The sequence below is a fragment of the Idiotropiscis lumnitzeri genome, chromosome 2 (assembly GCF_059441095.1).
Source record: "Idiotropiscis lumnitzeri isolate Australia: NSW breed Sydney's pygmy pipehorse chromosome 2, RoL_Ilum_1.0, whole genome shotgun sequence".
Taxonomy (NCBI): domain Eukaryota; kingdom Metazoa; phylum Chordata; class Actinopteri; order Syngnathiformes; family Syngnathidae; genus Idiotropiscis; species Idiotropiscis lumnitzeri.
In genome coordinates, this window is record NC_142392.1 from 21,645,921 (window position 1) to 21,789,587 (window position 143,667).

Here is a 143,667-nt window from a genome sequence, read left to right on the forward strand (position 1 = left end):
ATTTGTTCATAAGTTGCTTCAGCGCTATATTTTGTATTATAATTTATGTTTAAGGCCTAGATAAGTATATTGACGGTTTATATTAGTATGTTTAAGGTTTGTAAAAGTAACCTGTATTGGTTTGTATGGAAAAAAACATTGAATAAAATGGAGAGAATACGTACAGTACTGTACTACGTATGTTAGAGAGAGACACACACACACAGTATGTACATGTACGTAATAAGATAAATAAAATGAAGTTTAACTTACTTTTGGAAGATTTACTCGATGCTTAAGGAGATGATGGAGGAAGAGGAGGATTTTATATCATGAAAGGGTCTTCGTTGTTGCTGGAATAGGTTTCAAAAGTTACTTCCTCCTCCGTAACTTCAATGTAGGAAGAAGTTGAGGGTCAAGGAGAAGAAGATGAGGGTTGATGAGGATCTTCCTTGGAGGATTTACTCGAAACTGGCCGAAAGAAGCGATTTAATGACGATTGCACAGTTTTCTTCTTTGTTTTTTTTTCATCTGGAAGGTGGATGCTGGGTGAGCTGTCACGGCACCAAGCGTCGGTCGGTATTAGCGGTGGAAAGAAGCACTACTCGGAAAAAGGCGCGCAATACAAAATCTAACTTACAGCATCTCTCTCCGAACATTGTTTGACATACACGCAGATATGTTTGTATGTACCGTTGTTCGTAACTCGAATGTTCGTAAGTTGGGGAGCGTATATATATATATATATATATATATATATATATATATATATATATACATAGGGTCAACAGTCCAGAGAAATGGAGAGTGTGGAAAAGAAGTGAAGAAGTGTGTGCAAGCTGGCTGGAACGGGTGGAGAAAAGTATCGAGCGTGCGATAGAAGAGTTTCAGCTAAAATGGAAGGAAAGATGTATAGAACTGTGGTGAGACCAGCGGTGTTATCTGGACAGTGCCACTGAAGAAAAGACAGGAGGCAGAGCTGGACGTGGTAGAGGTGAAGATGTTGAGGTTCTCTTTGGGATTGATGAATGAGTACATCAGAGGGACAGCAAATGTTAGGGGCTTTGGAGATAAAGTCAGAGAGGCCAGACTGAGATGGTTTGGACATGTCCAGAGAAGCGATAGTGAGTATATTGGCAGAAGGATGCTGAGTTTCCAAGTGCTAGGCAAGAGGTCTAGAGGAAGACCAAAGAGGCAAAGAGGAGGTTTGTGGGTGTAGTTGAGGGGGACATGAAAGTAGTTGGGGTGGGAGCAGAGGATGCAGAGGACAGGGTTCGATGGAAGCAACTGGCTTGCTGTGGCGACCCCTAAAGGTAAAATTGTTGATTTTATTCATTTATTTACCTTTAATAACCATCTTCCAACTTTCAGGGACTATTTGCCCAAAATAACACAAAAAGCACAAATCCTGGGGACTGTTCCAATTTTCAAGCTGTTACACGTGGACTACATGTGAATTTATTTGACATGCAATGTCCTCATGCACACCAGAATTATTCTCCTGTCACTGCAACAATCGGCCAGGTGCTTCCAGACGGGCTGGCAGGCAGAGTGAGCTCAGTGTGCTCTTTACACAAGTAAAACTTGACCACTTCATTTGCATGGAGCCAGGAAGCAGAAGGGAAAAGGCCGGCTGCAGGTGCATCCGATGACCACAGCGAGTCCACGCTTTATTAGCCGAGCACGTAGACTTTGCCTCATATCACCACTTTCTTGTGACAGAAAATCAGGGAAACCTCGTTCTTCTTTTTTCACATCTTAACATAATGCTCACAATGTAACATGATGTGTCTTTGTCTGTACCGTCTATGTGGCAGATGTGCTTTATCGATTTTGTTGTGTCTTTGGCAGAATATGGCGTGTTGCTGTTCGTTTCATGAATGCGTAATATCTGCAGCAAATATGAACTTGTAAATGATTGACATTCTGTCACGTAAATGCCCAAGCTAATGCCACTAACACAATACAATCCTTCAGTGCTACTCCATATACCTACTGATTTTACAAATTAAACTAAACTGGGCTCCAACGGTTGGAGTCCAACGTCTTGCAACGGAATGCATTGAGATGACTTGACTCGGACACTAAGATTTACATTTAATGTTTTAGTGGAGAAAAGTACTGCTTGGGTGTCCTGTGTTGAGGCTTAAGTACAAATGATAGAGTGTCACAAAAAAAGTTCTGACATGTTTGCTTGGGTAAAAACTAATATTAAAATAAGAGTCGCTGTGGTGGAAAATCTACGGAATCCCCACGAGGATAACTCAGTCATGCGCAAATCGTCGTACGAACCAAACAACGGAGGGAAACCTCAATTAATCGTCCATTTATTATAAAACGCAAAAAAAACAAAACAACAACAACTATAAATTGGGTCCAGTGAGGGTTAACGTGTGTGTTTCTTGTCGATACAGTTCAATGGGGTTTGTTCTAAACGAGTTGCCGTACTTCGTCTGCTGCTGCAAGACCGACGCGAGCCAAACGACTACGGGCGCATCACAAATAATAATAACGTAATAATAACAATACTATTCAAAGACGTAACCATTCTTGACATATTACAACTTAAAACCCCAAAGCCTCAACGCATGACCTTTCATCGTTATATTATTGGATCATTATCATCACTCGATCAATCTTCTGGGCCTAGCTTAGTTTACATGGCCTAGCTAACTAGCCGCTAGCAAAGACTCGCGTTTCTTCGCGAAGCACAGATCAGCCGTGAACGTGAAGTGTCGTGATTGTCGTGTGAAAATGTGTGCAAGAAGGACAGCAGACGACGAGGAGGGCCGTTGTGGTGGAAAAGAGGAAAAGGACGCCTTTTTCAAGAAGACTCAAGTTGCCTCACGCAAAGCGGGTATGGTCACTTGTAGTTGTTGTCTACGAACAATTTTTGCAACGGTGACTGCATGACGTCACATGACATCACGTCACGTGACATCGATAATTCTCTGAAACGCTTGTCCTCGTTATTATCAATGGCGTAATATGGGCGGGAGGTGGGGTACACACACATTAAAATAAAATAAAAGGTAATTGGTAAAGTACGATTAGAAACGATCATGCTCGGACTCCTCGAGGTGCAAAATCGTCTTATTAAAAAACGACAGTAAGAGCATAAATAGCAACACAATGTCACATAATTTAGGGGAAAACTTATCTGCCGATAGAAAATGAAAGTAACAAGCACTTTCCTTTCAGAAACCCGCACGGACTTGCGTATTTACAGTTGTGCGCAAGTTTTTTTTCTTTCTTTTATAAAGGCAGGATTTGTGAAATTCAGTTTGGACAATAACACTGATCATGTAGTAAACTTGGATTTTATGATAGTGATGTAGTGAAATGTTTTTTTATTTTAATTTGCTACCTACGGTGCCCGGAAACAGTTTTCATACCACTTCAACATTTCTCATTTTGCCACCTTTCAACGCAAAACCGGCTTGGATGGAGAGCATGTGTGAACAGCAATTTCAGAGCTGGGCTATATGAGAATATACATTGTAAAGATGATAAGTTTCGAACGTGTCATTCTTCTCATCGTGTCTATCGCCATTGACACCTTGATTGTCACTAACAGAACGGTAGCACTTTATTTAAATGTGGGTTCATGAGACTGCCGCAGGACTGTCATAATCATGACGTGACACCTGTCATGAAAATGATTGAATCCTTATGACAAGTATTTTCGCGACCATCTGGCGCACTTTAAAGTCATAGAAATTCCCCAAAACAGACGGGGCGCCCTGTAATGCAAAACATCTTGTGTATAGACTGAGACTGAAAGTGACATACTTTATCGATTGACACTTAATGACACCTGAAGTAAGGATTCATTCATGTTCATGACAGGTGTCATGTTATGATTATGACAGTCTTATGACAGTCTTATGAACCCACAATCAAAGACAGTGTTTCCCAGAAAATTTCGTCAAAAGAACGGCAGCCAAAGATTGATTTGATGGGCGTAAGTTTTTACTTGCCATTCTTATGTCACAGAGCTGCCACATAACAAACTTGCCAATGAAAAATAATAACGAGGTGTATGAACACAAATAATTGTACGACTCTGGGAAAGAATGATCAAACAACTACAAAATTGTAATGATAAATAATTATTGACAAAAAAAAAAGACCTCATGCTCAAAGCAAGAATAAAATTGACAGCCACAGAAGTTGACGTTTTTTTCCTACAATTGAACCTTCGAGGGGGTTACAAAAAGGTTTCGCCGGGCTGACATCACCAGGGTGGGGAAATTCTGTCCTGCTTAGGCCACAGCAGTTAGCTAGCAATGAGAATGAGCTTCGGCTGGCTACTACTGCACATGAAATATGTTGTGTTTGTGCTCTTCGTTAAGTTATTGGACTGTTTTTTTTTTTCTGGCTGCGGTGAGACAAAAGTTTAATTATTTGGAGTGAATGCCAGGTGCCATGTTTGGAGGAAACCAGGCACTGCTTATGACCTGACCAACAAATTGGTGAGCAAAGGATGTGTATACTTATATACGTGTGATGTCTTGGTTTGTTATTTTTCAGAAATTTGCACACGAAAAAAACATCAATTAGGAATTATAGGGTGTTGTGTGTAGAATTTTAATTTGGGATGTGGCTCTAACAACAAACGGGAAAAAGTAAAAAACATTTCTCGTCTGTGTTTTGTCAGTATGTTATTCATCATTATTATCCATGATATATGTTAATTTTACAGTGACGTGAATAATTGTGTAATTGAAGCTTTTGTATTAGTTTTTGCAATGCTTTGATTTTAGAGAGGTTACTACACTGCCATTGCCATGAATGCAATCACCACAATAATTTCTTACATTAATAATATACTTCAAAGATACAAAATATGATGAAATCGCTAAAGCCTCTTGCATTATATCATGAATAACAAAGTCATTACCATTTCTTACAAAATTTTCTTTGCGACTAGAAAATCAGTTTCCAACCTAGAGCGAACGCTGACGAAAACACAAATATGCTACGTTTGCTAACACTAGCAAGCCTTCACTGCTCAGTGAAATATACTTGGAAAATCAATCATCAAATTAATTCACTAAAGCCCAACAGTAAGTAGTAATCGTAACACATCTGGCTCTCCTAATAACCATTATGTATATAAACCATAATACTGTGTCTTTGTCTTCTTTTGTTTTGCAGACAGCAGCGAAGATGTTCATCTTGAACAGCATGAGCCAGAGCCTTGTCACATTAAAGAAGAGGAATGCGAGCAGGTCCCCCATGTTAAAGAGGAAGATGATCAGCAGTCCTCTTACTTTAAAAAAAAGGAGGGGCCAGAGAACCCTTGCATGAGCGAGGAGGGAGAAGAGCCCCCCTACATCAAAGAGGAGGAGGATTTGCCATTGTCTGGTGTGTCTTTGAAGAGTAACGATGAAAGTCAGAGTGTGGCGAGCAGAGGGGCGGAGCCTCCAAGCAGCAGCTCATGCCAACACATGACAACCGAAAGTGATGGAGAACACTGTGGAGGATCACAAGCCGACGGCCTCTTAGCTCCACTGTCAGATAGTGATGACATGTCGTCACGTGCTCCTCACGCTGATGATGATGATGATAATGATGATGAACAGTCTGAAGGTGATTTGGCATGTCAATATGACAAATGCTGGAAATGTTCTCAATGTGGCAATACATTTACTTATAAAAGCCGTTTGAAACAACACTTGAGAATACACACTGGCGAGAAACCGTTTGCCTGCTCAGATTGTGGCCAAAGATTTTCCCACAAGGGAAGCTTAACAAGGCACACAAGAGCTCACAATGGTGAGAAACCCTTTGCCTGCTCAATTTGTAGTCAAAGATTTTCTCATAACAGAAATTTGAAAATTCACATAAGAACCCACACTGGTGAGAAACCTTTCTCCTGCTCTGTCTGTGGTCAAAACTTCTCTCAAAAGACAAACTTAAAAATACACACAAGAACCCACACAGGAGAGAAACCCTTTGGCTGCTTAGTTTGTGGCCAAAGATTCTCGCTGAAGACGAGCTTAAAAATACACACCAGAACACACACTGGTGAGAAACCTTTTGCCTGCGCAGAATGTGGTCAAAGATTCTCTCAGAGGGGAAGCTTAAATCATCACACCAGAACCCACACCGGTGAGAAACCTTTTGCCTGTACAGATTGTGGCCAAAGGTTCTCCCGAAAGACATACTTAAAAATACACACAAGAACACACACTGGTGAGAAACCTTTTGCCTGTTCAGTTGTGGTCAAAGATTCTCTCAGAAGGGACATGTCAGGTTCGCCAATTTGACATATAGGGTTCATAGCTGAAAGAAGAGAGGCACTCAGCTCAAGTGGATACAGAGAGATTAATAAAGTTTATTTGGCAACTTCGGCTCCCTTCTGTTCCTCGATGTTTTTCACACATTCCCTTTTATAACATCGAGGAATCAGATTACACTTCGAGAAATCAGATTACATTCAAGGGTGGTACAGTTCGTCTTCTCAAAAGCTGGTTTAGTCCGGTTTATCATTGGCGTGCCGCCATGGGTCGCAGCTGACTTTGACGTCAACATCTTTTATCAGGACCCAGCACGATGTTGCTTGCTTCAGACTTCGATGCCAACTTATCAGGGCTCCTCAGGATGTTGTTTACTTCATCCTCACTTCTGAAGAAGTGCCACCGCCCTGCCAATTGCAGACACCTCTCTGCAGTAGAGATGTCCTCCTGTACCTCCACTCTGACTGTAAACACTCAAGCATAGTCCACTCCACTAATTTGCAACATGTCATGCGCACCATGTATTGAAATAAAGCTGCGTCATGGCAAATGTATAATAACCTCTAAATATTATTCTAACAGGACACTTAAGAAGTCTCACAAGTACACGCATTCGGAAGAACCATTTTGCCTGTTCTGTTTGTGGTCAGATTCTTTCACAACACAAAGTGAGAAATACGCACAAGAACCCACACTGATGAGAATGCTTTTTACTGCTTGTTCTGTGGTCAAAGATTCACTCAGAATGTTAAGCTCAAGAGACACAAGTGAGCTGATGGTAAGGTAGTAATGAAGAAGCTTTAAATCAGGGGTGGGCAAACTTTTTGATTAGTGGGCCACAATGGCTTCTAAAATTTGACAGAGGGGCTGGACCAGTAGCAGATGGATGGAGTGTTTTGGTAACCTCACCTCATCGGAAAAAATAAGTACATTTAATTTTAAATGAAAGGCAACAAAAGCATTACAACAATACATTAGAATTAGAATTAGAATTAGAAATCCCTTTATTGTCATTGTACTCAAGTGTGCAACGAGATTAGAGAGCTCCCCTCTCCAGTGCAATACAACAATAATACAGACAAATATATAAATTAGATAAATAAGAGAGTGCAATGGAAAATAATACTGAATAGGGTATATTAAAAAAAGCACAGTATTTAGAAAACAAAACAGTTACAAGGTTTATTCATTTGATTTTTTTTTCGAGTTCGGCGGGCCGGATTGAAATGTTTCACGGGCCGCATGTGGCCCCCGGGCCGTAGTTTGCCCACGCCTGATTTAAATGTACCTTTATCACCTCAAGTATTTACCATAATTATCGACAATTATATCTTCTAAAAGCAATGTGTGTTTGCTGCTTGTGCTTTATACAATGTTTTAGTTATGGCCATGTGAATTAAATTCATTATTAGATAGACCATGAAGAAACTTTGACTTTGGATGGGAAGGTGAATGTGATTCTGAAGAAAATATGATGAGTCTTCATCGTCAATGAAATAGTTTAATTAATCATTGACCTGAAAGTCAACATATTATTGCCTATTTAGTGTGGCTAAGTTTTTTTTGTCATTGTTTTTATTTTTGTGGTTTGTTTTCATTGCTTGCTTGTTGTGCCTCTTATTCCAGGTATTCAAAACATTTTTGAAAAGTCATGGATTACTGGTTAAAACTGGTTAATAGATGAAAATTGCAGCTTTCAGAGGAGTTTTATTTTTAAATACAATAATATTTCGGAATGAAAGTACTCCGGCTGGAGTTGTGGTGTGTTCTAGTTTCCTGTAAATCTGGTTGTTAACGAAATCTGAATATTTATGATTTTTTTTTTTATTGCAAATTTCGGGGGATTTTATTTGTGAAAGTGTGAAAGGACTTTGGCTGGGGTCCTAGAGTGGTCTAGTGTCCTTTCGAACTGGCGTGGATGCAGGATAACAAAATTAGAATTTCTAAGGATTTGAAGTGTAATTGCAGTCATTGATGCAGATTTAACTTGACTTTCTAATGCAATTTAAGAATGTTTCTAGTTGCAGTCCTGAGTCAGTTTGCATTTTTCCTAGCATCGACTGAAGCCGGCGCGATGTGACTGTTTGTTTTCATTGAAAAGCATGAAGAATGTATAATTTTGTCTTTTTGATTTGCTGTAATTGAAACTAGGTTTTGCATATGCGTGGTAGTATCCGTCGGTGTGGTTTTCAGTACACCATTCGCTACAATTTGACACGTATAGTAAGCGTTTGATTCCGCCGAAATTGGGGGGAAATTACCCGCATTTGCATTCGTTAGACCAAAGAAATTTCGCAATCAATGAAGCTACCAAAAGTTTCAGGGATCAAAACACGATGAAAAGGGATTAGTAAAGTGGGCTATGATGTTTCTAGCGGGATCAAATTTAAGTGGCAAGATACAGAAAGGTGGTCTCCTGTTAGAGAACACGTAATTGAATTCCAATTGATTGTTTGATATTTTTGTCACAATCGATAGCCGCGTCAAGAGTAGCAAAAGAATTTAAAAAAAGTCATTCGCGTTCTGCGTCGTACTCGAGGTGCATTCAATGACTACTTACACAGTAGGACATCTGAAAACTTACTCATTCAAAGCATCAATCAACTACTCAACGCAAAATAATACGGATATTATGGCAGGCAGTAACCTCAAAGGTGATCAAACAGGTGAACCCCAACAATCAAAGGACTAACTGTGTGATACTGAGACCATTTTGTGTAAGTGTAGCAAAATTTGAGCAGGGTCCCTTTTTCCTACGCAAACTTATCAAGGGATACAGATTCTGGCAGCACCTACCAGAATAAGTCCCCGCCCCCGCCTCAAATCACAAAAAAGTCAACCCCTACCATCAGGTGACTTATTCTGCGTGCTTATTGGATCATCTTGAGTATGTGAAGCAAATTGTTTCCATTTCTCATTACTTTTACCATGTTTGAGTTATTTATGTGACAACTGTGTTTTTTTTCTTTCATTCTTTCAACAGAAAGGCACACAATTACGTCCAAAAATACACAAAAAAAGAACACACACTGGTGAGAAACCTTTTGCTTGCTCCGATTGTGGTCAAAGATTCTCCCAAAGTGGAACTTTAAGAAATCACACAAGAACCCATACTGGGGAGGAACCCATTACCTGCACAAACTGTGGCCAAATATTCTCTCAGATGGGACACTTAAGACACCACACATGTACATACACGGATGTGAAACCTTTTGCTTGCACCATTTGAGGAAAACGATTCTCTTGGACGAATCAGATTGAGAATCACAAATGACTTGAAGAGATGAGCAGTGATCAATCAATTGTTTTTTCCTCACATCTATGCAGACTTTATCAGTTCATGCAAGGATGATTGTAGTCGATGTCCCTTCTTAGTGGGATGCTGAGCCTTTTTCTTTACTGCGTTTTTTTTAACCTGCTCCTCCTTCCACATTTTTTGACTGATTCTCACCATTCCAACTTCAACATTATTGTGCTTCAATTTTCCCCCATTCCAAAAATTTAGTTTTTTAAAAATTCTAAATGTTCACCCCAAAATTCACCATCATTCCCAATGGCACATATAACATTACACATGCAACTTTGTAAATGCGTCTAAAATCCACATGTTGTTTTCAGGCATGAATTACATCCAAGTCAAAGTTGCCAAAAGCCAACTTCTAAACATAAATCTAAACCGTGGAAGCTGACTTGATTTCATACTGTCAGGTTCGCCAATTTGACATATAGGGTTCATAGCTGAAAGGAGAGACACACAGCCCAAGTGGAGACAGAAAGGTTAACAAAGTTTATTTGGCAACTTCATCTCCCTTCTGTTCATCAATGTTTTTCATACATTCCCTTTTATAACATCGAGGAATCAGATTACACTTCGAGAAATCAGATTACATTCAAGGGTGGTACAGTTCGTCTTCTCAAAAGCTGGTTTAGTCCGGTTTATCATGAGCGTGCCGTCGTGGGTCGCAGCTGACTTTGACGTCAGCATCTCTTATCAGGACCTAGCACGATGTTGCTTGCTTCAGACTTTGAGGCCAACTTCTTTATCAGGACTCATCACGATGTTGTTTACTTCATCCTCATTTCTGAAGAAGTGCCACCGCCCTGCCAATTGCAGGCACCTCTCTGCAGTAGAGATGTCCTCCAGTACCTCCTCCACTCTGACTGTAAACACTCAAGCATAGTCCACTACACTAATTTGCAACATGATATGTGCACCATGTATTGAAATAAAGTTGCGTCATGGCAAATGTATAATAACCTCTAAATATTATTCTAACACATACTCTTAAATTAAATTTCAGCTAATCACAGTGTGTTACGTATCCGTCGAAGGCAAGCGTGGGCAAACTACGGCCCCGGGGCCACATGTGGCCCATTAAACTTTTAATGCGGCCAGCCGAACCCGAAAAAATTAAATGAATAAACCTTGTTCATGTTTTATTTTCTAACTACTCTGGTTTTTCAAAGACATATATTTTGTTGGAATGGTTTTGTTCACTTTCATTTAAAATTAAATGTATTTTTTTCCCCCGATGAGGTGAGGTTACCAAACACTCCTCTTCCGGCCCCTCTGTCAAATTTTAGAACCCATTGTGGCCCACCAATCAAAAGGTTTGCCCACCCCTGGTCTAAGGTTTGGTGCATCACATAACAGGGAAGCTAAGGGAATCTCTCTCTGTCCCCAAAGGTGGAAAACAAAACACGAGTCATAATAATAATTCGTAATAAATGAGTCATAATAAATATTCACCAGATTTAATAGAACAAAAAGTACCCAAAGCAAAAAGCTCTTTACAATGTATTTAACAAAATGGTGCCGAAACAGGTCAAAATAAAAGGCAGCAAAAGCTGGCACGCAGATTTAGGATATAACGTAAACTAACTAATACAAATGAAAAACTACAGGCTAACCAATATGTCCAAAAACTAAGATATCATGATCGTCTTATCAAAAAGTCACAGTGGGAGGTCGAGAGCAAATGAGCTCCTGCTGTCGCTTTAAACTGGAGGTGGTTAGGGTTTGGCCAATCAGGAACGGCCGCTCCTTGGCCAATCCCCGCCGGTCACCTGAGTCTACGCAGGTCGCTGGTCTCTTTAAAATAGGAGCACTCACTCCCACATCCATACACAACAACTCCAGCACAGAGATGCTTTTGCAAAAAATACAGCCTGAGCCGTAGCGCAGTGCATGCAGCGTAGTTATGAATGTGGTCTTCGTGTGCTTTCCCTCGTCTTAATTTTGGTCTCTCCTTTTGAAACATGCATCTGTGATTGTCAACAAACTAAGAATAAGTTGCTTGTTCGAGTAGCTGCGTTCAAAGTAATTGGCGGTCCAGCAAGATGACACAATTGTAACATCATATCTGTGAGCGGCCAATATCGACGCGCCCATTCGATCGAGAATTTTGCCTTAAAATGACGATAACTCAAGATGGTGGTGTATTTTTCCTGTTTTAGGAACCCTTCCCAGCTTTCTCAAGCCGTGCAGTTTAATTTGGGCAGAATTCCTTGAAAAGCCTCCTGTGGGCAAGTGCTGACAATTAGCACTTCTGCTAAAACGCTTGTAGCAATTCATCTCCTTTGTCCAGTGTTTGTCAAATTAACTTCATGGATCAAGGAAGGTGCATCAAAGATGATGACAAACAATTCAGATGACCATATTTGGAGTCAGGAGGTTTAACACCGAGATGATGGTGGAGCTCCAGATTCGGAGCCACCGATATCGAATGTACGGAGCCCCTTCGGGAACATGGAAGAAGAAAAAAAACAACTTTGTGAGGGTACGCAAAATTGCTTATTTCAAGGGAATGTTTTTTTTTTTTAATGCGCGTTTATGTACTTCCGGGTCAGTTTGGTGACCCTCGCCTCTGATGCGCGGCTCTTCGAGAGACGACTGTACATCGGAGGCGTCAATAATCATGGAGGAGGAATTGGAACGTTTCTTGCAGTCATGAGATGTCCCTCACAGTGACATTATGTGCAAGAAAAGCAAACAAGGTACATACAATTCACTCTAACGTAATAACCTTAATAATAGCAATATGGCTGCCTACTGTTAATTTTCTCTTTTGTATAATACTAGCGTGCAGACTGTTTACCTTTTGAGTGGCAAGAAAAGCGTTTCATAAATTTGATTAATTATAATTTTGTAGTATTAGTACTACTGGTAAGAGTAACAGAGGTAAAAATACAGTGAGAAATGAACCGGGCGAGGGGTGAAGCTAGCATTTCTATCTAGCTGCACTGTTAATGCTCTTATAGTGAAAGACGCCGAATCGGGGTCAAATGTGTGCATGCATTACTTTTGTTGAACACTGTATGGCGCTGTGATTGATCATATAAAAGCGAAGAGGAAGAAAGAGTGCACGGGTATTGATTGAAAGGGCATACAGGTTTTGACCGCTTGGGCGGAGCTTGTACAACCCTATGGATTGTGTTTTAGAGTGATTTGAAGATCGAAGATTGAGAAATAAACCTTACCTTTTAGCAAGCTACTCATGGACTCTCTAATGGATGACACAGCCAAGCAACCACAGGTAACAAAGCCGCCAGCGCGTCAAGCCAAGCCAAGCCAAGCCAGGCAAACAAGCAATCAATACTTCACTAGCCTACTAGTATACTGGCTAGTACATATAGTATTGAAGAACAAAAATTAAAAACTACTTCACAAAAATAGTAAACGTGATGCCACTTCCAGATGTTTAATATTGAATACATTTAATTATGACTACTGTGTGCCATTACTCATGTGCATGTGTACAAAATAAGTTATTTAGTAAGTAAACATTGCAAGTATTTATTCTTATATTTTATATTTGCATGTTGACATGGCAGTAATTTCCCTTCTGACGGATGAGCAATTGGGCAAATATATCACTTCCTACGGTGATTGAGTAGCTGTCCTTTGCTTTTGTTGAAAGAAAATGCCCAGTGCTGATAATGAAACTGTCATCCATAGATTCAGGGACAAAATAAGATCAAGAAAAAAATGGTCGACTGAGTGGAACTCCATGTGTGCTCCAAAACCACAAGGAGGGAATGGCAAGACATAACAAGTTTTCTGCAGAAAAGAGTTTCAGGGAGTTTCAAATAAATTTTTATGGCAATGAATATCATCAAGTGAGGTCAACCAATGGGAGAGGAAAAAGGCATGCCATTATGGAAAAAAAACGCTACTGTTGCTCAAATTTGTTGTGATGTAGTGTTCGTACATTCTCAATAGTTAAAAAATATTTGCTCTGTTCGGAGAAACAGTCGACATGTTTTTCCACTTGCCATCCCATTTCCATCCAAAGTTTGTTCGTGAACAGATATCCTGCCCTTGCCTTCTGTCGGGTAAATTGTTTGTAAGAATTTGTGAATGCTAATAAAATTTGTTTTATTTCAGTCGAACACATTGCATTTTTTTAAACAATTGACACCACCTGCTGACCAGAGCAAGGAGTGACAATTATGTCATCATCTTTAACAGGCAAGTTTATACAATCTCCATCGGGATAATACGATACAATACAACTTTATTTATACAGTGCATTTCACAACAGCTGTCTGCAGAAATAATATTTAACATCCAGGATCCAACAACTTCCATGTAGTAACCACCAATCAACTTCGGGTCACTACTTGTTGTGTAACCATTGAGCCACATTATTTTCCAAGAAAAACCATCAATTGCGCCGTTGATGCAAATTGTAATTGTAAAGGGCTTCAGTTTATCATATGAGTCCAGGTGCCAAATAAAATTCGCCCTTAAGGGAAGTAGCCTTGAGGACACTCCTCTTGCGTCCAACTTTCTCAGCACCAGGCGAACATTCTCTTTCCTGACTCAAAGTCCATGTTTTCTGCATTTACTGTACATCCATCGGTATCCGTGTATCCGTCCGGAGTGCTGCAATTAGCCACTAATAAAAGTCAACCAGGATTGCCATTTCAGAGAACGTTTTACGACGAAATAGTCCTTTTTTGTTTAGCACTCGCTTCAGATGTCTTTCACTGATTTGAAAACCGTGCATAGTATCAAGAACCTCTTGTATGTCTTTGTATTTCAAGCCGATTGCAAAGTAAAATTCAATTAAATTCGCCCACGGGTGAACACGCTCCAGCTTTGCTGCGTTTGTTTACACGGAAGATGACCCGGAAGTACATAAACATGCATTAGAAATAAATAAATAAATAAACATTCACTCGGAAAAAAAAAACTTTGCGTTCCCTCACAATGCAAAGATTTTGCGAGGGAACGCAACGTTTTTTTTTTTTTTTTTCTTCCATGTCCCCTAAGGGGCTCCATACTAATGTGACTGCCCTCTCACCTACGTAATATTAGGAACAGGTTGTATATGTGTTCATATGGTATAATTTGCGTGCCGCTTATTTATATTACAACATATGGAAAGCGCTTACATGGAAGACTCGGTGCCCAAATATACCACAAAATTAAAATTGTAATTAATTGATTACATGTTTCAGTTAGGGCATGATGGTGGCCTACTGGTGAGCACGATGGCGGGACCGAATCCGGCTCCGGCCGTACTGTGTGGAGTTTGCATGTTCTCCCCGTGCTTGCGTGGGTTTCCTCCGGGTACTCCGGTTTCCTCCCACATTCCAAAAACATGCATGGCAGGTTGATTGGACACTCTAAATTGCCCCTAGGTATGAGTGTGAGCGCGGATGGTTGTTTGTCTTTGTGTGTCCTCCGCCTACTGCCCAATGACAGCTGGGATAGGCTCCAGCACCCCCTGCCACCCGAGCGGTACAGATGATGGATGGATGGATGGATTTCGATGAATTAAATGTGGAATTAAATAAATAAATAAATTAAATTGTCAATCATTATATGCAAAAAAATTTGTATATGAGCTGCATCAACTCTTTAAAAAACAACAACAACAATATACAAGCCGCACCAGACTATAAGCCGCAGTTTTCTATGTTGAAACAAAATGAGTTGTTGAACGATTTTGTACTGTGAATGCACTAAAAGGTACATAATCAGAATATTAAAACAGTGCCTTTTAGCACGGCAACTACTTTGCTAATAAAAATAGAACAGACCCAAGTGAAAAAAAAAAATCAAGATCTATTTAGTGTACTTTCTTATTCTGTCCTCAGTGTGCGTCTGAATGCAAATTGGCAGAGGCAGCGGCTGGAGTAAAGTTGAATTGTTTTATTGTTGTCTTCAATCTCTTCAAGCACGTTATTCAAATAACATAAAAGCATACACAAATGATAATCTAAAGAGCTGTGCATAACTTGTAAACAATGAAAAATGTAGTTGATAAGCTTACTTTCAAGTTTCTGACACTTTGAATGCAAGCAATAAACGAAACATGTATATCACATCAATTGCGCCACATGAACGCAAGTATCACATGAAAAAGAAAGGCAAATGCTACTCACAAGCGATGCTTTTTTTTTCGCCACAAACAGTGGAAGAGCCATTTATGTTGAAGTATGTTTTGCATTCAAACCTCCCACCACTTGGGGGCAGTGTGGTGTCCGTTAGCCACAGGTCTATATAATCAATGGGACAACGAGAGCCAGGTGTTACTATTGGAAAAGCAAAAAGTTTTAGATCGTGACACGACTTTATTTTGTAAAAGTTGGAAAGGACACGCGTCAAAACAAAACAAGCCAGTAGCAACCTTAGTGACCGTTTTTTGACAGGCAAAGGGGTCACTACAAACAGCGAGAGGAAATTGTGAGAATGCGGGTCATTAATGGCTGTAAACACGTAAAGCTAATGGTCGCTTTGCAGACGATGCGTGCACCATGAACTGGAGGTGTGATGTGATTAAATGTGCCAATAAGAAGACAAGTTAGAAATATCGGGGGGAAATAGTTACGCGAAAGCGCCTGTAAAGGGAGACAAAGCAACATAAATGCAGGTCAGCTATAACAAGTCATGACACCCCTACCGTGAAAGAAAAATCCAGAGCAAAGCAGCACCGTTGTCTTAGCAGTGTTGGCGTTGAGTCACCGTGGAAATGAGAAGTAGTTAGTAAATCAACCTTTAAAAGCCAAACTTACTCCAATGCGTGTTCGTTTTTTGTACTCAAGAAAAAAAGAGTCAAATAAAGACTCAACAACTGATTCGAGTTCCGATATTTAGTTTCTTCAATTTCTGGAGTTCAGGAAATAGAACAAAGACAGATATCTGGGCGGCTTTTTCTTAATCTCACAAGAAACTGCACTTGGGCGAGCACAGTCGAGAAATGTCGCGCTGATCTCAGCCCAGCCTCACATTTTACAGGAGGTTTTCTATGTCAAGGGTCATGTTGGTTGAATCGGTTGAATCAGTCGTCCTCGCTCCCTCCCACGGCACGGGTCCACGTCCAAGGGAAGGTCCTCCCCAGGTTAGTCATTGTCTGGATAAGTTGATTCCTGTCTGGTCCCCAAGACTGCCACGCCAAGTCTGGCCTTCTACGGCGGGCAGTCTCTCCGTCTCTCTCCTCGCAGGCATTCCTCTGTAATCTTGTTGGTGTGCATGTGTGCCTGTGTATGTGCACGTGTATGTGCAGGTGTAAGTATGTGTCTGTGTGTGTGCATGTGCATGTGCTCCGATCTCCAATTGTTATGTCTTTCGGAATGTGTTTTTTGCGATAGCGTCTATGTGACACCTCCAGTGCCCAAATTTGGTATGTTTGCATCTCTACAGCCAATGTGGAGAATGTGCTTTGTCATCTTTGTCCATGAAGTGATGTGAGTGTGAGTGCAGGTCATGGAAATGCTGTGTGCGCAAATTTGTTCCCACTACTGAGAATTTTAATAAAGTTCACACACTAAGTACTATGAATTTAGCATATGAGTATAATCTAAGAAATCAGTAAACATCAGGCCTACAATCCCAGTCATTCTTGTGACCCGTGCTTCTAGTTTCATTTGATAAATGCTTGTTTCATTAATGGTTAAAATATTCAGTAAATATGAACCTGCTAACTTTCATTATCGACATTCTGTCCCGTATGTGTTTAAAATAATGCCAGTTATCGTAATACAATCCTTCAGCAGCATGGTTCAAAATCTTGGAAAAAGAGTAGTGGCTTATAGTCGGGAAAATGCGGTAATTATTTATGTGTTCAATTATTTATTTTTCTATTTAATTTCTTTCATGTTCCCGCGCAGTTTTCATAAATTTATTTTCTCCTTCAAACAAGCCCATCTAAGTTAGTGGGCGGGGCTAAACACTGACGAACTCAAATCTCATTCATGAAACGCTGCAACGAGGGACCATGAACTAATTAATTACATAATGACTTAAATGCTGAAATAATTTTGTAGATTTTTTTTACATATAATCATTGCGAATTTAATTTATGACGCATTTATTTATTTAATTCCATATTTGATTAATAAATGAAACATTTATTTAAATTTGTAAAAAAAAAAAGTAAAATATGACCATTTTAATTCAACATTTCATGGTGTATTCATTTATTTAATTTTGGCACTTTCAGTCCTCCATCTGTTAGAGCTCCAGCTGTAGTGAAATGTGCTATAGAAATCGAGTTGTATAGTATTGTATTCTCACCCATTGCAACTGGGAGTCAGACAGGCCTGTTTGGGGCGCTGGATTATAACGGGACATTACCAACGAACCGTGATGGTAGATCAGGCTGAAATCTGTGACGGTGTGTCAGCGCCATCTGATTTTCGATTATTAAGGTGTAAATAAACACAAGGTGGCGTTCGGCGTCAACTTCACCCAAGAAAATGCAGTTTAAATGATGAAAGGACTCTGACGTAACTGACCAAATTCTTAGCTCTGTATTTGGATATTATATATATATATATATATATATATATATATATATATATATATATTATATTATATTATATTATATTGTGGCAGTTGAAATGAGCACACACGACTGACTGTGAACACGTCTTTATTCCAAGACTGCCAACAACAGAATAATGCACAATCACAAATTCGCGCCAACAAACATTAACATGAATACGCCCCCAAACGGGATGCCTGCTGGGTGAGAGGCATGGTCCTAATGTCCGCCACACAGCCCCCCCCCGAACACCCAGAAGGTCGCTCAGAACGAAAACCTCACAGGGGGCTTCACCGGCCTGCCACAACGACTACGCAGGCCATCCTTTAGTGGTGCAGTTGAAACCCGGTGGGCAGGGGGGTCAGGCGAGACAGGAGCGGGAGCACGACACACAACGTCGTCGCGCGGAAGTGAGGGCGTGGACTTTGGAGGGCGACCGCGGCGAGGGACGTGGGCCGGCAACAGCACATCGCCTGCAACCAAATGAGCTGGTTTTAGCCTATCTACCGAGACGCACTCCCTTCGCCCACCCATATCAAGCACAAAACTCTTATCGCCGCGCTCCAGCACCCTAAACGGGCCGTCATACGGTGGCTGCAAGGGCGAGCGGTGGGCATCGTGGCGCACAAAAACAAAACGGGCTGACATAAGCGCGGACGGCACGAATACCTTGGGAACACAGTGGTGAACCGGTGCAGGGCTCAGGGCCCCCCCCGACAAAAAGGAAAAGGGCGGAGCGTCCAAACCGTCTGGCAGAAATTCACCAGGTACGCGAAGCGGCTGACCGAGCACCAACTCAGCAGGAGCGGCGTTAAGATCCTCCTTCGGCGCTGAACGTAAGCCGAGCAAAATCCATGGCAGACGGTCGACCCAGTTACCGTCCGATAACGCAGCTCGCAGCGCAGCTTTAGGTGACCGGTGAAAACGTTCGCACAAACCGTTAGCCTGCGGATGGTAGGCAGTAGTGCGGTGCACGCGCACACCCAACGATACTGCCAAGGCTGACCAGAGCTCAGATACAAACTGGGGGCCCCTGTCCGAGGTGATATCGGACGGCGTGCCGAAACGCGCGACCCAGGACGACAGAAACGCACGGGCTATATCCACCGAGGTCGTGGAGGACAGAGGAACCGCCTCTGGCCACCTAGTCGTCCGGTCCACCATAGTGAGTAGGTGAGTAAAACCTTGCGAAGGGGGAAGGGGACCTACCAAGTCCACATGCACATGGTCGAACCTCCTGGCCGGAATCGGAAAAGGTTCAAGGCTCGACCTGGTGTGTCGGTGGACTTTGGCACGCTGACATGCTACACAGGCCGCTGCCCACATCCTGACGTCCTTACGAAGCCCGGGCCAGACAAACTTTGCCCCAACCAGCTTGACCGATGCACGGACGCCAGGGTGTGACAGGGAGTGGATCGAATCAAAAATCCGGCGACGCCATTCCAACGGAACTACAGGACGAGGGCGGCCCGTGGACACATCGCAAAGGAGAGCAGTGCGACCGCCCCGCAACACCACCTCCTCAAGCTTAAGAGCCGTACTCACTGCCTTGAGGTTGCGGATGTCAGGATCAACGGACTGGTCGGCAGCCATTTCCGAAAAATCAACCCCGAGCTGGACTGGACACACGATCGCGCGCGATAAACAATCAGCCACAGGGTTACACTTACCGGCCACGTGCCGAACGTCCGTCGTAAACTCTGAAACGGCCGCCAAGTGCCGCTGCTGACGGGCCGACCATGGTTCAGTAACCTTTGACATCGCAAACGTAAGTGGCTTATGATCCACGTAAGCCGTGAAACGGCGTCCTTCAAGAAGGAAGCGAAAGTGGCGCGTCGCAAGGTACAAAGCCAACAACTCTCGGTCGAAAACACTATACTTGCGTTCGTTATCCCGCAGCTTACGACTGAAAAACGCAAGAGGCTGCCACACATTTGCCACGAGCTGCTCAACCACTGCCCCAACAGCTATATCAGAAGCATCTGTAGTTAAGGCAACTTGCGCAGTCGCAATCGGGTGGACCAGGAGAGTCGCACTCGCCAGGGCGTCCTTAGTTTGTCGAAAAGCCTGTTCCCGCCGTGCAGACCACTCGACAGCATCATTAGCTTTCTTATTTTTCAAGGCATTGTAAAGAGGATGCAGGAGGTGGGCCGCACGCGGGAGAAACCGGTTATAAAAATTAACCATGCCCAAAAACTCCTGCAGCGCCTTAATTGAGGCCGGGCGGGGGAAATCCACCACTGCCTTCACCTTGGCGGGCAAGGGGACCGCGCCCTGTGCTGAAATCCGGTGGCCTAAGAAATCAATCTCAGCCAGACCAAATTGACATTTCGCTGGGTTAACGATCAGACCATGCGAATCAAGACGCTTGAAAACCTCTGTTAAGTGCGACAGATGTTCCTCTGGTGAAGGACTGGCCACCAGAATATCGTCAAGATAAACAAACACAAAGTCGAGGTTGCGCAACACAGAGTCCATCAATCTTTGAAAAGTCTGTGCTGCCCCCTTCAGTCCAAAAGGCATGCGCAAGAATTCAAAAAGACCGAACGGGGTTATCACCGCGGTTTTGGGCACATCTTCCGCCTGCACAGGCACCTGGTGGTAACCACGGACCAAGTCCACTTTTGAAAAAATGGTGGTGCCCGCCAAACGGGTGGAAAAGTCTTGAATGTGTGGAATGGGGTAACGGTCATGCGTAGTCACATTGTTAAGGCGACGAAAATCACCACAAGGCCGCCAGGAACCATCCCTTTTAGGCACCATGTGTAAAGGCGAGGCCCACGGACTGTTAGAACGCCTCACAATCCCCAAACGCTCCATTGTAGCAAACTCCCCTTTTGCTATCGCTAATTTGGCCGCGTCAAGGCGACCCGCGCGAGCAAAAACTGGCAGGCCGACCGTGGGTATGAAATGCTCCACCCCGTGTTTAGTGCATGCGGTGGAAAAGGCTGGAGTCGTTAGGGAGGGAAAGTCTGTCAGCAGGCGCTGATAAATGTCACCCGATGCCAAATAATTCGCATGCGTTAATGGCCCGAGTCCCCCAGCCTCACACGGAAAAGTAGCAAAAGAAACAGCGTCAATCAAACGGCGGTTTGCGACATCAACGAGCAGTCCATGTGCACACAGAAAATCCGCGCCGATAATGGGAACCGTGATTGCGGCAACAAGAAAGTTCCACTGGAAATCACGTCCATGGAAGCACAGAGTCACCGACCTGGAACCAAAGCTGATGATGGGCGAGCCGTTAGCCGCACACAGGGGTGGTCCGCAAACGCCGCCCGCCTTGTCCACGGCGGAGGGTGTAAGCAGGCTGACTTGCGACCCGCAGCCCACCAGGAAACGTCTTCCAGAGGACGAGTCTGTAAGGAAAAGCAGCTCGCTCTCTTTGCCGGCGCCCACAGCCACTACTGAACGCCGGCGTTGGAGTTTCCCGGAGCTTCGTAGGTGCAGGGGGGAACACAACGCCGAGCCCTGGCGCCAAACCGCTGATGGAAGAAGCAGAGAACCTTCCCACGACGCTTTCGAACGACCACTGCGGCCACCGTTGACGGATCCACGTCTGGTGTCGTCCCAAGGGCGGAATCGGCCTCCACACTTTGCACGGCAAACCGTCTCGTAGCCAGCAGAACTCGATCCGCTTCCTCAGCCAAACCTCGATGATCGCCGGTCGCCAGACAAGCGGAGTTAGCCAACACTGCGCGCACCGGAGATGGTAGCTGTCGCAGGAAAATGTGCGGGAAAATAAAACCGCCCTCATCCGAACCCAAGAGCGACAGCATATTGTCCATGAGATCCACCGCCGTGCCATCGCCCAAACCGGGCAGGGAAAGGAGCCTATCTGCCCTCTCTGAGTCCGACAAACAGAACCTCCTCAGCAGAAGCTGTTTGAGCGCGTCGTATTTCCCGCCATGTGGAGGTGCTCGCAATAGCTGCATAACACGACGTGTAGTCAGTTGGTCGAGGGACGCCACGACCATGTAGTACTTCGGGTCATCGGAGGTGATTCCACGAAGGTGGAAAAGCGCTTCCACATGCTGGAACCACGAAGCCGGATCGCTCTGCCAGAACTCCGGTAGCCTCACGGTAGCGGTGACGGCTGCAAGATGAGGGAGTTGGGGCGGCATGGCCGAGGAAGACACCTCTTCATCTACGACTTGAAACATACATCACGTCGGGGTCACCAATGTGGCAGTTGAAATGAGCACACACGACTGACTGTGAACACGTCTTTATTCCAAGACTGCCAACAACAGAATAATGCACAATCACAAATTCGCGCCAACAAACATTAACATGAATACGCCCCCAAACGGGATGCCTGCTGGGTGAGAGGCATGGTCCTAATGTCCGACACAATATATATATTATATGCAGATAGCATACTCTTTATCCAGTGTTCTCCCGTCACCTGTCTAGTAAAAAAAAATATATATATATATGTATATATATATATATATTAAATGTACAGTACACCAAGTTATACATATGTATATTGCACATGTCTTCAACATATTTCCACCATTTTGGCTAACACCGTACAATAGGCAACCACAGAAGACACAAGATAACGCAGTATTCAGCGCCCCTCACCATATCTCATCCCTGATTGCCGCACTAAGATCCTCTTCCCTGTTTTGTTCAATCAACAATAGTAGTGTTAACTACGTTAACAAAAACTAGACGGAAAATATTTTTGTTGATTACTGCTCATCTCACCAATGCACTTGTGATTCTTAACCTGATAAGTCCAGGAGAATTGTTTGCCACAAATGGAGCAGGAAAAAGGTTTCTCTCCAATGTGTGTTCTTGTGTGTTCTGTCAAATGTCCCTTCATAGAAAATCTTTTGCCGCAGACCGAGCAGGCAAAATGTTTCTCGCCACAGTGAGTTTTTTTGTGCTCTGTCACATGTACCTTCAAGAAGAAACTCCTACCACAAACTGAGCAGACAAAAGCTTTGTCATCAGTGTGTGTTTTAGTGTGTTCTGTCAAGTGTCCCTTCAGAGGGAATCTTTTGCCACAGACTGAGCACGCAAAAGATTTCTCACCAGTGTGGGTTATTGTGACGTTTTAGGCTTTCCTTCCAAGAGAATTTTTTTATCACAAACTGAGCAGGCGAAAGGTTTCTCACCAGTGTGTGTTCTTATGTGATAAATTAAGCTTGGTTTATCATACTCTTTGCCACAAACTGAGCAAGGAAAAGGTTTCTCACCAGTGTGTTTTCTTCTGTGATTTTGTAAAGTGACCTTATAAGCGAATCTTTGGCCACAAACTGAGCAGAAAAAGGGTTTTTCACCACTGTGGGAAATCATATGCCTCATCAAATGTCTTTTATAAGCATACATTTTCCCACACTGAGAACATTTCCAGCGTTTATTGACAGTTTCACGTCATACCAGCCTCAGACAGTTCATCATCAGTGCCAGTCAAGAGTGGCGTTATGTCGTCACTGTCTGATAGTGGAGTTAGGAGACCGTCTACTGGTGATCCTGCACAGCTGTCTCGTTGCCATCGTGCTAACCAGTCGGCCACATTAATAACATGTTTTATGTAAACCAGGACACTGCACTGCTTTCTGAACCTAAAATGTCAGTAGCAACTGTCAATAAAGTGCTTTACCTTTACGTTAACCCACACAGTGGACACATCAAGGCATATTCTTCTTGAGGAACACTAACTGATCAACTTTGCCTTAAAAGCAGTCGTGATTGTCGGCTGTCTCGGTTCATGTTTTTTATCACCTGCGAGTAGTTCATTGTGATAGTGAATGAGGTGGCTTTGCAGATTTGTAGTGTTGATGTTATATTTTACCTTTGCAAAGCAGTTCTTGCAGATTGCATACTCTTTATCCAGTGTTCTCCCGTCACCTGTCTAGTAAAAAGCCGAAGGGTCGCCACACTTTCGAGTGCAAACTCGCCGGTGGGTCTCTGATTTGTGTTTCTGGGTTTTCCGCCATTCTTGCATTAGTTCTTCTTCTTTGGTAAATTCTTCACCGGCCGCTGATCCCGGCAAGTATAGAACCGTTTGCGGCATTTGCGCCCCCACAGACAGGAGAGGAGAGATTAAATACAGACGGTGACGACGAGGTAAATCCATTATGTGCGTTGTTTTAACATATCAATACTTGGGGCCAGGCTATCGATTATTTATTGCGACAGAGTTCGCAACAATTTATTGCAATATCGATTTTTTTTTCCCACCCCTAGCAATTAGTGTCTCAAATGATAACAGACCAAAATTAAAACATTTTAACAAAGCATTGTCTGTTTTTATTGGTTGTGCTTTTATTTTGAAGTTGTTTTTAACATTGTTACAGTGAACAAAAATTCACAAAATAAAATTAAAAAAATATATTGTTAATGAAATTAAACTGTTTAAAAAAAAAGCAACAACAACAACTTGAAACGGTTACTTTTACGAATAAAAAAAAATAATAATTGTCGCAAAAATGTCGATTTTTTTTTTTTTTAGTTTTTCTTTTCTCTCCTAGGGGGTTAAGAACAGGGATGTTCATATTTGTCACCAGCTTTTATCATTGATCTTGTTTTTTATGTACTGAACGGCCGTTGGACAGAAGAAGGAAGGTAAAACAGTCTGGGAGTTGTAGTTCTTGATATGATCCTTGATATTATAAGTGAAATTATCTTGCTGCGGCCAATTAAGAAAAGTGCAACTTGGCGATGTCGGTCCACGGCTACAAGCCGTGCTCGTAGATTGTAGACGTATGTATCATGGCTCCCCTCAGCGTCCATCTTTTATCTATTTTTCTATCTATGCATCCATCAATCAACTATGTGACCTTTTTTTTTTTTAAACTGTATAAAAAAAACAACAAACAATACAATTTAAAATGTTTTAGTAATGCTGTCTGAATACTAACAAACACGCTCTGAAAATTAACAAAACTAAAAGTAACTTGAAAAAACTAAATAAAATAAAACCCAACTATAATGAAAAAAAATAAAAATAAAACAAATGCGACTCAAAATATTTTAAAATTCATGAAAGAAAAAAATTTCACTGTCGTGAAGAAAATTGAATGCACAGTGTCTCCATGAGATGGTGCACAAATACAATAATCTTTGGAGCATATACAGATGAAGTTCGCTCAAATGAAATGTGCAAACTTCATTGATCACTGCTCACGTCACCAATACACTTGTGATTCCTAATCTGATACTTCCAAGAGAATCTTTGTCCACAAACTGAGCAGGCAAAAGGTTTCTCACCAGTATGGGTTCTTGTGTGTCTGAACAGGGTTCCTTTCCGGGAGAATCTTTTACCACAAACTGAGCAGCAAAAAGGCTTCTCACCAGTGTGCGTTCTTGTGTGTGTGTTTCGGTCTGTCTTACGAGAGAATCTTTGATCACAAACTGAGCAGGCAAAGGGTTTCTCACCTGTGTGTTTTGTCATATGTTCTGACAACTGTCCTTTAATAGAGAATCTTTGGCCACATATTGAGCAGAAATAAGGTTTCTCACCGGTGTGGGTTCTCATGTGACGTTTTAAACTTTCATTTCGAGTGAATCTTTTGCCACAAACGGAGCAGAAAAAAAGTTTCTCACCGGTGTGGGTTCTTGTGTGATGTTTTAAGCTATGCATTCGAGCGAAACATTTGCCACAAACCGAACAGACAAAAGGTTTCTCCCTAGTGTGTGTTCTTGTGTGTTCTGTCAAGTGCCCCTTAACAGAGAATGTTTGGCCACAAACTGAGCAGACAAACGGTTTCTCACCAGTGTGGGTTCTTGTGTGAATTTTTAAGATTGTCTTATTTGAGAATCTTTTGCCACAAATTGAGCAGACAAAAGGTTTCTCACGAGTGTGTGTTCTTGTGTGTGATTTTAAATGTGTCTTATCAGAAAAGCTTTTGCCACAAATTGAGCAGGGAAAATATTTCTTTCTCATGTGTGTTTTTGTGTGTTCTGTCAAGTGTCCCTTGAAAGAGAATCTTTTGCCACAAACTAAGCAGACAAAAGCTTTCTCACCAGTGTGTGTTCTTGTGTGGTCTGTCAAATGTCCCTTAGTGGAGAATCTTTGGCCACAAATTGAGCAGATAAAATGTTTCTCATCAGTGTGGGTTCTTGTGTGAATTTGTAAGCTTTGCTTCCGAGCAAATTTTATTCCACAAACAGAGCAGGCAAAAGGTTTCTCACCAGTGTGGATTCTTGTGTGCCTTCCTAAACTTCCCTTCTGAGAGAATCTTTGGCCACAAACTGAGCAGGCAAAAGGTTTCTCACCAGTGTGGGTTCTTGTGTGTTTTATTAATGTTTTCTTATCGGAGAATCTTTTGCTGCAAACCGAACAAGGAAAAGGTTTCTCGTTGGTGTGTGTTATTGTGTGTTCTGCCAAATGTCCCTTCAGAGAGAATCTTTTACCACAGACTGAGCAGACAAAAGGATTCTCATCAATATGTGTTCTTTGGTGGCTTTTTAAAGTTACCTTGTGAGAGAATCTTTGGCCACAATCTGAGCAGGAAAAAGGTTTCTCACCTCGGTGACAAAACATATGACTCTCCAAACGGCTTCTATAAACATACATTTTCCCACACTGGGAACATTTCCAGCGTTTATTGTCACTGATTTTGGTTTTGTGTTGACTTAAGATGCTGCTGCTTGGAGGCTCCGCCCCTCTGCTCGCTTCACTTTCACCTTCATCTTTACTCTTCAAAGGACTACCAGCCATTGGCAACTTGCAAATCTGCTCCTCCTCCTCCCCTTTGATGTCGGGAGACTCATCTTCCTCCTCCTTTTTGATGACAAGGGGGTCTGGCTGCTCCTTTTCTTTAATGGGGCAGGGCTCTTCATCCTCCACTTCCTCCTTCATGTGTGGGGACTTTGGCGTCTGCTGCCCACGACCTCCGACCTCTTGAAGAAACAAAGATAAACACAAATCGGTACTGTAAATTCTCTCGTTCAAACTTTTAAAAGTTGTGGATGATGGATTATAATAGGGCTGGGCGATATGACCTCAAATCAATATCGCGAGAAATTGAGCAATTTTACCTCGATAACGATAAATGCACGATAAATTTCCCCCGTGGACTAAAATCAACATAAATGTTTTTTATTGACCAACTGGTACACATTACTTTCAATGAAAAATAAAAGTACAAAAATCATTTGAATAAACATTCCAAATAGCTTGCTTTGCATGACTTGAACAATGTCACAAAGAAAAAGGGTCCCTCTTGCAAAATCCTTTTCTGCAAATAGATTGCGCCAAGATGCTCGCATGATGTAAATGAAGCCAAATAAAAAAAATGCTAAGTAAAATGAAAGAAAATGTCAATGCAAGCCAAATAAACAAGTGTGCATCATCGGGGAAAATGTGCTGTCTCGAGTACTCTGGTGCGCGGTCGCCACTTGTCATCTATGTAATGCAGAGTCAGGCTCAAACAGGGATCCATGTTGCGACCCGACCACAAGTCGGATGTAGATACAAAATGCTTGACATGTCTAAACTCCCGGCCCGATGTAGTCCATATCGGGAAACACGGCTTTCGTGAAGCGTTTAAATCCTGTGCGCGCCACTGTAACTAGAGGAGCTCTATCTTTAGCTATGTGCTAGGCTATCGCATCCACCTCTGAGACGTTCTCTCGTATGGTGTCGCCTCCGTTATGAGCTGTTGTTACTTGTCGAACCTTGCTTCTCACTTTGAACTTTCAGCACAGCATGGTTGTGTTGTGGGTGGTGAAAAAGCTTCTGGATTTGAATCCCAGCTACGACAGCGACGTCTGTTTTCTTTCTCGAGCAGACTGGTAGAGTCACGTGACTAGAGGCGCTGTTGCGGTCTTAAAGGGGCATGAACATTGCCGCAGACAGAAAAGGCTTTTCTTTTTTTTTTACACCGAATTTACCGACATGGGCAAAATGATTTCGGTCATTGTAATACATTTCGGTAACGGTAAATTTTCGGTTTATCGCCCAGCCCTAGATTATAATTATATTTAAAGTTTATCGGAACATAAGGCTATCAAGATGGCCGCCAACTGTTTCGGGTGTGTGGCGTACAGGACAACGTTTGCTTGTGACAATTTCTGGAGTAAAAGGTTGTTTTGCTAATCCTCAAATTTGTTGGCGCATCCCAGCTTGATTTTACATGCCTGTAATTTATTGGAACACGTTCCATGAGACAAACTGAACCATCACGTCAACGCTGCAAGTGTTTGTGATGGCTTAAATTGTGTCGAGGCTTTTGAGCGCGTTGAGAAACTCATGAAGCGCAAATTGAAACTTGATTTGTAAAACAATGGCACAAAGGCAAACTTTTTTTTTCTGGAAAAAAAAAGAAAAACTGAGCCAAATCTTAATTATTATTATTTATTAATAATTGCAATTTAGAGATAGAATTGAATGATCTGTTTAACTCACAATGTTTTAGCAAAGGTGTCCAGCATCCAGGGGAGATTTTCAGACACCAAAGAATTTTTTATTTTTTTTGTCAAAATATGCCAAGACCATTATTTTAAGAAGTTGACGATTTGAAGGCTTGCCGTTTTGACAAGCGGTTACTGTGTTTGTGTGATTAATGAACAGATGAGACAAAAGGTTGGAGGCCTCAAAGTGAGCAGAAAGAAAGTAGCGTGAGCTAAAGCGCCCACTCTGGTGCGTTCCTGCTAGCTAACTTCGTGTCGCAAATTTTCACAAAAACTTTAACAGATTGAAGTCACAGTTTCATTTAACGTTTTGAAAATACAATACATATACATATATATATACACACATATATATATATATATATATACCCACCCAAACTCACACCTGTTCGACCTGATGCCCTCCGGCAGGCGCTACAGATGCATCAAATCGAGGACCAATAGACTGAGAAACAGTTTCTTTCCGAGAGCTATCTCCATTCTGAACTCTCACACACACACACGAGAACACCCTTACCTTGCAGAACAGCATTGTGATGTGTTTTTATATACACTATTCAGTACTAAATTTCATTGCACTCTCTTATTTATTTATCTAATTTATATATTTGTCTGTATTATTGTTGTATTGAACTGGAGAGGGGAGCCCTCTAATCTCGTTGCACACTTGAGTACAATGACAATAAAGGGATTTCTAATTCTAATATATATAACTTGTCGCTACAATTCTTTTTTTGCGTGCATTAAACTGTGCCTGCATTCCCGGTCCGTAAAAAATGTCTTTAAAAAAATACCTGTATAAGTTGACGTTAGAAATACAATATGTTACTAGTTGATGATTATAGAATTGCAGTTTATATTTACGGTTGTTTTTTGTTTCCCACTGAGCCCAAGTTAAAAATCCCCAATGTGGCAAACAACACCCAAATGTCCGACGCAATGACCTTATATCCCAATTTCCCAACTTGGCTGTTTTGGACTGTAGGTTAATTTTTGAGTTTTTTTGTTTACCTTACAGCAATAAATGTAAACATGTTTGTGCATTTCAAATGCTTTATTTGTATTTTTTTTTTTTTTTGCATGATACATATTTTGTGATAGAGAGCAATTATAGGAATGTTTGTATCCAACATTCTAGGCAAATTAGTATTCAACATGCTTAAATTGATGGAACAGGTGGTCCTTGGAAGTTAACTAAGCAGCCAGTAAAACCATTGGGCTGCACTGACAACGGTATTATTTTTCCGAGCAATCTCAATGTTATTCTTCCCTCTACGGATTTTTGGGTAAATTAAGTTTTTCCCTCCCATTGTGGTGTAAAATTTCAACTCATTTTCCATCATGTTTGAAATGATCCATTTTTTTCAGTGTAGCGACATTTCTTTTGTTTGTCTACACTTTTTAGTGTTCATTTTTTTTTTTTTTTTTTTACGATCAGAATTAGAGCATCGTCACTTTGACAGGATTTGTCCACTTTATTGATGCTGTGTTCATCTGGCAGGACTTGGGCTCTTCCGCCTGGAAAAAAAACATGACAAAAAAATGCTACTAAATAGAAGACACAATGCTTGATTGTATTACTTTTCAACCAAGCTGACACTGAAGAAAGGTCCGGAAGGGTTGATCCAGCATCCATTACTGTAGTTGTGTCAACATTGATTTGAAAATCAGCTGACTCGTCACTTGTCTTTTGTAGTGTCTCCATTTCTTAATGGGCAGGCCCCCCGGGTTATTTTCAAATGCGTGTGCTACTGGTGCTACTCTAAGATGTATCAAAAGTTACCGAGTTATCTATCGGAGTACTTTTGACTAATTGTATCGTATTTGTCACATCTAAGCAGTAATGGCCTCCAAAGGAAAACTTGCGCTCTCAGTGTCTCACGTGTCATGGCTCGCATGTTTTCTGCTGAGACAATTTGACGTTGAACGTACCTGCACAGCTGTTGTCCCATTTTCCAATCGACGAAATATAGAGAGAATACACGTCGGTGTCTTGGGTGACATTTTACATGCTTGAACCCAGCGTAGACATTTCTCATTATGGGAACGATTGGAAGAAAAAACTGCATATGATCAGTCAACATATTGCGAGTCACTGCGGCAGAGATGGAAGTGTTTGGCTCAATTGTTTGTCCGAAATGCATGCCATGCATGTGTCGGTTGCCGCTCTAAAAATAGAAACGTTAACGGAATTGTGGCCTGGCGTGTTAGCGATTGAACGAGCAACAGTTTGTGACGGCAACATAAGCGCCTGGAACACAACTTTTAAGTGAACTGAATCATAAGAATCAGTTCATCAAAAAGAATCGTTCAAAAGATTCGCACACCGAATCGTTCAAATCACCCAGGCATGGATGGGGTGGGTTTAAAAAATAAAAATAAAAAATGGTGCTGCTCGTTGCTGAGCTAAAAATAAACTGAGAAAAAAAAATCCCTTGAGGCAGCGATCCATTCACTCTCGTTCACTGAAAAGAGTTTTTAACGAATCTTTCCGTAACGACCCAACACTAATCGTGACAACGTCAAAATTAACGCATGTATTATTTGCAAAGGTTAATTTTCTTTTGAAGGTGGCGGTTGTCATGCAAACCATGAACAATTGCTGCTGCGGTTATCTTGACTGACACGTACCGTAATTTCTGGACTTTGCGGCACCTGTGTAGTGAGCCGCAACAGCTCTGAAAAAAATTAATTAATTTATTAAATTAAAAAAAATGGATGGGTGTTTCAATAAATAAAATGTGGAATTAAATAAATAAATGTGTCACTAATTAAATGATCAATTTTTTAACTATAGGGCGCCCCGGCCGGCGCAAGAAAAATCCACAGAAAAGCCGCACTGGTGTATTCGCCGCATGGGTGAAAATCGAGGAAAAAAAGTGGCAGCATGTATTCGAAGCAGAAAAAAAATGTTTTGAGCATCCTAACAGACTTACCCAAATTAGTCAAGGCCTTGCTTCAGCCCAACGTCAACTTACAGTTCAAGTAAAAATTTGGAATAACTTATTAGTCCCCGTAAAATGTTGTGTGCCCTCTTTTGTTTTTGTCTCTTTCCGTGACTCTCTCCCTTCTCGATGGATCCTGATGATTCCGTTCTTTTTCTTTCAAGAACTTGCCTATTTTTGTTTTTTTGGTTTTTTTGGGGGGAGGGGGGGGCAAGCACGCCACCGTTGGCCATGAGACCGCATTTTGCTTTTTCTTTTTGGATTTTGATAATTATTTTTCCCTCCATCCTTTCATTTTGCCAATTTGACCATATATCATAAAAAAAAAAAGATTGGATTCCGCGCTTTAAGTCGGAAAAAAAAATTGATAAAACGCATGCTTTGCTTATTTCATTCTTTAGTAATCACCATTTGAAAATCTCTTGATTTCTCCCAAATCACCAACCTGGAACAAAACGAAATATATTTTCTGCACAACAGTGACTTTGACACGAATATTTTAAGGGGATTTCGTGACACCTCAACAGTCCTTCTCGTCTATAAAACATGAAGAAAAACAATGATAATGTGTTTTCGACGGCCAAATAATTTATTCACACGTGATAACGTGAATTTTCACGTTTGATTAACTTTTGCCGATTTACAGGAATATGTTGGCGCATGTCTCTGCGTTTCTCTGCCAATAGGAGGAGGAATTATACAGGTGTGCCTGTAAATTACAGAAAAATATATCGCTACAATCAAGATTTTTAAAATTTTTTTTTTTTGCGTGGTTACAGACAACAGATTTACAGAAGCATGACTGTGAATATTCTCATCCATTCAAATCATTTAATTCTCCGCAGATGACAAGGGATACGATCATACTGAAGTACAGTGTTGCCTCACCATTTCGCCGTCCGGTTCTTTTCATTTGTGACCATAATCTATTGCAGTCTTACCTCACTATTTTGTGGGTTTTAGTGCGATTTTGTCTCCCTTCGAAATCAGACCAGTCAGAAATGGAGACCATGAACACTAGCCTTCAGAAATACACTCCCAGAGTGCTGCTTCATTCAGACCATTCGGAAACCCAGCGGCCCTTCGACTCTCAACCGTCTTGGCCTTGGCCCCCGGCCCCCTGGTATCCTATCGGAAACCAAAAGTCTCAAATTTGGGTTTAAAACTGGACAGTGATTTGCAATTAGATCTGCAAGTCAGTGCTGTTGTTCGATCCAGCTTCTTTCATTTTATGCCGCTGGCTGAAGTGAAGCCCTTTCGTTTCGCAACGGCTTTTAGAAACAGTAATCCATGCCTTCGTTGCATCTCAGCCAGATTACTGCGATGCACTGTACTTTGAGGTCAACCGCTCGCCTTTTAACCGGCGCTCGGAAAACAGATCACATCATTCCAATCTTAGCCTCTCTGCACTAGCTCCCAGTGCACTTTGATATACTTCTGTTAGTCTTCAAATAGGGCTGCACGATGTGCGGTTTGAACATCGCGATTGCAATGTGCGCATGCGCGGTTGTCACATCGTAGGACGTACAATGTTTTTGTCTTTTTTTTTTCTTTGAGCACGCAAAATTTCTTTCGCGTCATAAAAACAGCAAGGCTCTACAAAGCCTGTCTCGATCACCCCTTCCCTCCTCCCCGTCACTCGCCACTCCCCCCACCTCCCCCACCATGTGCGCTCTGAGAACACCAACAGGCGACATGGAAGAGACATCGGCGGCAGTAGAGTTTGTCCCTAAAAGAAAGTCAACAACCGAAATCTGGAATTATTTCAGCCATAAAAAGGAATACAGTGAAACCCCGCTACTTCGCGGTTCACCTTTCGCGGGTTCAGTGCTTCGCGGGTCTAAAAAAAATATTCAAAAATTAAAAACTTTTTTGCCCGGGCACGATCGGGGTTCTCCATTCGCTCTGCTCCGCGGGGGCATTGTAGTTTCGCTGAGCACCACGACGGGGCGCTGGAGCGGTTAGACGGCCGGCGTGCGCCGAAGAAGAGCGTGGGCGAAGAGGAGAGTGGACGAAGAAGAGCACGTTCCCCCGGGCACGATCGGGGGCGACGTTTCGCGCGGTTCGGACCGTACCAGAGCTCCGGCCGGCGTCCGTGGCAGTTAAGCTGAAGAGGAGCACCTTCCGCCCGGGCACTAGCGGGGCGACATTTCGCTCCGTTCGGGACCGTACGAGAGCTCCGAAGGAGGCCGGCCGGCGTGCGTGACAATTAAGCCGAAGAGGAACATCTTCCGCCCGGGCACGAGCGTAGCGAGAGGCTGTCAGTTATGAATGAATAAATAAATAAATGAAGAATGCCACCTTTCATTTCACAGGGCACACCGGACGGCGTACCAGCAGGTAAAAGTCGAAGTAATTAAATAAATACAAAAAGAAGTAATTGAATAAATACAAAAATAATGGCTGGGGAATAAAAAAATATAAGTTTTAATAATAATTTTTTTTTTTGTTATAACATGAATTTCACTCTCTCTCTCTCTACCCGTATTCTATATGGTGTATTGTATACAGCGGGGTATACTGTATACCTGTATAGGTTTTTTTAAGCATTTTTGAAGGGGCGCCGCTACTTCGCGGATTTTCAGTTTTCGCGGGTGGTCTCGGTCCCCATTAACCGCGATAACCGGGGTTTCACTGTATACAACACACAAAAAACCCTCTGCTGACAGTGCCTCGCCGTTGTTGCTGCAACACGAGGTAATACAACAAACCGTCCGACCATTTGAATCGCTATCACGAGCCCCTTTATAACCACTTCAGACTTAGTGCAGTGCTTCTCAATTATTTCCTGTCACGCCCCCCTGAGCAAGAAGAAAACAATTCGCGCCCCCCTCCCACCATTTTTTTTTTACATTTCGTACTCATGTACATGTTCTTTGTATATTAATGTTAGATTGTCAATAAAATATCCCTTGACAAACCTAAATTAATAAAAAAATATATCATTTTGAGAACGACTTGTGAGGATCTCCAAACTCAGTACTCTGTGGTGAAAATATTGATGAGATGATAAATATTTACGATATGTTTTTTTTTTTAACTTTATTAACATGAATATGAATAAACCATACAGTTATTAATACATACATAATATAGAAAAGACAAAAAGAGCCAGGGGGATTGTAAGATAAGCTGAAGACCACATTAACCTCAAGTAACTTTATGTAATCAGTTTGTGTATTTCTAATCATGTTTTTATACACTACTTGTATCATTAATGATTGCACACGCGCACACACTCACATTTTTGCTTTAGTCTCAACAGACCTTCATTGTCAGTTAATCACCTGTCTCCTGGAGATTCGTTATGAGTCTGCTACAAGCTTTAATAAAAGAGGAGGCGGCGGGACGGGAGACCAGAGGGTGCACGGAGCTGAACTGAGCAAGTCGCCTGTCTGCTCTGTGTGTCTCTCTCCCTGCCGCGGCCGGTAAAAACGAACAACCTTGCCCTTTTTTCTTCTGGCCATCAGCCACCTTTTTGATTTCAGTAAGCTTTCCCAAAAGGCGTCAGGGCATTTAAACCTGACAGGGATTTTAAACAAAAATTCAATATAAATAACATATAGCAATAGTTTTAATGTTTGCTCTTCATTTTTTTATGTTTACAATAGGTTTAACATTGAACCTTTTCGTTGTGATGACGTCAGCCATTTCCGTGTTCCGGCCTGAGAGCGTCTGCTAAATTGCTAACGTAGCCGTCGTCTTATTTTATGTTTATATACGTAATGGTTGCAATACAACATTTCTGTTCACAGCTGCTGACTCTCGGCCCAAACGCGGTTCGAGTCAGACTTCTGTTAAAAGTCAAGCGTACATCGAAGCAATTCATTTTAGCAATTAGCGCGCTTAGCGCCTCCTTGCTCGCCTCCTCATTTAGAACGCTACTTAATCGTGAAGTCGTTTATTTGCCATCACGGAGCTTGTTGCTTCTGCTGTGCGCGCACTTACATAAAGTTCAAATAAAGTCCGTTCTGCTGCCGCGCAAGATTGCTTGGCGCAGGGCAATTAAGTTGCAGCAAAAGAAATCACTTCCGGGTCAACGAGCGACGCTTTTTTTTTTTTTTTTTTTCAGTACTGCGTGAACTAGGGGCACAAACAGCTTTGACGAGCTCAAACTCGCGTTGTCTGAGATCGCCTTTTACGGTCCCAAAACTTTGCAAAACAACATGTTCCCCAGGGTCCCACGCGCCCCCCTCAGCATCGGGGGGGTCGCGCCCCACTATTTGAGAATCACTGCATTAGTGGGACCCGATGTAAAACCATCTACTCAAAAAACAATGACAGACGCCTTTCTTATAACACCTTATGATTGCGCCTTTTCTGTTGCTGGTCCTTCCCTATGGAATGAGCTTCCATTAAATGTTGTGAAATGCGCTAAAAAAAATAAAGTTGTATTGTATTGAAAGTTGTTCAAAGGCGCTGTTCCGTATTTCAAAGTGCCTCAAAAAAAAATGGAGCTCTTTTTAAAATAATCTCCGAGCCCAAGTGAAAATTGAAGACACCAACTCTGCCATCGAGTGGTCACATTTAACCATTTAAGTCAGGTGTGGGCAAACTCCGGCCCGGGGGCCACATGCGGCCCATTAAACATTTTAATCCGGCCCGCCAAACTTGAAAAAAATTAAATGGATAAAGCTTGTTAATGTTTTATTTTCTAAATACTGTGGTGTGTCAAAGACATATTTTGTTGTCATGCTTTTGTTCACTTTCAATTAAAATGATAAAAAATTTGTTCTCAGATGAGGTGCGGTTACCAAAAGACTCCATCCATCTGCTCCTGGTCCGGCCCCTCGGTCAAATTTTAGAAGCTGTTGTGGCCCGCCAATCAAAAAGTTTGCCCACCCCTGATTTAAGCGCTGCCCAGGCTCAATTGAGTTGCATCCACCCATTCTTTAGAAAATAAATAAATAAAAAGTTGACGAGAAAACACGTTGTTGGGATACCACGTCATGATTTGGACAAACTTTCTCCTCACTGGCAATGGAAGAGATCACGCACAAGCAACAAGCTGCATTTGTGGTACCTTTACATCATCGGACCTGCAATGTTTAGCACTTTCATCGTTTTTCTTTTATTGAATTGTTTTTAGGATCAATAAAGCCAAAATTGAAATCCCGTTTAAATTTTGAGGACTTGCCCAGCCCTACCTTGTGTTTTTATGCGTTGACTTGAGCTGCTGCTTGAAGGCTTCGCTCCACTGCTTTCCTCACTTTGGCCTTCATCTTCACTCTTCAAAGAGCCACCAGTTGATGGGAGCCTGGTGATGTCCAACTTTTCCTCTTTAATGTCGGGGTGCTCTTTTTCCTCCTCATTGCTGTGAGGATGCTGTTCATCCTCCTCTTTTTTTATTGTAAAGGAGTCGCATCTCACGTGAGGGACCCCTGGCTCCTGCTGCCCAGGACGAAAATGTTCTGGAAGACACATGAAGACACTCTGGTTAGCTAAATGGAATGTTCATGTTGTGACTTTAATGTTGCGTGTCAAGGCTCAGCAGATTAGCGTCGCGATTTCAGAGTCAAAATTCACATTTTACACCTCAGTCTGACACATTGAAAAGCAACTAGAGGTGCGACGATTAATCGACAAATAAGCGATTACCAAACATGGCTGAACAATTTTAAAAAAGAATCTAATTGTGATTCCCCTAAAAACTGCAATTGCGACTAGATTTGAGATTTTTTTTCCAAGGTCCATCTTCAAATGTATTTTTCAACAATTATTCATCATTACAACAAACAATAATCAGACAACACCAAAAGCTAAATGAAAAGAAACAAGCAGGTTAGAAAGCAGAATGGCTGAAACCTGGCGTTCTGTGATTGTCCAAATCCTCAGAATTTCAGGCTTCTCGACAGTAAATAGTAGGGGTATAGAGATTAATCAAAACTCGATTTAATATCGATATAATCTGCTCAAAATATGCATTGATATAAAAAAAAGAAAATAATTGATTCGCAACCACCGTTGTACGGAGCCCCCCAGGGGACATCGGGAAAAAAAATTAAGATTGCGTTATAACATTATAACGCAATCTTAGAGCCCCCCAGGGGACATTGGGGAAATATCTAAGACTGCGTTATAATGCAATACTTTGCAAAGTATTGCATTATAACGCAATCTTAAATATTTCCCCAATGTCCCCTGGGGGGCTCCGTACAACACCCGACAATAAAATATAACATATCTAGGTCGTTAGAATATACTAATCTACAGTGCTAAAATTATTGGGGGGTTAACAATTGTGTTTGGTAGAGCTATGTTATTTCCGAGTTTAATAATTCGCATCATGCTCCAGATTTCTCTCTCTCTTTCTCGCTCTTACTTTTTAGGCACATTCCACTTTTTGAACGAGCAGATGATATTATGCATACTAGATAAGCAAAACAAAACGTTTTTTTATTCAGGCTAAAAACAACCAATTATAGTGATGATTTTAGTTTTCTAAGCATGGTGCATTTCCTCAATTTTATTCACGATTTCAGTCCCTTTTATATTAAAAAAAATGTTGGTGCTCATTAAACGTGAAATATGTTTACATGTATTTCTTTTAGTATTTAAAGGTAGTTTCATAATAATAGTGCAACTCGGCATAGTGTATAGTTTTTGGTTCCATTCAAAATGCACGAAACAAGAGTAGTAACGTGCATTTGCATTTTGGTAGCGATCGGTCGCCGTTTGAGACAACAGAACTGACAATTGGAACATCGTTCCCTCGCTTGCCTCCCAGCTGGGACGTAGACGCTGAGACAGAAAGAAGTAACAGGAAGAACTCCAGAAGGGGGCGTGCCAATTTGTCGTAAATCTCATCACAAAAAAAAAAGACCCAAGAAAAGCTATTATATAGGTGCCAATGTGAACCTCAATGAAGCATCATAATGACATGAATACAGTTTGAATGTATATTTAATTTTTTTTCTGTCCAAAGTGAGAGGAACAAGAGACCCAACCTGCTCTCTGAAGCACAGTGCTTGGCTTCATCATTCAAACGGCTTCCAGTGTTTGATGTTGTCGCCCGTTGTCCTCGCGTGCTCCACAAAGTTTCCCCCTCGTACTCAGCACTCGTTCTTGCGAACACGTTCGCGAGAAAATCACAAGACTTGATCCCCGCTTACAAACGCGTCTCTTTGTTGAGCAGCTAGCATAAGCTAAGCAAAACTAGGCCGAGAAACTTCAATATGCATCGAGATGGGACGACTTAAAACCAGAACCGATAATTTAAATGAATACTGTTTTTTTTTTCAGTAAAGCAGTGATGGCCGTATTGCATTGAAGATTTCAAGGAATTAAATAAAAAGAAATATTGACCGAAACGCGAGTAGTAGTTACGTATGCTGGGGTAGTTAGCAGCCGACGATATACGGCAACTCCACTTGAACAAACTCGTTTAATAATGATTATATAAAAAAACCTTACAAGCACGCCACTAAATAAAAACTAAAAACTTCGGAAATTCTAATGTGATTTTATGATATTTGTGCTCTACTTTTTTTCGTTGTCTTTATATTCTTAGTCGCTAACCAAACGTTGCGCTTTTATGTAATAATATTTTTGACAATGAAGTTTGTCCCAGCGAATTTGCCGTACATGATCATTTTGCGGCACTTACCTCTGCATACGTTTGTCTTTTTGATGAAACGACCACACGCGCTTTACTAAGCATTTCTTCCCGAAATCGTGCTGAAACTTGACGCTGTTGGCCCATCACTACTTCAGTGAACTCAAACTTATTTAATTTATTTCTTAGTGTCCGGTTTAAATCGTTTTGGTGCCCGTTGGAGTTTATCGGCCTGGTTTAGCTTAGTTTGTTTTAGCTTAATTTAGCTTGCTAGCCAATAACATGGAGACGCGTTGGTGATCAAGACATTGCAAAACAGAGATCGAGCGTGAGTGTCAAGTGCTGTGATTGTACTGTAAAAAGAAATGTGGGCAAGAAGGACAACAAAGTGCGAGGAGGATATTTGTGAAGCGAAAGAGGACAGCGAGCGACAGTGTCGACTGCTGGACGCCGTTTGCAGGATGCTGCCAAGAAATGTGATTCACGGAGCAGGTTTGTTCACTTCTTCATCTCACATTTCAAGCGGCGCAGCCGACTTCTTTCCAATAATTCTTTAAGGTTTTGTGATCCGTTAAAGCTATGGTACAATATTATTAAATTGAGATTAAGGAAAATTATAACTCTGTGTCTCAATTGTATGCCTTTTATGTAATGTTTAATTATTTGTACTAAAACCAACCAATCAGAAAGTGTACAGACACCAGGCGTGGCCAAGGTGACTGTCAATCATGTTGACCCCACGCCAGTTACTGAGGGGTTTCCCTCGTTTGCAAACAACTATCTGTTCAACTTGCAAAGAGAAAAAAAAGCGAAGAAACGAGACGGTCTTAAACGAGGGAATTGGGCAGATCCAGAAAGAATACAAAACTGGACTGAGGACGTCACTTTCGGCGCGACATCTTTTCCTCCGCCTTTATCCACCGGGCGAGTAAACGCAACTATGGTTTCGTGCACCACCACATGCAACACTTGCACCATTCTCATGGAAAGACTCTCCCTGCTAGAGGGACGTGTCCGCCAGCTAGAGCAGAGTAATGTGGTAAGCGTAAACGTGGCGGACACGACTGTTAGCACGGGTTGTAGCCAACCTGCTAGTCTGGTTAGCATTGGAGGTAAACGGCTTGCTAATCGCGGTGAGCCTGTTAAGACACATAGCAGTTCCATTCCACCTCGGTCTCATGGCTCCCGCACCTTAGTGATAGGTGACTCCATTACCCGCAACATTAAGCTTGAAAATCCAGCCACAGTAATGTGTATTCCTGGGGCCAGAGCACCCGACATAGAAGCTAATCTTATGGAGCTAGCGCGCAAGACACCTATACACCAGCGCAGTGCAAACAACGCTAGCTATTCAGATATAGTGATACACGTTGGCTCCAATGACACTAGGATGAAGCAATCAGAGATCACAAAGAAAAACAGAGCAAGGACTTGTGATCTCGCCAGAAAGATGAGTCGGCATCGAGTAATTGTCTCTGGCCCCTTGCCTGCGAGAGGCAATGATGAGAGGTTTAGTAGATTATTCTCGCTAAATAAGTGGCTGGCTAGTTTTTGTAGTGAGCAGGGACTGCAGTTTATAGATAACTGGCCTTCTTTCTGGGGCCGACCCGACCTGCTGAGGATGGACGGCCTTCACCCTAACTGGGAAGGCGCCATCACTCTTTCTAGAAACATAGATTATTGTTTGAGCCTTCCATGACTATCCATATTAGAGCAGGTCGGGTTGCAGGCGAATAGTGAGCCTGTAAGGGAGGGTATGGAGTCTGTAAGGCTAGAGCTAACTAGCGCTATGCTAGACTTAGACAACACACATAGCTTTTCTTCTAGATTTGAGCGCTACACACCATACGCTGTTACATCTCATACTGATATAATTTCTACTGAGGTGTCAATACATGATGGGTTTAAGCATTCCTCCTCGGTCGATCTTATCGACGACGAGCCGTTCTCTCACAATAATAGCACTCGAAAGCTCTTAAATAACTATCGGATTCCGACCGTCAGAATTTCTCGCCGCGTTTATAGTCGCTCGAGGTACAATCCGGGACCTAGGCAAAGCAATCTCCTTAATATTATGACCAGGAGTCCTGTTGCGCGGAATAACTTAGATAGACCTATTTTACTGAAACTCGGTTTTTTAAATATTAGATCGCTTTCATCGAAAGCCTTGTTAGTTAATGACCTTATTAGAGACCATAATCTTAACATGATTGGTCTTTGCGAGACCTGGTTAAAACCGAATCAGTTTTTACCGCTAAATGAGGCTTCGCCTCCAAACTTCGTGAGCTCGCATGTTGCGCACCCTCAAAAGAAAGGCGGGGGTGTAGCCCTCATTTCCGAATCTAACCTAAAACTTAGTCCTCGTTTTAGCAATTCCTTTAAAACATTTGAAGTTCTCATTTTGCGATCCTCAGCCGAGCTGCCGTTTTATCTTGCCGTTCTTTATCGTCCACCTGGCTCTTACTCCGGCTTTTTAGATGAATTTTCTGAATTCGTAGCTGATTTAGTAACTCATGCGGATAATATACTTATCATGGGCGACTTCAACATTCATATGAATCTCCCGTCGGAACCACTTACCGTAGCGTTTCGGACAATCATTGATATGTTTGGTTTCACGCAAATAATAAATGAAGCAACGCATATAAATGGCAATACGCTAGATTTGGTATTAACCCGAGGCTTAGCATCTTCAAAAATAATTGTATTACCATATACCAGTGCTATATCTGACCATTACTTTATCAAATTTGAAGTCTTGGCTCACTGTCATCGTTCTGACCATAATCAAAATTATAGCAGCCGTAACATTAGCTCCTCAACCATCGTTGCGTTCTCTGAGCTACTCCCTTTAGCAACTGCTTCGTTTCCTAATTATATTGGTACGATTGATGATCTCACAAACAACTTTAATGTCGCTTTGTTAAATGCGCTTGACTCCGTCGCGCCTTTAAAAACTAAAACTCGTCCAAAGAGGCTTACTCCGTGGTTTACAGAGGAAACGCGCGTACTGAAACGATCTTGTAGGAAGCTTGAGCGCAAATGGCGTGCGACCAAACTTGAGGTCTTCCGTCAGGCATGGTGCGATAGTTTACTAATATACAAAGAAGCGCTTAATTTAGCCAAAACTAATTATTATTCTAGATTAATTGTCTTACATAAAAACAACCCTAAATATTTATTTGATACCGTAGCAATGCTAACGCAACAGCGACCAACCTCGGATAGCTCTTCCTATTCAGCTCACGATTTTATGCAATTTTTTACTCAGAAGATAGAATGTATTCGTGATGAGATTAAAGACACTGTTCTTAAAATTCCGTCGAATTCCGCGATAAATGGTGTTAATAGGGACATTAGAGCTGATAACTGTCCGATAACCTTATGTCAATTTAAAAAAATATCTCTTGAGAGCCTAACAAAATTGGTTAGTGCAGCAAAACCGACAACTTGTGTGCTCGATCCGCTTCCTGGTAAACTAATTAAAGAACTGTTTACGACCCTAGGACCGTCTGTTTTAAATATAATTAATCTATCACTTACCACGGGTGTAGTACCAGCAGCTTTTAGGACCGCCGTTATCCGACCGTTACTTAAGCAATCAAACCTTGACCCAGAGAGTCTCATCAACTATAGGCCGGTTTCAAATCTTCCGTTTATTGCAAAAATTCTTGAAAAAGTCGTAGCGCAACAACTTAATGAATATATGACTGCTAATAATCAATTTGAACCTTTCCAATCGGGTTTTAGAGCCGACCACTCTACTGAGACGGCCCTTGCTAAAGTTACTAATGATCTTCTCATAGCTATGGACGCCGACACCTCATCAATATTACTCTTACTCGATCTTAGTGCCGCTTTTGATACCGTTGATCATAACATATTATTAAAACGCCTTGAAACGTGTGTTGGCATTTCAGGTTCAGCGCTTTCTTGGTTTAATTCGTATCTGTCGGAGAGGACGCACCGTGTAATTCATGGCAATACGACTTCGGATCTTTGTAAGATCACATGTGGAGTTCCGCAGGGATCAGTACTTGGACCTCTATTGTTTAGCATCTATATGCTACCGCTTGGTGATATTATACGGAAATATAACATTAGTTTTCACTGTTATGCTGATGATACGCAATTATACATGCCGTTGGATATAACGAATCCGCGCGACTGCTATAAATTAGAGGCTTGCCTTGCCGAAATTAAACAATGGATGTCTTTCAATTTTTTGCGTCTTAACTCAGATAAAACCGAGATGCTCATCATTGGACCAGCGCGTCATCGGTACCTTTTCAAAGACACCACTCTGAATATCGATAAATGTAATATTATCCAAAAGGATTCAACAAAAAATCTCGGTGTTATATTTGACGCAACTATGTCTTTTCAAATGCACATTAAAAATATTACTCGAACTACGTTTTTTCATCTGCGTAACATTGCTAAAATTCGCCCAATTCTATCAACGTGTGACGCGGAAATCTTAATCCATGCGTTTGTTACGTCTCGCCTCGACTATTGTAACGCTTTGCTCTCGGGTCTCCCCATGTCGAGTATTAAAAGTCTGCAGTTAATTCAAAATGCAGCAGCTAGACTCTTAACTAAGACGAGAAAGTTTGATCATATTACCCCGATATTAGCCAATTTGCATTGGCTTCCGGTCCACTTGAGATGTGATTTTAAAGTTCTGCTAGTTACTTTTAAAATATTGCACGGCTTAGCACCTTCTTATCTCGTTGACCTCGTGGTACCATATGTTCCGTCCCGAAACCTTCGCTCACAAAATGCTGGTCTTTTAGTGATCCCGCGAGCCAAAAAGAAGTCCGCAGGTTCTAGAGCGTTCTCTATTCGGGCACCAATGGTTTGGAATGCACTTCCCTCAGATATTAGAGGCGCCACCTCAGTAGAAATGTTCAAAACACTATTAAAGACGCATTTATACTCTTGTGCATTTAGCTGAAATATTTGTTGGCCTGTTTACTGCCGCTTTTTTTTTCTTTTGTTTTCTTTTCTGCCCCCTTTTCCCCCGGCTGGGGGATTAGGTGACGGTGACCCACTAGGAAGTTTAAGGCATTGACCAACTGGGCATGCACCTGTTCCAGTGATGTCGTCTTCCTGCAGCGCGACATTTGATCAATTTATTTATATACTTTAGCATCTCATTTAATTATTTGTTGGCCTTTTTACTGCCGCTTCTTCTCTTTTCTGCCCCCTCCTTCCCCTGCTTGGGAATTAGGTGATGGGGACATGCTTTGAAGATTACGGCACTGACGAACCGGGAAGGGACCTGCTCTGCCGAAGTCGTCTTCATGCAGCGCCTTTTCTGATTTCCTTATATTTCAGCACTTCATTGAACTACTTGTTGGCCTGTTTGCTATTTCTGTTCTTTCTTTTCTGTTCCCAATTCCCCAAATTAGGTGATGGCGATTCACTTGGAAGTGGCTGTACTGAATTTACACCAACTGACCGGTACAAGATCGAAGGCTCATCCTCGGATATGCTGCCATGGAGATTACAGCCCTGGATGAGGACCCAGTCCACTGAAGTCATCTTCCTGCAGCACTTCATTCAATTGACTCTTATATTATCTCATCTATTATTGCAGAGCATCATTGTATGTGTCAAATGTTGCCCAGTTGGCATCCATTGCAGCCTGGTCATCCTGGAAGGGGGATTCCCCCATCTGTGGTCCCTTCTCAAGGTTTCTCACTTTTCCCCTAATGAGGTTTTGTGAGTTTTTCCTTGACCTCCTGGGGGTTAAGATCGGGGATGTCGATTGTGGCTATGTAAAGCCCTTTGAGACTGTCTGTGATTAAGGGCTATACAAATAAAATTGACTTGACTTGACTTGACTTGGAATAATGGCAATGTCTACTATATAAATATCAGTGGTGGGCTGTGCAATACCCACCTAGGCCTATCTGTCATAAATGCTATCATTTATGATTCTGCAGCTGGACAAATAATATAGAAAGAGACACTTACGCACTACTGAGTTTGACTCACGAAAGAGCTTCTCTTAAAAGGTCCGTCTTGAAAATGTCCTTGCAAGAATAAGGATATGCAATCAAATCGCTACTTTTCTCTCCTTAGGCCATTGTGGTTTAAAAAAGCAAGGATATATTTTAGCTTTTCGAACGGGCGCCAGTTACGACTTTCTGGTGGGTTGATTCTACATAGCGCTGCCCCCTCACGAGGGAGAGGGAGAGAGATAGAGAGAGAAAAAAGAAAAAAAAAATCCACTTGGCCAGGCGGTACTTGTCAGCTGCCTCAGGAGTCCCACAGGCCAAAAAGACCAGATAGGACTACTTTTTCACCCGGACAGCACCCCTTATCGCCGGTGTCCACCTAGCATTTTATTTTCATATTCAGTGTAGTTATGCAGTCAGAATTATTAGGTTTTTTTTGCAAATTAAAGAAAAAAATACTGTTTGTGACAAGGACAAAATGCAGATCTTAAAATAAAAACATCTTTTGGTTAAAAAAATTTGTAATTCATTTCGTAAAAAATAAAATAAATAAAATAAAATATATTGGAAAAAATGCCCACTGCATTAGATCATGAATGTACAAGGATCGTCCCGCTTCTGACAAGGCTACCACTCTGAAAGGCGTAATGCCGGACCCAGTGCAAGTTTTTCCCGCATACAGTATCACCAAAAATAGGCTCGCACTCAAAATCCATCAGTTGTTATATTTGCTAATGCTAAACAGTAAGTAGCTTGCGTCTGGCTTTTCTACGAACCTTCATTCTAAATACAAACCAGTACCATGTGTGTTTTTCTTTTGATCTTGCAGACATCAGTGAAGCTGTTCGTCCTGAGCAGCAGGCGCCAAAGCCTCCTCGCAATGAAGCCAAAGAGGAAGACAAAGAAGCTTGCCACTTTAAAGAGGAAGCAGCGCAACATTCCGCTTACATTAAAAAAGAACGGGTACCGGAGCACTTTTTTATGAAAGAAGAGCGAGAAGAGCTCGATCACATCAAAGAGGAGGAGGCGGAAAGCTGCACTTTGCCACCGACTGATATCCTTTTAAAGTGTGAAGATGAAGATGGTCAAAGTGAGGCAAGGAGAGGGGCGGAGTCTCCAAGCATCAGCTCATGTCAACACATGACAACAGAAGGTGATGGAGACCACTATGCTGGATCACAAGAAGGCAGGCTCTTCGCTCCAATATCAGATCGTGAGGACATGTCACACATTCCTGACGCTCATGATAATGATGATGAAGGTGATTTAACATGTCCCATTGACAACAAACATTGGACATGTTCTCAGTGTGGGAAAGCTTGTGCTTACAAGAGCCGTTTGAAGCGACACATGAGAATACACACTGGTGAGAAACCATTTGCCTGCTCAGATTGTGACCAAACATTCTCGCAGAAGGGAAGTTTAAAACGTCACACAAGTATACATTCTGGTGAGAAACCTTTTGTCTGCTCAGTTTGTGGCCAAAGATTCACTGAGAAGGGAACCTTAAAAATACACACCAGAACCCACACAGGTGAGAAACCTTTTGCATGCTCAGTTTGTGGCCAGAGTTTCTCTCAGAAAGGAACCTTAACGATGCACACAAGAACTCACACTGGTGAAAAACCTTTCGTCTGCTCAGTTTGTGGTCAAAGTTTTTCTCAGAAGGGAAGCTTAACAATGCATAGAAGGACCCACACTGGCGAAAAACCTTTTTCCTGCTTAGTTTGTAGTCAAAGATTCACTGAAAAGGGAAACTTAAAAATACACACAAGAACCCACACTGGCGAAAAACCTTTTTCCTGCTCAGTTTGTGGCCAAGGATTCTCGCTGAAAGGACACTTAATTTATCACACAAGAACACACACTGGTGAGAAACCTTTTGTCTGCACAGATTGTGGCCAAAAATTCTCTCTGAAGGGAAGCTTAAATGACCACAAACGAACCCATACTGGTGAGAAACCTTTTTCCTGCTCAGTTTGCGGCCAAAGATTCTCTCGGAAGAGACACTTAATTTACCACACAAGAACCCACACTGGTGAGAAACATTTTGCTTGCTCTATTTGTGGCCAAAAATTCTCTCAAAAGGGACACTTAAATTGTAACAAAAGAACCCACACTGGTGAGAAACCCTTTGCATGCACAGATTGTGGCCACAGATTTTCTCGGAAGATAGAGAAACACAAGTGTGCTGGTGATAAACAAAAAGCCGTAAATGAAAATGATACTGTCTAACACTGAAATAATTGACTGTACTGTAATTTACACAAATGTACATTGTCTTATTCTATGTAGCATATTTTTTATCCTCTTCTTGTCCCTGTGTCTTCTAAAAGCCTCCTGTGGGCAAGTGTTCAGCTTTAGCACTGGCGCTGGATTACTTTAAATAATGCATGATGTTCTAGTGATGTCCACATTCATTTTTATTGGTTAGGTAGACTGTGAATAAATATTGACTTTCTATGGGAGCATATGTAAATGTAAATGGGATCCTAAATAAACCACAAATTAAAAAGTGAATCCAACATCCAAAAAGCCAACGTGACTTTTGAAATCACAAAAAATGTAATTGTCTCTAATTTTAAATTTGATCAATTTGTTTGGGTCAAACCAGTGAACTAATCTTGAAATGGCCCTTTGTATTTAAATGCCATATACCCGCCCTGCCTCGTGGAGGAGCTGGACATAATTTGTACAGTTCAAATCGCCGAATTTACATTGCTTAATAATTTTCAAAAACTGCTTTCAATTGTCACCAAAATTATTGTTCGCGCGTATCTAAACACATTCAAACCTACTGGCAAATACGTTCGGATGCTACATATGTCCATCATGCCACGGGGTATGCACATGCGGAAATACGCCCAGCGGGAAGAAAATGCATCCCAGATAATGACGCGACCATAAAAATTACGAATAAATAATCTTTTCTGATTTAACGTTCAAACGTATGATGTGTGTATTTATTAAGATTATTTCCGTGCAAATGAAGCAAGACGGTCACAATGAACAAAAATAATAACGCCTCTCCAGGCCATTAATGACTCCAATGGATTTTAAATGAATTTCAATTGCTTCTCTTTTCACTGGAATTATTATATTGCCGTTTGTCGAATAGTTTTAACTGTTTGAATGGTGTGCCTGATACTGAAACGCTTCTGTTTGGACCACCAAGAGGATGTGTCGATGAGAGAAATTGCTTTCACTCTGATTATGACTGATTCATATTATTTACTTTAGAAGTAATACAATATAACGCAACAATCTAAGACAAAAACACTGAATATTGTACGGTTGCCTGCAATGCAATGATGCGTAACATCCACTAGGTGTCCGTATTGATTAAGAGAATGCAACACTATCAAAATAGTGCGACATAGTATCAATTCAGTTTTGCCCTATGTGCCGCCTTTTATATTTATTTGTTTATTTCAAATTTAAAACCAAGACACACAAACCTACACAGGACTGCTGTCGACTTGAACTAGAAGGAATGGATTCGTTTGCGACCGCTGAATGCGGAAATGAAACTTGATCCGGACGTGACGTCACTTGTGACGAAGGAAAAGCGCGTGTCAGCGCAAATCATGTGTTTGAATTCCTGTGGTAACCGCACAGTTGAAATGACAAGTCTATGGCCACCAGGGAAAGTTGTGCGCACATGAAGCCTAATAAAATGAACATTTTTGTGAACCAAGCTGGATGGAAATCTTCAAAAGTTATTTTTCCCCAGTGCGGATTGCAATACAGACCAGGTGCGTGCAGGATGCTACGCCCACCCACGACAGCGCCTGGAAAAAAGCAAAAACGAACAGGTTTCATGGCAGACTCATGACAGATTAACTAGACGTGATTTAACAGCCAACAATCATTCTCAATGTCTTTTTTTTTATAAAAAAAAAACATATTTCGACGCCTTGTTTTGGCTAAAAACATCCACTACCAATGTGAGGCTGTCTCAAGCTCCTTGTAACATCGTGACTGCTGTTCTAGAAAAAAAAATACACACGATGCGACGGACAATATAATTATGGATAACGACAAGGACAAGATGAGGTTTACAAATTCAGACTAGAGCTTCTACTATGCTGCATTTAAAAAAAAAAAAAAAAGTTGACCTGTCATTTTTATGGTGCTGATTCTTGTTTACCGCACTCGGTTTTAAAAAAATGTGCACGGTCTTATGATGCTAAATATTTCTTTGTATATTTTACAGTTTTACACTTTAAGAGCCAATGTTAAAGCTGATCAGAGAGGAAAACTAATCGAAAAATGTGATATTGATCCATTGTTCCTATTGAACTGCTTTATAACAACAAAGTAGAAATAGAACGAACTCAAATCTCCAATACACCAAAGCCAGCAAAAAATACAAAGACGATCAAAGCGACAAGTGCACATGAATGCACTTTGATAAGTCTCAACACGTGGAGTCTGTGTCAGCGCCCTCACCATGTGTCGGTAGCTGCGTCTCACAACGAATCAGGCTCGGAAGTGATCTTAGAATCGGCGTCAACTGCTGTGAGAGTGCAAACACGGAGTGAGATGTACACTTGTTTGTAGCGAAGGAGGATGGCAGACCTCAACAGGACTGTATTGTTTATGGTGGTCAAAGGAAACTGGAGACATTTTACTTACAAGCCGGAGTGTAGTTGACTGACATGAAGAAAAGGAAAAAGTTCCAGTGACTTTTTATGACAAATCTTGCTGTCAGATAAACTTTTGCGAGGCTCACCTGGTCTGATTTTGGGCCATTTGATGAGGAGCACAAGCAGCAACACCAGCAGAGCGAGGTACGCCAAGGGGACAGCGATGGCCAACATCATGTTCCTGGCTTCTTCCTCTTGACGAGCAGAAAGAGGAAGTCGTGAGAAGGAATACGTGAATGACAGACGAGGATTGTGTGCGGCTCACCTTGGATACGCGCATTGCTCAGGATGCTTCTCCTGTCCAGCTTAGTGACTATGTCGTCCTTGACGCCGGACAACTGGAAGACGCATTCGTAGCGGCCCTCCACATTGGCCGTCAGCTCCGCTTTCAGGTGGGCCGTCGTCTGGAAGGTTCCGTCATGGTTGGGGAGGGTCTCTCCCTTCTCCACGTCCTCGTAGAGCTGCTCGCCGTCCTTCCTCCCGAAAAGATCGGCTTTGTCGGGGTAGAATTAGAATTAGAATTAGAAATCCCTTTATTGTCATTGTACTCAAGTGTGCAACGAGATTAGAGGGCTCCCCTCTCCAGTGCAATACAACAATAATACAGACAAATATATAAATTAGATAAATAAATAAGACGAACTTTATTCAGTAATCACCAAATTATTTGGAGACATTCTCGGGGTCGCAAGGTCGGCCACGACTCTCAATTTCGTTGAATGTAAAAAAGAATACCCCTTTAGTTTTTTTTTCCTACATTGTCGTCGACACAGGGTTAAATCTCTTGTCGTTGTGTCACTGAAATCGGGCGTGTCCTTTATTGTGAAAAATCAAGGTCAAAATTGAATTCACAAATTTGGATTTCTTGTGAGTTCCCCTTTCCGGAGGCCTTTGCGGAAAAAAATAAATAAAGCAAAATTGAATTTCTCAGCAACCGTTGAAACGATTAGGGTGAAATTTTACCCTTAGAGTAAATTTCATTGAAATCGGAAGGCGTGAGGTTCCAAAATAATTGGGGTGCTTTGAGCAGGAATGACCCTCATGGAATAAAATTTTATTTGCCATTAAATTGCATTAGAATTTGTTTTTCCTGATTACAGTTTTGAACCAATATGGATATGTATTTTTTTTTTAGGGGGGGCATTTTTTAGAGCAGGGGTGAGCAAACTTTTTGATTGGCGGGCTACAATGGGTTCTAGAATTTGACAGAGGGCCCTGACCAGGAGCAGATGGATGGAGTGTTTTGTTAACCTCACCTCATCTGAGAAAAAAAATACATTTAATTTTAAATGAAAGTGAACAAAGGCATTACAACAAAATATAATTATTTAAAAAAGTAGTAGTATGGCGGGCCGGATTAAAACGTTTAACGGGCCGCATGTGGCTCCCGGGCCATAGTTTGCCCACGCCTGGTTTAGAGACTAGAATAGAAATAGAATAGAAATCCCTTTATTGTCATTGTACTCAAGTGTGCAACGAGATTAGAGGGCTCCCCTCTCCAGTGCAATACAACAATAATACAGACAAATATATAAATTAGATAAATAAATAAGACGAACTTTATTCAGTAATCACCAAATTATTTGTAGACATTCTCGGGGTCGCAAGGTCGGCCACGACTCTCAATTTCGTTGAATGTGAAAAAGAAAACCCCTTTAGTTTTTTTTTCCTACGTTGTCGTCGACACAGGGTTAAATCTCTTGTCGTTGTGTCACTGAAATCGGGCGTGTCCTTTATTGTGAAAAATCAAGGTCAAAATTGAATTCACAAATTTGGATTTCTTGTGAGTTCCCCTTTCCGGAGGCCTTTGCGGAAAAAAATAAATAAAGCAAAATTGAATTTCTCAGCAACCGTTGAAACGATTAGGGTGAAATTTTACCCTTAGAGTAAATTTCATTGAAATCGGAAGGCGTGAGGTTCCAAAATAATTGGGGTGCTTTGAGCAGGAATGACCCTCATGGAATAAAATTTTATTTGCCATTAAATTGCATTACAATTTGTTTTTCCTGATTACAGTTTTGAACCAATATGGATATGTATTTTTTTTTGAGGGGGGGCATTTTTTAGAGCAGGGGTGAGCAAACTTTTTGATTGGCGGGCTACAATGGGTTCTAGAATTTGACAGAGGGCCCTGACCAGGAGCAGATGGATGGAGTGTTTTGGTAACCTCACCTCATCGGAGAAAAAAAATACATTTAATTTTAAATGAAAGTGAACAAAGGCATTACAACAAAATATAATTATTTAAAAAAGTAGTAGTATGGCGGGCCGGATTAAAACGTTTAACGGGCCGCATGTGGCTCCCGGGCCATAGTTTGCCCACGCCTGGTTTAGAGACTAGAATAGAAATAGAATAGAAATCCCTTTATTGTCATTGTACTCAAGTGTGCAACGAGATTAGAGGGCTCCCCTCTCCAGTGCAATACAACAATAATACAGACAAATATATAAATTAGATAAATAAATAAGACAGTGCAATGGAATTCAGTACTGAATAGGGCATATAGAAACACATCACAATGCTGTTTTGCAAGGTTAGGGTGGTCTCGTGTGTGTGTGAGAGTTCAGTATGGAGATGGCTCTCGGAAAGAAACTGTTTCTCAGTCTATTGGTCCTTGATTTGATGCATCTGTAGCGCCTTGCCAGAGGGCAACAGGTCGAAAAGGTGTGAGTTTGGGTGGGTATTGTCTTTGACGATGTTGAGAGCCCTTCTGAGGCACCGGGCGGTGTAGATGTCCGACAGCGAGGGGAGAGGGCAGCCAATAATCCTTTGCTCTGTTATGACCGTCCTCTGGAGCCTCACTCTGTCCGCCTCAGTGCAGCCGCTGTACCAGGTGGAGACACAGTACGTCAGCAGGCTCTCGATGGACGAGTGGTAGAAGACCAGCAGCAGCTTCCTGTCCAGGTTGAATTTCCTGAGGCCTCTCAGGAAGTGCAGACGTTGGCGGACCTTCTTTACCACTGCTGTGGTGTTGTGACTCCAAGAAAGGTCATCGGAGATCTGTACTAGCTGTTATTTTCCGAAGTAAAAAGCAGATGTTTGCAAATGTATTTTGATTCAAGAAAAAATAAGTTTGCTTTTATGAAGGACTTATAAAAAAATTTTAAAAATCTGAGTTATTATTTATGAGAGGCTGACTCTTATTAAATTAAATAATTTTGATACTCCATTAGTAGTCGATGCATTGGTTAAGGTAATTTTGACACCTCTAACACTTTCTTTAAAGGTATAAATAGATAGGTGAGAGGTAAATAGTTGAAACAATGGCGCTCATTTGTAGTTCTGGACCTAAAAATTACGCCTGCATTAGAGAAAAAAAAATCCCATTCAAAACAGAATCAGTAGTACAATCCATTGAAATAAATATGGAATCGCCAGACTAGAAGAAAGTTCGTGAAGTTGTTTTTTTTTTTTTGTAGAAGGAAGAAAAAGAAAAAAAATCGCAAACGTGGCCTTATGTGGTTGTGTCTGCTTGTTCTTTGCCTGCGTGTGACATAAACAAAGTACATTCTCAACAGATTGTTTGAAAAACCATTCACTATTTCAAGATTGACTTAAATAAAGTACAATTATCAAGAAGAAAAATGTCATTCAAAATATTGGCTCGCAAAACTTATAGTCAATGAATGTCCACTGTTTTGGGGCACATTGTGCAAAAGTTGCTCTTCCAACAGTGCACCGTTATTGCTTGTTTGCGGAAGACGCGACCTCAATATCCTTTAAAATCACATTTCGGTTTGGTATATTTTCAGTAATACAAAAAAAAAAAAGAGGGGACAGTACAGTACGGTACATTTTTATAACAGAAAAAAATATTAAAGCCAGGCATTTGGTTGCTATTCTACAAAATTACTCCATATTAATAAAAAACTGCAACAATAAAGAAATGTTAATTTTTTTAAACTATTAAGGGCACTGAACTCTTTTAACACTCAGTTCATGTGCGCATTCTTGCTCTCGTCCGCATCAGCCTGTGTGTGAGAAGAAGCGACTGGAATAATGTTTTTGATTTTGTGGAGGTGGTCGTAGTTTTTGCTCATAGGCGCTCCCGTTTGATCCAAAATATTGTGCCGAACGCTTTTGTATTCTCACAGTTGAAGTGGACACGAGTCGTAATGTGTATCTGACATTTGGAGACGATCGGTCGCCGTTTTTGACAACAGAAGTGACAAAGCAAGAAATATTACTTCAACGGTTTATTATTACTCAAAAGTGCAAGTAGATATATACATGAATTACTGCTGGTGCAAATATCATATCATATTTTGAAGAGCGGGCTTCATACGTGATATGATTTTTACTCATTTCGTTAGCTTGTAAGTTTATTATTAATGTAATGCGACTGAGACAATTAGCATCTTGACTTGAGTTAACAGCAAGATTTTTTTTCTTTCACCTATGCGGCCCAGTCCAAAGTGTCTGCGGGACCGGTACTGGCCCGCGGACCGGTGGTTGGGATATTGTGTTAACTATTTTTGAAGGTTTTATGCACTGCTTAAACTTGTGATTTATCATTGCCTGCGTGGCGAAAGTATTTGTAAATTGAGAGGAAGAACTTGTTTTATTTTTTATGAAAAAAAAACGCAGCATGAGCGGACTATGTACGGCAACCCCACAAAGACAAACTTCATGGGCAACACGCGAACCGAAACATAATATTACCGGGAGCTGTCTTCACAGCAACATTGACGCAGGCGGTTATTGAGAACGGGCGTTTATTCCTTTAACATCTTCTGCGGTGGTCATGAATTGCACAGGACTTGCACACGCCATCACGGAACTTGCACACGCCGTGAGAACTCGTTGGCCGCTTTCCGTGAAGAGAGGTTAAATGTCCAATAATCCACGAAGGAGCTACCTTTAGTCTTATTTTAGTGTCCGTTGACGTCAATCTAACTTCGAGCGCGAGCATTAGGACATGCGCATTTGAGTCGCAACTAATGTCCTTGACTCTAAACATTCCGTAATACCAACATAAGAAATAAAGGTTCCGGACATGAAAACAATGTGACATTATTAACCATAATTAACATATTCCCTTCTTGTTACATTTAAAAAAAACACACATCACCTATGAACACATAAAAATATGTATTAATTTCCAACAAAATTACCCAAGTTTTGACTAACAAATTATAAATTATTATTTTCAAATCTAAGAGTTGCGAGCAACACTTACATTACCAATGAAATGTATATCGCCATTTAGTAAAAAAAAAATTCAGTGCTTTTTGTACGCTCAGTGACGGCATCTTGCTTCCTGTTTTGTTGTTTTATCATTTTGCTCTTGATACAAAAAACATGGGAAATATCAGTCATATATGCAGATGTCAGGTGACTTTTATTTTGAAATGCAACACCAGACTTGGACCGCTTGGTGGAGTGGGCCTCGACGGAGTGATCCCGAACTCGTCACACACGCTTTCCTAAACGTTTCCGAATTTGGACCAAATAAACGGACTGAAGCTTCGATGCAAAACGTCCGTCACAATTTCACTGGACTAAAGCATCCATGTGTCCGTATTAAACCGTCTCGGTGCACGTTGAAGCAACTCGGCCTTGCTTATCCTAGCCTAGCGTAGTTAGCTTAGCTTGCTAGCCCCAAACAAAGAGACGCATTTGATATCAACATTGAGCAGAGTTCAAGAGTGAGCGTAAAGTGTTGCGATTGTCGCGAAGAAATGTGCGCAAGAAGGACAGCCGAATACAAGGAGGAACTTGGAACAAAAGAGGAAAACGAGCGACAATTTCAACTGCGTGACGCCATTTGCAAGATGCAGCCAAGAGTTTCGTTTGGCACTGCAGGTTTGTTGAATTTTTACTCTAGAAAATACATTCTAGCTATTTAATATTGGGACTCCTTTAACATAGCGTTAAACACGTCAAGCCTTTGTGTTAGCTAAGCTGACACTTGCACATAATAACAAGCCGAAGAGTCTCAAAAATTCAAATATTGTGAAAAACGTCACCACTTGGAAATTCGTGGTGTCAGGGGATTAGATGGCCAAAGTTGAAATGGGGAACATGGAAGACGAGTTTCCTTAAAAAAATAAACTGAATTGTTTTCTGTTGGAATTAGTTGCCAAATAGATGCAATAACTGCAATATTTTGGATTCTAATAAAGTCATAAGCATTAATATGCATATAATTGAGTTGACACTTATGACTTGTATTTTAAATATTTATAATATCACCTATGTGTTTGTTTTTTGTTTTTTTACTCTGATTTGAATCCTGAATTTCGACATCTACAGTGTTAGGTGTCGAAATAATATATTTGTAATTAAATCAATTTAGCTTCGTTAAGGGACTGTAAGTGATTTTGTTCTACTTATTTCCTTACATAGAAGAAGAATCATACATGCGTTGTGGAAATTGACATATAAGCTTCTGCTGCTAATATGATTTTCTTTCTTCCCCCCCTCGGAGTTAGTTCATTCACTGCAAGCCGAGTTAAAAAAAAAGAAGTGGATCTCTGACGTCTGTTTGTGTCACTGTTTGTTTGTTTGTGCTTCATTTGTTCTCATTTGTACCGTTTAAATTTTTGTCTGTTTTGCAGTTCTAAGAGATTTTTTTTGAGTGGGGGGCATCCAGCATTCACCCAGTCACCCCACCTTCACCAAATACAGCCAAAAGGGTTCCTTTCGATTGTGTTACATTTGTGCTGTAAAATTTCCTTTTGATTACAATGATACAATATACCTTTTTATATAAATGGACTAAAATGCAGTATGGGAACCTGTGATTAGTTAATTATCTAAGCCCACTTTTCGAATGCAAGCGATCCAGTCCCCAATTTCTTTATTTTTTTTTGCACCACAGACAGCAAGGACATTGTCGGAGGCGTGACACAGCTAACCACAGGTGACCGTCTCACCGGCGGCTCTCCGATCACCTTTTTTTTTTTTTCAGCATAAAGTGAAACAAGTAATACTTCACATGGATAGAAATTACTTTTTGAGATTTTATTTTGAAGTTGGTCCTTGGAGGGAAATCTTTATGGTGGCTGACTTGACTTCAAATGGAGGCTGGATTGCCTGACCGCAGTCAAGATGACTGACTGAGTTGCAATATTCTCAAAAACACGGTGACAGACATGACCTTGAGCACAGTATTCAATTTAGTGCACTTCCGCACCACTTATGTGCACCCCTGATTGGAAATATAAACCACAATAAAATGTATGTTTATCTTTTTGTGTCTTGCAGACATGAGGGAAGATGTTAATCCAGATCAGCAGGAGTCAGAGCTGGCTCACATTAAAGAGGAAGAGGAGGATGAAGAGGTCCCCCACGACAAAGAGGGAGGAGAGGAGCCACTCCACATCAAAGAGGAGGAGGATATTTGCAAGTTACCATCGACTTGCATCACTTTGAAGAGTAAAGATGACGAGCAGTGTGAGATGAGCAGAGGGGCGGAGCCTCCAAGCAGCAGCTCATGCCAACACATGGCAACGGAAGGCCATGGAGACCGATGTGGACAATCACAAGCAGAGGGCCTCTTAGCTCCACTATCAGATAGTGATGACACGTCACATGTGCCTGGTGATGATGATGATGAAGAGTCTGAAGGTGATATGACATGTCACACTGACAACAAACACTGGCAATGCTCTCGGTGTGGGAAAACATATGCTTATAAGAGTCGTTTAAAGCAACACATGAGAATACACACAGGAGAAAAACCTTTTGCATGCTCAGTTTGTGAGAAAAGATTCTCTAGAAAGGGACAGTTAATAAGCCACACAAGGACACACACTGGTGAGAAACCGTTTACTTGCTCAGTTTGTGGCCAGAGTTTCTCTCAGAGAGTGAGCTTAATAAGTCACACAAGAACACACACTGGTGAGAAACCTTTTGTCTGCTCAGTTTGTGGCCAAAGTTTCTCTCAGAGAGGAAACTTAATAAGTCACACAAGAACCCACACAGGTGTGAAACCATTTTTCTGTTCAGTTTGTGACCAAAGATTCTCTCTGAAGGGAAACCTGATTAGTCACACAAGAACCCACACTGGTGAGAAACCCTTTTCCTGCTCAGTTTGTGGTCAAAGATTCTTTCGAAAGACACACTTGAAAATACACACAAGGACACACACTGGTGAGAAACCTTTTAGCTGTTCAGTTTGTGGTCAAAGCTTCTCTCTGAGTACAAAACTAAAAATACACAAAAGAATACACACAGGTGAGAAACCTTTCTCCTGTTCAGTTTGCGGTCAAAGATTCTCTCAAAAAACAAACTTAAAAATACACACAAGAACCCACACTGGGGAGAAGCCTTTTGCCTGCTCAGTTTGCGATCAAAGATTCTCACATAAAATAAGCTTAAAAATACATACAAGAACCCACACGGCAGAGAACTCTTTTCCCTGCTGAGTTTGTGGACAAATATTCTCTCCCTCAAGGATAAGGTCAAGAGACAAGTGTGCTGGTGAGGAACGCGGTAATCAAGCTTTAAATGAAAATGTTCATGTTTAACAATTAGAGCAGGCGTGGGCAAACTACGACTCGGGGCCACATGCGGCCCGTTAAATGTTTTAATCCGGCCCGCCGAACTTGAAATAAAATAAATAAACCTTGTTAATGTTTTATTTTCTAAATACTGTGCTTTTTCAAATACATATGTATTGTTTTAATGATTTTTTTTTCACTTTCATTTAAAATGATGAGGTGAGGTTACCAAAAAACTCCATCCGTCTGCTCCTGGTCCGGCCCTCTGTCAATTTTTTTAATTTAGAAGCCATTGTGGCCCACCAATCAAAACGTTTGCCCACTCCTGATTTAAAGAATTGACTGTCACAAAAACTACCGGCACATTATTTATTCTTTGAAGCATGTTTTTGTTTTCTTATTGTACTCTTTGTGTCTTCGGCAAGCCTGCTGTGGACAAGTGTTGAGAATTCGCACCAGTGGTAAATTACTTCAAGCAATGCATGCGCTTTGTACAATCGTTCAGTGATGTCCATATGAAGTAAGTTAATGATTGATTCGATCGACTGAAAAATATTACTTTTGACGGGAGGGTGGGAAAAGTGTAAATGTGATTCTGAATAAAATATAGAATCAAACATTGAGTCATTTGTTGACCATGTGGAATTGCTCGACACACCAATCACTCGAGATGAGGTTGTTGTTGTTAATTTTTATTTTCAATTATTTCTATAGATGTATAACGAGGCTCTGGACAGAGGCTGTCCCAGATACTTTGTGCGGCACTATTTTCGGTTATTTCCGAAAAAAAAAAAACATCAGGAACCAGTGGTTCTCAAATGGGTAAACGTGAGATTATAAATCTATATTTTTTTAAAGTGGTATTGGTGCGGGAAAAGAGCATCTTTGCAGCAGTTGCCTCTCTGCGGTGACGCAAAAGTCTCACTAATATGTCTCAACCCAAAAAGGTCAAGTCAATGATTTTTACGCTATAATTCCAAAGGAGAACATTTTACTTTGACAATTAATTTAAGCACAAAAAGCTTTTTATAATTAATTACATTTATTTCTTTTTTTCTTTTCCACTATAAATGGAGTTTAATAAATCAGCACTTTTTGTTTTGGGTTTATTTTCCCTATCCAAAAAATCTTTTGTGCTGGTTTGATACTTGGTCGAAAAAAAAATATTTCAGTGTAAGTACATATTTGAGAAAAAAAAAAGTTGAGGACCACTGAAAAAAAAAAAAAAGCACGCACAGGTGTCAAACTTAAGGCCAAAGGGCCAGATCCGGCCCACCACATCAAATGCGGCATACCAAAGCAAATAATGTGTATCTTCACATCCCATGCATCCTGGGAAAAATCTGGAAAATAATTGTCTAATTTTCCAGTCATGTCTAAAAGCTTGAGTAGTCCTGGAATAGTTTGATATAAAATGGTGAATTAATAGTACATACTATGAAATAAAACAGAATATATTGAATAGAGTAAATAAATAGGAATAAATCCATGGGGGCGGAATGTGCACAAGGTGAATTAAAAGACATTTCTAGTGATTGAAGAGATGAGAAAAAAAAAGTGAAGTTCAGAAAGTTTGGAATGAATAAAGCCGAAAGAGTGTTGGAATTAGTGGCCAAATGGATGCAAATTACTAGGTAATAAACCCTTAATTAACTAAATGTACTCAATGTGTGTTCGTTTTTTTATATTCAAGAAAGAAGATATAAAAAAAAAGACTCAAGAACTGATCCAAGTTTTGTTCCGGTAGTTTTCTAAAATTCTCTGGAGTTCAGGAAATAGTACAAAGTCAGATATGTGGGCATACAGTTGCAAAAATGGCGCTTTCTTTCAGCCCATCCTCACATTTTATATGATTTCTATGACGATGGAAATGCAGGTTGAAATCGGTCGTTGTCGCTCCCGCCCACGGCACGGGTCCACGTCCAAGGAAAGGTCCTCTCCAGGTTGGTTATCGCCTGGAAGGTTGATTCCCGTCGGGTTCCCAAGACTGGCACTGCAGCGTACGGTGTGGTGCCAGGAGCTGTAGTGTGGTTGATATGTTACAACGATAAAGTGCGAATAGTTTTCGCATTCATGGAGTGTTTAACTGTCATAATATGTTGTTTGACTAGTTTTAAAAATGAAAAACACTTGGATTAGTACATCAACATTTATGTATAAGACATATTTTTGAACAGCTAATTTGACCCTTTTACTTTGGTGAGAGATAATAGAGGTACGCTTTTTCAAATTTTGATGACGTCATAGCCACGCCTACAGAGTTAAGCTTTTGTCTCCTTGTCCCCGCCTACAGAGGTACGCTTTTGTCCAAAATGGCCGCTATCCCCGCCCCCTGTGTTCAAACTATCCAATCTCCAGCCACCTATTTAAAAATATTTACATATTCCCTGCCCTTGAAGCGTTAATACCACGCCTACAGAGTTACGCTTTTGTCGAAGTGGGCCCCGCCTACAGAGGTACGCTTTTTCAAAATGTGATGACGTTGTGTGTGTGTGTGTGTGTGTGTGTGGGCCAAGCCCCCCTCCCCTGATTGCCCTCAGTAGTAAAAACAATGTGTCCCCTACGTGCGTGTGGGCCAAGCCCCCCTCCCAAACTGTATGCTTCTTATGTTAAAAACAATGTGTTCCCTGCGTGCGTGCGTCCCCAACCCAAACTGTACTTATGTCATTCATATTTTAATATCTGAAGTATATAAAGCATCCAATGCAATGTTCTATTTAAATAAATAAAATTAAATTAAACAAGTGAAATAATATGAGTTGAGAAGAGCAGGCGTTGTTATTACCTTTGAATAAGATGTTTATTCGGTGGATATCGGTCATCCATATTTTAATATCTGAAGTATATAAAGCATCCAATGAAATGAGCTATATCTAATTAAATAATGTAGATGTATAAAATTAAATTAAACGAGTGAAATAATATGAGTTGAGAAGAGCAGGCGTTATTATTACCTTTGAATAATATGTTTATTCGGTTGATATTTGCCCTTTTTGCAAACATGTCTGGACATATTCCCAGCGACATAAGTTTAAACATGGTATTATGCAGGCTTGGGGGGTTGTCCGGGCAAGACGCCGGCCATAGACACCCTCCAAGCCTGCAGCAGCCTCAAGGTGTTTCAAAAGATAGTGAGTGGCGACATCCTGTCGATCGGTGGGCAACCGTGGGCATCCGGGCGACCACCCTCCTCCTTCTTACCTTTTTGTAAAATCTGCCAAGTCATGTTTGCTTGTCTGGACATGTATCTGTTGGCTACATTTGGCCAATCGAACCACGCCATTTAACCCTCCCCCGGTCTCAAACCAGTATAAGTAAAGCCCAAGTCACGCTCTGCACAGACAAGACAATTTTTCCAGCTCGTGAAAGAAATGAAGACGTGTAGACCAAGACGTCATCTGGGCGTGAACAGCAAGGCCCGAAGGGTGACAACCATCGCCGCACCTGATCATATTGACAACAACATTGCAGAAATATCTTCAGGTAAACGATGCAATTAATCTTTAACTATATAGCTATATAATATTTAATCATGGTATCTTTGTATTACAGATAGTGGGGTGGATGAACCTACATGCGATCAAGATCTGAATATGGATGTTGTGGAAACCTTTACAACTACAAACATGGAACAGGTTGAGACCTCTACAAATGTAGACCAGGATGGACCCCCTACAAAAACAGGCGAGGACCAGACTGTGCCATCATACTCCTTGTGGATGGGGGGCCCAGGAATCTTAGCAAGACCTGTTGCAGCCTCGTACAACAACGGCGAGCCATCGTATTCAGGGTGGAGCCGTCCCGTTTCGCCGACGCCGCCGTCGACACCTCCGATGACCCCCACCTCGTCGGCAGAATCTTCACAAAACGAGAAGGTACAACTGTCCAGTTGGTCCGACCAGGCTGATTCTCCACAAACCACGGAGGCGCAAGTACCTAGTTGGTCCGGCCAAGAGGGTTCAAACGAAGTGTCTGAGCCCTCTAAGGTTCAGACCGTCAACGACCCTGACCCCGGACCAGCACCTATTTCCGAAGATGATGCAAAACATATGTCATGGGATAATCCTCCTAAGGGATGGATTGATATGGATGTCGTATTAGTTGTTAAGGCGGCTATTATTTACATGGTCAGACGTTTTTTGATAAAGTATCACAAAAAAAGGGGTTGTTTGCATAGCTATAGATACCTATGCAATTGTTATTATCTAAGACTGCACTATGACCGCATCATGCCCATCCTTTGCGGTAAAAAGTTTTTACCCTGTATTCACTACTTGTTGGATCTGTGCTCTGGAAAAGCGGATAAAGAAACAGTCAAGCGAATTGCAGAGATCTTAATGGTGGATTTAGCACTCGTAAAGGACTTACCGGACCGCCTTAAAGCGGATGAGCCCATATGTTTTATGATATATCGTGATCAACTTGATATTTTCGAAGAATACCTTATAGAAAATATTAACTTTGAGTAAAAAATGGGTAATGTCTTCAGAAAATTATCGTTTTTTGGCTATAGAAGCCAAGGGTGGGCAGATATAATAAATAGAGCAATTACATATAACCCCGATGATAAAGACCCTTTCATTGAAAATTTTTTATTGTTTATGCAAAAAGTGCGTGCCATGTCTTTAACAATTTTTCAGGAGCCTTGGGAATTGTTTGTGCAACATGTCATATTTTTGAGTCGCTCGGGATTGATCGACACGTTTCAAAATATTTTGGAAAATTGGGAAAATGCGATAAGTGTAGGACATGTACTTACCATACTCACGCTGTTTAACGATGTGATAAGATACCGTCTCCGTCATCAACAACCTATGGATCTCGCGCACGAATTGAAGCTGTTTGAAGACCTGTTAGAATCAAAAGTTAATCCATCTGTTTTAACCCTGACCTATAGACTTTTTACATCTTAGAGAATCCTTATCACGTGTAACCATACTTAACCTTCTTTCAATAAAAAAAAATGGATGTTTTTAAAAAGATGCTTTTGTGTCTGTCTGTGTGTTTAGATAAATAGCGATGTGATGTTTGTCACTAAATCATAAACCGTCATGAGCGTTAAGCGGTGGTTGAAAAAACTGTACTACGACCCCGCTCATCCAGCCAGCTTTGGAGGTGTAGAACGCCTTCATTTAGCTGCGTCGGAGAAAATGGGTCAAAAAGTGACGCGTCATAAAGTCAAGGATTTTTTATCTTCGCAAGATGCATACACCTTGCACAAACCAGCACGAATTCATTTCCCTAGTAAAGGATAATGTAAATGGCAGTCAACCTGAAACAGAACAAAGGGTGGACTGCTAGGAGCCACTTTTGTGATCCTGGCATGGAAATCCATTGTTTCAGAGGGGTCTCGTTCACACCTCCTGTGGTGCAGCTGTGATCCAATCTTCCTGCATTCCTCTCCTGAGTGTCTGGTCATTAGCATGGTCTAAACTTCGGTTACACTTAAAGGATTTCATACTTTTGACTATTAAAGGAATATAAGAGTTTGAGTTTAACATAGTTCATTAGATGTTGGTGCATCCAATGTATGAAAATGTGATATTGTAAAATGCTGAGAGTGTGATTGGTGGAGCGAAACTGGTTGCGGGGGTTGTGCAAGAATGGAATGTTTTAGAAGCAGAAGGTGCTGAGCGAGACGAGATGACTCCGGGAGCATTGGCTGAAGGAGCGGCCATCGGGGGATCGCACGCAGGAGGAGCCACGGGATTCGGCGGGAGGAGAAAGACCAATGAGAGCGAGCTAAAGTTAACTGCAATACACATAGCCAATAGAATCATGCCAGGATGCCTTTGTCTGTGCCATTTGCATGTTGTATAGTATGAATCATTAATTAATTAATTTAATTAATTAATTAATTAATTTGTTCTTTATTAGTCCCACAATGGGGAAATTCGAGATTCGAACCCAGGCCTCCTGGGGAGACTGGGTCCTGAATACGGCGCCTTAGACCACTCGGGCATTCCTGGCAGCCAACGAGATTCGAACCCAGGCCTCCTGGGGAGACTGGGTCCTGAACGCGGCGCCTTAGACCACTCGGCCATTACTGGGCAACTCGGAGGTAGAACACATTCGCTGGTGGCAAGAGAGGTGTAGAGTTGTATTGAGAGGGACTCGAGACCCAGGGGCCATGTAGAAAATCTGTATTGGGAATAAATCCACTTTGTGCGTGAAAATGCCGGCTTCCTGATACCTTTCTATTGCAGAACGAGCGCGCATATTGTTGGATGAGTGGGAGTTGGTTAAGGTCGCAAATTGGAGTCAGATTACTAATTCGAGTTTACATTGGTTTAAAATTAAATTCTAACATTGATATAAAGATAAATTCCAACAATTTATGGTGACGCCGACGGGATGCATGAGAGGTAATAGAAGTCTGGGACTTCAAAGAGAGTCTGGGACTCTAAGAAAAGAGAAGAAGTCTGGGACTTCAAGAGTCTGGGGCTCAAAGGAAGCCTGGGGCTTCAGAAAAAACCACAAGAGTCTGGGACTCGGGCCTGGGGCCCACGTCCACACCAGGTGACGACCTGATAAAGAATAAAGGAGCCGCACATCCGACCGGCCTTCCTCTTGGGCCCACAGTGACATAAGGTAAGCAGATCCTTTTCAAATTCTGCATATTGGCAACGCTAAATTATAAGAGGAAGGCGGAGCGGAATGGTGTTAAAATATATATGGTTAAATAAATATATAAATAAATAAATAGATTATAAGAGGAAGGAGGAGCGGAACGGCGTTAAAATATATGGTTAAATAAATAAATAAATATATAAATAAATAAGTGTAAAAGTGTGGACGATAGTAGAGTAAAATCTGGGATTTACCTACTAGAATAGTTTGGAACTATTCGTGGTTAAGATACGATTTAAAATATCAGAGTGGAAGCGGTGTGAATGTGAAGGCTAAAATTGTTCTGCGTAAGAAGTGTGTTTGGGACACGCACGAGTGGATTTTGATTTCAAGATGGCGAAGGAGAGGAAGTATGATAGTGGTCTCGGGTCCCGGGTGTGGCACGGAGATTAAGGATAAATTCATAAAAATGAAACATAAAAAAGAGAAGAAAAACATGAAGTAGGGATGAAATAAGAAAAGAGAAAGAAAGAAAGCTAGAGAAAAGAGAAGAAATTGTGTCAGTGTAGCGATTGGAAGTTCAATAAGAAAAGAAAAGGAATGTGAAAAAGATGCAGAACGTGTAGAAAAGAGAAAGGGACAATTAATGTTCCATTGAAAGGAGGATGGTGAAACAGGCAGTATTGAGAATGACAGAGTTTGGTGATTGAAGAAGGTGTGACTTGAACAAATGAAAAGGATAAGAATTAGGGTCTGCTGTAAGGAGGAATTGAAGAAATAAATATTTCATGTTTCATACTTGAGTAGATGGTCTTTCTATTAAGGTAACTGTAATTAGTAACTGGAATGAAATGCACAGATGGAAATGACACGAAGAAAAAGAAAAAGAAAAAGATTGGTGTTATGAAATCTTAATTGAAGGAAGCTTTGAGAGCATGAGAAACCTTTGCAAGAGCATAGGTGGTTCCTGACTTTGTAGTTTGTGATTTGATACCTTGATTGTTTGAGTGGCTTTGGTAAGGCTACAGTGAATTTGGAAAATTAAAGGAAAAAAAATAAGAGTGAGAAAGATTTTACAGAAGGCAATGGGTAGAGGTGTAATCGTAAAATCATGAGTGTGCTGTAACAAAGAGTTCACAGCCCTTTGAAGTTAGATGCTCGTTCCCAAGTAGGAGGAGGAAGTCAGAGAAAGAGGATGAAGTGATTGAAAAAGTGGAAGAAAAGACGGAATGTCTGAGAGGCATTTATCCACAGTTGCCAGACTCGCAACAGTATGTGTTTGAGCCGCCGCCCGTTCCGACGGCGCAATTAATGGCCCCGTAGTCACCTTGGGGGGGCAGAATGGTTTGAGATGCAAAAGATAAAACGATTCACGGATGGCACCAGCGACCATACAATTGATCGAACAGGCTATGAATAATGAGAGAGAGGGTGCGCGGAGAACAGCAGGGGAGTGTGCAGACGCCCGTGCTGGCCCCGGGGGGGAGCACCAGCAGGAACATGTAAACATTTCAGACACAAGAGGAAGAACAGGCATCAATGGCAGTCGTTAACTGATTGAAAAGGAAGATATGCCTTTTGGTGCTCTCAAAAGAAGGTCACAGTCCTTTTGTTTCAGAGGTGTGTCTCGGCACCCCCCCTCGATGTTGCAGACGTTGATCTAATCTTCAGGCATCTGCCTCTCATTGAGGTGTGGAGCAATTTTTTTTTACAGTGCTAGTGTAGTAAGGTACGGGATAAAATATATGTATACAACCTAACAATAAATACAAATTAGCAGGGAATTAGAACACAAGTTAAACACTGAAACATGCAGGGGATGCCTGAGGAACAGCAGGGCGGCGACAATCTTATTAAAATTTAAATTTTTAAGCAAAGGGATTATGGTTTTGGGCTAAGTTTTAAGTGAAGTATTCTATGAACATGTTGAAAGAAAATCTTTGGAAAGGGGAATATCTAGCCATTGGAGATTGGTTTACCAAATATAAAGTTGGACTAAATAGTTTTGTAGATGATTTATTAACTGATGTGTATTAAATGTGACAAAGGTGGAAGACAGATGTTTTTTTGACTGTACGACGCGAACGCTAACATGACAATTTTAGAGGACATGACATCATTCCATAAATACCAGACTGCTAACATTCGCATCTATGAGCTGTTTGATGTCACAGGTGCAGTTTCGTCAGCTACGTCCAGGAGAGGAGAAACAACTTCACGGGGAGTGAATGGGAAAATCCAGAGACCCACAGTTGTAAATTTTGGCATACGCTGGCTAAATTAAGGCAAAATTATGGATCTGCCAGCACAAATCTCAGTGAAATCAAGGCGGACGCGCCAAGGGAGGGGTCTCTGTGTGGAATTGGAAAGTATCGTTTGGTGAATGAAAGTGTGAAAGAAAAAGTGTTTGGATGCATATGTGGTTTGAGTGAATGTTTAAGGGACGGGAGCCTCAGGACAGAAAATTGTTTGAGGTCACCGGCAAGCCCTTACAGTACTTAGGATGCGATGGGTGGACAGGCCTGATCACCCTGAATCCCTATTGCACTCCCAAGTATTGATTTTCAAAGTGTTATTGGAGAAAGATTGGAGTAATTAAATTCAAACATCAAGTGAATGGTTGATTGACGTTATTACACAAAATTTATGCAAAACTGAAAGTTTTGGAAGGGAGATAATTTACCCCTTCTCATTCTCACTGGCAAGTGCCACTCGTCCAGTTCTGTCCACAGGTTTGAGGTGACATGTGACCGGTGTGACCAGAAGGCCGGGGAACGCTTCAAATAGCGCCTCACCACGCCCATCCCGGAGGTTCTCCTCAACAAGGAGGGAGATATAAGATATATTCACATTGGATGCGCGACTAGATAACACACACCCAGTCCAGGATAGGGCAAAATTTTCTTGGATTGTTTAGACCTTTCCATATAATACAGCACCACAGCAGTGATACTTGAAATTAATGTCGAATTAGTGGCACTGTCTTTATGGAAAATTACTCACTTAACGCAAGGGTAGGTTGTTGTAGAGGAGATATTTCAGACAAAAATGACCCTGAAGTGGTCACAAGCACGTGTCTAATGTTGGATGTATGAAATTTTATTCTGATATTTTCCATTGTAACGTATTTCATTGTATTTAGGACTAAGACTGTCAGGTTTGCTCACCGGTGGGCGAGGAGGAGGTGGACCCAGAGGTGCAAGGAAGCAGGGAAAAGGGTAAACTAAAGGGAATTTATTAAATTAATCAATGAGGACAAATAACATGGCGTGGACAAACAAACGTGGCAGGGTGCAAAATGACTATGACGAACTAAACTTGACTAAACAGAACAAAAACCGAGGAACGAAGACAGTGACAAAAACTAGGGACAAGAGCGGGAGCAAGAGCGGGAGCGAAGCGAGAACATGAGCGTGAACGAGATCAGGGAGAGGTCGTGACAGTCCAAATGAAGCAGCAGGGGTAATGTTCCGACAATGGGTTGTCGGAGTGAGGTATTTAAATAGTCCAGTCAATAGGGGAGCAGATGGGAATCAGGTGTGTTGATGATAACGGGGAACAGGTGCGTGGCTGGTGAGACAGAGTGCTGAGGGGAAACGCCCTGACAAACATAAACAAAAGTGCACATGGTAGGAAAGTGACAAAAACAATAACAAAAGCACATGCAGACGAAAACAATGACAAAAACCCCTGTCATGCCCGACGCGGATCATGACAGTACCCCCCCCTCAAGGGACGGATTCCAGACGTCCCACAAAAAGAAAACCATGTCCAAAAACGAGGGTGGGCGGAAGGGGTCGGGCGGTGGGTCAACGACCCGTGATCGAAACCGGTCTGGCGGATGTCCGGGAGGCCAGACCAGCGAGTCCTTTCGTGGCCATTCAGGCGGCCGTCCGGGTGGCCGAACCCGCAAGTCCAGTCGTGGCCATTCGGGCGGGCGTCCGGGAGGCCAAACCAGGGAGTCCGACTGTGGCCATTCAGGCGGGCGTCCGGGAGGCCCAGATCGCCACATCGAGTGCGCCGCCGAGGCTGAGACGAGAAGCGGCGGTGGGTCGAGGGGCTCAGCCGAGGCAGAGGCTTGGAGCGGCGGCGGACCGGACGCAGCCGAGACAGGAACTTGGAGCGACGGCTGGTTGTCCAGCCCCGCCGAGACAGGAACTTGGAGCGACGGCTGGTCGTCCAGCCCCGCCGAGTCAGGAACGTGGAGCGGCGGCTGGTCGTCGAGCGTCGACGAGACAGGAACGTGGATCGGCGGCTGGTCGTCGAGCGTCGACGAGACAGGAACGTGGATCGGCGGCTGGTCCTCGAGCCCCGCCGAGACAGGAACGTGGAGCGGCGGCTGGTCCTCGAGCCCCGCCGAGACAGAAACGTGGAGCGGCGGTGGACCGTCGGACGCCGCCGAGGCCGTGACGAGAAGCGGCGGCGCATCGTCGAAGGCCGCCGAGGCAGAGTCGAGAGGCGGCGGCGTGTCGTCGTCCACCACCGAGGCAGGAGCCAGGAGCGACCGTGGGTCGTCGAGCGCTGCCGGGGCAGGCCCTTGCAACGGGCGCAGGACAGGCGCCGTCGGATCCTTGACCGGAAGCGGACGCGGGACAGGCTCCGCCGGAACGTGAGCTTGGGGCGGACGCACAACGTGCTCCGCCGGAACGTGAACCTGGGGCGGACGCACAACGTGCTCCGCCTGAACGTGAACCTGGGGCGGACGCACAACGTGCTCCGCCTGAACGTGAACCTGGGACGGACGCACAACGTGCTCCGCCTGAACGTGAACCTGGGACGGACGCACAACGTGCTCCGCCTGAACGTGAACCTGGGACGGACGCACAACGTGCTCCGCCTGAACGTGAACCTGGGACGGACGCACAACGTGCTCCGCCTGAACGTGAACCTGGGACGGACGCACAACGTGCTCCGCCTGAACGTGAACCTGGGACGGACGCACAACGTGCTCCGCCTGAACGTGAACCTGGGACGGACGCACAACGTGCTCCGCCTGAACGTGAACCTGGGACGGACGCACAACGTGCTCCGCCTGAACGTGAACCTGGGACGGACGCACAACGTGCTCCGCCTGAACGTGAACCTGGGACGGACGCACAACGTGCTCCGCCTGAACGTGAACCTGGGACGGACGCACAACGTGCTCCGCCTGAACGTGAACCTGGAACGGACGCACAACGTGCTCCGCCTGAACGTGAACCTGGGACGGACGCACAACGTGCTCCGCCTGAACGTGAACCTGGGACGGACGCACAACGTGCTCCGCCGGGACATGGACTGGGGACGGACGCACAACGTGCTCCGCCGGGACATGGACTTGGGGTGGACGCAGGACGCGCACCACCGGAACATGGACTTGGGGCGAACGCACGACGTGCACCGCCGGAACATAAACTTGGAGCGGACGCGGAATGTGCTCCGCCGCCACATGGACTTGGGCCATCGGCAGGGCGCCGGAACGGGGCTCAGCAGCTGACGAGGAGCCGAGACGGGGCTCAGCAGCTGACGAGGAGCCGAGACGGGGCTCAGCAGCTGACGAGGAGCCGGGACGGGGCTCAGCAGCTGACGAGGAGCCGGGACGGGGCTCAGCAGCTGACGAGGAGCCGGGACGGGGCTCAGCAGCTGACGAGGAGCCGGGACGGGGCTCAGCAGCTGACGAGGAGCCGGGACGGGGCTCAGCAGCTGACGAGGAGCCGGGACGGGGCTCAGCAGCTGACGAGGAGCCTGAACGGGGCTCAGCAGCTGACGGGGAGCCTGAACGGGGCTCAGCAGCTGACGGGGAGCCTGAACGGGGCTCAGCAGCTGACGGGGAGCCTGAACGGGGCTCAGCAGCTGACGGGGAGCCTGAACGGGGCTCAGCAGCTGACGGGGAGCCTGAACGGGGCTCAGCAGCTGACGGGGAGCCTGAGTGGGACTCTGGAGGCTGCAGCGGACGAGGAACCGGCACGGGGGGCTGCCGCTGACGAGGAGCCGGCACAGGAGGCTGCCGCGAACGGGGAGCCGGCACTGGAGGCTGCAGCTGACGAGGAGCCGGCGCTGGAGGCTGCAGCTGACAAGGAGCCGGCACTGGAGGCTGCATCTGACGAGGAGCCGGCACTGGAGGCTGCAGCGGACGAGGAGCCGGCACTGGAGGCTGCAGCGGACGAGGAGCCGGCACTGGAGGCTGCAGCGGACGAGGAGCCGGCACTGGAGGCTACAGCGGACGAGGAGCCGGCACTGGAGGCTGCAGCGGACGTGGGGGCGGCATGGTCTGTGCATCTGACGTGGAGGCTGCAGCTGGCCGGGCGCAGCAGCCGGGCCGGGCGCAGCTGAGACGGGGGAACTGATCCCTATCAGCCTGCCGCCATAGGGAGTCAGGGGAACGGGAAACATGAGGGAGCGTGACTACTGGTGCTGGTGAACGTGAGCTATGAGACGCGAGGGGAACGTGACTAGGAGCGGAAACAGACTGTGGACGTGGTGAACGACGTGGCCGTGATCTACGTGATTTGGGACGAGGTGAACGACGCGAGGTAACGTGGGAGGTGGTCTCAAAACTGTCAAAAGAAAAAGGTGACGGAAATTGTTCGGGGGGAGGAAAGTGACGGATCCTAACGGAATCTGTGTCATGCTGGGCATACAACTGGTCATAAATGTATTCAAAGTCATCCTCGTGATCTGAGTCTACTATAATGTGAGGTGGTGTAATTGCATTGCGCTCAAAATCTTCTTGGTAATCTGAATCTATAATAAAATGGGGAGGTATGACAGGTGGGTAATCCTTAACATTATCATGAAACGCAGGGGAGAAAACCGGTGGGGAACGAAAAATAGAACCTACGTGAAGGACGCGGGATTGGTCGGCAGGCTGAGGGGGGTAGTCCGAGCAGCGACGACGATGACGTCGCCGAGAGCTTCCCGCTGGGTCCGTGGAGGGTCGGAACATTCTGTCAGGTTTGCTCGTCGGTGGGCGAGGAGGAGGTGGACCCAGAGGTGCAAGGAAGCAGGGAAAAGGGTAAACTAAAGGGAATTTATTAAATTAATCAATGAGGACAAATAACATGGCGTGGACAAACAAACGTGGCAGGGTGCAAAATGACTATGACGAACTAAACTTGACTAAACAGAACAAAAACCGAGGAACGAAGACAGTGACAAAAACTAGGGACAAGAGCGGGAGCAAGAGCGGGAGCGAAGCGAGAACATGAGCGTGAACGAGATCAGGGAGCGGTCGTGACAGTCCAAATGAAGCAGCAGGGGTAATGTTCCGACAATGGGTTGTCGGAGTGAGGTGTTTAAATAGTCCAGTCAATAGGGGAGCAGATGGGAATCAGGTGTGTTGATGATAACGGGGAACAGGTGCGTGGCTGGTGAGACAGAGTGCTGAGGGGAAACGCCCTGACAAACATCAACAAAAGTGCACATGGTAGGAAAGTGACAAAAACAATAACAAAAGCACATGCAGACGAAAACAATGACAAAAACCCCTGTCATGCCCGACGCGGATCATGACAAAGACATTGTAAAACACTGTTTGGAAGAACTTATAGAATACCTCAAATTTAAGAACAAATGGGAAATAGTTGTTAAAGCAACTTTAGCTGACCATATGTGAAAAGTGTTAGGAAAACAAAAGACAGGCGCAAATTTAGAGTGACCAGGATCTTTCTGTCTCCCAGCAGGGGCACTAATATAGTGAAGCCAGGATACTGGGTGCTTGTAAGAAGTTTGAAGATAAGACATTTGTAATTACCCAAGGGGGAAGGAGGGGTTAGTAACAGCTCTCACAGCTGTAAAGATAGCAGAAAGGTCAACATTGGTTTATTCGACACGTTGTAAAGAGGTCACACGTTGTAAAGAGGTCACGTTGGTTGAAATCTCCTACAAAGGAGACACCAGACTAAGAGGTTTATACAGAGTTGCAAGCGGGACAAAATTTATTTAAGAGGAACTGTCCTCACTTGAGGCCGAGGCCAGACCTGCTGACCAGCATGATGGTCACCAGCTAAGTGGGGACACCTCAGGTGAGATTGGCCGTGCCGTGCATCAGATATTTCTGGCCCGTTGGGGTCGATGTTGCTGTGTCTTTCAGGTGGGGAAGGGGGAGACAGGCCTGGTCTATGTGGCCAGGGCGAGACATGAATGGAGTGAGACTTCCGGCAGTGACCCATCCAATAATGTCGACATTACACAGCTGTTCCAGTTGGCCGTCCACAAGGGCGTGCCCCTCCCAGTGGCAGAAATCAGGCGAAATAGTCCATCAATGAGAAATGCTACTCGGGCTAAGTAGAACACATTTTGTACATAATTTTGCACGACATCAGAAAAGGAAAATATGGGATTGGATTAAGGAGCGTGACTAAAATTGTTGTACTTGCAGGTTTAGAAGGCCAAGAGAGATAAGAAAAAAGGAGGCAGCTGCTCCTTCCACTTCTGCTGCTTCTGGGCAAGGTTCGGGTGACGCAGCGCCACAGCAGACTGGCTGCTGTCCATAGCAGGCCAGTCAACGAGTTTGGGATTGCAGTAACAGAGGTATGGGTGGTTACAGACGGGGGTTGTGAGTGGGGTGTGCTCTTGCTGCGGGGTGTGGGGTCACTGGGTGATGAGCTGTCCATGCCGAGCCACTTTCTGGAATGTGCCATCCTCCGGTGCCATATCTGTCACAAAGAGCTCCACCAGCGCAGGGGGCGCCACCGTTACCCACTCCCAATGCACTTGACACAAACCCGCTCGTACCCCATTCCATGACAGGGGGCCGCGGAGCTTCAGCGTTCGAGGACTAGCAGGTCCTGGCATTCCGGGGACGGTGGATGGACAAGTTTTCGATGGTGCTGGATATTGGGGCGAGCTATGAGCTCCTTCCGCAACCCCCACTGAGCCATGTGGACTCTCAAGATTGCCTGAGTCACTGCCATTGACTGAACGAACACTGGAATTCGAGTGGCATTCCCGGATGGGACTGAACTTGACTGTGCACATCCCACGGAGGGAGCATATGTCGTGCTCTCTTCCTTCCCAGTGGCTAAACTGAACTGAAACATTTGAGGGCAGCTCTGAAACCTGGTTCCCATCCTCCAGCGGTGGGTATGCCCTGTTCCTGCTCTGGTCTGAGTGGTTGAGCAACCGCCACCCTTTCAATTCACCAATTGACATATCACATTGTACATGTGATCACAAACATGATTTGGTTTATCAAAAATGCACTCATCCAAATTTAGTCATGAGTGCATCATGCGTTAGACTTATATATTTGTTATGTCTACCGGCGTTGCCTCGCACGCGTGCCTTGTCCCTGAGCAGCGGAAATGGTATGAATTGTTTACTTTCGCCGAGCCACAAATCACATTGAATATTGATGAGCGTCATCATACTAGAGATCTAGACCCCATAGTTGTTGAATACTCCGCGTCACAATCGGGAGATCATATTTCAGCACCAACTACAAATTCTTTGGTTTTGGGGACATTACTAAATTTCAAAATTTCCAGGGAAGTTCGCTCGGAAATGGTAGTTCTGTGTGAGTCTCTGATAGAGGTGTTGTGGACCCAGGGCCCGACTGATTTGGGGCTCGGCTCCACAGCTCCGCGATTGTTTTTACTGTCTCTACCCCCTCCCCCAGTTGACAGAATCAGTGTGGGCACAGCCTGTAGGTGGATTGAGCCAATCATGAGACAATAGGAGGTGAAGACTGCAGCGGTCTTGGAGCTGTCTATGTCTTGTAGAGCACCTTTTCTTGCGTGAAAAAAAAAAAAATAAATAATAATAATAGAGGTTTAATTCGGTATCTGCGTTATTATAGTTTTGGGATTTTTTATTTTAAGCATAAATGGTTACTATTTCATTTGGGTTGCTTTAAAATTTGTCAATTAACAGTCAAAATTGGAGCGTTAGCTCGAGGCTTGATTTGTAATCTCGGAACACAGTTAGATATTTGAACTCAGTGAACTCAGCATCACTGGAGTCGGACATCACTCCGTACATCAACCTCCGGGTGCTTTCCCGGAGGTGGACTCAATCTCGCGGGTAAGGACAGTTTAGAGTTCTGGCTAGAACCTCACACGCCATCCAATTGGGAACTACAGAACAACAGTGGGACCATAACTCACAGTTGCGCCCGGCCCCAGTATTTGTGCCCGCCAAGGTTGAGCTTAGAGGTTGACCGCCCGGACGGGCAGGTCAAGAGAGGGAATGTGTAGATGGCATGAATTGGATCAAAGTCAGACACTTTCGAGTCTGAACAAAGACGATGACGATGCAACTGTTTAACTTATTGACTATTTTGCTTGCTGGCGTGTGCTTTGTGTGGACGATGTTGGCGTTTGAACATAGGATGCGGGATGACAGAAGTGATGGAGCGAAAGGAGCATGTAATGGAATGGTATGGTCTGGAGCAGAGCGAGATGATGGTAAGACGCTGACACAGACACAACAACTACTGCTAAATCTGAAATGTAAACAACCGACACAGGTGAACACTTGGGTGACAATTTTAATTGGACACACCCATGGAATGATGTGGGAATAAAAAAGAAAGAGCCTATTTTTGACACCCAAGTTGCAAAACAAAAGTTCACCTGCCTAAAAGTTAAATGGGACGGGTCCTGGGATTGGAAATATCCAGGAGTCATGGTGTAATGAAAATGTGTCTTTGCCAGTAGGAATCCCTCTCGCTCGTGATGATGTTTGGCTGTGGTGTGGAGAGAAAGTGCTGTACGATAGGCTTCCCACCAATGCCTCAGGTAAGTGCGCCCTGGTAACGCTGATCATGCCAGTTAGTGTGACAGCCTTAGATCTGGCCAAAATGGAGTGGGAAGGTGTTGGACAATGGGGAAGAATCCCCTTCCTTAACAGGAAGAGAAGGGACATGCAAGAATGGTTGAATGCAGGAGATCCCACGTATATAGATGCAATTGGAGTTCCAAGAGGGATCCCTGACGAGTATAAATTGGTGGATCAAATTGCGGCAGGATGGGAGAGCCTTTTCCTGTTCGTTACAGTAAACAAAAATGTGGACCGGATTAATTATGTCCACTATAATGTCCAACGATTGGCGAATTTTACCACCTCAGCACTCCAGGCAGTGCATGAGCAATTGGCTGCCACGTCTCTTATGGCATTCCAGAACAGAATAAGCTTAGATATGGTGTTAGCCGAAAGAGGAGGGGTGTGTGGTATTTTTGGGGATCAGTGTTGTACTCTGATTCCCAACAATACATCTCCTGACGGTCGCCTTACCAAGGCATTGGAGGGTCTGCGCACGCTAAGTAACAAAATGAAGGAGCACTCAGGTGTGGACACCAGTTGGTATTCTGACTGGTTAAACATCTTTGGTAAATATAAAAGCCTGATTGCATCAGTACTGATTTCTATCGCTGTGTTTGCCGCTATTATGGTGTTATGCGGATGTTGCTGTATTCCATGTATCAGATCATTAACTGTTAAGACAATAGAACGCACGTTGGGGCCACTCCCTCCGGGTGGTCAGTACATGATGATCCCTCAAAAGGACCCCCAGGAGGCGGAGGTAGCGTGGCCCTCCGGGAGTCCAGGATGTGAGTATGGAAAGATGGCCTCGGGGACCTGAGGCCATAAGGAGGGAATGAAATTTTCTACTAATTTTCTACTGGAATGAACTTTTCTACTAATTTTCTATTGGAATGACATTTTTGTACTAATTTTCACTAATTGTATACTGGAATGAAATTTTCTACTGATTCTTATTCTTTTACTAATTGTTTGATGTGTTTTAGTTTTATGGCAAATGATGTCGAGCTCGTGTGCAGCAATGAAATAAGGTGTTCAAGTGATGACCTCAGATGTCTGAGGTCATGAGAGGGATTAAAGGATAATGTAAATGGCAGTCAACCTGAAACAGAACAAAGGGTGGACTGCTAGGAGCCACTTTTGTGATCCTGGGATGGAAGTCCATTGTTTCAGAGGGGTCTCGTTCACACCTCCTGTGGTGCAGCTGTGATCCAATCTTCCTGCATTCCTCTCCTGAGTGTCTGGTCATTAGCATGGTCTAAACTTCGGTTACACTTAAAGGATTTCATACTTTTGACTATTAAAGGAATATAAGAGTTTGAGCTTAACATAGTTCATTAGATGTTGGTGCATCCAATGTATGAAAATGTGATATTGTAAAATGCTGAGAGTGTGATTGGTGGAGCGAAACTGGTTGCGGGGGTTGTGCAAGAATGGAATGTTTTAGAAGCAGAAGGTGCTGAGCGAGACGAGATGACTCCGGGAGCATTGGCTGAAGGAGCGGCCATCGGGGGATCGCACGCAGGAGGAGCCACGGGATTCGGCGGGAGGAGAAAGACCAATGAGAGCGAGCTAAAGTTAACTGCAATACACATAGCCAATAGAATCATGCCAGGATGCCTTTGTCTGTGCCATTTGCATGTTGTATAGTATGAATCATTAATTAATTAATTTAATTAATTAATTAATTAATTTGTTCTTTATTAGTCCCACAATGGGGAAATTCGAGATTCGAACCCAGGCCTCCTGGGGAGACTGGGTCCTGAATACGGCGCCTTAGACCACTCGGGCATTCCTGGCAGCCAACGAGATACGAACCCAGGCCTCCTGGGGAGACTGGGTCCTGAACGCGGCGCCTTAGACCACTCGGCCATTACTGGGCAACTCGGAGGTAGAACACATTCGCTGGTGGCAAGAGAGGTGTAGAGTTGTATTGAGAGGGACTCGAGACCCAGGGGCCATGTAGAAAATCTGTATTGGGAATAAATCCACTTTGTGCGTGAAAATGCCGGCTTCCTGATACCTTTCTATTGCAGAACGAGCGCGCATATTGTTGGATGAGTGGGAGTTGGTTAAGGTCGCAAATTGGAGTCAGATTACTAATTCGAGTTTACATTGGTTTAAAATTAAATTCTAACATTGATATAAAGATAAATTCCAACACTAGGAACAGAGTTTTTGTGTCCAGTCCAATGAATCAATTCCAAGCCGATCTATGTGATATGCAAGCTCTGACCGAGTACATCAGCACACGGGCATACGCTCGTTTTGAGAACACATCGATGATTGTGAGTAGGTATTTAAAACCATCGTTGTACTCGGTCAGAGCTTGCATATCACATAGATCGGCTTGGAATTGATTCATAGGACTGGACACAAAAACTCTGTTCCTAGGGAAATGAATTCGTGCTGGTTTGTGCAAGGTGTATGCATCTTGCGAAGATAAAAAATCCTTGACTTTATGACGCGTCACTTTTTGACCCATTTTCTCCGACGCAGCTAAATGAAGGCGTTCTACACCTCCAAAGCTGGCTGGATGAGCGGGGTCGTAGTACAGTTTTTTCAACCACCGCTTAACGCTCATGACGGTTTATGATTTAGTGACAAACATCACATCGCTATTTATCTAAACACACAGACAGACACAAAAGCATCTTTTTAAAAACATCCATTTTTTTTTATTGAAAGAAGGTTAAGTATGGTTACACGTGATAAGGATTCTCTAAGATGTAAAAAGTCTATAGGTCAGGGTTAAAACAGATGGATTAACTTTTGATTCTAACAGGTCTTCAAACAGCTTCAATTCGTGCGCGAGATCCATAGGTTGTTGATGACGGAGACGGTATCTTATCACATCGTTAAACAGCGTGAGTATGGTAAGTACATGTCCTACACTTATCGCATTTTCCCAATTTTCCAAAATATTTTGAAACGTGTCGATCAATCCCGAGCGACTCAAAAATATGACATGTTGCACAAACAATTCCCAAGGCTCCTGAAAAATTGTTAAAGACATGGCACGCACTTTTTGCATAAACAATAAAAAATTTTCAATGAAAGGGTCTTTATCATCGGGGTTATATGTAATTGCTCTATTTATTATATCTGCCCACCCTTGGCTTCTATAGCCAAAAAACGATAATTTTCTGAAGACATTACCCATTTTTTACTCAAAGTTAATATTTTCTATAAGGTATTCTTCGAAAATATCAAGTTGATCACGATATATCATAAAACATATGGGCTCATCCGCTTTAAGGCGGTCCGGTAAGTCCTTTACGAGTGCTAAATCCACCATTAAGATCTCTGCAATTCGCTTGACTGTTTCTTTATCCGCTTTTCCAGAGCACAGATCCAACAAGTAGTGAATACAGGGTAAAAACTTTTTACCGCAAAGGATGGGCATGATGCGGTCATAGTGCAGTCTTAGATAATAACAATTGCATAGGTATCTATAGCTATGCAAACAACCCCTTTTTTTGTGATACTTTATCAAAAAACGTCTGACCATGTAAATAATAGCCGCCTTAACAACTAATACGACATCCATATCAATCCATCCCTTAGGAGGATTATCCCATGACATATGTTTTGCATCATCTTCGGAAATAGGTGCTGGTCCGGGGTCAGGGTCGTTGACGGTCTGAACCTTAGAGGGCTCAGACACTTCGTTTGAACCCTCTTGGCCGGACCAACTAGGTACTTGCGCCTCCGTGGTTTGTGGAGAATCAGCCTGGTCGGACCAACTGGACAGTTGTACCTTCTCGTTTTGTGAAGATTCTGCCGACGAGGTGGGGGTCATCGGAGGTGTCGACGGCGGCGTCGGCGAAACGGGACGGCTCCACCCTGAATACGATGGCTCGCCGTTGTTGTACGAGGCTGCAACAGGTCTTGCTAAGATTCCTGGGCCCCCCATCCACAAGGAGTATGATGGCACAGTCTGGTCCTCGCCTGTTTTTGTAGGGGGTCCATCCTGGTCTACATTTGTAGAGGTCTCAACCTGTTCCATGTTTGTAGTTGTAAAGGTTTCCACAACATCCATATTCAGATCTTGATCGCATGTAGGTTCATCCACCCCACTATCTGTAATACAAAGATACCATGATTAAATATTATATAGCTATATAGTTAAAGATTAATTGCATCGTTTACCTGAAGAGATTTCTGCAATGTTGTTGTCAATATGATCAGGTGCGGCGATGGTTGTCACCCTTCGGGCCTTGCTGTTCACGCCCAGATGACGTCTTGGTCTACACGTCTTCATTTCTTTCACGAGCTGGAAAAATTGTCTTGTCTGTGCAGAGCGTGACTTGGGCTTTACTTATACTGGTTTGAGACCGGGGGAGGGTTAAATGGCGTGGTTCGATTGGCCAAATGTAGCCAACAGATACATGTCCAGACAAGCAAACATGACTTGGCAGATTTTACAAAAAGGTAAGAAGGAGGAGGGTGGTCGCCCGGATGCCCACGGTTGCCCACCGATCGACAGGATGTCGCCACTCACTATCTTTTGAAACACCTTGAGGCTGCTGCAGGCTTGGAGGGTGTCTATGGCCGGCGTCTTGCCCGGACAACCCCCCAAGCCTGCATAATACCATGTTTAAACTTATGTCGCTGGGAATATGTCCAGACATGTTTGCAAAAAGGGCAAATATCAACCGAATAAACATATTATTCAAAGGTAATAATAACGCCTGCTCTTCTCAACTCATATTATTTCACTCGTTTAATTTAATTTTATACATCTACATTATTTAATTAGATATAGCTCATTTCATTGGATGCTTTATATACTTCAGATATTAAAATATGGATGACCGATATCCACCGAATAAACATCTTATTCAAAGGTAATAACAACGCCTGCTCTTCTCAACTCATATTATTTCACTTGTTTAATTTAATTTTATTTATTTAAATAGAACATTGCATTGGATGCTTTATATACTTCAGATATTAAAATATGAATGACATAAGTACAGTTTGGGTTGGGGACGCACGCACGCAGGGAACACATTGTTTTTAACATAAGAAGCATACAGTTTGGGAGGGGGGCTTGGCCCACACGCACGTAGGGGACACATTGTTTTTACTACTGAGGGCAATCAGGGGAGGGGGGCTTGGCCCACACACACACACACACACACACACAACGTCATCACATTTTGAAAAAGCGTACCTCTGTAGGCGGGGCCCACTTCGACAAAAGCGTAACTCTGTAGGCGTGGTATTAACGCTTCAAGGGCAGGGAATATGTAAATATTTTTAAATAGGTGGCTGGAGATTGGATAGTTTGAACACAGGGGGCGGGGATAGCGGCCATTTTGGACAAAAGCGTACCTCTGTAGGCGGGGACAAGGAGACAAAAGCGTAACTCTGTAGGCGTGGCTATGACGTCATCAGAATTTGAAAAAGCGTACCTCTATTATCTCTTTGGTGGCGTGACAATGTCTGGAAGTCTATAAAATGAAATTAATAATATATAATGTACACTTGTTCACAAGTGGGTAGTAACTGAAGCCAAGGAATATATGTTCTTGGTTAGAATGTGCAATTTAAAAAAAAATGATTATATATATATATATATATATATATATATATATATATATATGTATGTATAGGTATATATACACATCCATCCATCCATTATCTGTCGCGCTTCTTCTCGCTAGGTTCGCGGGGGGTGCTGGAGCCTATCCCAGCTATCTTCGGGCAGTAGGCGGGGGACACCCTGAACTGGTTGCCAGCCAATCGCAGGGCACACAGAGACGAACAACCATCCGCGCTCACGCTCAGACCTATATTTACGGAATTACCATCTATATCTTACTTTTTAATTACTGTGGAAACACATTGCATTGGTTGAATCTGTTAATTATGTTACGATGTTACTTTATTATTAAGCAAGTATTTAGAATTAGAATTAGAATTAGAAATCCCTTTATTGTCATTGTACTCAAGTGTGCAACGAGATTAGAGAGCTCCCCTCTCCAGTGCAATACAACAATAATACAGACAAATATATAAATTAGCTAAATAAATAAGAGAGCGCAACGGAATTTAGTACTTTATCCAACTGGTTTTGTTTTTCATCACATAATGCGCTCTATAAATTAAGTTGTATTGAATTGTATAGTATTTCATAGTAAATTCATCTTCACATTTAAGTGTTTCTGCATTTTGCTGCTTTGAACTCTCGATATCTTCTCCCGACAAGACAGCTCTCTGTCTGGATGCATACGAAAAAAAAAAAGATTGAGCCCAAAAAAAGTTCAAGAAAACTCTATTTCTGAATAAAAGATAAAGATTTTTGTAAGACTAATTTTTTTTCATGCACAACAATAAAAACTAAATGGCTGCATTTTCCTCCACCCTTTCCATGTCAATTTCATCTCATGAGCGCAATCCAAATCCAAACTGCACAAAAAAAAAAAACCTTCCTTACGGGTCGATATACTTTATGTCCACTTGGTGGTGCCAGAGAGGCTTGAATCACATTTGGGGCTTCGACACATGAGGCAAATCAATTGCATGCAAGGCGAAAATGCTTCAAGTAGCTTCATCTCACCATCACTAGTTGCACCCTCTCACCCCTCACCCTCCCCAGTGAAACAAAATAGGAAACAGATAATTAACAACTCTTGTTTAATTAACAATACCATATTTTAAAATTCATGACCATAAAAACAACTTTTAACTGAGGTTTAAAAAATAAAATAATAATTAATTACCGCTCATCTCACCAGCACACTTGTGTTTCTTAACCCCATACGCCGAAGGGAATGCTTGGCCACACACTGAGCGGGCAAAACGTTTCTCACCAGTGTGGGTTTTTGTGTGTTTTTTTAAATTTGTCTTTTGAGAGAATATTTTGCCACAAACTGTGCAAGAAAAAGGTTTCTCACCAGTGTGGGTTCTTGCATGTTTTTGTAAATTTGTCTTTTGAGAGAATATTTTGTCACAAACTGTGCAAGCAAATGGTTTCTCTCCAGTGTGGGTTTTTGTGTGTTTCTTTAAATTTGTCTTTTGAGAAAATATTTTGCCACAAACTGAGCAGGAAAAAGGTTTCTCACCAGTGTGGCCTCTTGTGTGTATTTTTAAGCTGTGCTGGTGAGAGAATCTTTGGCCACAAATTGTGCAGACAAAAGGTTTCTCATCAGTGTGTGTACTCGAGTGTCTTTTTAAGTTTCTCTTCAGTGAGAATCTTCTGCCACAATCTGGACAGGCAAAAGGTTGCTCACCAGTGTGGGTACTTGTGTGTCGTTCTAAGTTTCGCTTCTGAGAGAATCTTTGGCCACAATCTGGACAGGCAAAACGTTTCTCACCAGAGTGTGTTTTTGTATGTTTTTGTAAATTTGTCTTTTGAGAGAATATTTTGTCACAAACTGTGCAAGCAAAAGGTTTCTCACCAGTGTGGGTTCTTATGTGCTTTTGTAAATTTGTCTTTTGGGAGAATATTTTGCCACAATTGGAGCAAGAAAAAGGTTTCTCACCAGTGTGGCATCGTGTGTGTATTTTCAAGCGGTGCTGCTGAGAGAATCTTTGACCACAAATGGTACAAACAAAAGGTTTCTCATTAGTGTGGGTACTTGTGTGTCTTTTTAAGTTTCTTTTCTCTGAGAATCTTCGGCCACAATCTAGACAGGCAAAAGGTTTCTCACCAGTGTGGGTTTTTGTATGTTTTTTTAAATTTGTCTTTTGAGAGAATATTTTGCCACAAACTGAGCAGACAAAAGGTTTCTCACCAGTGTGGGTTCTTATGTGTTTTTCTAAATTTGTCTTTTGAGAGAAACTTTGGCCACAAACTGTGCAAACAAAAGGTTTCTCATCTGTGTGGGTACTAGTGTGTCTTTTTAAGTTTCTCTTCTCAGAGAATTTTCGGCCACAATCTGAACAGGCAAAAGGTTGCTCACCAGTGTGGGTTCTCATGTGGATTTTCAAACGGCTCTTAAAAGCATACCCTTTCCCACACTGGGAACATTTCCACTGTGACGATGCGTCATCACTATCTGATAGTGGAGCTAAGAGACCGTCTTCTTGTGACTCTCCCCAGTGCTCTTCATCACTTTCTGGTGTCATACGTTGACATGAGCTGCTGCTTGGAGGCTCCGCCCCTCTGATTGCCTCACGTTTATCTTCATCTTTACTCTTCAAAGGGAAACCAGTTGATGGCAACTTGGAGATATCCTCCTCCTCCTCTTTATTGCAGAGGGTGTCTCCCTCCTCTTTTTTGCAAGGTTGTTCTGGCTCCTCCTCCTTTTTTAAGATGTACAGAGACAACTCCTTTTGCGCTATTAAGTGGGAGATGTCTTCCTCCTCCTCTTCCTCTTTCACCTGAGGGTGCTCTGGTTTCCGGCCCTCAGGACGAACATCTTCACCGTTGTCTGCACGACAAGAAGACGGAACACAGATGGTACAGTAATCCCTCGCCACTTCAAGCTTCACGTCTCGCGTTTTTTTCAACATGTCAACCCCGCCCAATAAAATAATAATAATACAGCCACAATGAAGAAAGACGCGTTTCTTGAAATATAATTTGTCATGAATTTACAGAGTGTTTTTAACACTTTTTTTGCTGTTGATATCTAGTCAAAAAAATAGTGTCTTCTTGTAATTTTTAGTTGTTCAGACAATGGAGTAAAATGAAAAAAAAAATGAAAAACATTTAAAAACTCCCAAAGATGGCTCGAGGTAAAAAAAAGAACCGCTATTGTCTGAACAAAAAAAAAAGCTGTTGAGATCCTTGGCTGACCTGTCTGTTGCTCACTACATCTGTTGTTTCTTTCTTTTTCAGGACATTCCAAATTGTTTCGCAGCTCGACCTAATATTTACAAAATAGCTCAGATTGATTTTCCCTCCTCTCTTTACTGTAAAATAATTTGTATTGCCCCCTAAAACCGCTCTCTGGTCTTCATGTGTGCTTAACGGCAAATGCAGTTTTCACACATGAAACTCAAAGCCAAAGACAGGCACTGTCTCAAAACTCATCAGTTCTATATTCCGATACTTTCTATACTTTTTCAGTATACAACAAAAATAAAGGAGCAAACTTGCCAAATTGATAAACTTGCAAATGCAAGCAAATATATTTTTCCTGATTCAAAATCAAAACAAAAACAAAACATGAATTGATCTTACTGTTGACAAATGGAACATACAGGTGTCGTGCCAAAGTACTTACCGCCTGAAAAAATCTGTATCCCCTGTCGCGGGAGCGCGCACGCATTGACTGAAGGCGGCGCGATGTTACTACGTTTGTTTTCATTGAAAGGCACGAAGAATGTATGATTTTGTGTTTTTGATTTGCTGTAATTGAAACTAGGGTTTCCATAAAAGTGGTAGTCTTCGTCGGTGTGCTTTTCAGCACACCATTCGCTACAATTTAACACGTAAACTTTACGTCGTAAAGTAAGCGTTTGACTGCGCCGAAATCGGGGGGAAATTCCCTGCATTTGCATTAGTTAGACCAAAGAAATTTTGCAATCAATGAAGCTACCAAAAGAGAATTTCAGTGATCAAAACACGATGGAAAGGGGAGAGGATTAGTGAAGTGGGCTATATCGTGTTTCCAGCGAGATCAAATTAAGTGGCAAAATTCAGATAGGTGGTATCCTGTTAGAGAACACGTAATTGTATTCCAATTGACTGATTTGTTTATTTTTTATAACCACCGATAGCCGCGTCAAGCGTAGCAGCACCTGCCAGAATAGGTACCCCCCCTCCAATCACAAAAATATTAACCCCAAACATCAAGTGACTTATTCTGTGTATTTCTGGGATCATTTTGAGTATGTGTGGCAAATTTGAGCAGTTTCGGCGCAGTCAAACGCTTACTTTACGTGTTAAATTGTAGCGAATGGTGTGCTGAAAACCACACCGGCGAAGACTACCACTTTTATGGAAACCCTAGTTTAAATTACAGCAAATCAAAAACACAAAATCATACATTCTTCGTGCCTTTCAATGAAAACAAACATAGTAACATCGCGCCGCCTTCAGTCAATGCGTGCGCGATCCCGCGACTGGGGATACAGATTTTTTCAGGGGGTAAGTACTTTGGCACGACACCTGTCGTGCATCTTTGTTTTGAAGCACATCTCAAAAGCAATTGATTTTGTTCCGGTACGAATGCTTTTAAAAGCTAAAAGTATTTGCAAAACAAGACTAAAAGTGACCCAACCTGCTCCGTGTAGCACAGTTCCCGACTGCATTTTGCAAATGTCTGTCCAGTAGTCGACGTAGTCGCTCGTTGTCCTTTTGCTCCACAAAGATCCTCCTCTGAACTCTGCTGTCCTTCTTGAGCAGAATTTCACACTATAACCACAACACTTTGCTCTCACAATCTCTGCTCAGCGATGTGTTGATCCCAAGCGCCTCTTTGTTCGCGGTTAGCAAGCTAAGCTAAGCTAAATGAACTAAGCTAGGCCGAGAAGACTTTAATCAGACACGAAGACTCAACGAATGGTGTTTTAGTCCTTTGAGGTGATGGCGGGCGCCCTGAGTCGAGTTTTAAGCACTTGAACCACAAATTCAGGACGAGTTAGTGAACCTCGTCTTGACCCTCCTTCAGAGTCGCTCCACAGTCGACGCCATCGTAAAGCCGCAGACTTGCGCTGTCAGACAAAAAAGTGGGGAGATAGATTTCAAAATAAAAGCATTTAAATAAATGAATAAAAGTGTCAATAATTAATTCATTAAGTAAACTACCAGTGATTATATGTAAATTAAATTAAATTATGGGGGGGGCGGGGTAGCACTGGACCCCCCTGAAATCTGATTGGACCCCCCCCCCCCAGGTGCCACCCCAGATGATTGGCATATCGCGGCACCGAGTGCTATATTCCTCCTGTACAGTAGGTGGCGCTATGTACCCCAAAGCGTTGCAATCCACGTTCAGTAGGCGAAGAAGAATCACCACTGAATTAGGAAGATTTTAATCTGATTTGACTCTGTCATCGTTGCTGCAGACAGAAGATCAACAAAGTAACGAAAAGTTAAGGACATACTCGTCACGGACAGTGAAATCCTCGTCGCCAAGTAAATTCAAAATAACTTTTGTAGTTGGGTGATTTTGGTGTTGTTGCTACAAGCAGAGAGCCACGGCATCAAGCAAACGTAAACTTTATATCTCATGGCAGCCCGATATTAACGTCTACATTCAATACATTTGAGTCGCCATTTATGTACATATTTCTCCAATGATAAATGAAACGTAACCCGAAGACGGTCGTTGCTCGTTAGCCTGCTGTCAACTGGCTTAAAAGTCTGAATACGAAACTTTGTTCTACGGTGGTCTTATTAGCCCTGACATTTCTTGGCTTGAAGTAGGGATTTATTAACATTGTGAGATTATAAGTGATGCTCGGAGTAACGTCAACAAAACTGGCTTCTTTTTTTTCATATGGTCAGTTGAGAATGAAAAGGCGGGGGGAGAAGATTTATAACCTTTTTTTTTTTTCAAGAGAAGTAAGTCAGCAAAATATGAGGCAGGCAGGCCACCAGAATTCAGGTCTGCTCGCAGCTCCCATCTTGGGACGAGTAAGAGGAGAGGAGTAGAGATGGGTCCAGCGACAATGAGGCGTCGACGCGCGCGCCGAGCTTCCAGGGCAAACCCGGTGTCGGTGCGCGTACCGCTTAAAGAAAGTCACGTGACCACTACCGGAATCGTGTCAACAAAGCGGTCGTGCGCCAAACTGTGTTTATAAGGAAGCGCATCTGTCAACAGGATGGACGCTCAAAACAAGCATCGAGTTATTGGCGCATTACTTTGCGTTAAATATACACAAGATGGAAGACGTCACTGGTAAACGCAAGTTTTCTGCCGTGTGCGCACTCAGAGGTGCAGCGCTATTTGTCAGCAGGACACGTTGCACGTACGGAAGACCCGCTCTTATACTGGAAGTCCATGGAGGCAACGTTCCCTCACCTATTTATATTAGCCACACAGGCGTTGTGCACACCGGCCTCTTCAGTGCCTTGTGAGAGGATCTTCTCAAAGGCGGGGGAAATTGCCTCAAAAAAAGGAATAGACTGAATAACAAAACGCTGGAGAAGCTAATTTTTTGGAATAAAAATCTTTAATTACAATGAGTCCATTGTCATTCACAACACTTTTACTTGGACATTCAGACAGATGTTCACTTAATTTATCAACTGCGTCTCGAATATCAAAGATTTTCTTTTTATGAAATTGCGTGTATGTAAAAATAATGTGAAAGCAAATGCCTAATCAGAATCAGAAATCCCTTTGTCATTGTACTCAAGTGTGCAACGAGATTAGAGAGCTCCCCTCTCCAGTGCAATACAACAATAATTCAGTTAAATATATAAATTAGACAAGTAAGAGAATAATTAGTGTGATGGAAAGTAATACGAAATAGGGTATATAAAAACAGATCACGTCGCTAATCAATGGAATTGGATAAAATTAGTTTGACAGATCAGTGTCAGATGACCTTGTCAAATGTTTCCTGCAAGTCCACCAGGTGTCAGTATTCAGCAACACAGTGTCAACACAGTGTCAATACATTGTGTCACTGTGTCGAAACGATACAGGATGCCTCTCACTAGAGAGGAGAGAGAATGTGATGAACACAGCCCATCACCAGGTCAGAGCATAGAAGCAGTCAAACGCTCTCTTCACTTGTCATTTCAAGTTACTGTCTTCCTACGCTAGTTTGGAACTTGATTTTCTGTATTTCCAAGTCTGTAGTAATATAAAAAATGGAAACAATTGTATGGAAATATATTTATATTTAGAGTTATCTGAGTTATTGTAAGATATTTGGATTCGTCATTTTGCAAACATTACTTATCTAAAATCTCCTGGATATAATTTCGTGAGATACTAAATACAATATTTAATCCATACAAATTCTCAATATGTAACAAATGATTCGCATTATGAATTGCAAAATCTCTTCACATGATACACATCTTATTACTCAAATGTCACAAAAATATTTATGTTTTTAATACTGAGAAGTCTGGGAATTAGTTTGTAGACCCCCTGAAATAGCCTTGGCCACCCCAAGGATAAAAGTCTATCCCCGCCACTGACTCCGGCCCTGACCTGTACTCTTAATTAACATTTATCCATGGCATATTGAGCCCAGTTTGTGCCAATCTCCCTCTCAGTGTTTTTGTTCTTCTCGTCTTGCCCGAAGCTTTCTACCGACTCGCCCAAGCTTGTATTCCCCGGATTTTGGATTGCACTCCCAGACTCAACCCTCCGTTCCAAAAGACTCTGGACGGACACCTTGCCTCACCTCCATTCACCCCACAATAAATCCTCGTTGCCTTTTCGGACTCGCTTGGTCCTCTTTTTCACCTCCTAGGTTGATACCAACGATAACAAAAACACATGCTTTAATTTCAAATGAACATAAGAATTACAACAAAATATCTGTCTTGACATACCACAGTATTTAGCTATTTATTGGAATGAGTCTTAAAACACTCGAAATTAAATATATAAAATACAACTATTTTGGTACAAACAATTTCTATTTGAAAGCACTGAAAATTCTGTTATCCTTCAGGACGTGTTATATTGGATCTGCGAGCATTTTTTATTTTGAGAACGCTCACCTGTGCATCACTTGCGTATGCTCTTTAACGGAATTAAAATGTAACATATGTATCTTATCAAATTCATTATTTTCAAATGTGTTTTTACATAACACAACAGAGTAAGAAGCGCCACCCATACAAAATCAATCAATCTAGAGTACGCAGATTTATTCCCTTAATTATTTTCTAATTCGGCGGGCCGGATTAAAACGTTTAACAAGACCGCAAGTGGCCCCCGGGCCGCAGATTGCCCATGGCCGCCCTAGAGAGATATGCTGTCACTACCCTCTTTGTGAGGTCCTCTGAGATTTCTCTTCCTTTTGGCATGACTGACCTGTATAGCTTGACCTGGATAAAATGAAAGATGAAATAATTAAAAGTAAATTAATTAGAGACCTGTTTAGCAATCCTGGTGCAATAAACAATCATCTTAATTGGAAGTCAAGAATTAATTTAGGTGGGAAAAGCCATAAAGGGGGAAAAAAACCAGCAAAATATTAAGTCAAATAATTGTAAAAAAAAAAAAAAACGACATTTTTCTTTTACAAAACATTAACCATCACAAAAAATGTTCTTCGTTTTGGTCGTCGTCAGTTACTTTTTTGACATGACCTTTGGCTATTGATTTATTTCGCTTCACTGTCTGGCCGTGAGATGGAATAAGGAAGGTTGCACAGTCATCATGGAGCTGCAGTTCTTTTATTGAGTGTCACCTCGATACTATGAGCTACCAGATGACATCGCAACAATAACAAAGACTTTTCTCTGTGGTTTGAGATAATAAAATAAAAAATTAATTACCGCTCATCTCAGCAGCACACTTGTGTTTCTTAACACGATACGCCCAAGGGAATGTTTGGCCGCACAATGAGCAGGCAAAGGGTTTCTCACCAGTGTGGGTTTTTGTGTGTTTTTTTAAATTTGTCTTTTGAGAAAATATTTTGCCACAAACTGAGCAAGCAAAAGGTTTCTCACCAGTGTGTGTTTTTGTGTGTTTTTGTAAATTTGTCTTTTGAGAGAATATTTTGCCACATACTGTGCAAGCAAAAGGTTTCTCACCAGAATGGGTTCTGATGTGATTTCTTAAGATTCCTGTTTGAGAGAAGCTTTGGCCACAAACTGAGCAGGAAAAAGGTTTCTCACCAGTGTGGCTTCTCGTGTGTATTTTTAAGCTGTGCTGGTGAGAGAATCTTTGGCCACAAACTGTGCAAACAAAAGGTTTCTCACCAGTGTGGGTACTGGTGTGTCTTTTTAAGTTTCTCTTCTGAGAGAATCTTCGGCCACAATCTGAACAAGCAAAAGGTTGCTCACCAGTGTGGGTTCTCATGTGATTTTTCAAACGGCTCTTAAAAGCATACGCTTTCCCACACTGGGAACATTTCCACTGTGACGATGCGTCATCACTGTCTGATAGTGGAGCTAAGAGACCGTCTTCTTGTGACTCTCCCCAGTGCTCTTCATCACTTTCTGGTGTCATACGTTGACATGAGCTGCTGCTTGGAGGCTCCGCCCCTCCGTTTGCCTCACGTTCATCTTCATCTTTACTCTTCAATGGGAAACCAGTTGAGGGCAACTTGGAGATATCTTCCTCCTCCTCCTCTTTATTGCAGAGGGCGTCTCCTTCCTCTTTTTTGCAAGGTTGTTCTGGCTCCTCCTCCTTTTTTAAGATATACAGAGACAACTCCTTTTGCGCTATTAAGTGGGAGATGTCTTCCTCCTCCTCTTCCTCTTTCACCTGAGGGTGCTCTGGTTTCCGGCCCTCAGGACGAACATCTTCACCGTTGTCTGCACGACAAGAAGACGGAACACAGATGGTACAGTAATCCCTCGCCACTTCAAGCTTCACGTCTCGCAAATTTTCCCCAACACATCAATAAAAAATGAAAAAAAAAAAAAAAAACAAGCAAAAAAATGCAATGGTGTGATGGAGGCATAAATGCCCCCAGGACAGCCATTTTCATTTTTTTACTGTTGATAGAAAAGCTCTATTTAACATTCCCTTTCATATATTTAGTTTGTGTGCCACATTGTGTTGCAAAGGTAATAAACTCATACTGTTTAACTTCCCATGATGCTCATCTTCATGTTGATATTTGGGTTATCCATCGCTCCAAACCTAGATGAATGTAAGTGTCTTAGCTCAGGGTGCTACAGATAATTTTTCATGTTTTGCTTTTGATAGTTTTTTTTTTTTTAAACACAGCCTGCCCTGTGGTTGGAATTGATTAAAATAATATTGTTTCGATCAAGTCACGTGCAATGCCATACATGATTAATGTAACTGCAATTGGTTTAGGGCGGAACGAATATTTTGGTAGTCGGCTGATCATCAACAGTCGTCACGATTCGTCGACTAATTAGCAAATTAATAAGATGATACAACATTCAACACTGATTAAACTTTGCCGCTTGAACCAGCATCTCTGAGATGATTAAAAATTATGGTGCTGTTTGAATTGAAGGTAATATTGTGGCCTTAATTTTTTTGTAATTGTAATTGTTTAGTGCATTTTAAATTGGTACCAAAACTATACAATACACAGAGTTGCACTAAGACTCAAAATCTATATATGAATACAAATAGAAATCTTCTTGGGCACCAAGTCTATTTTTTCTCAAATGTATGAGGTCATGATATCAGAGCTCAGCTAAATGGATTAAAATATATCAATTTGACACCTATTATTGTTAATCTGGAAACTCAGTCCTCTGTGGTGCAAATGTTATTTATGAGATTATAAATATTTAATATATGTTTGACAGGAAGCTCTTCGTCACGATGACGTCAGCCGTTTACGTCTTCCGGTGAGATCCGGTGTTTGCTTAATTGCTAATGTAGCCGTCGTCTTGTTTTTCGTTTAGATACGTATTGATTGAAATACAACAGTCTAGTGGCGCTCCTTCTTTTGACGCACACCTAAAAAATTAATTGATTTTTTTCTCGGTACGAATGCTGTTAAAAGCAAAAGGTATTGCAAAACAATACCAAAAAGTGACCCAACCTCCTCCGTGTAGCACAGGTCCCGACTGCATTTTGCAAATGTCTGTCCAGTAGTTGACGTTGTCGCTCGTTGTCCTCTTTCCTCTACAGTAGATATCCACACTATAATCACAAAACTTTGCTCTCACGATCTCTGCACAGCGATGTGTTGATCGCAAGCGCCTCTTTGTTCGCGGTTAGCAAGCTAAGCTAAATAAGCTAAATTAGGCCGAGAAACTTCAACGTGCACCGAGACGACTTTAATCAGACACGAAGACTCAACGAGTTATTTTTTAGTCTTTTGGCGTGACGGAGGAAACCCTGCCTGAGTCGACTTTTAAGCACTTGAACTACAAATTAAAGACGAGTTTGTAAACAGTGCGTAGTGTACGATCGCGGTAATCTCAATGAGCGGAACTATCATTCGGCAGCTTTTAGTTTTCAAAATAAGAGTTGCCGTCAAAAGTTACAATTTGGACCTCTTTTTAATAGCAAATACAGTTATTTATAATTGTGTATTAAAATTAATACGGTGTTTTAAGTTACACACGTTTAAAGAAAGAATAAATTAGCTTGTGTTAGCTTTTTTTTTTCCACTGGTTCCTTTACATGACGTCACTACTGGCCAGACCACATGCGGTCTCCAAATGAGCATTAAGATCACACAAATTCGCCACATGCAGTCTGCGGATGCGACATGAGAAAGAGCCTGTGAAGGCGTCGAATGACCTAACCAGCGAATTATCTTTCTAGATTGTGAAATTGGCCACAGCCAGTGTGTGGCCACATGATCTGTTACCACTGCACAATGTGAATCGCGCATGCGCAAATCGCCCATTCTTGATCGCTCACTGCGGCAACCACACTAGGACAAAACACGTAGAAACGCCTCTGCAAAATAAGTGGTATATGCATTCACAGAACATTAATAAAAATAGTGTATATGAAATATTTTAATTGCTTCAGTAAAAAAGTGCGCAATAACAGATGACCTCAATGTACATGAGAACTTGTTGAAATCTTTTGACACCTACATCGTAGTAAAACTGTAAAACTGGTTTATGATTTAGACAACACAATAACTATTGTGCACAGACATACAGCGATGGTGAAATCTATGTGTAGTATAGCGCATCTCTATAATAGGGAGCCCCGTAGGGGACACAGAAGAGAAAAAAAAAAACTTTGCGTTCCCTTGCAAAGATTGCATTCCCTCGCAAAGTTTGCGAGGGAATGCAAAGTTGTTTTTTTTTTTTTTGAGTGATTTTTTTTTAATGCGCGTTTATGTACTTCCGGGTCATCTTCCGTGTAAACAAACGCAGCAAAGATGGAGTGTGTTCACCCTTGGGCGAGTTTAATTGAATTTTGCTTTGAAATTGTCTTGAAATACAAAGAAATAAAATCAGTTCTGGATCTTAAGCACGGTTTTCAAATAAGTGAAAGACAGTTCCAAGCCCTCCTCCATGATTAGTGCCGCCTCCAACGTCTGTCGTCTCTTGAACAGCAGCGCATTCGAGGCAAGGGTAGTCAAACTGACCCGGAAGTACATAAACGCGCATTAAAAAAAAAAAAAATAAACATTCACTCGAAAAAAAATAATTTGCGAGGGAACGCAAATTATTTTTTTTTCTCTTCCATGTCCCCTAAGGGGCTCCGTACTATAACAATAATCAATGTGGAGCAATATGTTAATCTAGTAAAAGTAGGGCTACCATTTTAATCGTTTATTTGGTACATTGCTTTTCTTCTAAAACTGTCTCGTCACGCTCTTTTCCTGCTGGCTGAATTGCCTGTCTCGGGCGCACATGCGCAGTAGTGGATAACCGTGATGTAAACAGTCTAAAAGTTAGAATCAGAAGACTAATCATAAGTACTGTTGCTGATTAGTGGTCCACAAAAATAATGGTTTGTTCCTAGAATAAAATAATGCTATAAATGCAGTGATGCTGTGCATTAGAGATTGTTTCTCCATTTTCTGTTGCACCCTCTGTCCCTAATTAAATAAAAACAAAAAGGTGGGAATAATTTCCGTCACAAACGGACTCTCATTTTGTTTTTAATATTCAATGTTTTGAGTTTTATCCACTTAACCCTCCTGTGACGAAAAAAGTATATACACAATGCAAAGTTTGTCCAAAAAATGTCTCAGCCATTTCTGATTTTATTTTATTATTTCATTTCCTACCACTCAATTTTTTAGGAGGGTCAGACCAATACAGACATATAAAGTTATTCTTTTTTTTATTACCCCCTATGGACAGTAACAGCAGTATGAAACTATAGCAAAAATAAAATAAAATTAATAAAAAATAAAAATCGATTTTTATAAGAGCATTGGATAAGTCAATAAATCACTTTTATTTTTTTACAAAAAGTTCCTAAACACAGGATTTGTCCTAAAACTGGCTCTATGTTTAAAGTGTGATAAAGTATATCCTAAATTGTACTTTTTTTTCTACTTCCAACCACTCAAAATATTCATACATATATAATGTTTTATTCCGTTTTTTAATTCCCTTGAATGGACAGCAAAACTAGTATGGTGTTATGACAGTAAGTTGACATATGTTCTGTATTGTATATTATTTTCATAAAGTAAAAAACGTTATACAAGGTTATTGGAACCCCGAAAAGGTGAAAAACTCTGAAAATTTCAGAAACCATTCCAGCAAGTTTCCTTCATATGTTTGCGGCAGATGGACATGCCACATTTTCGACAGAAATTTGACGCTCGCAGTGGCTTCTCGCAAAGACCACATTGCTTTCTTTTGTTGCCGGGTGCCTCCGTGACCTCCTCTGCTGCCCCAGCCTGCTCGCCAACCTCACCATGAGGCCTCTTTGGCCTTCTCCGCTCAATTTCAGGTTTAATAAGCGCCAGTCCAACTTCTGATAGGAAAAGTCGTCGTCTAGCCTTTTTTTGGCCGTTCCACGTTGGGTCCACGTTTGTGAACAACACAAACGCGTTGAAGCACGACACATCTAACATGTGATAAAAAAGGCGCATGGGCCACATGGGTGACCGCCGGCGGGTAGAGTAATTGCCACATGCCTGCAAACACAAAACAAAACGGAATGAAAACATCCGATGACAAGACCGCTTTGATAGGAAGACAAAACTTGTGCTTACTTGGTCCAGATGATCCACTGCGCCCTTGCATTTATTGTGGTCCAAAATCATTTTGGCCTGCTTCTTCGCTCCCTCCTCCACCTCTGGTTCTCTGTGTTTCGTGCTCAACGCCAACACATGTTTTGCCTTTCTGGTGACGTATGACACCAAGCTCATGGTTTGTGTAAAAGCAAATTTGCTTGAAAGGAGCTTTCTTCCAGGAGGAAGATCCGGTTTGTTTTTTCTGATGGTGCCGACATTTTTTGTTTTTTTTAACTCCATAGCCAGGGGTATTGATAAAAAAAAATCGTCCACTCTCACCGTGTGGCCCTTCAAAGAGTCACAGTGTTCCAAAACGACTCGCATGCCAACGTTTGTCTCCCGCTCTCCTCCCGGAAGCTTCCCCGTATACACGTCCAGCTTCCATGCGTATGAGGTGGCGACGTCACACAGTGCCCAGATTTTCAGTCCGTATTGAGCCGTTTTGGAGGGCATGAATTGCTTAAAGGAGCAGCGGCCCCAAAACGAGACCAGATGATCATCGATGCAAACATCCCTGCCGAGGTTGTACATCTTTGGGAGCAGGCTGCTCCATTTGGTCCACAGCTTGACGATTGGGGACAGCTTATCGGTGCGATCACGTTGTGTCCTGCGCAGCTTGTCATCAAAGCACAAGGCGCGGCTGATGTTTGAAAATCGACAGTGTGGCATGGTCTCGGCGATCCGGAACGTCCCATCTCCTTGTCCCAGAGACTGATCGTCGCTTCGTTTTTAGATCGGTAAATACCAGCCAGGATCAGCAGCCCCAAGTATGCCCGCAGCTCCTGTGCCGTTAGGGTTGACCAGCCCGGGACGGTCCTGCGTCCATGCAGGTTGGTCATGTTCACAATCAGCTTGATGATGTCGTCGGGAAAAAAGAGCTTAAATGCTGTCTCCGGGCTTCTGATCCGGGATATGGCGTATAATGTTGGCCCGGGGTTGGGGATTGGACAGCGGGCAAGTTATCCTGCTACATTTGGCGGCGGAGACCACAAAATCTTTTTGTTTTTTGATGGTCAACCCATGTTGGCTTCATCCTTGTGCTTCTCCTGCACCACCTCCATGTTCTCCTTTTCCTCCTCCTCCTCTTCCTCTTGTTCCACTTCAGAGTCTTCATCTTCCGTTGAGTTTTTAGCGGAACAATCCTTTTCAGAATCGTCTTCAGAGGTCACGAAGGAAGACTCTGTTGAATCATTGGCCTCTGCCTCCAAAATTGGTTGCCGTGCCTTTGCCGTTGTGTTGTTCCTTGCCATCGCTGCATGTGACAGTTCAGGAAATTAACATCAACTGAGCAGTCCAACATTTACACATTGTATTTGATCCGACGGGACACAATAGGAAGATAAAAAACAGACCAATAAGAAATGAGATTCAAACAACAAGGAGTGTCAATTTTTTAAATTCTCAGCCCTCCCAAAGAGTACCCTTTGATGCAGGACATGTGAACACTGATCTATCGACCAGTGAAAGTGTTGGATTTCAAATCACACTATTTCAGATTGCAATGCATTACATGCAAAGCAATGCAACGCGAGTGTAAAAATATAGACACACGTCTGGCAATCACGCAGCAATTCTGATTCATTGCTGCGCAAGGAAAATCATTAGTCTCTGGCGTCACCTGGTGGTTTAGGGGTGTCAACACCATCAACACAATTTTCGTAGTGCGTTACATTGATAAAAATGCTCAAGAACATCGGAATTGATGACAAAGATCTTAGGGTCATCTACAACCTCTACTCGCTTCAAAAAGGAGCCATCAGACTTCCGGGTGGCCTCACGGAGTGGACCGAAATCAACCGCGGAGTTCGACAGGGGTGCGGAATGAGTCCAGACTTTTTCAACTTGTACAGCGAACAAATCCTCCGCCGGCTTGAAGACTCAAACGACGGAGTTCTCATCAACGGTGTCCGTATCAACAACATCAGATACGCAGATGACACTGCCCTCATCGCTGACAGTGAGGAAGGCCTACAAAGGCTACTGGATCTCGTAGTGGAGGCTTCAACAAACGAAGGGCTGGAGATTAACAGCAAGAAAACTTTCTGCATGGTGATCTCCAAGGAAAGCCGGCCCCCAACGTGTAACCTGTCGTGCAACGGACCCGCAATTGAACAAGTCGACTCCTTTGATTACCTAGGGTCAAAGATTACATCAGATGGTCGATGCGAGGAAGAAATTAGAAGGCGCATAGGAATGGCCAAGACAAGTTTCAACCAAATGTCGCCCATTCTAAAGGATCGCAAACTCCCTATTCCTCTCAAGGTCAGAATTCTGAAATGTTTCGTGTGGTCGGTTCTGCTGTACGGATGCGAATCTTGGACCCTATCCTCAGCAACGACAAAGAACATCGAAGCCGCAGAGATGTGGTTTTATCGTCGGATGCTGCGCACCCCGTACACCGCACACGAGACCAATATCTCGGTGCTCCAACGAGTTGGGAAAGAACGCCAACTCCTCCAAGACATCAAAAGAAGACAGGTCAACTTCACCGGCCACATCATCCGTAAAGGCGAAATTGAAGAACTATGCCGGAAAAGTACCTGGGAAAAGAGCTAGAGGCGGACAGAGGCTCATGTACCTAAATCAGATCAAGGACTACACCGGGCTCAGAAACTCGCGAGCTATCTGGGACGCCGCAAGAAACCGAAGACTGAAAGTTTTTTCATCATGAGTCGCCAAGGGCTGTTTCAGCCAGGGCTCCAGAAGAAGAAGAGACATTGATAACTCCTCTCGTCAACACACTCGTGATCCAAACGGATCTTTTGCCACAAATTGAGCAGGCAAAAGGTTTCTCACCTGTGTTTGTTCTTGTGTTTCTGAGGAATTTTTTAGCGACAATCTGTACATGCAAAAAGCTTCTCTCCAGTGTGTATTATTGTGTGGAGTTTCAAACTCCTCTTAAAGGCATTTATTTTTTTCCCACATTTGTAGACAGTGTGCAATGTCATTTTACCTTCAGACGCACAATCATCATCGTCGCTGAATGTCGTCGTCGTGAAGAGTGTGTGACACTGAGTCGTCACTCTCTGATAGTGGCGCTAGTAGGTTGTCTGCTTGTGATCCAGCAGGTTCTTTCCCGACTCATTTGGATGAAAATGGGGGGCTGGGTGACGTCATCACTCGAAATAAAACAAAGTGTAATATCTCTGGAACCGTAGCAGCACAAACGAAATTTTTAACAGCACAAACGAAACAAACTATTTCCCCCTATTTTTGCAAGAAATGGGGGACCAACTTCACGCAGGTCCGCGTGAGCCAACAGGAAACTTCTTGAAAACAGCGTCGTTGCCCTCTCTTGTTTCACCAAGTTCCTCCTCGTATTCTGATATCTTTCTTGCGCACATTTTCATAAAACGATCACAACACTTGGCGCTCAGACTTGATCTCTTGTTGGAATTTCTATGTAACGGAGTAAAATATATACATTGTTAAATGATGGCGGAAGTGACGCAATGGCACACAATGTGGCACCTGCATCCCGCGTAGCGTCAAAAAAAAAAAAAAAAAAAAAAAAAAAAAAAATCCCGTGTAGCGTCAGTTAGAGCTACGAGGATTGCAGAGTGGTAAGTCGCATCTCGTTGCTCGTCCAACAAATGCACATTATTATTATGATTTGGTTCGTTTATGTTGCTGTGGTGCGCTCAAGTAGTTCAGTTGATTGTCATGAGCCCACATCGATTCCTGTACTGTTATAAAAGTAACGTTTTGTCGACTTCTGTTAAATTGATTTATAAACTCGTGTGTTGTGCAGATTATCTCGAGCTGGTTGCAACTTCACTCTTGCTCTTGCCACATTGTGTTGCAGGTAATGTGATTCTCTTTTCTGTTTTATTGTATCTTGTTTTCAATGTCGTGTTTTTCATTTATTTGAATGTACTTGCGCGAGCCTGCAGTTAAGCGCTGCCGCCATTGGCGATGTGACGCAGTCACGTTCTGCTACGTGTCTGCTGCGTGTGATGCATTCAGGGTCACTCTGTAAATGAGAGCGAATATCTTCTTTTTCCTTTTCTTACTGTAAATAGTCATAGAATTGTATTCCCAGGAAAGTTGGTTGTAATTGTATTCTAGTTAAAACACTATACGATCACACTTGTAATAAGGACTTTATTTAATTTTATAGAGTCAGATTTAATTTGTTTATGTTATCAGTCAGTTAGAGCTACGAGGATTGCAGAGTGATTATCTCGAGCTGGTTGCAACTTCACTCTTGCTCTTGCCACATTGTGTTGCAGAATTAAATTAAAGAAACTATCCCAAAATCCACCTGAGTGTCCGTGGTGTATCGGAGCGACAGCGACGTGGTGCTGCAAATCGCCACAAAAGGAGTGGCCCGTCACATTTCTAACTTTAAATATACCAAAAGTTTACCAAAGTAGTTCGAATTAATTATCTGACTCCATTAATGGTTAACCAAACACGACCTTCATTCATCCAACAATTATGCGCGCTCGTTTTTGAGAGAAAGATGACCAGGAAGCCGGCAACTTCACACGGGAGTGGATTTATTCTTAACAGGAGATCTAGTACAAAGTCTGAGAGGCCCGGTTACAGCAACCAACAGGGGAAAAAAACGCACCCCCCTAAGTTGCCCAGGATCATTTATACATTTCAGCAAACAAAGCCAAGACTTCCTACTCTTCCCCTATTGGCTATGTGTCATCTGCAGTTAACTTTAGCTTTCTCTTAGTGGACGTCTTCTGCCCGCAAGATGACTTGTAGGCTCTTCCCACGGTGCGCGCCAAGGCAGTTGTTTGTGCGCTCCACTGCCCATGAACCACTGGATCTGTTATTCTGCTCTCACGGTCGACCGTGTGACCATCTCACACAACAACAGCCGGGTGGCCTTGATCGAAGTCCGGGACCCTTCGCGTCTGCACACTCAGTTCTCCGACGTGCGGCTCATCCTGCACAAAACATCTGCCACCCATGCATTTCACACAGCCTGGCCTGACCTTTTCTCATACGTTGAATTAAAGCCCAATCAGTATATATCTTTATTGCATTAAACTGAATACATGTCACTTGCAGTCAAGCTTATAAAATCCTTTACTCTGCTGAGCGATGTGTTGATCGCAAACGAGTCTCTTCGTTAGCGGCGAGAAAGCTAAGCTAAAACAAGCTAAGCTAAACTAAGCGATGCTCATTTGGGCCCAGACGCTCGAAAGTGCATCGGGGCGACTTAAAGTGAAGAATAAGGTTTAACATAAGCTGTACAAGTCTACAAAAGTAGCGATGGACGTCTGCGTTTCATCTCTTGTGAACATGTGGTTCAAATTTGGGGGAAATGCAGCGCTGCATGCGCTTAAGAAAAAAAAAACGCAATGCAGCGTAAAAACTACGGCAACACCACTTGAACAAAATTGTCACTCGCGATTGTTTCGCTTTTCCCAGCATCCTTTGCGACTTTCCTCTTCCTCTTTCCAGCTGTAACATGGTTTTGTGCGGCTGTTTGTGCGAATATGCATTGCATGCTGAACAATAAATGACAAAGCTCTTTTAATTCACCCTGCATGTTAGGGCAGTTTCATTCGCCTGTCTATCTTTCCCACCAAGAATTATCTTCCTAAATTCAAGGAAGTCATTTGTGTTGATTGTTTATTTTGTATGATGCTTCCTGAAAAGTTGATTCACCCGTTCTGGCAATGTCCGTAGACCATTAAGTTTTGGAAAGATGGATCAAGATTTATCCTTGATAATATTGACTCTGAATTTCATTCTTTGTTGGAAAAATGTACTGTTTGGTTTCTTCAAGAACGAAGGTAAAACAGCGAAGCAACTATTTATAATAAATTTGATAATTATTCGAGAGAAATTCCATTCTCACAAATCCAAATTTAGTCACTCAAAACCTCTCTTTATGATTTTTTATGCAGAAACTAGACAGTACATAAATACTATTCTTGACTCTCAAAATATGAAAGCGATTAAAACTGTTGCTTTATGTTATTTATGTTTTTTCTAGGTGTGTTGTGTGCGTAATAATAAATGTTTTTGGTTTGTTAATGTTAATAAAGTAAATAAAAAGGTAATGTAAATTCGTGTAAGAAGAAATGTTATTTTAGTATTGTGTTAGAAATGGTGTTTATTCACTGCAGAGGAACACGTGTGAAGAGTAGTCGCAAAACAGGGCAGTCCGTCCCGGGGAGATGGAGATGGATATATATTTATGTATATATATATATATATATATATATATATATATTTATATTTATGTATATTTATATTTATATTTATGTATATATATATATATATATATTTATATTTATGTATATATATATATATATATATATATATATATATATATATATATTTATGTATACATGTATGTATATATATATATATATATATTTATGTATATATTTATATATATATATACATATACATATTGACAAAAAAGACAAACTGTTTGACGATTCCTCTTTCATTCAGAATCACATGGACACTTTCACATATTCCCAGCAAAAGTCAAATTCTCTTCACAGTCCTTCGAATCAATCATGAACTTAAGTCATATGGACATCACTAAATCATTGTACAAAGGGCATACATTGGTGAAAAAAAAAATTAAGACCAGTGCTAAGTCACATTTGGCCACATGGAGGGTTTTAGAAACAAATATGAAATAACAGAACAATTATGAAATAAAATGTTTTAAAAATAAAACAATTCACATTTTGTAAATAATTCTAATGCCAAACACTTGAGCTGTTAAACATAAACATTTTCATCACACTTGAGTCTCTTGACCATTACCTTCAGAAGCGTTGGCCACAGAATGAGCAGGCGAAAGGTTTCACACCAGCGTAAGCCACGCTACATGCAAACCTTTGTATGTTTTTTTTTAATTCCCTTCTGAGAGAATCTTTGGCCAAAATATGAGCAGATAAAGTTTTCTAATCAGTATGTGTTCTGGTGTGATGTATTAAGTCGACCTGACGAGAGAACCTATGGCCACAAACTGAACAGGCAAAAGGTTTGTCACCAGCGTGTGTTATTTTATGTTTTTTTAAATTTCCTTTCTGAGTGAATCTTTGGCCACAATCTGAACAGGCAAATGGTTTCTCACCAGTGTGTGTTCTTGTATGTCTATTTAAGCTTCCCTTCTGAGAGAATCTTTGGCCACAAACTGAGCATGCAAAAGGTTTCTCATCAGTATGTGTCTTATTGTGTATTTTTAAGCTTTCCTTACAAGAGAATCTTTGGCCACAAACTGAGCATCCAAAAGGTTTCTCACCAGTGTGTGTTCTGGTGTGAATTTTTAAGCTTAGCTTACTAGAGAACTTTTCACGACAAACTGAGCACGCAAAAGGTTTCTCACCAGTGTGTGTTCTTGTGTGTATTTTTAAGTTTCCCTTAAGAGAGAAACTTTGGCCACAATATGAACAGGCAAAAGGTTTCTCACCAGTATGTGCTGCCGTGTGGCGTATTATGTCTCCCTTACGAGAGAATCTTTGGCCACAAACTGAGCATGCAAAAGGTTTCTCACCAGTATGGGTTCTTGTGTGTATTTGTAAGTTTGCCTTAAGAGAGAAACTTTGGCCACAATCTGAACAGGCAAAAGGTTTCTCACCAGTGTGGGTTCTCGTGTGTATTTTTAAATTTGCCTTAAGAGAGAAACTTTGGCCACAATCTGAACAGATAAAAGGTTTTTCACCAGTGTGTGTTCTAGTATGTCTATTTAAGCTTCCCTTCTGAGAGAATATTTTGCCACAAACTGAGCATGCAAAAGGGTTGTCACCAGTGTGCGTACTGGTGTGGATTTTTAAGCTTAGTTTACTCGAGAACCTTTGGCCACAAACTGAGCATGCATACGGTTTCTCACCCGTGTGTGTTCTGGTGTGTATTTTCACGCTTCGCTTACTAGAGAACCTTTGTCCACAAACTGAGCATGCAAAAGGTTTCTCACCAGTGTGTGTTCTTGTGTGTGTTTTTAAGTTTGCCTTAAGAGCGAATCTTTGGCCACAGCTTGAGCAGGCAAAAGGTTTCTCACCAGTGTGTGTTCTTGTGTGTGTGTTTAAGCTTCCCTTCTGAGAGAATCTTCGGCCACAATGTGAACAGGCAAAAGGTTTCTCACCAGTATGGGTTCTGGTGTGCCGTATAAAGTCTCCCTTACGAGAGAACCTTTGGCCACAATCTGAGCAGGCAAAAGGTTTCTCAACAGTGTGGGCTCTGGTTTGAGTTACTAATCCTCCCTTCTGAAAGAATCTTTGGCGTCCTTCACCTTCAGACTCTTCATCTTCATTATCATCATCATCATCATCAGCAGCAGCAGCATGTGATGACGTGTCATCACTATCTGACAGTGGAGGTAGGAGGCCATCTCTTTGTGATGCCCCCCAATGGTCTCCATCACCTTCTGTTGTCATGTGTTGACATGACCTGCTGCTCGGCGGCTCCGCCTCTCTGCTCCCCTCACTTTGACCTTTGTCTTTATACTTTATAGGTAAAGTAGTTAATGACAACTTGCAGATATCCTGCTCCTCCTCGACTTTGATGATGTGGGTTTTTTCTCCCTCCTCTTTCATGCAGGGGTGCTCTTGCGCCTCGTCTTTTTTAACGTTGGAAGACTGAAGCTCTTCTTCCTCTTTAAAGTGGGGGATCTCTTCGTCCTCCTCTTCCTCTTTAATGCAAGGATAATCATGTTCACTATTGTCTGCAAGACAAGAAGACAAACACGTATTACAGTTCATGTTTAGAATGAAGGTAATGAGGAGAGCCAGATGAGTTAGGATTACTACATAATATTTGGCACGAGTGAATCTACTGACAAAAGAGGACTACTGGAGATCCCAAGCTAGAAATTAAAAGGCGTAATATCTATAAAACCGTGATTGCACAAAGGAAAACTTCACAGCACAAACGTGACACAAACAAATGTCACAATTTCCGGCCCATTTGGGTGCATATGGGGGGCTGGGTGACAGCATCATCATTTGAAATATTTCAGGAAATTGCAGGAAAGAACATTTTAACAACGCAAATGAAGCCCAAACGTAAAATACTATTCTCCCCCAATTTCTGCGCAGGGTGGGAACCAACTTCACACCTTAGCCAAATCATATTTTTAACTGGCACACTACAATTTGTCATTTTATTTTTTTAAATTTTTTTGTTTGTCACAGAATTAGCAAATTAGATTTCATTTTTAACTTGTGCAAAGTTTTTATGCCAGTTTCATTTTCCTTATTGCGAATTGATTGTAGATGTGACAGTATTACAGTAATTATGTTGTTTGTTGTAATGGGGATGTGTTTAGGAGATGCCCTTCCTCTTCAGAATCATGCGGTTTTTACACAGCGAAGCAGATAACAAATTTTCACCCCATGAATACTAATGTGGAACAAGGCTAAATATTTTATTCATAAATCTCTCCCCCTCTATTTTGAAATGCAACATCAGATTTGGATGGGACTTGTTTTTGGTGGACAGCTGGGGTGGTCCAGTGTCCCCCCAGGACTGGTCTGGTATCACAATAGCTAAAGAATATTTTTAAAGAACCTTTAAATTCAGGGGTGATCACAGTGAAATGTGCATATTTGAGGGGCTTTTATTTTGAAATGTCACTTCTGATTGGGTTGTGACCACTTTGGTGGACAACTTGGGTGGTCCAATGTCCTCCAGATCCGGTTTGGTAACACAATAGCAAAAGGATCATTTTTAATGACATTTTTAAAATCAGTGGTGATGACAGTGAAATAAGCATATTTCAGGTCAATTTTTTTGGGGGGGAAATGCCACATCAGATTTGGATGGGACTTGTTTTGGTGGACAGCTGGGGTGGATCAATGTCCTCCAGAACTAGTCTGGTATCATGATAGCTGAAGGATAATTTTTCATAATTTTTTTTTAAATCAGGTGTGATGACATTGAAATAGGCCTATTTCAGGAGACTTATTTCGAAATGGAACATCAGATTTGGATGGGACTAGTTTTGGTGGACAGCTGGAGGCGGTCTAGTGTAATTCACGACTGGACTGATGTTGCATTGCCAATTGGATTAGTTTTAATTGAAAATAAAATCTCAATTTACTGACATATCCATATTTCAAATACTCTTTATTTTTCAATGTATCTCAAGATTCAAATTAACCATTTTACATTCTCTCAGAAGTGGACAAGCTGCGTTTAATTTATTTATTTATCATCCGAAGCATTGACGTCCAGTTCATCGTAATGGTCTGCTTTTATTCTAAAGGGGGCTTTCGCCGTTCATCAGCGACCTATTACCGTAATGCCTGGTTAGTTAGTTAGCTAGTTAGTACAACTGGTGAAGAACAAACCTGCTCCGCGTGAGCCAACAGGAGACCTCTGGAAAACAGCGTCGTTGTCCTCTTTTGCTCCATCAAATTCCTCTTTGTATTCTGCTGTCTTTCTTGCGCACATTTTCACTTAATAATAACAACACTTGCCGCCCACACTTGATATCTATTGAGCGATGTGTTAATCGCAAACGGGTCTGTTTTGTTTTAGAGGCTAGCAAGCTAAGCTAAAACAAGCTAAGCTAGGCAGAGAAGCGCCAACGAACATCAAGATGACTTAAAGCGAAGAAGAACGGTTAACTGAAATTGTTAAAGTGTACAAAAGTACTAGTGTCTAAACGTCTGCGTTTTGCCTCTTGGGCACATGTGACACAAATTTGGGGAAAATGCAGCGCTGTGTGCGCTTAGGTGATAAATAGGAAGAGCGCAGGGTCAACGCTACGGCAAGTCCACATGAACAAACGGTGTCACGCGCGATTGTATCGCACTTCCCAGCATCCTTTGGGGCTGTCCTCTTAGTACTTCCTGCTGCATAACTGTTTCATGCTTCTGTTTGTGCGAATGTTCATTGCATGCTGAACACAGAATGACCAAGTCTTTTAGCTCACCCTACATGTTAGGACAGTACAAAGTTTCCTTTGCCTGTCTGGAGCATGCCTCGTCACGAATGTGTAATGCGTTTTAGCATTACACGCCTTTTTTTTTTTTTTAATGAATCAAACATGGATTTTCCCATCCGCATCAGTAGCTTCAACCATGAAACAGTGAAACTATAAAGAGAAGAAAGATAAGGCAGAAACAACTTACACTGTGGCTTATTAGATTGAGTGCAAACGTACACTTTGACCGCGTACACTTTGACCGCAGTGGATGTTGCGGGGCCGGTGGTCAAGGAGACGGAAGCAAATTGGAGGGATGGACAAAACCTGTGTCGGGGAGTTCGCAGCTGGAGGTGATCATGGAGGCAAGCTGATAAGACTCGGGCGAGACGACGGAGAAGTGTATTGGCTGATATTTGTGCCACTAGAAACTGAATATTTGAATTGAAGACTGAATATTTGAATTGGAGACTGGATATTTGAATTGAAGACTGAATTATTGAATTGAAAACTGAATTATTGAATTATTAATTATTCAAATATCCAGTCTTCAATTCAAATATCCAGTCTTCAATTCAAATATCCAGTCTCCAATTCAAATATCCAGTCTCCAATTCAAATATTCAGTCTCTAGTGGCGTGATATTTGTGCCACTAGGATAAGCAATGGATTCCCGGTACATCGATCTCCTTTTCGGCCAATCAGCAACTTCTTTTGGAAGGCTGTAAACTGCGTCCTGAGTTCTGCCACCCGCCATTGCAAGAATTTCTGCGTGAAGTTGGCCCCCCATTTCTTGCACAAATAGAGGGAAATAGTTTGTTTCGTTTGTGCCACGTTTGTGCTGTTAAAAGTTTCGTTTGTGCTGCTCCGGTTCGATAGATATTACACGTTTTAATTCACGCGGTGACGTCACAAACACGAACGCTCCAGCGTCAATTTTGTTTTGGATGCTGTTGAACACTAATCAGTTGAAGCACTCGTATTTGTTATTAATTCCAGGTTCTAAAATAGTTCCTGGAATGAACCGATGTTTTTGCGCATTTTACATTCTTCATGATCCTGGAAAGCAACTGTTGCTGGACAAACTTCAGGTAAACATGTCACACTCACTGTTGTAGCTTTTTTTTGCTAGCATACAGTAATCTTAAAACCTTCCTGTTTTCACTGCTGTAAATTACTTTAAATTCGGTCTTATTTCTTTTAAGTGTTGTTGTTCTACTGCTCACTCATTTATTTCATCAGTAGTCATTAAAGCTATGTGATTATTTCTTAAATTACAGCAGACGTGAGGCCGAAACATCCGTTGAACTATTTTGAAATAAAAACATTAACACACCCCTCGATGTAGCATTCCCTCATTTGAAAACAACTGAATTAATATAAAAACAGTACATGTGTGATTGATGAGAGCCTGTAGAGAAAGTTTGGGTTGAAACAATAGCTTTGTGTAAAAAAAAAAAAACACCAAACTATTTACATTGCAACAATTAAGCAATCACTGCTTTGTAAAGAACAAAGCATGGGGGAAGATCTTTGTCTTTTCTGATGCTGCTTTCACTCCACTTTCCAGGTCATTGTGCATCTCCCAGGCAAAAGCAGCCCTCCTGATGTATGCCACATCATGTCCAAGAGAATCCTGGGTCAAGCCTCTTTGAAATGCTATGTATGGGCTGATATTTGTGCCACTAGAAACTGAATATTTGAATTGAAGACTGGATATTTGAATTGAAGACTGGATATTTGAATTGAAGACTGGATATTTGAATTGAAGACTCGATATTTGAATAATTAATAATTCAATAATTCAGTTTTTAATTCAAATATTGTGAGAGTATGTAAATAGTTTGTGTATTTTTAATCATGTTTTTTATACACTATTTGTATCAATGATAATTACACACACACACTCACAGACACGAACATCATTGCTTCAGCACACATGCGCACACCCACACGCTTGTTTTAAGTTTCACTTTCCATAGGTTTCGTTTTTCTCTGAATAAAGTCCAGAGGGATGGGCGAAGAAGTCAGTGAGAGTGCGGGAGAGTGAACTGGCAAGACGTCTACTTCACTTCCTGGCTTCTCCTCCCATCGCGATGGAGAAAAGACAAAACCTTCCCTGGTTATTCCTCTGGTTCTCTGCATTTAATTCAGTCTAATGAAGGCGTCAGGACCTTTTAAACCTGACAAATATCCAGTCTTCAATTCAAATATCCAGTCTTCAATTCAAATATCCAGTCTTCAATTCAAATATCCAGTCTCCAATTTAAATATCCAGTCTCCAATTCAAATATTCAGTCTCTAGTGGCGTGATATTTGTGCCACTAGGATAAGCAATGGATTCCCGGTACATCGATCTCCTTTTCGGCCAATCAGCAACTTCTTTTGGAAAGCTGTAAACTGCGTCCTGAGTTCTGCCACCCGTCATTGCAAGAATTTCTGCGTGAAGTTGGCCCCCCATTTCTTGCAAAAATAGAGGGAAATAGTTTGTTTCGTTTGTGCTGCGTTTGTGCTGTTAAAAGTTTCGTTTGTGCTGCTCCGGTTCGATAGATATTACACGTTTTAATTCACGCGGTGACGTCACAAACACGAACGCTCCAGCGTCAGTCTGTTTTGTTTTGGATGCTGTCGAACACTAATCAGTTGAAGCACTCGTATTTGTTATTAATTCCAGGTTATAAAATAGTTCCTGGAATGAACCGATGTTTTTGCGCATTTTACATTCTTCATGATCCTGGAAAGCAACTGTTGCCGGACGAACTTCAGGTAAACATGTCACACTCGCTGTTGTAGCTTTTTTTTGCTAGCATACTGTAATCTTAAAACCTTCCTGTTTTCACTGCTGTAAATTACTTTAAATTCGGTCTTATTTCTTTTGAGTGTTGTTGTTCTACTGCTCATTCATTTATTTCATCAGTAGTCATTAAAGCTATGTGATTATTTCTTAAATTATAGCAGACGTGAGGCCGAAACATCCGTTGAACTATTTTGAAATAAAAACATTAACACACCCCTCGATGTAGCATTCCCTCATTTGAGAACAACTGAATTAATATAAAAACAGTACATGTGTGATTGATGAGAGCCTGTAGAGAAAGTTTGGGTTGAAACAATAGCTTTGTGTAAAAAAAAACAAAAAAAAAACACCAAACTATTTACATTGAACAATTAAGCAATCACTGCTTTGTGAAGAACAAAGCATGGGGGAAGATCTTTGTCTTTTCTGATGCTGCGTTCACTCCACTTTCCAGGTCATTGTGCATCTCCCAGGCAAAAGCAGCCCTCCTGCAGTATGCCACATCATGTCCAAGAGAATCCTGGGTCAAGCCTCTTTGAAATGCTATGACTGCTCTCAAAGTAAACATATTCTCTTGCAGCACCAGACTTCTGGGAATTTCAAGCAGGGCAACTTCTGTTCAACTCAAACCAAGGTCGGTGTCGATCCACTAAGCCTCTCCAGTTCTCAACTTCAGTAGTATGAAGACTGTAGCAGCATCAGACTCATCACCAAGGTCAACATCATTTTTTATATATTTTTCCCTCAGTATGAGAAGTAGTAGAGGCATCGTCAGGTCTTAAGACATGACCTACATCAGCTTTTTTGTTTTGCAGCAGAAATCCACGTTTCCCTCAATGAAGGCATGATGACGAGCAACGAAACGGTCAACATGAATGAGAAGACTTTCATGCTTGGAAAGCCCTTTTTTATGTTGTTGAACTCTGCTTCAACAGCTGCCAAACTTGCAGTGATGCTGGTACTTCGGAAGAGAGGGACCATTACGCCTGACCAGAGTGGTAAGTAACTTTCCTGTCTTATGATGTGGGGAATAATCTCAGGGAGGAAGTGGATGTTATCCCTGCCCCCCTCAGCCATGGCAAGTGACCTGATCTCCTCACATATTTCTGTCACCCACTGTTGAGCATTAGTGTGGATCTGCTGCTGATGCACCTCGACGGGTTCCTGTGCCTGAACCTCTTCATGTAGCATGCTGATACATTCTTCTTGTGCAATTTGAGCTTTTAGATATTTCTTCCACTTTTCTGATGGGAGAGGGGTTCCAGAACTGTCATTACCTTCAGATTCATTAAGTGCCACAATAGTGATGGCACGTAAAAGTTATTTTGCATGTTCCACACATTGTGACTTAAGTAGTTGTGCTAAATCTCAGAAAAAATCTTTTAACACGATGTATTTTATTTTTCAGGCGGTCCCACAGGGAGATCATATTGCTGCAGTGTGCAACATCTACCCTGACAAAACATGGCAGGTTTTCATGCTTAAAGCGCTCACTGATGTAGGTCTTCAAATCGGGATGAGCGGTAAAAGCTTTGGCCAGAGATCCAAGAATGGCAAGAGAAAAAGCACTCACTGCTTCTATTGGGGCCGGGGCACCTGCATGGATCCATTCCTTCAGCCACTATGTGATAGCACATATGCCATGCTTCTCTGACATCTGTACCAATGTCTTGTACACACAGTTGTGACTCCAGTAGTGACAGAAAAACGTGTCCAGTCCAGTGTCTTTTAATGCTACCACTGAGGTGCACTGTACATAAATAAATACATAAATGTCCTCATTTGTGACACAAACTTACATCTCTCTCTGCAGTGATGCGCATTTCAGCAACCTTACACGCGCAAGGTCGATGATTGTGTCCATTTGGAGAAGCGGCTGGATGAATTCTAAATGACCTAAAATAATTTCTAATTGAAAAACGGTAGCAACACAATACAAGTTCTTAAGGCCCAAAACAACACAATCGACAACTAGTTCAACCAAAAAGCGGATGTTTTTACAGCAAAAATGAAAGTTAGAAAAGTTATAAAATTTCAGGGCGTGGGGACTTGCTGGCTTATGCCACTAGAAATTGAAACAGGCATTATCAATAAAACTGAATTGTGATTTGCATTCCTGTCTTTATAGACTCATCACTCGTGGTCATGTCTGTCGAAGTAATTTTAATTAAAAAAAAAAATCAGGCTTTGCTTTTTAATTGTATGTCGTTCAACAGAAAGAAGAAAACCAACTCATGAAACAGGCGTCGACAAAGATGATGGTGCCCTTCCTTATTTTAATACTATATTTTGTTGCAAAACATGTTGGCAATCAGGACAAATTTTGGTAACTTTCACTGGACTTCTGCACCTGTCAGCAGGAAAATGGGCCGCTCTTATTCATCAAACTGCCCTAGTTGTCTCCAGTTTGGAGGGTGCTTTCTCCAGACAGCATATAACCTGGAATTAATAAGAAAACAAGTGATTCGTGTGATTCACTGAGCGTGGTAGCACGACACCTCCCTCCTTGTTCGAACGACGGCATGAAGACTGACGTCGCAGCTCGAGTGGTTGTGACGTCACAGTTAGAAATGAAAAAGTGTAATATATCTAGAACTGAAGCGGCACAAATGAAAATTTTGACAGCACAAACGTAGCACAAAAGAATGGCACCACTTCCGGCCCATTTGGATAAAAGTACCAACATTGCAGTCCTGCAGACCTGTGGCATGACTCATCTTCAGACTGCTGCTCAAGGACTGAGCCTTCCTGACTCGACTTGCCTCCGACCAATCCAGAATGCATTTCAGTGTCCATCTGCATTTAAAAAGCGTTTACTTTGAAAGCAGTCATAGCATTTCAAAGAGGCTTGACCCAGGATTCTCTTGGACATTATGTGGCATACTGCAGGAGGACTGCTTTTGCCTGGGAGATGCACAATGACCTGGAAAGTGGAGTGAACGCAGCATCAGAAAAGACAAAGATCTTCCCCCATGCTTTGTTCTTTACAAAGCAGTGATTGCTTAATTGTTGCAATGTAAATAGTTTGGTGTTTTTTTTTTTTTTACACAAAGCTATTGTTTCAACCCAAACTTTCTCTACAGGCTCTCATCAATCACACATGTACTGTTTTTATATTAATTCAGTTGTTCTCAAATGAGGGAATGCTACATCGAGGGGTGTGTTAATGTTTTTATTTCAAAATAGTTCAACGGATGTTTCGGCCTCACGTCTGCTATAATTTAAGAAATAATCACATAGCTTTAATGACTACTGATGAAATAAATGAATGAGCAGTAGAACAACAACACTTAAAAGAAATAAGACCGAATTTAAAGTAATTTACAGCAGTGAAAACAGGAAGGTTTTAAGATTACAGTATGCTAGCAAAAAAAAGCTACAACAGCGAGTGTGACATGTTTACCTGAAGTTCGTCCGGCAACAGTTGCTTTCCAGGATCATGAAGAATGTAAAATGCGCAAAAACATCGGTTCATTCCAGGAACTATTTTATAACCTGGAATTAATAACAAATACGAGTGCTTCAACTGATTAGTGTTCGACAGCATCCAAAACAAAACAGACTGACGCTGGAGCGTTCGTGTTTGTGACGTCACCGCGTGAATTAAAACGTGTAATATCTATCGAACCGGAGCAGCACAAACGAAACTTTTAACAGCACAAACGCAGCACAAACGAAACAAACTATTTCCCTCTATTTTTGCAAGAAATGGGGGGCCAACTTCACGCAGAAATTCTTGCAATGACGGGTGGCAGAACTCAGGACGCAGTTTACAGCTTTCCAAAAGAAGTTGCTGATTGGCCGAAAAGGAGATCGATGTACCGGGAATCCATTGCTTATCCTAGTGGCACAAATATCACGCCACTAGAGACTGAATATTTGAATTGGAGACTGGATATTTAAATTGGAGACTGGATATTTGAATTGAAGACTGGATATTTGAATTGAAGACTGGATATTTGAATTGAAGACTGGATATTTGTCAGGTTTAAAAGGTCCTGACGCCTTCATTAGACTGAATTAAATGCAGAGAACCAGAGGAATAACCAGGGAAGGTTTTGTCTTTTCTCCATCGCGATGGGAGGAGAAGCCAGGAAGTGAAGTAGACGTCTTGCCAGTTCACTCTCCCGCACTCTCACTGACTTCTTCGCCCATCCCTCTGGACTTTATTCAGAGAAAAACGAAACCTATGGAAAGTGAAACTTAAAACAAGCGTGTGGGTGTGCGCATGTGTGCTGAAGCAATGATGTTCGTGTCTGTGAGTGTGTGTGTGTAATTATCATTGATACAAATAGTGTATAAAAAACATGATTAAAAATACACAAACTATTTACATACTCTCACAATATTTGAATTAAAAACTGAATTATTGAATTATTAATTATTCAAATATCGAGTCTTCAATTCAAATATCCAGTCTTCAATTCAAATATCCAGTCTTCAATTCAAATATCCAGTCTTCAATTCAAATATTCAGTTTCTAGTGGCACAAATATCAGCCCATACATAGCATTTCAAAGAGGCTTGACCCAGGATTCTCTTGGACATGATGTGGCATACATCAGGAGGGCTGCTTTTGCCTGGGAGATGCACAATGACCTGGAAAGTGGAGTGAAAGCAGCATCAGAAAAGACAAAGATCTTCCCCCATGCTTTGTTCTTCACAAAGCAGTGATTGCTTAATTGTTGCAATGTAAATAGTTTGGTGTTTTTTTTTTTTACACAAAGCTATTGTTTCAACCCAAACTTTCTCTACAGGCTCTCATCAATCACACATGTACTGTTTTTATATTAATTCAGTTGTTTTCAAATGAGGGAATGCTACATCGAGGGGTGTGTTAATGTTTTTATTTCAAAATAGTTCAACGGATGTTTCGGCCTCACGTCTGCTGTAATTTAAGAAATAATCACATAGCTTTAATGACTACTGATGAAATAAATGAGTGAGCAGTAGAACAAATAATAATAATAATAATAATATTCCCTTTTTTAGTCACACAATGGGGAAATTCGAGATTCGAACCCAAGCCTCCTGGGGAGACTGGGACCTGAACGCGGCGCCTTCGACCACTCGGCCATCCTGACCAACAACACTTAAAAGAAATGAGACCGAATTTAAAGTAATTTACAGCAGTGAAAACTAAGGTTTTAAGATTACAGTATGCTAGCAAAAAAAAGCTACAACAGCGAGTGTGACATGTTTACCTGAAGTTCGTCCGGCAACAGTTGCTTTCCAGGATCATGAAGAATGTAAAATGCGCAAAAACATCGGTTCATTCCAGGAACTATTTTAGAACCTGGAATTAATAACAAATACGAGTGCTTCAACTGATTAGTGTTCGACAGCATCCAAAACAAAACAGACTTCTTTTTTTTTTTTTTAAACAAAACAGACTGACGCTGGAGCGTTCGTGTTTGTGACGTCACCGCGTGAATTAAAAGGTGTAATATCTATCGAACCGGAGCAGCACAAACGAAACTTTTAACAGCACAAACGCAGCACAAACGAAACAAACTATTTCCCTCTATTTTTGCAAGAAATTGGGGGGCCAACTTCACGAGAAATTCGTGCAATGGCGGCTGGCAGAACTCAGGACGCAGTTTACAGCCTTCCAAAAGAAGTTGCTGATTGGCCGAAAAGGAGATCGATGTACCGGGAATCCATTGCTTATCCTAGACCTAGAGGCACCACTGTGGCGTGATATTTGTGCCACTAGAGACTGAATATTTGAATTGGAGACTGGATATTTGAATTGAAGACTGGATATTTGAATAATTAATAATTCAGTCTTCAATTCAAGTATCCAGTCTTCAATTCAAATTTCCAGTCTCCAATTCAAATACCCAGTCTTCAATTCAAATATTCAGTCTCTAGTGGCACAAATATCAGCCCATACACAAATATCAGTCCATCCACATCGCCCCGCTTTCCAAGGGCTGCAAGTTGGTTTGCTCCAGTGTTACTCTCGCCACTGCAGCTCAGATGTGTTTTTTTTTTAACTTTAACATTTGCACATCATACAAAGAGTCTTAAATCAACAATAGCTGTGCAATTAATCAAAAAATACATTATTCTTGAATAGTAATCAAGTAAGCAATAAACACTGCAGCTCAAATGTTCGTCCAAAACTCGTCGCACGGCGTCGTAAAATGCACTTCCGGCTAAAAAAAAATGCTGAGTAAATAGGCGCACGCGCCCTCCAGTGGACAACTAACGTAAATTTACATGGTCAAGCGTTGGCTTGTAACATTTAAGTAGGCGGCCTTATCTATATGTTCTGTGGTCAAAACAGAAACAAGGATATATACAATTTATTTAATTGTCATTAATTATCCTCCCTTGCTTTTTTTGCACGAAGCGCTGTTGCAAAATGATTTTCTAAGAGGAAAGGCGCAAAGGATGCCGCTCCCACTCGCATGACTGTTTGTTCAAGTGGAATTGCCGTAGTTTTTCCGCTGCGCTGTCCTTACTTTTTACCGAAGCGCACGCAGCACTGTATTTTCCCCAAATTTGTTTCACATGTGCTCACAAAACTAAACGAAGACGTCAATCGCTACTTTTTTAGACATGAACATCTTATGTTAAACCTTCTTCCTCGCTTTAAGTCGTCTCGATGCCCGTTGGAGATTCTCGGCCTAGTTAGCTTAGCTTACTAGCTGCTAACAAAGAGACGGGTTCGCCAACAACACATCGCTCAGCAGAGAGCGTGTTGTGATTATTTTATGAAAATGTGCGCAAGAAAGACATCAGAATACGAGGAGGAACTTGGTGGCGCTGAAGAGGACAGCGACGCTGTTTTCAAGAAGTCTGTTGGCTCACACGGAGCAGGTTTGTAGTTCATCACTTGTTCTAACGATCTCTAGTATTATTTGGAGTCGTGCATCAAAAGGTCGACCGTCGTTCATCGCTACATTTTCCTGCCTCCGAATGCATTTTAATTTGGTCCAGTTGAGTCAAGTCATTTAAATTACACTTCAATGCCATAGAATGATTAATATTTACACGCGAACAAAATCGTTTTAAGCTAATATAAGAGTGAGAATTAATGCATTTATGAATTAAATGATAAATGAGCCTAAGGAGAGTATCTGAGGTACATTGGTATCATAATTAGTATCTGTACATAATTGCATGTGTATATTTTTTCTTATTTCATGGTGTAAATTGTGGGATTATTATTATTATTGCTGCCGCCAAATTATTAAATACTTGATTGTAAGCACATTGATGCCAAATCAATTTTAAATAAAACAAATAAATACAGAACATAAACATATCCCAAAAAGCCCCACACAAGATCTAATGTTGCTAGCGAACGCTAACGTTCCTGAAAATAAAACGAATAGGCACACCGCACAGACATAATGCGTAATTGGCGTATAGGCAGGGCTGGCCCTGCTTAGGGCGATTTTGACAATTTTAAGTTGGTGAAAAGTAAAATGTTAAACGCTTTCTGTCGATGGCAACCTTTGTTTCCATTGTTGCCACGATGTGCGGCACATCCGCAGAAACTCGGGAAGTTTTTTTCTTTTTTTTTTTTTTTATATTCAACCAAAGAACAAGTACAGAACAGAATGTTTGTTTAACTGACATATTCGGAAGGTGAAATAACATATTGGTGCACAACAGAGAGAAAAAATAAATTAATGCCAGGGGTTTCACGTATATTAAAAAATAACCAAAAATATATATAGAAATTTATATAATGGCTTTCACATTCATTGAAATAAATTAAAAGTATTTTAATTATGTTACTAGAGTCATTAAAAAGTTTATAAGAAACAATATCAATGTGGATGTGATAAAAGGTTTGTTTATGATTGCCATACTGCCATTTATGAATAAAATATTTAGCCCCAAGTATTAGCAAATTATGTAAAAAGCATCTTCAACAGCACACTTTTGAAAAAAAAAAGAAAAATATTTTGTGCATATTTTTATTTAAATTAAAATGTGTGCAATGTCTAAATAACCGTTTTATTATTTTTATTTATTATTTCCAGTGCTTATGTCAGTATGAGGACAAGAAATAACTTACTAGGGCTGCACGACTTTGAAAAAAAACAAACTGACTTTTCAGACCAATATTGCGATTGCGATTCGATATGCTTTTTTTGCATCTTACATGTTAAAATTTCTACGACTGTACAAATAATTAAAAATAGGCTCCCGCCCAAAATGCATCAGTCATTGGATTTGCTTGTGCCAAATATTAAGTAGTAATCTTAACTCATCTGACTCTCCTCATAACCATTATAAATATGAACTGAAATACCATGTTTGTCTTCTTGTGTCTTGCAGACATCTGTGAATATGTTCATCCTCACATTAAAGAGGAAGAGGAGGATGAAGAGATCTCCCACTTTATAGAGGAGCAGTCTCCAAATGTTATAAAAGTGGAGGTGCAAGAGCACCCCTTCATGAAAGAGGAGGGAGAAGAACCCCACATAATCAAAGTCAAGGAGGAACATGATATCTGCAAGATGCCATCAACTAATGCACCTTTGAAGAGAAAAGATGAAGGTCAAAGTGAAGGGAGCAGAGGGGCACCCAGCAGCAGCTCATGTCAACACACGACAACAGAAGGTGACGGAGACCACAGTGGGGAATCACAAAGAGACGGCCTCCTACCTCCACTGTCAGATAGTGATGACATGTCATCACATGGTGCTGCTGCTGCTGCTGCTGCTGATGATGATGATGATGATGATGATGATGATGTTGATGAAAAAGAGTCTCGTAAGGGAGACTTTATACGTCACACCGGAACACACGCTAGTGAGAAACCTTTTGCCTGTTCAGATTGTTGCCAAAGGTTCTCTCACAAGTCGACCTTAGAAATACACACCAGAACACACACTGGTGAGAAACCTTTTATATGTTCATATTGTGGCCAAAGTTTCTCTCTGAAGGCAAATTTAAAAATACACACAAGAACACACACTGGTGAGAAACCTTTTGCATGCTCAGTTTGTGGCCAAAGGTTCTCTCGTAACCTAAGTTTGAAAATACACACCAGAACACACACTGGTGAGAAACCATTTACCTGTTCATATTGTGGCCAAAGTTTCTCTCTTAAGGCAAATTTAAAAATACACACAAGAACTCACACTGGTGAGAAACCTTTTGCATGCTCAGTTTGTGGCCAAAGGTTTTCTCGTAAATTAAGCTTGAAAAGACACACCAGAACACACACTGGTGAGAAACCTTTTGCCTGTCAAGATTGTGGCCAAAGATTCTCTCAGAAGGGAAATTTAAAAAAACATAAGATGATACACACTGGTGAGAAAACATTTGCCTGCTCAGTCTGTGGCCAATGCTTCTCACGGAGGGAAATGGACAAGAGACACAAGTGTGCTGGTGACAATTGCAATAATCAAAAAGCATGAAATGAAAATGTTCATGTGTTTACCATGGGAATTATTTGCAAAATTGGCATTGTTGTAATCTATGTAGCATATTTTATTTTAATTTATTGTATTTGTATCTAAAATCCTCCATGTGGACCAGGCGTGGGCAAACTACGGCCCGGGGGCCACATGTTAAACATTTTAATCTGGCCCGTCGAACTTGAAAAAAATTAAATGAATAAACCTTGTTAATGTTTTATTTTCTAAATACTGTGGTATGTCAAAGACGTGTATATTGTTGTAATGCTTTTGTTCACTTTCATTTGAAATTAAATTTATTTATTTACTCCAATGAGGTGAGGTGACCAAAACACTCCATTCATCTACTTCTGGTCCAGCCCCTATGTCAAATTTTAGAACCCATTGTGGCCTGCCAATCAAAAAGTTTGCCCATTCCTGATGTGGACGAATGTGGTGAATGAGCACTGGTCCTAAATTTTTCTAACCAATGTATACCCTTTGTACAATGTTTTAGTGATGTCCATATAAAGTAAGTTCATGATTGATTCAAAGGACTGTGAAGAGAATTTGACTTTTGACGGGAATATGTGAAAAGTGTCCATGTTATTCTGAATGAAATAGAAATCATCAAAGAGTGTGTCTTCTTTGTCAATGAAATCGGCTCATTAAGTTGACTTTGTTGAAGCTATTCCGTGTATCCTGAGTTGCTTTTATTTTGTTGTTCTTGTATTTTCTGTTCTCATATACATGTTTGTCATGTTATTTTTTTTTTGCCTCTATACTTTCTCGCTTTGTTCTGCTTTTTTTTGTTTTTGACATGATAAATATATTTGTTTCTACTTGGCATTGAGAACATATTTAATAAAATTGTTGTTCAATGATTAAACCAAACAAGCAAACACCATCCAATGTTTTATTCCGCTTCAAAGGACATGTGAGCATGAAATTTCAAATAAAATCTTCAAATTGTGTTCAGTCATGGTACAAATAGATAGGCGGTGCGGCTGGGCGATATGACCTCAAATCAATATCGCGGGAAATTGGGCAATTTTACCTCGATAACGATAAATGCACGATAAATTTCCCCCATGGACTAAAATAAAAATAAATGCAGGAAATGCATATTGACAAACTGGTACACATTACTTTCAATGAAAAATAAAAGTACAAAAATCATTTGTATAAACATTCCAAATAGCTTGCTTTGCATGACTTGAACAATGTCACAAAGAAAAAGGGTACCTCTTGCAAAATCTTTTTCTGCAAATAGATTGCGCCAAGATTCTTTCATGTTGTAAATAATGGCAAATAAAAAAAATGCTAAAGAAAATGTCAATGCAAGACAAATAAACAAGTGTGCATGTGCCCTCTCGAGTACTCTGGTGCGCGGTCGCCACTTGTCATCTATGTAATGCAGAGTCAGGCTCAAACAGGGATCCATGTTGCGACCCGACCACAAGTCGGATGTACATGCAAAATGCTTGACATGTCTAAGCTCCCGGCCCGATGTAGTCCATCTCGGGAAATACGGCTTTCATGAAGCATTTAAATCCTGTGCGCGCCACTGTAACTAGAGGAGCTTTATCTTTAGCTCTGTGCTAGGCTATCGCGTCCACCTCTGAGACGTTCTCTCGTATGGTGTCGCCTCCATTAATGGGCTGTTGTCACTTGTCCAACCTTGCTTCTTACTTTGAACTTTCAGCACAGCATGGTTGTGTTGTGGGTGGTGAAAAAGCTTCTGGATTTGAATCGCCAGCTAAGACAGAGACGTCTGTTTTCTTTCTTGATCAGACTGATGGAGTCACGTGACTAGAGGCGCTGAAGCGGTCTTAAAGGGGCATGAACATTGCCGCAGACAGAAAAGGCTTTTCTTTTTTTTCAACACCGAATTAACCGACATGGGCAAAATTATTTCGGTCATTGTAATAAATTTCGGTAACGGTAAATTTTCGGTTTATCGCCCAGCCCTAATAGGTGGGTGTGGCTATACTCTTGAACAATTTCCCCCAAAATAATACACAAAATAAAACTCTTATTGTAGAAAAGGCTGCTCAGAGACTGTGACAGCGGCTCCTTTAAGAGGGCGGAGTTTAGTGCTCCAACTCACGTGCGTGGGCGTGGTGCGTATATAAGAAGGAGGAAGAGGGGAGAATCGTGTCAGTCTGTCTATCGAGCTAAGTTTGAGTTGTAGTCCACATTTATCCTGCTTTGAGTTGTGCGTGAGACAAGTAAGTTACAGCATTAATACCACTGTTTGTTTGTCTGTACAATCCACGTTTCACTGCTAATTAGTAACATGCAATGTTCAATGTTTATTATTTTCCTTTTAGAACCACACGAATAGAGCGTTTGAAGCGTCAAGAAATGTGTGCTTTGACTGCAACTTTATTAAAAGACCTGAACCACAAGACCATACCCTCATTATTGGAGTTCTAACCGGACTCTCAACAGCGATTTGCATACTCCTCCCAGCACTAGTCAGTTACATATTTTTCAATGGTGCTTCGAGCCGGATGGCAAATCGCTGTTTGAAGATGCAGGACTCAGAATTAGCAGCACCTGGCGGCAAACCCAAACGATTGACATTGGTGCCTTCCTATATGTCTGATTATGACTTAAGTGGGCCAGGTGCGCTGAGTAAATTCCGAAGACCAGCTGCTCCTACTAGAGCATTACCAGAGGAGCACGTAGCTACGGAGCGCTCAACTAGTAGATCCCCATCACCACCGGCTAGCCAGGGCCTTGACACGGGAAATTTGGGGGATGTTGAGCACAAGCAGGGGTCTCAGCACTTTATGTTGCAACCCACCAGGGGGCAGGATTTCAACCCACCCAGTGAGTTTAATGCCGCCCTTAAAGAGATGCGCCAAGAAAATGCTGAACTCCGCAAACAGTTTCAGAGCCTGATGACTGCCTTGCAGTCTAATCCTCCTCCTCCTACCCTCCCCCCTCCAGGCACATACCGCAGTGGGTTTGACGGAGGCAATCAGCGCCCGACCAGAAGCCAACTGGACAATCCAGCCCACTCACAGCTTCAAGATCAGGCACGCGGGTCGTCCGGAAACCTGGTACAGGACTTCTCACAAGTCAAAGTTTCACAGCCACCCGCAGATCAAGGATATAGTCCATACTACGCAGCCACACCCCCGCAATGTGCGTCTCGTGCTGACATGTATGGCCAAAGGCATCCCGCCCACTCATTCAGAGCTAGTGACCCCCAGCATGAAGATTCATACGCTGGCAGAGATTCAGCCTTCCCCCGAGTGCCCTACTCTCATGTTCCACAGAGAGAGACCACATACAGAGGACCAAAGCCCACCATTCCCAGCCTCACATCACCAGACCCCAGAGGGTTCGCACGTATGAAGTTAGCCTTAGAGAATTTATTACCGCATGACGCCACTGAGAGATACAAGTACCAGATTCTCACTGATCATCTTAAGTGTGAAGAAGCCTCACTGGTGGCTGACTCTTATTGTAATTCCAGGCTACCCTACACAGATACGATGCTGGCTCTCACCAAGATGTATGGACAGCCCCACAAGCTTGCTGTGCAACGGATTGCAGCGCTAATGGATGGTCCAAACATACGTAGCGGTGATGCTAAGAGCTTTCGCTTATTCGCTCTCAATGTGCGCTCACTAGTGGGCATGTTAGAACAGCTGGGTCGACAAGGTCAGGTTGAATTAACCTGTGGCTCTCATGTCTCGAGGCTCTTAAGTAAACTCCCTCACGACCTCAATGCCAGCTTTAAAAGATTCATCCATCCACTTAGAGTTTCCATTCCGACCCTTTTCGAATTTGCTGATTGGCTGGAATATGAGCTAGAAGTTCAGGAAGACAGCATTACGCCCCCCAAGAGAGACGAGTCATCCAACAAGAGGCATGATAACAAGCGAACAAGCGCACTCCTAAATCTTCAAGTAAGTCTGCTACTATCCTCCTGAACACTGAGAAAGCTTTGGGATCAAGCTGTGCAGCAGACCCACCTGCCTCTGGACAGTCAGCTGACAAGGCAAATACGATGGAAAGGAGAAAGGCCAACTGCCCATATTGTGATAATGACAAGCACTTCCTAAACAGCTGCTCTAATTTTAAGGACTTGACTAGGGAACAAAAGGTGACGTGGATTAAAGTCAATAAGAAGTGCTGGCGTTGTGGACGCAATCATCAAGCGGCAAAGTGCACGCTCAAAGCCCCCTGTAAGGACTGTGGCAGGAAACATCTGCTTGTGCTGCATGACGTGAATGAGAGGGGACAGGAGGAGGAACAAGCGCCGCATTCACCGCCAACAGGAAGCTGCCTCGTAAGAACAACCAACAGAGTCCTGTATGCAGACCGTCCAGTCTACAACCGGAAGGTGTTGCTGAAGATCAGCAAAGTCTTCCTGAGGAACGGTGACAAATCCTTGGAGACATATGCAATTTTAGATGATGGCTCTGAGCGGACAATACTGCTCCAGCCTGCTGCCAAACAGTTGTGCCTTCAAGGAAGAAAGGAGGTGATGGCTCTCCGTACAATCCGGTCAGGACTGGATCAGCTCCATGGAGCGTCAGTTTCGTTCACGATTTCGCCAGCTGACAGCCCTGACAAGATATACAGTATCCCGAATGCCTTCACAGCCGCTCAACTGAGTCTAGCAAAGCATTCTCATCCAGTTGCCGCACTTAAGCAGAAGTATAAACATCTGTCAGGTTTGCCTCTTCTGTCACTGAACAGGGTCCAGCCGATGCTGCTGATTGGTGCTGACAACACGCACCTCATCACACCAATAGAGCCAGTCAGATCAGGACCACCTGGTGGGCCAGCAGCTGTAAAGACACGCCTCGGATGGACTCTACAAGGGCCAGCCCAAGCCATTAAGTCAAGCCCGAATGTAAGTCACTGCCTTTTTACGTCCACCCCTTCATCCACAGAGCTCTTCTCATGCGTTGAGAAGATATGGCAGATGGAGGTGCTTCCCTACCGCAGCGAGAAGCTAACAGTTCGGTCAAGACAGGACGCTGTTTTCAAGAAGACTCGATTTGGATTTCAAAAGGCAGATATCAGTGTCGATGTTCGTCCTCAGCGACAGTCACCCCGCATTAAGAAGCTAGCCCAGAACAAAGAACCCATGCATGTGAAAGAAGACAAGTGGGTGCTCCCTCAAGTGAGAAAGGAGGAGCAGCCAGAGGCCTCCTCCATTGAAGTGAATGAGATTGACTGCCCCCACATCAAACAGGAAGTGCAGAAGCCTCTGAATATTCAAGAGGCACCTGACGAGGTGGCAAAGCAAACAGAGCCCCTCTTCATTAAAGAGCAAGAGGAAGCGAAGCCCTTCCAAGTAATGGAAGAGGAGGAAGCATCTCCCCACATTAAAGAAGAAGAGGTGGATGTGGCAATCACACTGACTGGTCTTCCTTTAAAGAGTGAGGATGAAGGTGGAAGTGTGGAGAAATGCGGACTGGACTCTCCAAGCAACAGCTCAAGTCAGCACATGACGACAGAAGGTGAGCTGAAACATAATCTCGTGCTAACTCTGTCCAGTTCTAGTCTTCCAGATCCTCTTCAATACGAGACATGGGACAGTTTCATTGAGGCCACTGCCCGGCAGTTCCATGGGGCGGCCGACTCCAAGAAGCCCCTCACGACTGATTCCTATGCTGCTGCTGAGCTGGAAACCTTGCAACAATCTCAAAGAGAGTCTTTCCCTGAGGATGTCACCCAGTTAAAGGTCAACAAACCCATTGCTAAATCAAGTCGACTTATCCCACTTGCACCTGAGTTTGATAAACAAACAGGTCTTATCAGAGTAGGAGGCCGTCTTCGCCGTCTCCCCCTCCTGACAGCGGATGAAGTGCACCCCATTGTTCTGGACCCTAAACATGCTCTGACCAGACTCATCATACAGGATTATGATGTAAAGCTACAGCATCCCGGGCCAGAACGAGTGTTTGCCGAAATCCGGAGTGTTGGAATTTATCTTTATATCAATGTTAGAATTTAATTTTAAACCAATGTAAACTCGAATTAGTAATCTGACTCCAATTTGCGACCTTAACCAACTCTCACTCATCCAACAATATGCGCGCTCGTTCTGCAATAGAAAGGTATCAGGAAGCCGGCATTTTCACGCACAAAGTGGATTTATTCCCAATACAGATTTTCTACATGGCACCTAGATCTCGGATCCCTCTCAATACAAGTCTACACCTCTCGTGCCACCAACAGAACAGAACTTTTTAGTTTTTCCAGTAGTCATTCATACTGTACAATATGTCAATGTAACAGAGACAAAGGCCTTCTGGCATGATTCTATTGGCTATGTGATGTTGCAGTTAACTTTAGCTTGCTCTCATTGGTCTTTCTCCTCCCGCCGAATCCCGTGGCTCCTCCTGCGTGCGATCCCCCGATGGCCGCTCCTTCAGCCAATGCTCCCGGAGTCATCTCGTCTCGCTCAGCACCATCTGCTTCTAAAACATTCCATTCATGCACAAACCCCGCAACCAGTTTCGCGCCACCAGTCACACTCTCAGCATTTTACAATATCACATTTTCATACATTGGATGCACCAACATCTAATGAACTATGTTAAGCTCAAACTCTTATATTCCTTTAATAGTCAAAAGTATGAAATCCTTTAAGTGTAACTGAAGTTTAGACCATGCTAATGACCAGACACTCAGGAGAGGAATGCAGGAAGATTAGATCACAGCTGCACCACAGGAGGTGTGAACGAGACCCCTCTGAAACTATGGACTTCCATGCCAGGATCACAAAAGTGGCTCCGAGCAGTCTAACCTTTGTTCAGTTTTAAATTGACTGCCATTTACATTATCCTTTAATCCCTCTCATGACCTCAGACATCTGAGGTCATCACTTGAACACCTTATTTCATTGCTGCACACGAGCTCGACATCACTTGCCATAAAACTAAAACACATCAAACAATTAGTAAAAGAATAAGAATCAGTAGAAAATTTCCTTCCCTCCTTATGGCCTCAGGTCCCCGAGGCCATCTTTCCATACTCACATCCTGGACTCCCGGAGGGCCACGCTACCTCCGCCTCCTGGGGGTCCTTTTGAGGGATCATCATGTACTGACCCCCCGGAGGGAGTGGCCCCAACGTGCGTTCTATTGTCTTAACAGTTAATGATCTGATACATGGAATACAGCAACATCCGCATAACACCATAATAGCGGCAAACACAGCGATAGAAATCAGTACTGATGCAATCAGGCTTTTATATTTACCAAAGATGTTTAACCAGTCAGAATACCAACTGGTGTCCACACCTGAGTGCTCCTTCATTTTGTTACTTAGCGTGCGCAGACCCTCCAATGCCTTGGTAAGGCGACCGTCAGGAGATGTATTGTTGGGAATCAGAGTACAACACTGATCCCCAAAAATACCACACACCCCTCCTCTTTCGGCTAACACCATATCTAAGCTTATTCTGTTCTGGAATGCCATAAGAGACGTGGCAGCCAATTGCTCATGCACTGCCTGGAGTGCTGAGGTGGTAAAATTCGCCAATCGTTGGACATTATAGTGGACATAATTAATCCGGTCCACATTTTTGTTTACTGGAACGAACAGGAAAAGACTCTCCCATCCTGCTGCAATTTGATCCACCAATTTATACTCGTCAGGGATCCCTCTTGGAACTCCAATTGCATCTATATACGTGGGATCTCCTGCATTCAACCATTCTTGCATGTCCCTTCTCTTCCTGTTAAGGAAGGGGATTCTTCCCCATTGTCCAACACCTTCCCACTCCATTTTGGCCAGATCTAAGGCTGTCACACTAACTGGCATGATCAGCGTTACCAGGGCGCACTTACCTGAGGCATTGGTGGGAAGCCTATCGTACAGCACTTTCTCTCCACACCACAGCCAAACATCATCACGAACGAGAGGGATTCCTACTGGCAAAGACACATTTTCATTACACCATGACTCCTGGAGATTTCCAATCCCAGGACCAGTCCCATTTAACTTTTAGGCAGGTGAACTTTTGTTTTGCAACTTGGGTGTCAAAAATAGGCTCTTTCTTTTTTATTCCCACATCATTCCATGGGTGTGTCCAATTAAAATTGTCACCCAAGTGTTCACCTGTGTCGGTTGTTTACATTTCAGATTTAGCAGTAGTTGTTGTGTCTGTGTCAGCGTCTTACCGTCATCTCGCTCTGCTTCATACCATACCGTTCCATTACAGGAATAGTACACCATCACTCGTTCTCCTTTCACTCCATCACTTCTGTCATCCTGCATCCTTTGTTCAAACGCCAACATAGTCCACACAAAGCACAAGCCATCCAGCAAAATAGTCAAACATTTGCATCGTCCTCGTCTTTGTTCAGACTCGAAAGTGTCTGACTTTGATCCAATTCATGCCATCTACACATTCCCTCTCTTGACCTGCCCGTCCGGGCGGTCAACCTCTAAGCTCAACCTTGGCGGGCACAAATACTGGGGCCGGGCGCAACTACCGGGGCCGGGCGCAACTGTGAGCTATGGCACCACTTTTGTCCTGTAGTTCCCAATTGGATGGCGTGTCAGGTTCTAGCCAGAACTCTAAACTGTCCTTATCAGCGAGAATGAGTCCACCTCCGGGAAAGCACCCGGAGGTTGATGTACGGAGTGATGTCCGACTCCAGTGATGCTGAGTTCACTGAATTCAAATATCTAACTGCGTTCCGAGATTTCAAATTAAGCCTCGAGCTAACGCTCCAATTTTGACTGTTAATTGACAAATTTTAAAGCAACACAAATGAAATGCTTAAAATTTAAAAAAAAATCCCAAAACTATAATAACGCAGATACCGAATTAAACCTCTATTTTTATTATTTTTTTTTTTATTATTTTTTTTTTTTGTATGGGAAGAAAAGGTGCTCTACAAGACATAGACAGCTCCAAGACCGCTGCAGTCTTCACCTCCTATTGTCTCATGATTGGCTCAATCCACCTACAGGCTGTGCCCACACTGATTCTGTCAACTGGGGGAGGGGGTAGAGACAGTAAAAACAATCGCGGAGCTGTGGAGCCGAGCCCCAAATCAGTCGGGCCCTGGGTCCACAACACCTCTAGCAGAGACACACACAGAACTACCATTTCCGAGCGACCCTTCCCTGGAAATTCTGAAATTTAGTAATGTCCCCAAAACCAAAGAATTTGTAGTCGGTGCTGAAATATGATCTCCCGATTGTGACGCGGAGTATTCAACAACTATGGGGTCTAGATCTCTAGTATGATGACGCTCATCAATATTCAATGTGATTTGTGGCTCGGCGAAAGTAAACAATTCATACCATTTCCGCTGCTCAGGGACAAGGCACGCGTGCGAGGCAACGCCAGTAGACATAACAAATATATAATTCTAACGCAAGATGCACTCATGACTAAATTTGGATGAGTGCATTTTTGATAAACCAAATCATGTTTGTGATCACATGTACAATGTGATATGTCAATTGGTGAATTGAAAGGGTGGCGGTTGCTAAACCACTCAGACCAGAGCAAGAACAGGGCATACCCACCGCGGGAGGATGGGAACCAGGTTTCAGAGCTGCCCTCAAATGTTTCAGTTCAGTTTAGCCACTGGGAAGGAAGAGAGCACGACATATGCTCCCTCTGACGGATGTGCACAGTCAAGTTCAGTCCCATCCGGGAATGCCACTCGAATTCCAGTGTTCGTTCAGTCAATGGCAGTGACTCAGGCAATCTAGAAAGTCCACATGGCTCAGTGGGGGTTGCGGAAGGAGCTCATAGCTCGCCCCAATATCCAGCACCATCGAAAACTTGTCCATCCACCGTCCCCGGAATGCTAGGACCTGCTAGTCCTCGAACGCTGAAGCTCCGCGGCCCCCTGTCATGGAATGGGGTACGAGCGGGTTTGTGTCAAGTGCGTTGGGTAACGGTGGCGCCCCCTGCGCTGGTGGAGCTCTTTGTGACAGATATGGCACCGGAGGATGGCACATTCCAGAAAGTGGCTCGGCATGGACAGCTCATCACCCAGTGACCCCACACCCCGCAGCAAGTGCACACCCCACTCACAACCCCCGTCTGTAACCACCCATACCTCTGTTACTGCAATCCCAACCTCGTTGACTGGCCTGCTATGGACAGCAGCCAGTCTGCTGTGGCGCTGCGTCACCCGAACCTTGCCCAGAAGCAGCAGAAGTGGAAGGAGCAGCTGCCTCCTTTTTTCTTATCTCTCTTGGCCTTCTAAACCTGCAAGTACAACAATTTTAGTCACGCTCCTTAATCCAATCCCATATTTTCCTTTTCTGATGTCGTGCAAAATTATGTACAAAATGTGTTCTACTTAGCCCGAGTAGCATTTCTCATTGATGGACTATTTCGCCTGATTTCTGCCACTGGGAGGGGCACGCCCTTGTGGACGGCCAACTGGAACAGCTGTGTAATGTCGACATTATTGGATGGGTCACTGCCGGAAGTCTCACTCCATTCACGTCTCGCCCTGGCCACATAGACCAGGCCTGTCTCCCCCTTCCCCACCTGAAAGACACAGCAACATCGACCCCAACGGGCCAGAAATATCTGATGCACGGCACGGCCAATCTCACCTGAGGTGTCCCCATTTAGCTGGTGACCATCATGCTGGTCAGCAGATCTGGCCTCGGCCTCAAGTGAGGACAGTTCCTCTTAAATAAATTTTGTCCCGCTTGCAACTCTGTATAAACCTCTTAGTCTGGTGTCTCCTTTGTAGGAGATTTCAACCAACGTGACCTCTTTACAACGTGTGACCTCTTTACAACGTGTCGAATAAACCAATGTTGACCTTTCTGCTATCTTTACAGCTGTGAGAGCTGTTACTAACGCCTCCTTCCCCCTTGGGTAATTACAAATGTCTTATCTTCAAACTTCTTACAAGCACCCAGTATCCTGGCTCCACTAATTTAGTGCCCCTGCTGGGAGACAGAAAGATCCTTGTCACTCTAAATTTGCGCCTGTCTTTTGTTTTCCTAACACTTTTCACATATGGTCAACTAAAGTTGCTTCAACATCTATTTCCCATTTGTTCTTAAATTTGAGGTATTCTATAAGTTCTTCCAAACAGTGTTTTACAATGTCTTAGTCCTAAATACAATGAAATACGTTACAATGGAAAATATCAGAATAAAATTTCATACATCCAACATGAGACACGTGCTTGTGACCACTTCAGGGTCATTTTTGTCTGAAATATCTCCTCTACAACAACATACCCTTGCGTTAAGTGAGTAATTTTCCATAAAAACAGTGCGACTAATTCGACATTAACTTCAAGTATCACTGCTGTGGTGCTGTATTATATGGAAAAGTCTGAACAATCCAAGAAAATTTTGCCCTATCCTGGACTGGGTGTGTGTTATCTAGTCGCGCATCCAATGTGAATATATCTTATATCTCCCTCTTTGTTGAGGAGAACCTCCGGGATGGGCGTGATGAGGCGCTATTTGAAGCGTTCTCCGGCCATCTGGTCACACCGGTCACATGTCACCTCAAACCTGTGGACAGAACTGGACGAGTGGCACTTGCCAGTGAGAATGAGAAAGGGTAAATTATCTTCCTTCCAAAACTTTCAGTTTTGCATAAATTTTGTGTAATAACGTCAATCAACCATTCACTTGATGTTTGAATTTAATTACTCCAATCTTTCTCCAATAACACTTTGAAAATCAATACTTGGGAGTGCAATAGGGATTCAGGGTGATCAGGCCTGTCCACCCATCGCATCCTAAGTACTGTAAGGGCTTGCCGGTGACCTCAAACAATTTTCTGTCCTGAGGCCGTCCCTTAAACATTCACTCAAACCACATATGCATCCAAACACTTTTTCTTTCACACTTTCATTCACCAAACGATACTTTCCAATTCCACACAGAGACCCCTCCCTTGGCGCGTCCGCCTTGATTTCACTGAGATTTGTGCTGGCAGATCCATAATTTTGCCTTCATTTAGCCAGCGTATGCCAAAATTTACAACTGTGGGTCTCTGGATTTTCCCATTCACTCCCCGTGAAGTTGTTTCTCCTCTCCTGGACGTAGCTGACGAAACTGCACCTGTGACATCAAACAGCTCATAGATGCGAATGTTAGCAGTCTGGTATTTATGGAATGATGTCATGTCCTCTAAAATTGTCATGTCAGCGTTCGCGTCGTACAGTCAAAAAAAAACATCTGTCTTCCACCTTTGTCACATTTAATACACATCAGTTAATAAATCATCTACAAAACTATTTAGTCCAACTTTATATTTGGTAAACCAATCTCCAATGGCTAGATATTCCCCTTTCCAAAGATTTTCTTTCAACATGTTCATAGAATACTTCACTTAAAACTTATCCCAAAACCATAATCCCTTTGCTTAAAAATTTAAATTTTAATAAGATTGTCGCCGCCCTGCTGTTCCTCAGGCATCCCCTGCATGTTTCAGTGTTTAACTTGTGTTCTAATTCCCTGCTAATTTGTATTTATTGTTAGGTTGAATACATATATTTTATCCCGTACCTTACTACACTAGCACTGTAAAAAAAAAAACTGCTCCACACCTCAATGAGAGGCAGATGCCTGAAGATTAGATCAACGTCTGCAACATCGAGGGGGGGTGCCGAGACACACCTCTGAAACAAAAGGACTGTGACCTTCTTTCGAGAGCACCAAAAGGCATATCTTCCTTTTCAATCAGTTAACGACTGCCATTGATGCCTGTTTTTCCTCTTGTGTCTGAAATGTTTACATGTTCCTGCTGGTGCTTCCCCCCCCCGGGGCCAGCACGGGCGTCTCCACACTCCCCTGCTGTTCTCCGCGCACCCTCTCTCTCATTATTCACAGCCTGTTCGATCAATTGTATGGTCGCTGGTCTCATCTGTGAATCGTTATCTTTTGCATCTCAAACCATTCTGCCCCCCCCCCCCCCCCCATTAATGGCGCCGTCGGATCGGGCGGCGGCTCAAACACATACTGTTGCGAGTCTGGCAACTGTGGATAAATGCCTCTCAGACATTCCGTCTTTTCTTCCACTTTTTCAATCACTTCATCCTCTTTCTCTGACTTCCTCCTCCTACTTGGGAACGAGCATCTAACTTCAAAGGGCTGTGAACTCTTTGTTACAGCACACTCATGATTTTACGATTACACCTCTACCCATTGCCTTCTGTAAAATCTTTCTCACTCTTATTTTTTCCTTTAATTTTCCAAATTCACTGTAGCCTTACCAAAGCCACTCAAACAATCAAGGTATAAATCACAAACTACAAAGTCAGGAACCACCTATGCTCTTGCAAAGGTTTCTCATGCTCTCAAAAGCTTCATTCAATTAAGATTTCATAACACCAATCTTTTTCTTCGTGTCATTTCCATCTGTGCATTTCATTCCAGTTACTAATTACAGTTACCTTAATAGAAAGACCATCAACTCAAGTATGAAACATGAAATATTTATTTCTTCAATTCCTCCTTACAGCAGACCCTAATTCTTATCCTTTTCATTTGTTCAAGTCACACCTTCTTCAATCACCAAACTCTGTCATTCTCAATACTGCCTGTTTCACCATCCTCCTTTCAATGGAACATTAATTGTTCCTTTCTCTTTTCTACACATTCTGCATCTTTTTCACATTCCTTTTCTTTTCTTATTGAACTTCCAATCGCTACACTGACACAATTTCTTCTCTTTTCTCTAGCTTTCTTTCTTTCTCTTTTCTTATTTCATCCCTACTTCATGTTTTTCTTCCTTTTTTTTTTTTTATGTTTCATTTTTATGAATTTATCCTTAATCTCCGTGCCACACCCGGGACCCGAGACCACTATAACACTTCCTCTCCTTCGCCATCTTGAAATCAAAATCCACTCGTGCGTGTCCCAAACACACTTCTTACGCAGAACAATTTTAGCCTTTACATTCACACCGCTTCCACTCTGATATTTTAAATCGTATCTTAACCACGAATAGTTCCAAACTATTCTAGTAGGTAAATCCCAGATTTTACACTACTATCGTCCACACTTTTACACTTATTTATTTATATATTTATTTATTTATTTAACCATATCGTATCTTAACCACGAATAGTTCCAAACTATTCTAGTAGGTAAATCCCAGATTTTACACTACTATCGTCCACACTTTTACACTTATTTATTTATATATTTATTTATTTATTTAACCATATCGTATCTTAACCACGAATAGTTCCAAACTATTCTAGTAGGTAAATCCCAGATTTTACACTACTATCGTCCACACTTTTACACTTATTTATTTATATATTTATTTATTTATTTAACCATATCGTATCTTAACCACGAATAGTTCCAAACTATTCTAGTAGGTAAAGGAATGTAGGAGTTGGAGCGTGGCGTAGTTCATGGTATGTCGCGACATCCTGTATGTGGGGGTGTGAAACTGTATGTGGGGGTGTGACTGGTGGAGCGCAACAGAATGGGGGTTGCAAGAGCGTGCACGAGTGGAATGTTTCAGGACAAAGGGTGATAGCATCAAGGAGGGAGCGAGACGAGATGAAGGAGCAGCCATCGAAAGATCACAACCAGGAGGAGCCACCACGGGATTCGGCGGGAGGAGAAAGACCAATGAGAGCAAGCTAAAGTTAACTGCAACATCACATAGCCAATAGAATCATGCCAGAAGGCCTTTGTCTCTGTTACATTTACATATTGTACAGTATGAATGACTACTGGAAAAACTAAAAGTTCTGTTCTGTTGGTGGCACGAGAGGTGTAGACTTGTATTGAGAGGGATCCGAGATCTAGTTGCATATGTAGTAAATCTGTGATTGGGAATAAATCCATTCGTGCGTGAAAATGCCGGCTTCCTGATACCTTTCTATTGCAGAACGAGCGCGCATATTGTTGGATGAGTGTGAGTTGGGTAAGGGCGCGAATTGGAGTCAGATTACTAATTTGAGGTTGCATTGGTTTAAAATTAAATTCTAACATTGATTTAAAGATAAATTCCAACAATATATGGTGACCCCGACGTGATGCATGAGAGGTAAAAGAAGTTTGGAACTTCGAGGAAAACCACTGGAGACAGGGTCTCCCACGTCCACACCAGGTGACGACCTGACAAAGGATAAAAGAGCCACACATCCGACCGTCTTTCCTCTTGGGCCCACAGTCAAACAAGGTAAGCAGAACCCTTTCAAATTCTGCACATTGGCAACGCTAAATTATAAGAGGAAGGAGGAGCGGAACGTAGTAAGCGTAAATGTGTTGGACGCTATTAGGGTGTAAAATCCGGGATTTACTTTCTAGCATAATTAATGGCGCAAAAGTAAAGTAGTATAGTTAAAAAAAATGAAAGTGTAAAAGTGTAATAGTAGGGTGTAAAATCTGGGATTTACCTACGAGTATAGTTAGTGTAAGAGTATAGTTATTGGCGCAAAAGTAAGTGTAACAGTGTGGACGTAAATAGGGTGTAAAATCTGGGATTTACCTACTAGAATAGTTTGGAACTATTCGTGGTTAAGATACGGTTTAAAATCTGGGATTTACGTATCGGGACACGGTTTAAAATCCGGGATTTACGTGTCTGTGTGGAAGCTGTGTGAATGTGAAGGCTAAAATTGTTCTGCGTAAAAGTGGTTGGGACACGCACGAGTGGATTTCAGAATGGTGAAGGAGGAGAAGATGTGTGATAATGATCTCGGGTGTGGCACTTCAGACGAACGGAATGAAGTCTGGTCGGAGATTAAGGGTCATTACGCTGAACTGGAATTACAGTTGAGTAGTGGAATGGAAAGTAAGAAAATTAAGAAGGAAAAAGAACGGAGTCGGAAGTTGTTTCTGAAATTAAAAAAGGATGAATTGTTTTGCGGGGAGCCCGGAACATGGGACATGCTGAAGTTAGCGCGGCAGTTACAGAAAAAGGAAAGCAGACTGTTGGCAGATATTCGAGATATGAAAGAGAATCAGAGCCAAGCTGGATGGCTACAGCGTTATAAACTTGAGAAGGAAGTGAAGGAATTGGAGAAAGAGAGACGAGGCATTCACCAATTGGCAATTATTGCAACGGCGCTGGCGGCGATAAAAGAGGAAGAGAGTGTGAAAGTGGTGAAAAGAGAGTGTGATGTGATTGAGACAAAGGGACAAAAGGCGGAATGCTTGAGAGGCATTTATCCACAGTTGGCAGAGTCGCGAAAATATGTGTGTGAACCGCCGCCGTATGCGACGGCGCCAGTGATGGCCCCTGTAGTCACATTGGGAGGCAGAATGGTTCTAGATGTGGACGATAATGATACACGAATGGCGCCGGCGACCATACAATTGATCGAACAGGCTGTGAACAATGAGAGGAGGAGGATGCGCGGGGAACAGCAGGGGAGTGTGGAGTCACCAGTGCTGGCCCCGGGGGCGGCACGAGCAGAAGGAGGGGGCACCCCGAGTGCGGGGAGTGGGAGAACTTCAAAGCTGATGAGGAAGGAGGCAGCGCGTAAGTTGTTGGAAGGACAAAGGGTGCAGAGTGAGGAAAGAGAGATGTTGGAGGTGATGACGGGGGCACGGAAGCGGGGGCAGGCAATGCCTAACGACGCTGACCCCCGCGAGGAGGAAGGGCAGAGTGAGGAGGAAGACGAGGAGGTGTTACGTGAACAGCGGCAGATGCTCAGAGCATTGAGTGAAGGAGAGAGGCTGGGCGATAGTGAGGCGAGCATAAATAGGGCGGAGTGTGGAGGCTATAATACGCGAAGTAAAAATAAAATGATGATACAGCAGGAGCAGCCGCACACAATGGCACCCTTAGTGGTGACTCATGCTGGCCGCCACTATGAGCCTTTGGTGCTTCGGGATGTGGCGGCAGTGGTGGAAAAATTGCCTCCTCTGCATAAAGGGGCACGAGCCTGGATTACTAAATTCTTAGCTGCCATGTCAGGACAGGGAGTAGCATTGGGGGATTTTAGACAAGCCATTTTGGGTTCCTGTTCCCTGATTCAATTGCAGAATATTGAGGGGGCAGCGGGCACCCGTCAGCTGGGGAGGGAGACGCCCCTGGCTGAGATCTCAGAGGCATTGTTCCGAGAGCTGAGGGCGGCCTTTCCCTCCCCAGTGGATGTGGTGCCTACACATTTTAATTACAGAATAGATGTGGCTCCCGAGCAATATTATGCTCAGGCATTGGAGCATTGGATTGAAACCACAGGTAAACACCCCGGCAGCTATCCTGAAGCTGAGATGATGTTCAGGACGGCGATGGTGAACGACCTCCCAAAGGAGGTGCAGGCGGTTCTGAGACTTGACCCGGACATTTTGATCTGTCCGGAACCGAGATTTAAAAGGCATTTGATACACCATTGCCGCATCTACATGGAAAAAACAACTAAAGATCAGAAGGAAACTGATGCTCTGGCGACTAGTTTGGTAAAGCTACAGTTGGCAAAGCTGCATGGTGAGGCAAAACGAGAAAAGGATAAACAAAAACAGATGTATCAGACTCCAGTGGGGGCGGGATGGCGCCGAGGCCAAGGGTTCCGTGGCGGAGACAGAGGGCGTGGTCGTGGCACCCCCCCAGGCCGGGGGCGGAAGGACTTCGCTCCAGGGACTTGCTACAAATGCGGGTCCCCTGACCACTGGGCACGTGAGTGTCATGGAGACCCACCACCACCAGGGGTGGAGCAGCAGAACCAGCAAGCAAGGCCACCACACCAAGGGGGACCGCAGCAGCCCCGCCCGTGGCCACAGCCGAATCCACGGGGTCAGTATTACCAAGCCGACCCGTGGTACGGCCCGGACGAATAGGGGGGCCTGGGAAGCTCGGGAAGCAATGGCCAGGCAGAGCCAATGCTTCAGGTGACAGTGGCGGACACTTCGGTCCAGATGTTGGTGGACACAGGAGCAACACATTCATCAATCAACATGCCACTGCCAAGTACAGCGTTGTCAAAGCGAGTTACAACGTTGGTCGGCTTCTCGGGACGTCCTCAGACTCTGCCCTTTACGCAACCACTGAAAACAGTAATCACAAACACTGGACAGAAACTGTATCATTCATATGTTCATGCAATGGACACACCCATCAATCTGATGGGCAGAGACATGTTGTCAGCATTGAGGGCCCAGATCTTGTGCGGCACAAATGGACTTACAGTGACATTTCCTGACGGACAGGTACTGGAATGCTTCCAGCCTGTGACACCTCGGGGTCAGTGGTTGATGGCACCACTCCCCACAGTCCCTGAAACGGCACGGATCTACTGGGCTAGATTGGATCCTGAGACTCCACTTGGGGGAGGTGTCTACTCCACATACCTCTTGTGGAAACCGTGGATCCAGACATTGGCACCGTACCACCCCCCACTGGACCCATTGCACTGCACTCTATATTATGATAGAGAATCAGACGACATATATAGAGATGCGTTTGAAGAAATTGAGGGGGATGATTGGACATTATACTCACCATGCATCTTTGTGGGCCCCGAGGGGGTGGCAGCATACGTACAGTTGTCGCCAGAGCAGGAGCATTGGTATCAAATGAGTGAGGAGGGTTGGCCTCACGTGTCGCTGGCTGTGTCGCCAGGCAATGAGCCCCGCAGATTGGGGCCCATGGTGAAACGATTAACACGACAATGTGATTGGGTGATGACTGAGATTCCAGATGTGTGGCACTCGGCTGCAACCAAAAGTTACAGGATAATGGCAAAAATGGTAGATGAGTCAGACCTTGAATTGGTCTTCCTGGACCGCCATCATGGGCGGGAACAGACAGACCATGAGTCTGCACAGGCAATGTTGGATCAAATGCCACAGACCTTGTGGTCACAGGGTCCATTTGATGTGGGTTTTTGTCATACGGTAGAACCAATCCAATTGGAAGTTGTTTGCTCCATTCCAGTCCGCCGTCCTCAATATCGTTGGCCGAAGGAAGCAGACAAAGGTATGGAGGACACAGTGGCAGGATTATGGGATGCGGGGGTGTTGGAAACATCGGCGTCCTCTTGGAACACACCTCTGAGGCCGGTCCAGAAGGCTGACGGGGTGACATGGAGGATGGCCCACGATTTGCGGCCAGTGAATGACATCACTCTAACTCCAGTGTTGCCAGTTCCTGACCCCCATCGCATCCTGTCCTCCCTGGATCCTCAGAAACAATGGTATACAGTAATTGATTTGGCAAATGCATATTTTTGTTTACCACTGGCCGAGTCAATACGCCACGTGTTTGCATTTTCTTATAAAGGGGTGAAATTGCAGTATAAACGACTCCCACAGGGCTTCAAGAATTCGCCAGGAATTTTTAATCAAGTCCTGAAGGACCTGTTATTTTCGTGTGAACTACCCAAAGGCTCAGTGCTCCTGCAGTATGTGGATGATCTCCTCATTGCGGCCGAAACATCCAACCAGTGTGTGGAAGCCACACGAGCAGTGCTGTTGAAGCTTGCTGATATGGGCTTCAAAGTGTCGAGGAAGAAGTTACAGTGCTGTCGTAAGTCTGTGGTTTTCCTGGGGCGGGTCATCACACCAGCAGGGTTGGCCATGTCCCCGAGTCACCGCAGCTCCATCTTGCGACATCAACGTCCAGAAACAGTGCAGGACATGTTGTCTTTCTTGGGATTGTGTGGCTATAGCCGAGCCTACATCCCTTGTTATGTGGATAAAACAAGAGGCTTGCGGGCCCTGGTCAAACAACAAGGGGTCCGAAATTTGAAGGCCACGTTGCAGTGGACCCCAGAGGATGATGCATTGTTTGTGCAACTAATTCAGGAATTGGCATCAGCAGCGGCTTTGGCGACCCCAGATTACACTAAGGTGTTTCACTTAGATGTAGCAAGTAGTGGGAAAACAGTGAATGCGGCATTGTATCAAAGACACGGGACAAACAGGGCGGTGTTATTGTATTGTAGTGTGCCGTTAGACGGGATGGAACAGAAACAAGCAGACTGCGTTAGGTATGCAGCGGGTCTGGCAAAGGTCTTCCAAAAAACGGCACATGTGGTCATGGGATATCCCGTCCAGGTGCTGACGGACCACGCGGTGTCTGCCTTCGTAGCACCGGCGGCGTTTACACTGACACCGTTAAGACAAACACGGATGATGAAAACATTGACCGCACCGAACGTTACATATGTCCATGAGGGCGTGAACATGGCTAATCACCTCCTAGAAGGGGCGCATGAGTGCGCTCTAAAAGTACAAAAAGATCAAAAAGTCCGTGAGGACTTGTATGCAAAACCATTGGAAGGTGGACGGGTTATGTTCACGGACGGGTGCTGTTGGCGTGCCAAGGAGGGGACACTCCACGCGGCTGCGGCTGTGGTGGAGTGGAAAGGTTCTTTATTCCTCCCGGTGACAGCTCAGAAATTGACAACAAAGCCCTCCGCCCAGGCGGCCGAGGTGTTGGCTCTGGTGTTGGCCTTGGAACAGTGTCCAGGACAACAATTAACTGTATACACTGATTCGGCATATGCAGCGTCGGCTGCTCACATTGACCTAAAGGGGTGGTTGCACAATGGCTGGCTAACAGCGAAAGGCAAAGAAATTGCCCATAGACTATTGATGGAGCGACTGTATGAAGCAATTAAGGGTCCCCGAGAATTGGCAATTGTAAAGGTCCCGGGACACTCAAAGGCCAACACCGTGGTGGCGAAAGGTAATGGGAGGGCGGATGCCCTCGCGAAAGAAGTGGCTGGGTACACTCCGCAGTGCGAAATGGTGTTAATAACCCCGGCTATGGTCTGGGATGGAGAACCCCCGGATCCTCCAGAGGCGCCCGAGGTCGCATTGGAGGACATTATGGACGCACAAGGTAAGTCATCGCCGGAACAAAAATCGATGTGGATCGCATCAAAGGCGGTCAGGCGTTCAGATGGTCTCTGGGTGGGTCCCAGAGGCCAGCCAGTCCTCCCTGAAGGACGACTCATGACTTCAGTGTTGGCTGAGGCCCATACAGTGGCGCATGTGGGGCCTCAGGCAATGCTTCCAAAACTCCGTCAGTGGTGGCATCCAAGGTTACAGGAAGTGGTCTGGCAGTTTGTGGCGGCTTGCGAATTATGTCAAACATTTAATGCACGACCGACATTGAAACCCAAGCCAGGGGCATTCTCCCCTGTGGCCTGGCCTGGGGCAGAAATTGTAATTGATTTCACGGACATGATTGACAGGGTCAACGGGAAGCGGTTCCTTCTGGTCATTGTGGATTCTTATTCACGCTGGCCGGAGGCGTATCCATGTGCAAAGGAGGACACCGCATCGGTCATTAAAGCTTTGGTAAACCATTATATTCCTACACATGGTTTCCCTGCGTTAATCAGATCTGATAATGGGACACATTTTACCAACAAAGCAATGGCTAAAGTGGAGGCGCAGTTGGGGCTGAAGCATCGCTTTGGGTGTGTGTACCACCCCCAAAGTCAAGGCATAGTAGAACGGTTTAACAGGAATTTGAAAGAAAAATTGGCCAAGATCATGGCACAGACAAAGATGACGTGGTTGCAAGCCTTGCCCCTGGCCCTGTTGGTCGTCCGCCAAACAGTTCACAAAATGACAGGTTTTGCGCCATTCGAACTGTTAACCGGGCGCCTCATGCCAGGGCCTGCATCCACCTTGGTCCCGCAAGCTGACGTACTGACACCTGATTTGTCACACGCTGCTTACTGGAAGTACCTTCATTCACTTGTATCTAGTGTGTCTGCGCAGGTTACAAACAAGGCGGTTGCAGATTCACCATCAGCATCACTGACGTCGGACATCACACCATACGTCTACCTCCGGGTGCTTTCCCGAAAGTGGACTGAACCTCGCTGGAAAGGACCGTTTAGGGTTCGGGCTCGAACCTCACACGCCGTCCAATTGGAAACTAAAGGACAGAAGTGGTACCATCGCTCACAATTGCGTCCGGCCCCAGACTTTGTGCCTGCCAATGGTGAGCTTGAAGGTTGACCGCCCGGATGGGCAGGTCAAGAGAGGGAATGTGACTATGGTGAGAATTGGACCGAAGTCGGAACCAAAAGTGACGGAACAAAGACGACAACGATGCAAACGTTTAACCGTATTGACTATTATGCTTGCCGGCGTGTGCCTTGTATGGAATGTGTTTGAACATATGATGCAGGATGACAGGAGTGTTGGAGCGAGAGAAGAACGAGTGATGGTGTACTATTCCTGTAATGGAACGGTATGGTATGAAGCAGAGCGAGATGGTGGTAAGATGCTGACACAGACACAACAACTACTGCTAAATCTGAAATGTAAACCGTCACAGGTGAACACTTGGGTGACACTTTTTAATTGGACACACCCGTGGAATGATGTAGTCTATAAGATTGGAAATTATCAGCATCAGCATCAAGAGTGGCCTGTGAAATCTCCACTAACCCGAAAAGTGAAAAGACAGACAGGACAAGATTACTGGGACCAATTTGAAAAGGGATTTCAGCCATGGATAGTCAAGTGGGCATATAATAACTCGTTGCAGTTTACAGTGGCTCCGAACACAACCACCCAAATTAGGGTGCCAATAAAAGCATTGAGAGGGTTCCAAGAAGCATGGTACTCCTCAGCATGGATAGCGATGTCTGAAGTAACGGGGGCTATGTTTCCGCGATATTGGTGGTATTTGACAGGGCATGTGACAAAATTCGGTTGGGATGCGCTAATAACAACACAGGTAGGTGATTACTGGAGTTCCCCTCAGAGTGAGATAAGTAAGTACTATAGGCATAAAGTGACTTTGAGCAAAGAGGGGGAAGTGTTGAAACTAGAGGTGGCAATGGGGAATACATCTATTGCATACCCACAGCAGGAGATAATGATTGTAAATAAGTCATGCTGGGGATTCTTGTTATGGGCGTACACATCAGGAAAGGATCCATATTTTCCTATCATAATTTGTGAAGATACTACTATGAAAAGAGGAGATGCACCGTTAATGAGTAAGTATACTGTTACAGGGGGAGCGACTGCAAAGACTATGGTGACGATAGATGACTGGTTTATGATCCACACAGGTATTTCGATGGTCACTAATAATTGGCTCCTGATGGCTGAGCAGGCAGCGAATAATACTTACGAGAACTGTCTGGTGTGCCTAGGTGCAAGACCAGTTCTGAAAATTGTGGCAGCAACTGCCATATCGAAAACTTGCCTCATGGGTTTCCTGTATAATAAGACTCTTCAAGGAGAGTGCAGCCAATTGGACTTGACTTTTCCACTGACAGGAACGGAAAAGAAAAAGCCTATTTTTGATACCCAAGTTGCAAAACAAAATTTCACCTGTCTAAAGTTAAATGGGACTGGCTCTGGGATTGGAAATATACGGGAGTCATGGTGTAGTGAAAATGTGTCTGTGCCAGCAGGAATCCCTCTCGCGCGTGCTGATGTTTGGCTGTGGTGTGGAGCGAAAGTACTGTACGATAGACTGCCCACCAATGCCTCAGGTAAGTGCGCACTGGTAACGCTGATCATGCCAGTTAGTGTGACAGCCTTAGATCTGGCCAGAATGGAGTGGGAAGGTGTTGGAAAATGGGGGAGAATCCCCTTCCTTAACAGGAAGAGAAGGGACATGCAAGAATGGTTGAATGCAGGGGATCCCACATATATAGATGCAATTGGAGTCCCAAGAGGGGTCCCTGACGAGTATAAATTGGTGGATCAAGTTGCGGCAGGATGGGAGAGCCTTTTCCTGTTTGTTACAGTAAACAAAAATGTGGATCGGATTAATTATGTCCACTATAATGTCCAACGATTGGCGAATTTTACCACCTCAGCACTCCAGGCAGTGCATGAGCAATTGACTGCCACGTCACTTATGGCATTCCAGAACAGAATAAGCTTAGATATGGTGTTGGCCGAAAGAGGAGGAGTGTGTGGTATTTTTGGGGATCAGTGTTGTACTCTGATTCCCAACAATACATCTCCTGACGGTCGCCTTACCAAGGCATTGGAGGGCCTGCGCACGCTAAGTAACAAAATGAAGGAGCACTCAGGTGTGGACACCAGTTGGTATTCTGACTGGTTAAACATCTTTGGTAAATATAAAAGCCTGATTGCATCAGTACTGATTTCTATCGCAGTGTTTGCCGCTATTATGGTGTTATGCGGATGTTGCTGTATTCCATGTATCAGATCATTGACTGTTAAGACAATAGAACGCACGTTGGGGCCACCCCCTCCGGGTGGTCAGTACATGATGATCCCTCAAAAGGACCCCCAGGAGGCGGGGGTAGCCGTGGCCCTCCGGGAGTCCAGGATGTGAGTATGGAAAGATGGCCTCAGGGACCTGAGGCCATAAGGAGGGAATGACATTTTCTACTAATTTTCTACTGGAATGAACTTTTCTACTAATTTTCTATTGGTGTCAGGTTCGCCAATTTGACATATAGTGTTCGTGAGCTAAAAGGAGAGACAAACAGCTCTTGTGGAGACAGAAAGGTTAAACAAAGTTTATTTGACAACTTTATCTCCCCTCCCGTTCCTCGATGCTTTTCACACATTCCCTTTTATAACATCGGGGAATCAGATTACACTCAAGGGTGGTACAGTTCGTCTTCTCAAAAGCTGGTTCAGTCCGGTTTATCATTGGGGTGTCGCCATGGATCGCAGCTGACTTTGACGTCAACATCCTTTATCAGGACCCAGTTGCTTGCTTCAGACTTCGATGCCAACTTATCAGGGCTCTTCTGGATGTTGTTTACTTCAACCTCACTTCTGAAGAAGTGCCACCGCCCCGCCAATTGCAGACACCTCCCTGCAGTAGAGGTGTCTCCCTGTATCACCCCGTCACACTGCAAACACTCAGCATAGTTCACTATATTAAACTGCAACATGTTATATGCACTACATATTAAAATAAGCTGCATCACGGCAAATGTATAATAACCTCTTAATATTATTCTAACATTCCCTCCTGTTTATTCTACATTTGCCCCAAAAAATTATCATCAATGGAACTTCCAAGGATTTAATTCCATCAAATCATTAGCTTGATAGCAAATGTAGACCCCTTTATCATTCTTTATTTATTTATTAATTTTTTTATTTTTTATTTTATTTTATTTTTTTTTTATTTGAGCGTTTTGGATTAACGAATAGTATCTCCCAGGTAAATTCAGTCGTCGTCATCAATTTGGTCATCAGTGTCTCCTCCATCACCAGCACTTCTGTAATCAATCAAAGGATATATTTCCTGTAGTTTGGAATTTGTTGGAGCGAGAGCTGTTGAGATAAGTCGGACAATCAAAACGCGAATGCAGGGAATACAACAACATCCACACAGTACAAGGATTGAGGTGAACATTGTTATAGAAATCATTACCGAAAATACCAAATTTTTATATTTACCAAACGTTTTGTTCCACCACTCATGCAGAGGTAGTCACACCTGAGTGTTCCTTCAGCTTTCGGTTCAGGGCGCGCAAGCCTGTAATGGCTCTTGTGAGGGACCCTTCCGGAGAAGTGTTGTTAGGAATGAAAGTACAACACTGATCACCAATCACGGCGCAAACCCCTCCTCTCTCTGCCAACAGCATGTCCACCGCGATGCGGTTTTGAAATGCCATGAGTGATGTTGCTGCCAATTGTTCTTTAATAGCTATAAATCCTTCTTCAGTGAAGTTCCCCAATCTTTGCACGTTATAGTGTATGTAGTTTATTCGATCCACATTCTTATTCGGTGTAATCCAAAGGAGAATGGACTCGAACCCCGCTGCGATTTGATTTACCAATTTATACTCATCTGGTACGCCCCTT

General features: G+C 42.7%; 8 protein-coding genes, 2 long non-coding RNA genes and 3 pseudogenes across 16 annotated transcripts in view; 5 read left to right on the top strand and 8 right to left on the bottom strand.

The window, feature by feature from the left end:
* The first annotated feature begins 2,443 nt into the window (after window positions 1-2,443).
* Window positions 2,444-10,770, top strand: LOC148341947 (uncharacterized). Its single transcript, XM_088288736.1, has 2 exons — window positions 2,444-2,836; window positions 5,140-10,770. Exons 1-2 carry the CDS (start codon window positions 2,734-2,736, stop codon window positions 6,252-6,254), a joined length of 1,218 nt encoding a protein of 405 aa, XP_088144862.1. The 5' UTR covers window positions 2,444-2,733; the 3' UTR covers window positions 6,255-10,770.
* Window positions 10,771-24,463: 13,693 nt separating this feature from the next.
* Window positions 24,464-39,345, bottom strand: LOC148341948 (uncharacterized). Its single transcript, XM_088288724.1, has 3 exons — window positions 38,268-39,345; window positions 36,468-36,731; window positions 24,464-26,863 (listed from the first exon to the last, which is right to left on the bottom strand). The coding sequence occupies exons 1-3, from the start codon at window positions 38,299-38,301 to the stop codon at window positions 25,128-25,130; spliced, it is 2,034 nt and encodes a 677-aa protein (XP_088144850.1). The 5' UTR covers window positions 38,302-39,345; the 3' UTR covers window positions 24,464-25,127.
* On the top strand, window positions 38,904-47,003 carry LOC148341949 (uncharacterized; annotated as a pseudogene). Its single transcript, XR_015842172.1, has 2 exons — window positions 38,904-39,367; window positions 45,671-47,003. The product of XR_015842172.1 is annotated as an uncharacterized LOC148341949 (transcript).
* Window positions 47,004-47,331: 328 nt separating this feature from the next.
* On the bottom strand, window positions 47,332-54,743 carry LOC148341950 (uncharacterized). Its single transcript, XM_088288007.1, has 7 exons — window positions 54,729-54,743; window positions 53,888-53,960; window positions 49,756-49,983; window positions 49,577-49,684; window positions 49,480-49,497; window positions 49,294-49,360; window positions 47,332-48,632 (listed from the first exon to the last, which is right to left on the bottom strand). Exons 1-6 carry the CDS (start codon window positions 54,741-54,743, stop codon window positions 49,314-49,316), a joined length of 489 nt encoding a protein of 162 aa, XP_088144133.1. The 3' UTR covers window positions 47,332-48,632; window positions 49,294-49,313.
* A 1,972-nt stretch (window positions 54,744-56,715) lies between these two features.
* On the top strand, window positions 56,716-58,555 carry LOC148341951 (uncharacterized). Its single transcript, XM_088288744.1, has one exon. It carries the CDS (start codon window positions 56,895-56,897, stop codon window positions 57,861-57,863), a length of 969 nt encoding a protein of 322 aa, XP_088144870.1. The 5' UTR covers window positions 56,716-56,894; the 3' UTR covers window positions 57,864-58,555.
* Window positions 58,556-77,912: 19,357 nt separating this feature from the next.
* On the bottom strand, window positions 77,913-80,839 carry LOC148341952 (uncharacterized). Its single transcript, XM_088288740.1, has 2 exons — window positions 79,404-80,839; window positions 77,913-79,334 (listed from the first exon to the last, which is right to left on the bottom strand). Exons 1-2 carry the CDS (start codon window positions 79,513-79,515, stop codon window positions 78,418-78,420), a joined length of 1,029 nt encoding a protein of 342 aa, XP_088144866.1. The 5' UTR covers window positions 79,516-80,839; the 3' UTR covers window positions 77,913-78,417.
* Window positions 80,840-81,001: 162 nt separating this feature from the next.
* Window positions 81,002-85,861, bottom strand: LOC148341953 (uncharacterized). The gene is made up of 2 exons (XM_088288726.1): window positions 85,433-85,861; window positions 81,002-83,635 (listed from the first exon to the last, which is right to left on the bottom strand). Exons 1-2 carry the CDS (start codon window positions 85,461-85,463, stop codon window positions 81,975-81,977), a joined length of 1,692 nt encoding a protein of 563 aa, XP_088144852.1. The 5' UTR covers window positions 85,464-85,861; the 3' UTR covers window positions 81,002-81,974.
* Window positions 85,862-88,603: 2,742 nt separating this feature from the next.
* On the bottom strand, window positions 88,604-92,566 carry LOC148341954 (uncharacterized; annotated as a pseudogene). Its single transcript, XR_015842173.1, has 2 exons — window positions 91,827-92,566; window positions 88,604-90,609 (listed from the first exon to the last, which is right to left on the bottom strand). The product of XR_015842173.1 is annotated as an uncharacterized LOC148341954 (transcript).
* An 8,816-nt stretch (window positions 92,567-101,382) lies between these two features.
* On the bottom strand, window positions 101,383-105,874 carry LOC148341955 (uncharacterized; annotated as a pseudogene). Its single transcript, XR_015842169.1, has 2 exons — window positions 105,233-105,874; window positions 101,383-103,605 (listed from the first exon to the last, which is right to left on the bottom strand). The product of XR_015842169.1 is annotated as an uncharacterized LOC148341955 (transcript).
* Window positions 105,875-107,555: 1,681 nt separating this feature from the next.
* On the top strand, window positions 107,556-110,684 carry LOC148341956 (uncharacterized). Of its 2 annotated transcripts, none has more exons than XR_015842185.1 (4): window positions 107,556-108,576; window positions 109,188-109,322; window positions 109,423-109,605; window positions 110,016-110,684. It is a non-coding gene; the product is annotated as an uncharacterized LOC148341956 (long non-coding RNA). The 2 variants fall into 2 exon arrangements; XR_015842184.1 differs by having other exon boundaries at window positions 109,426-109,605.
* A 179-nt stretch (window positions 110,685-110,863) lies between these two features.
* Window positions 110,864-113,031, bottom strand: LOC148341957 (uncharacterized). 3 transcript variants are annotated; one of them, XR_015842183.1, is made up of 3 exons: window positions 112,011-113,031; window positions 111,309-111,530; window positions 110,864-111,046 (listed from the first exon to the last, which is right to left on the bottom strand). It is a non-coding gene; the product is annotated as an uncharacterized LOC148341957 (long non-coding RNA). The 3 variants fall into 3 exon arrangements; XR_015842182.1 differs by having other exon boundaries at window positions 111,292-111,530; XR_015842181.1 differs by having other exon boundaries at window positions 110,864-111,530.
* A 2,021-nt stretch (window positions 113,032-115,052) lies between these two features.
* On the top strand, window positions 115,053-118,949 carry LOC148341958 (uncharacterized). The gene is made up of 2 exons (XM_088288737.1): window positions 115,053-115,435; window positions 116,909-118,949. The coding sequence occupies exons 1-2, from the start codon at window positions 115,330-115,332 to the stop codon at window positions 117,994-117,996; spliced, it is 1,194 nt and encodes a 397-aa protein (XP_088144863.1). The 5' UTR covers window positions 115,053-115,329; the 3' UTR covers window positions 117,997-118,949.
* Window positions 118,950-143,270: 24,321 nt separating this feature from the next.
* LOC148341959 (uncharacterized) overlaps window positions 143,271-143,667 on the bottom strand; it is a 1,617-nt gene continuing 1,220 nt past the window's right edge. The window contains exon 1 of the mRNA XM_088288728.1: window positions 143,271-143,667. This exon is cut by the window's right edge and continues 1,220 nt beyond it. Coding sequence (XP_088144854.1) covers window positions 143,280-143,667 — 388 coding nt within the window. The 3' untranslated portion in view covers window positions 143,271-143,279.

Coding starts and splice junctions, on each gene's coding strand:
- LOC148341947 (XM_088288736.1), top strand. CDS start 2,734: ATGTGTGCAAGAAGGACAGCAGACGACGAGGAGGGCCGTTGTGGTGGA. Junction 2,837..5,139: donor AGTTGCCTCACGCAAAGCGG/GTATGGTCACTT, acceptor TTTGTTTTGCAG/ACAGCAGCGAAGATGTTCAT.
- LOC148341948 (XM_088288724.1), bottom strand. CDS start 38,301: ATGATGAAGCCAAGCACTGTGCTTCAGAGAGCAG. Junction 36,732..38,267: donor CACTGTGCTTCAGAGAGCAG/GTTGGGTCTCTT, acceptor TGTGTCTTCCAG/AACATTTTCGTCCTGGGCAG. Junction 26,864..36,467: donor TCAACGCATAAAAACACAAG/GTAGGGCTGGGC, acceptor TGTTTCTTCAAG/AGGTCGGAGGTCGTGGGCAG.
- LOC148341950 (XM_088288007.1), bottom strand. Junction 49,984..53,887: donor CTTTGGACTGGGCCGCATAG/GTGAAAGAAAAA, acceptor ACCCCGACAAAG/CCGATCTTTTCGGGAGGAAG. Junction 49,685..49,755: donor GAGCAATGCGCGTATCCAAG/GTGAGCCGCACA, acceptor CTGCTCGTCAAG/AGGAAGAAGCCAGGAACATG.
- LOC148341951 (XM_088288744.1), top strand. CDS start 56,895: ATGAGCAGAGGGGCGGAGCCTCCAAGCAGCAGCTCATGCCAACACATG.
- LOC148341952 (XM_088288740.1), bottom strand. CDS start 79,515: ATGAAGACGTGTAGACCAAGACGTCATCTGGGCGTGAACAGCAAGGCC. Junction 79,335..79,403: donor CATTGCAGAAATCTCTTCAG/GTAAACGATGCA, acceptor TTTGTATTACAG/ATAGTGGGGTGGATGAACCT.
- LOC148341953 (XM_088288726.1), bottom strand. CDS start 85,463: ATGCAGTCGGGAACTGTGCTACACGGAGCAG. Junction 83,636..85,432: donor AACTGTGCTACACGGAGCAG/GTTGGGTCACTT, acceptor CTTGTCGTGCAG/ACAACGGTGAAGATGTTCGT.
- LOC148341958 (XM_088288737.1), top strand. CDS start 115,330: ATGAAAATGTGCGCAAGAAAGACATCAGAATACGAGGAGGAACTTGGT. Junction 115,436..116,908: donor TGTTGGCTCACACGGAGCAG/GTTTGTAGTTCA, acceptor TGTGTCTTGCAG/ACATCTGTGAATATGTTCAT.